The sequence below is a fragment of the Pleurodeles waltl genome, chromosome 5, assembly GCF_031143425.1.
Source record: "Pleurodeles waltl isolate 20211129_DDA chromosome 5, aPleWal1.hap1.20221129, whole genome shotgun sequence".
In the NCBI taxonomy this organism is placed as follows: Eukaryota; Metazoa; Chordata; class Amphibia; order Caudata; family Salamandridae; genus Pleurodeles; species Pleurodeles waltl.
In genome coordinates, this window is record NC_090444.1 from 1,316,285,641 (window position 1) to 1,316,429,819 (window position 144,179).

The following is a 144,179-nucleotide window of genomic DNA, read 5'->3' on the forward strand; positions in this document are numbered from 1 at the left end:
GTATGTCACTGGGTATTTCTGTTTTATGTTTACAAAATTTTCTGTGCCCTTCTCGTGCTGAGTTGCTTATGGTGGGTGGGGCCTGTTGTCTTGTGGTTTCAGCTATTATTATAGTGCCAATGAGTATTTAGAGGTCAGGCGTGCTTCTTGGCAGATCCAACAGTGTGTGCTGTGAAGGGATTGTGATCAACAAACATGGCATACAGGGTTGGGCTGACCTACTAAAGTTTGTGTACTTCATCCAGACACGCTAATAAAGGCAACGCGATGCTTGACCTCACATTCCACATATCTTGATTGGACAGTGGATTTAAATGTTCCACAGGAGTCTCACATTCTGTTGTAACACAATATGTTTGTCCAAAGTTTTCTGAGTTCTTGCTGGGGTACTGAGGCCTGAGGATGGCCCTGAGGAACAAAAAACACACCAAGCCATTAAAAAAAATGTCCTATCTAAGAAACTCTAAGAATTGGATACACGTTACCATTATGCAGCTCTCAACTACATCATTCAGTTCTACTGATATTCATGTTATTTCGTTGAAGCAGAATGCATTCTTCCTTAATATATTTTTATTTTGGCAGATCACCCACTTCAACTTGAATCGCTTGTTGTTACTTTATAGACCGTTATGGCCCTTATGACACAACACCAGTGAAGCAGCCTGAAACGGACAAGGCCTGGACTTGCCCACCAGCTACTACAAAAGATTAAAGAAAATCATCTTTGTGATTTACAACATCTAATCTGTCACACAAAGAGTTTCACCTGTTAGCGCGCCTGGTCCTTAGTAAGTAAACTTACAAGGGAACGCGTATAGGTCGATGAACCTTTTGATTTGCATGGAGAATCCTAGCTAGGCTACTGGCAGTTCACACTAATAATTAATACGTAATTCAATAAACATTAATCATCATCATCCATGAATCAGAAACATAACACCCCATGACCCTCCAGTCATGAATAACCACAACTCACTTTCCATTTTAGTAGTTTTATTCCCTATTAGTTACAATACTAATTCATGAAAATTAATTCGACTTTATTCGAGTCAACAAATCCATATTAATTCATTAGAAGGTGCCAAACACATAGACTAATCAAAACTTGCACCAGAGTACATTCTAAAGCAGTAGCATAAGTCAATAATTGAATCAGGAATGAATAAGTCAACATGAGTAGCGGAGTTCAGCAAATCAATTCGTCAATCATTTGTCTCTGTGTTGTCAATGTCATAAGGTAGGAACCTCACCTAACCCAGATTAGCATCAGCATGTGGGACTTTATGCGAAAACAGTTTAGAACATGAATTTGGAAAACATCTAGCTAAGAGAAAAAAACTATTAAACAGCGCAGTTGGTACCTAGAAAGAAAAGGCACAAAAGTTCATTCATTCACATTGTCATATCTACCTATCCTCGGTATGGATCAGCAACAAGTCAGTCTTCGTCCTCAGGTCATCAATCGATCAGCATCACATCAGGCTTTCAAGAGCTTGAGCGCAATGACACTATCTCAAATCACCTTGGCATCTCTCTCTATCCGTATCATCATCTGTTCTCCTTTCCTCTGTTCTCCTCTCATCTGTTCTAAAGTTTTTCCCCTTTGTCACAGCATTATATCAAAGTTGCCCAGACTATCCCCCAGTTCCTAATTGGTCAATTAATCACCAGTTATGACTCTGTCCAATTACATTTTTACTCCAAATTCTATACATTTTAAAATTGTACAGTTCTCAGAATGTTGATTTGTTCACTTTGCGATGTCCTCATCATCCAGCTCGTCAGGTGTCGAAAATGTTGCATCTTCTTCTTCAGTCAGTGTCTCTATTGTTCGAGTCCTGGGAAAGTACGCTCTGACTGCTTTACACAGCAGTTGATACATTCTGGTTTCCATCGTCCACTGTCTGTCGGTTCATGTAGAGGTTTCAGCTAGACAATTTTTATTAAACAATGAGCAGTTCATGGTTAGCCTTTTTCAGCTTCTTTTATCTTTACGTTAATATTCAGCTTCTGCACGAGGCCTGGCAAAACTAGGCCACGACTTTAGCTAAGTTAAGATCTACAATATAATGCTAAGCAAAACACAAGTTATATCTTTCAATATGTGATACTACTACGTTATTTCAATACGTTTTTCTATATTTCATATATGCTATTCATTTTATTAGTGCATTTGTGAAATCTTGGTGATCGTTCTCCAAGGGCACAATTTCAAACGTGCACATTATTTCTTTCTACATTAAACATTTTTCTACATTTTTCATTCATAAACCTTAATTAACATTTTTAATTAAACATTTGCGCTATCACACCTATAAAAGAACGTTATCAGATACCTGGTAGAGGAGTGATTGAATTTTCAGATTAGTGTTCTACCATACCTGGTCACTTGCCAGGACACAATGTTTGTATGATACAGCATGAAAAAAGACAGTGCAAAACAACAGTGCTTCAAATAAGCATAAGTGCCATCACCGAGAGGAAAGGCACTTCCTACTTGTGTCAGTATGACAGTAAAAAAACATCTCAGAGAGAAGCAGGTGCTGTAAGCGGAGAACACTGGCCGTTTTATTATAATTTTGGAACCGAGGCCCTAAATCAACAAAGCGGATAATAACCATAAGTCAGTTGTTCTTTCAGTATAACGAGATTGACATATGAATATGCAATTGTCTCATCATGTCCCTGCCAAGCTAAAATAAGAATGCATGCAGAGAAGAAAGGGCCAGATGTAGCAAAGGGTTTTACCCATTCTGTGTCTATGGGAAAATGTATTCGTACATATGGCCCTAAGAGACGCTGATTCAGGTTCGTGGTAAGGACAGGGGTGTGGCAAAGAACCAACAAGGAACCTGTTTACTCTTGTCTTAGGAAGAATGTAATGAGGTGACATATTCTGAACTGACAAAGCACCTCGCAAGACCTGGTTACACATTTTGCCTGTTCCTTTGATAACCGAGATAGCGAACGCCCTAATCGTATCCTTTAACTTTTACTGGACAGAAGTGCTCCTCAGTGTGTTGGCTCTGGTGGCCCCCATTCTCACAGCCAATCAAAAGTTGGGAATGTTGTACACAGGGCCGGCTTTAGGGCAGTGCGAGTGGTGCGGCTGCACCGGGTGCTGACCTGGATTAGGGGGCGCTGACCTCAAGTGGGGTGCTGTGTTTAGCAATGAATTACAAAACTTGCGATTTAAAAGCACCCGCTGAAAAGTTCCTTGTGCGTCCAGTCTTCAGGAAACAATTAAAATGTCAAGATACCTCCTGTGATTAGTGTTCCTGCTGGGTAGAAAGATGGGAGTTTTGCTGGTTGCCAAGAACAGAGCTATACTTTATGTAGATAGCTGTGGGGATTAGTAAAGCCTGCCTTTTTAGGCGCTTTAAAATAAATGAACGTATGTGAAATGGGGTCTATGGAGAGATGAAGGGCATATTTGCCAGGTGGTAGTGAGTGAATATGAGGAGGTAGTCATGGGGTGGAGGGTGCCAAAAAAGAGGGTCGCACAGGGTGCCACCAGCACTAAAGCCAGCCCTGGTTGTACAGTTCGGTTTGATCCTGGTGGTACTGTGCCTTCCCAACCCGTTTTGGTCACTGAGTTTGGCCATCTGGTGGTCCTGGAAGTCTACATACTAGTTGGTTTGTCTCTTGAAAACTAAAACATCAAGAAGAGGGTAAGGTACCTGGGGGCAGTCTACTAGCATAGCAGGATATGATCCAGCGACTCGTTCCCTGAACAATTTGTTTTGCATCAAGATAGTTCTGCTATAAAAGTAGAGTCTTAAATATGCTATTTAAAGGTTATTGTTGCTTGTAGGAATTTAGACAAAATGATTTCTCTTTCCAAAATGTTGGCATTAAACAGCATTTCGGTGAGTACTCTCCCCTTGTGGTGAATCCGGTCCATTCTAGTTTTGTCACTGTTGTCTCACAAGCCTCTTGAGCCACAGTTTTGAGCGATGAAAAAAAAAAAAGGTGTCATGAGAGTTTGGAAATTCAAATTTATTTCTGAAGTGCATAGTTAGTTAAAACCGTCACACTTTTAAACAGTAAGGAAATAAAAAAATACAGTGACCAATAAACTAAGGGAAAAAATACTTCACTTCCTTTCACTAAAACTACAGGGGATCATAAAATACATGAAAGACTGCGTTGCATGTGGTGATTAGTTCAGCCAGATAGTTAAGCAAGCTTCTGTCATTATTTGCTAGTGAACATGACAAGATTTTTCACCAGAACAATGAAGTGTTTAGACTCATTATTCTATTTTAATAAAAGTCCTACTAGAATAACATGCTATGTCTTCCTGTATCCTCCCCAAAATTCTGTTGAATGCAGAGTTTTATACCCTTTGTGTGTTAGGAGGGCTCTAAAATGTTATTGGGATTGAACAAATATATTACAGACATTAAGTGGACTCTGCTCCTTTGGTAGCCCAACCCAAGTACTTTCAACAGTCTTTCAATTACTCCAGTGGTCCTTGCATTCGACAGTGACATACCATGAAGGACTTTATCCCCCAGAATACCCTGTACGTGCCAAGGCAATTCCGAATCTTTTGTTCACAACATTCCATGCTAATTGGAAAGCAGCGACCAGTTCAAATGCTGCCTTCAAACATTACACATTGGATATTAGCTGAGCTCGGATGCTTATTTCGCTTTACTATTGGAGGACATTTTGTCATTTGAGATTGGGGTCTGTACATCTGCCCCTGCCCTATCACAATATATCGGATGCTTTAAAATCTGAGCCTGGCAAATAGTGACTGGAGGGAGGCATAAGTAAAGTTTATTCCCCTTAGTGATTGTACTTTGTCGGTGCTATCCAATTTGAATTCCTAGGGGCTATGAGCGTGGTATATCAAAGCACTAGGGGCATACCCAGAGGAGTGCACCGTGCTCACAGAACTGGACCTCCAATATCTGGGGTGCAGGAGGATGTGGCATAGCAATTGGTTGAGGAACGCTCCTTTCGGGAGGGTCTACGATTGCTTTGCCATAAGGTCATTGCACAAGTGTGCTAAACAAACATTAAATAGAATGCTGCCCTATTTCACTTCCAGTGAGTTACAAGAAGCGTTGGCGTTATCATTTACATGCATCCATTGTTGACTCTCAGGGTTTCAGTATCATCCAAATGACATACATCTAGACATTTATTTTCTGAAGGCAAAGGGTGGCCTTTCTTTCACTCGGTTTGAAGGAGGAATTGGTGTCATCAGTGTATTTGAAGTAGAGAACTCCAAAGAATTTGAAGATGTCTATTTGTGGACACTTCGGAATTAAAGACAATTGGCCACTAGCAGATGCATCGTGGGTGCTACAGGTGATTGCAAAAGGGCAAAGGCAAATATATTTTACAATATTCAGTGAAGCTCCCTTCCCAATTTTGTCATTTATAAAAAAGGGATCTTGGCAGCATTTATTCTGATGGCGCATCAAACTTAGTGAACATGTATGTGGTAGTATTTTGGGGAAATTATAACTTGAAACCTCCTATGAAAGTTACCAAAAAGATAATGTAATGACCATGCAAGCTTTTAGGTCCTCAAATAATTGTGCATAGCTAATTCCCCATTTTTAGGCCTGGCCGGAACTCAAAGAGTTTCACTCTGTGGAATTCCACTAAGTTAAAAAAAACAGCGAGATTCCGCAGACGTCTGCAAATGGAATTCTGAGGAAGCTTGCACTGTTATTGAGAGCTGAGAGCTTGTTCCCCGCTGAAAAATAAGAGTGAATGGCACCACGCAGCATACCAGAATCAACTTTTTGACTGTGAATAGTTGTGACTGCCAACGCTGGAGAAATTCCACTTGGTGCCCTCCTAGTGACTGAAATTTGTGATAGGGGACATCAAATCTTGCTTGCACTCACCAACTTACTGTTTTCAGGGCACACATTAGAGAAAAACTCCATCAGGCGGCACCTAGCAGAATTTGGCCGGACCTCCAGATTACAAGTGTAATGCGGAGTGGCCAAAATTCTGTCAATTCTGCCAGTGGAGTGGAATATATTGCCCACCCCTACTCAATTTTGTCAAGCTGATGCTATGGTAGGGTAGGGTCTGGTATAATATGGTATGGTAGGGTACAGTATGGTATGGTGTGGAGCTTTGTACTGCTTTGGTATTGAGAAGTCCCCTATGCCATAGTCTGTCTGCATAATTAATTTTCTGGTGAACACAGAGATCTTGAGCACGGGTGCTGAGTGCATGGCCTTCTTCAGGGTGTCAAAAGCATTCTGGCATGCCTTCATCCCGATCACCTGTCTGGACTGCTTCTTAGAAGTCATGTCTGTCAAGGGAGCATCAATGGTGCCATAGTCGTTGACAAAGTTCCTGTACTATCAGGTGAAGCCTATGAAGGCTTTCACCTCGGCCTCAGTCTTGAAATGAATGGTTTGGGTTTTAGACTGGAGAGAATGCAAATTGCCTCCTCCCACTTAGTGTTCCAATTAGACCACTGAACCCTACTCTAGCTAGTATTTACTAGCCTTGATAGTCATGCCTGCCCTCTGCACAGCCTCAAGCACTTCCCTAAGTTTGCAAAGGTGGTACCCCCTGCTAGAACTGAAGACCGCAATATCGTCTAAATACTCGGCACTGAAGTTCTCCAGTTCAGCTACAACTTGGTTGACCAACCTCTGGAAGGTGGCAGGGGCATTCTTCGGCTCCAAGGGCATTTCCTGAAACTGGAAGTGTCTTTCTGAGGTACAGAACGCAGACCTCTCTTTGGCGCTCTCGGCCAAGACAATCTGCCATTACCCAGATGTTAAATAAAACGTGCTTAGGAATTCACAGCTCCTAACCAATCTATGAGCTCCTCAGCTTGGGGGATGAGGTGTGCGTCACCCTTGGTGATGGCATTGAGTCCTTGGTAATCCATGCAGAACTTAAGTACTAGCGTGGTATCTAGAAGAGCAGCTTTGGGCACCACCACCTCTAGGTTTGACCAAGGACGGTTTGAAGGCTCAATGACCCCTAGCTACAGTATTTTGGAGACTTCCTCCTTTATACTGGGTCTCAACTTGTCAGATAGTCTGTAGATTTTACTCATCAGAGACATACTGTCACCAGTATTAATATGATGAGCGCGCCGTGTATTGAGTCCTGGGAGAAGGGAGAAGAGAGAAGCAAACCACACCAGCAAATGACGACAGTGCCTCTGTTGCTTTAGGGTCAAGGTAGGGGAGAGGCTGACATGCTCCACTGACTCATCCTGCTCCTTGGATGAAAGGAGGCTATAAAGAAAGTAAGTTCATTCTCCTCCTCCACTCCATCGTCCATAACCAGGAGCATGGTTACCTCTGACCTCTGTGGGTTTTGAATCAATTGACGTGGAAAACTCTTAAAGGGTTCCTAGGAGTCGTAAGGCAAAGCAGGTAGGTGACCTTACTCTTGCACTCCTTCACCCCATATGGCCCAGAACAATGGTCTTTTCAGGGCACTGGGCTCCAGAGGCTCCATCACCCACAATTTGTAGCCAGGCTGAAACTTACCCAGTGTAGCTTTCTGGTCATAACACAGTTTCATGACCTCCTGGTGGGCTTCTAGATTCTCTTTGGCCATCTTCCAGAAGTGCTTTATCTGGGTACAGAGTGCCAGCCTGTAGCTGACCACATCCTGGAGGGCTGCCTTTAGAGCTTACTCCCACTCCCACTGTGCCTTACCTGTGGCCAGGCCCTAGGGCTAACCCCCTAAAAGCACCCAACCCTGCACCATGCACAGCCTTCACCTGTGCGCAGGGGAGCTTGCCGCAAGACCTGGCATGCAGCCAGACCCTAAGGCCAACACTTCCTAACCCAAAACCACAATGTGCACAGTGCTTTGGCTGTGCATGGCAGGAATTGGCAGCAGCTTGTTTGGGTGTGAGAATAGGTGAGAGAAGGTTATCTGGGGGTGATAGTGGCTGTCAGATTGTCTGTCTGGGTGTGAAAATGTCAGTGGGTCTGTGAGTGGGTGTGTGATGGTCTGAGTGGGTGTGTGAGTGGGTGCATAACTGTCTGAGTGGGTCTGAGTGGTTGATGAGTGTCTGAGTGGGACTGTGAGTGGGTTCGTAAGTGTCTGAGTGGGAGAGTTGATTGAAAGAGAGACAGAAAGTAAGAGGGAGAGATATAGGGGCATATTTATACTCCGTTTGCGCTGATTGTGCGTCAAAAAATTTGACGCACAATCAGCGCAAACGTTGCCCCATATTTAAACTCTGACGCCCGAGCCCGCGGACGACAAAATTCCGCCGTGTGCGTCATTTCTTGGATGCGGCAACCCGCCCTGCGTTAATGATATGCAGGGTAGGCGTTCCCGTCCAAAAAACGACGCAAACGGCCGTGCGTCGTATTTATGCTTCCGGGCAAAAATGACTCTCGGCCGGGAGGTGGAGCAAAAGAATTACGCACAGCCCGATGTGCGTCAAAATTTAACGCCTGGGTCAGGGCAGGCGTTAAAATGGGGCAAACACACCTGTATTTAATCAGAACACACAGAACAAACAGCAGAGCAGCAGAGCAGCAACAGGGAGACATGGAGGTGATTCTTATCCAGCGTGCACGTAGACGCAGAGCCAAGCAGCAACAACAGCAGCTGCTACAACAACACCAGCAGGCACCCCAAAGGCAGCGCAGAAGGCAGGAGAGGATATTCCGCCCAAGAACAACCCTTCAGGGCCTCAGGGAACATGAAATCATCCAGAGGTACCGGTTGAACTGGCAGGCCATCCAGCAGCTGCTGCGCAACATTGAACAGCAGTTGGCCACCACTTTGGTGACACCCCGCACCATACCAACAGAAACAAAGCTGCTTGCCGTACTTCACCTACTGGCAAGTGGCTCATTTCAAACAACTGGTGCCCTGGTTGGCGGAATTTCACAACCATCATTCTCTGCATTTCTGCCAAAAGTACTGGATGCCATAATTCAACTGACACCCCGCCACATCTGCTTCCCTAACACACTGCAGAAGCAGCAGGAAACTAAACAGGGGTTCTACGCAATCAGTGTCTTCCCACACGTCCTTGGTGCAATCGACTGCACACATGTACGCCTTGTGCCACCTGCTGCGACTGAACACCTCTACCGCAACAGGAAGCACACACATTCCATCAACGTGCAGGCCATAGTCGATCACCAGGGATTGATCACCAACATCGTGGCTAAATATCCTGGGAGTGTACATGACTCCTTCATCTTCCGTCACTCTACCATCAACCAACACTTCCAGGATGGACGATATGGCAATGGACTACTTGTTGGTAAGTACAAACACCTACTTATATACACACTGCACAGCAACCCTCTAGGGCACACAACACATACACCACAACAGCAACATCTAGACAGGAACACACTGAGGTCCTGACATCACTAGCCATTTTCTTAACTCACCATTGAACCTGGCACACATCGGAAATTACTGTACAGCCTAATGTGAAGACATTTATGAGTGTGGTTGCCTAAATGTCACCTTGCAAATTGTAAGTGTCCCAATGACCTTTACATTAATACATTGCATAAGTTTCAAGGTATGGGATGTCCAGGGTACTTTGATATGAACGTGTTAACAACACTTTCAATTTTAACTGTGCACGGAACTATCATCTCACCCTCAGTGAAGACACACGGACGCCTGTATCACAAGTCACAATGCTAGGGAGGGCACACTGTACTGAAAATCCCAAAACATACTGCTGACAAATGGTTAGCAGACAAACACTTGCTCAGCCAAGGAAACAACACAATGCAGATGGTATAGCCTACAAGTACAGGATGTCACATTAGTACACAAAAGAGTCACAGACAACACAAGACAACTACTGCCATGAAAGGTATTTTCAATAGTGCCAGCTATATCAACATGATCCCATTCTGTGTTTTTCTTTCAGCTGATCAGGGGTATGGCATCCAGCCATGGCTAATGACACCATTTGGGAACCCGAGTACTGCTGCAGAGCGGGCATACAACGACGCCCATAAGAGGACACGCAGCATTGTCGAGCGGACCTTTAGGATCCTCAAGTCAAGGTTCCGCTGCCTCGACATCACTGGCGGTCGCCTACTATATTCCCCCGAGATGGTCTGTAGGATCATACTCACATGTGCAATATTGCACAACATTTGTGTAAAAAGGAACATTCCCCTCCTCGAACCAGACCCATACAATCCTGAAGACGAAGAAGAGGAGGATGCTGGTCTGCAACAGGAGGGGGAACAACCAAACACGGCTGCTGGAGTGCGTAGGCGCCAACACATTGTAAATAATTTCTTTGCATAATTATCACCATCACCACTTAATGCACTATTGTAAATAAACACTGATAACAAACACCACATTATGGTTTGGACTATCCATTTCTGCCCACCTTTAGCTTGAAATATCTGAAGAAGAATGTCATCTCATTGAGCAATAATGATATAACAATCATGACACAAAAAATTACACCACAAATGCAATGGCCACCATACAATGGTCACATACACACAATGTAAATGACAGACATCCTGTACAGTTCACCTTTGAAGGGCAATAGCTGAGGACCACACATATGACACACATACATGTAGTAAACATGGATCATCGCAGCAGATGGCACACAACTAAAATCACTCAACTAGGGGAAAACAGGCCTCATACATCAGGCAGTTCACATGCTAATGCTTCAGGAACAGGAATGTAGTACTAGACTCTTGCCAACAGTAATTCCAACTACTTACTATCTTTGCAATGACTATCTGTCACTAGAGTTACACATAAGCAGAACAAACACAGCACAAGTGCTACACCTATGACAAGCATCCAGCACATCACATCCCATCTACATGTCAGCCCTATTCTAAAAACATTACACACACTTGCAGCTGGTCACACCCCACCTGTCTGAAGAGCTCCCTGGAATGCTGATTTGTGTACACTGAGATTCCCTCATCTACACACACACACTCACAAGAGTCATCCAGTGTGCCACACCCTTTCCTATGCCTACCATTGTCATAGTACCATCTCACTGCATGGAACTCAGCTCATATAATACACTGGCTTGGAGTTTTTAAGGCCTGGAATCACCTGTAGATTGATTCTTCTGTGAAAGGTACTGTAGGCTAATTTTCAGCAAATCCCATCTGACAGGACTAGTGTGATGGAGGCCACACCAGTGATCCCCTCCATGCACACCACCCAAATGTACATGCCCCGTCCCTGCTGATGCCTCCTACTGCATACATGTTGGAATTTGAGCTATTACATCATTAAGCATTGCTAATAATGTTGCCGTAGAACACTTTATCAGGGTTCGTGTGTCACCTTCAAAACAACACAGGACATACACAGTGTGACATGTCAACTGTCTACTGCTCCCTCTGACCAGTCCTAGTCAGAACACTGATCATGTAATTACTGAAAGAACTTGCTCCTGATTGACCCAGCATCCTGTCAGCCTGACTGGCACCTGTCCATGGGTCACTCTAAAGATACCTGGGGTCCACCTATGGACCACACGTGCTGTCCAAAACCTCTTGTACCTCAGACACTAATTTGTCATTAGCCTCATCAATGTATACTCAAATACATAGTATTGCATCATCTGACTGTTATTTGTATCAGATTTGTGACAGTGCCCTTGAATAGCTAAATCTTGGCCCTTCCGTTGTCTGGCCCTCATTAATGCCTAAACTACAAAGTGTGACAGTGGACCTGGACCATAGTGTTTGATGGTGTAAGTGGCCTCCATCCAAACCAGCAACCTCAGATAATGTCCATGAAAAGTCAACACATATGAGGACCCTGACTGTTCAAACGCTGAGTAACATTGTTCAAATAATAAAGATGAGTCGTGTGTGTTGAATACCAGCCATTTACTTCTGCACAGAGGCTATGATGTTTCCTGATACATTACCATCCACAGAGGCCAACTGGAGTACAAATGTTGCAATGACACATGCCGGATCCAGACACCTGAGACATTTTCTCCCTCAGCACACCAAGGTTGCCCAGTTGAAAGTCTCATTACACGTTTTCAGTGACAGGGTGGGACCATCCATGTGTAGGTGACCATGTCCTCAATGGATTTTCTCGAATTTTGCTACAAACGATACCCAATAGAAACAAGATTAGCTGCCACTAACTCATGAGGAGACCTGGATGTTACAGTGACAACATACACCCAGACAGTTGATACTGGATCAATATTGGACCACACACATGTACATGTACCATCCAATCAACAAAATGTTTGCAAGCAGCCGATCACAGTAGTGTCCCAGTTGTAACCTAGCAGGAAGAATGAAACATGCCACTAAACCAGGTAATGCATAAAGGGCCACATACATCAACAACCTATTTGCTATCATGACATGAGGAACGTTGAGATTTTGCAAAAAAATCAATGCAAAATGGTATGTCAGAATTCTCCAAAGAATCAATAGGACAAACGTAAAATGGGCAAATGGGATTACAGAATAGCAAACAGTGAATCATACCCTATTTGCTTCCATGGGCCTGCTGCTGAAGGTTTAGCATTACTGAATTTGGGAAACCCTTGGATAAATTTGCAAGTCTGGAAGAGCAAACCCTAGGGTGCTGGTGGCCTAAGTCCACCTCTGCTGCCCCCCAAATATACATTATTTATGCACATGTGAAGCATACACATGCATAAGGCGCATGTGTGCCCTACATGTCAAAAGTAAAACACATTTTAGATACATTAACTCGTAACTAGGACATGGTTACCCCCCAAAAAAGTTTTGGTGACAATTGCACTACCTATTTGGCCTTTATATAATTTTGATTAGCTTGATAAATGTGGACACATTTTTGCTAAGGAATACATCCTGGTATCCCATTCATATTTTGAAAATAGCAATCAGCAATTACCTACATATGTGTACAATTATGAGTAATATCCATTCTGGCCAATCATTACCATTGCACTGTGAATACCTTCTATACATCCTATAAGGGACTTTTGCCATAGCTAACCCCAAATGTGTATCACTTAGCACCGTTTGGTCATGACAAAATTAATTTCTCAATTTGACAAATGAAAGACATATTTGTCATAATGCGTCATATTTCCACGCATACAGCTTGTGCGTCATAATTTTTTACGCACAGGAGTGCAGATAATGCAGAGTCAAAAATGAATTTCAAAAATAGATATCATAATATCCTGCATAACATGGCCTCCATTTTTTCCCATTATGCGTCATATTTCCACGCATACAGCTTGTGCGTCATAGTTTTTGACGCACAGGAGTGCAGATAATGCAGAGTCAAAAATATTTTTCATATTTAGATATCATATTTTCCAGCGGCTTAATTTTCAACTCTAGATCTGTAAAATATGCCTCAAAAAAATATATTCGACCAATGAAGATTTTTTTTGGGACTCTGCATTATTTGCAGTCCTATGCGTCAAAATATATGACGCACAAGCTGTATGCGTGAAAAAATGACGCATAGCGGGGAAAAAACAGCAGCCATTTTATGCAGGATGTGATGTAATAGGATATCCTGTTTACAGAATCTGTACAGTGGGTGTACTTTTACATTCACTTTGCAGTCTCAGATTATTCTAGACTGTGTGGCTGTGTGCAAAGTGTTGTCCTGTGTATTAGTGCTTTTGTGTCCATTGTACCATCTCAATTGTGCTTTTGTTATCATTGTCTTGTTGTTGAATACTGTCTGAGTCTGTGTTGTATTATTTTGTCAAGTCCAGTGTTTTATTTATTGTCTGTGGGAGTCTGTTGTGGGTACTGTAATATAGGGGATAGTTGCGCTCTTCTTCTTAAGTTTTCTTTGTATTTCACCACTCTACCTTTCCCCATTTCCCCCTTTTCCTTTTTCTACAACTTTTTCCCCTTTGTCAGTGCTGACATGTCTGGTAGGCCACGGCTTTCCAGGATGGGTGAGGAGGAATTGGGGGGTTTATATGGCTTGTTTGCCATTTCCTCCCACTCATGCTGGAGGCTGGGGGTAGGGTGATACAGGGGTATCACACGGAGGCCTGTAAAGTCCGGTGGGGGAAGGTGCGCCATCACTTGGTCCGTCTATATGGTAGCCAAAGGAATGACCATCAATTGAAGCACCGCTGGGCTGATCTGATATCCAGGGAGCAAGATCTGCTGGACCACCTGGGAATCAGGATTGGTGGCCATGTTGGTGAGTACAGATCAATTACATGTGCACAATTTAAAGCTATGTGGTGACATGTGATGATTGTTACCCAATCTGCCAGATAAGTAGCTGACTGTGTGTAATGCTAGGGAAACCTACTGGGTAATTGATGCACAATGTGAAGGAAGACAAATGCTAGCAGTCAGGTAGCTCATGTTTTCTACACATACCTTTTGCCTGTAGCAGAATGTAATGTAGTGCTGCCTTTGTGTCAGACAAGCAACACATTAATGACGCAATTAGGACTCTACAGGTCACAATAGCCAGTGAAAAATGGATGTTGAAACATCATACCTACATATGTAGACGCCATAGCTAGACTGACATTTGTAAACCCTACATGATGCTGAAAATGAGTGCTGCCTTCACGTCAATTGAAGTTAGCAATGTTGTCCACACATATGTCACATGTGTGTCTGGTTGGTGTGTATGGAAAATGTTCTTGGAAGTGCCATGCCTTGTAGTGATAAATGTGCTCCTTCACATCTAATTGTTACATGCCTGATCTGAGCATGAACCATATTTGTTAAGGACTCCGGTGCCCTCAGCTAACATTTTAGACTGGTATTTATTGACACTTGTGCCCAAATCAGAATAGGGATTGCAGTCCAAAGGTATGGACTAGGGTACAAACATCTATGTTTGGTGCCAATCACTATTGTTAGGACACATCAATGTATGAAACTGTAACAACATGAGGTATTGCCAAAGTACCTGGCCCTCTGTACCATGTACCTATCAGTCACATATGTGTCATGACCACATAGGCTGTTTGAGTTTGAGAGGTCAGGCAGTCCTCAAGTAACCAGCTTTTGGATGTCTCTGTTGGATGCACATGATGAGATGAATGCACCCCTATATTGTTGCAGCATACTAATGGAGGTGCATCTTTGCCACCACATGACTGTCCAGGCCACTGCATGTGTGTAGTAGGGTGTGTAACTGTAGCAGGAGACTCATCCGATGTAAATGTTGCGCATGAATAATTCCATGCAGTATGAGCATGTGTGAAAGGGTTTCATTACTCATGTCATATTCTCACATTGTCTTTGTAATTGCAATTGTTCGTCAGTGCACGGATTCTGAGTATATTCTTCCTTCCATGCTTTACAGGTGGACCTGCACCGTACACCGTGGGAGAGGAGGCTCATTTTGAGGACCCCGACACCTACAGTGAGTGTTGCATGTGTGGTATTTTTAATGTTTGCTGGTGATGCATGATGGACTACTGTGTGTTCAACAGATTTCAAGGTTTAATGCGCTGCCCATTCATTAGTATTGTTCCATTATTGGGATTTCAGTTATCACTTCATTTTGAGTTGACCTATGCTTACCCATTTCTCAGATTTTGGGTCTGTAGGCCATTCCTGTAGGGCCCGCTATGGGGAATGGGGTGAGTCATGTGGAATACACTAGTTAATGTAAAAGTTGCTCTGGGACTTGTCTCGGACTGAGTCTGCATTTCAGACTGACATTCTCCCAGATAGCTTCTGCAAATGGCTTGTCGGAAATCTGCTACTTCCCTAGTTAACGATGGACTGAGTACACTGTAGGTTGGATCTTCCGGGGGCATGTACTTCCACAAGTTGTACTAGAAGTGTGTGGGACTAGAGTGCAACGGCCTAGGTCTACATGCTACTCATGATCATGGGTGTTATTGCTCCTCTGTGTCTGTAGAAAAATATGCCTCACTGGTAGTATGTGATGTTGGCCTAAGTCAGTACATTTTGACATGTGTGGACCTTGGATAGGACAAGGTTTAGCTGACTCCGATTTGTTGCTAGCCCTTCACTGGTGGTGTGTGTGTGGAGGCAAAAACATGTTGAGCTTTATATACACTCCTGGGTGTGCATTGATTATGGGATTGTTGGATGTTCTTCCCACCCCCCCCCTCAAAGTCAGCCATGTGTTTGGGAATAGGTTACCTAGGACTGTAGCAACCAGTATGTTACACATACTTGTGACCATTTGAAACTTTGTTTTGAACCTAGTGTACACACTCGGTTATGGCACATGAGTTCTATACTAGCAAATCCAATTACAAATCGCAGATATTGAGGGTTGTGATTGTTATCACATACACTGACATATAGAGTCCAGGCAATAGGCGGAGGAGGTGCAGCCATAATGTCAGCTGCATTAATATTTTTTATGATGAGAAGTTTAGGCTGATGTCACCCATCATGTAGATAATTGTATATGCTATGTGTGAGATGCCCTTTGTATGCAGGCTTCCCATGTACTTCCTCTGAGAGTTTCAATGATCTATATGGTGATATGAGCTGTTACAACTACATTAAAAGTAATTTCCAATTGACCCATTGTGCTATTCCACCCAATGCATTTCCTATGGTAAATAGTTGCCCTTTCTCTTCACAGCTGCAAACATGAGTGCCGCACAGAGGCATGAATTTGAGAGGCGGGCCATGAGGTACCGACACATCCTGCAGGTGCAGTCGGGGTTCCGACGGATGGCCCGCAAATACCAGGCGGATCGGGCCTCCGGAGCATGGTGGGCTTCACCACAGGGTGGCCCAAGGTTGCCCACTACAGCCACCACCACCACAACCACCAGTCTCCCCAAGTGGCCCCAGCAACGGCGGGGACAGTTGTCCCTGCCTCTGCAGCACAACCAGGACCCAGCAATATAAGAGCTGCAGGACAGTCCAGTGGGCTATAATCAACTCCCACACAGAGCACCTCTGCCGGCACACAGACAGCAGCAGCACCTCCAATTGACCCTGCGGCATTCCAGGCTTTAGACCGCAAAATGGACAAGTTCATTAGGAAGGTGGACAAGCTGAGCCAGGATGTGGCCTACATAAAGAAGCGGGTCAGGTCCATCAGGCGGACCCTACTGAGGGCCAACCTCTAGGACTTATATGGTCTATTTTAATTTATCCCTCCCCTCCCTCCTCTTTCCTTTTTATCATGATAGGTGGGTTTTGGGGATTAGTGTTAGGTTAGTATAGGTTGTTAGCTTAGTTAGTGTTAGGGAGGAGGGTGGGGGTCCTTATTCTTTCTATTTTTCATTATTGAGTGTGTGGGTGGGTGGGGGTCAATGTTGGGGTTCCTGTCTGTTTAGCAAAAAAAATAAAAAAAATAAAACAAATAAAAAAAAAATAAAAAATATATATGATTGTTTAGGATAGTATAGTATGTGTGTAGGTTAGTATGTGTTGTCCTGCATGTGTCCTGTCTCATAATGGTGGGTGGGGGGTTGATGTTTAGATCGATTCGTTATATGTGTAGAGTAAGTTTAGCTCAGGTTAGTTAGGGACAGTTGTGGGTTAGGAGTAGTCAGGTTAGATTAGTGTAGGTATGACTTTTCCCTTAGTTGCATCTGGTGTGAATACTTATGAATAAATATATAGTTAACCCTTTGCATTATGTGTTAACTGCTACTTGATCATGGCCTTGCCATCAGTGTAGTGATGGTTGTTCTATGACATTTGTGTCCTATGCTACAAACCAAAGAAATAAGAGGTTTAAAATGATGCCTACCCCTGTGCTAACTTGGTAAGTATCCACCATTTGATAGAACCACCATTTGGAGTTTACATGGATCACAAAGGATTTGTGTTGATGAGTATGTTTTCAACATCACATAGTGTGCTTCCAGACTTGGTATTGTGGGGAATTTGTTAGGTCGGACTGCAGTGTGATGTTCAGGGACATCTTTGTAGATGAGGTGTTGTTAACGTGATGTTCAGGGACATCTTTGTAGATGAGGTGTTGTTAACACTCTTGTCTTCTTGTCTTCATTACTGACATAGATCATGTGTGCAACAATTCAGCATTACTTCCCTTCTTGGAAGTTTACTCAGAAAGGGTGATTGATGCTGTGTTTAGTTGTATTTGCTTAGATTAGACTGCATAATTTAATGTTTTAGTATTGCATGGTGCCCACATTTATCAGCCACCATTAGTTGACTAATTTGATTGCTATTGATGGAGTATTATTCTGTCCAACACAGCATGATTGTGTGTGGTTTCTCCCTTCATCAGTTATTTTCCTCAGGATGGTCAGGCTATGATGCAATCCTGGCCACTGCACAGATGTATCAGACTACATGATGTCAGGACAGTTGTATTGACAAGCTACATGGTTGTCACACAGGCACTTTTGAGTTATCTACTGCACAGTTGATGTGTCAAATTACACAGAGACATATTAGGTGTGCAAGTGCTATTTATTGATAGGTGCTGTAGTGGAAAATGTACATTGTCCATGTTTGCTGAGTCCGTTCTAGTGGAATCTTACATGGTGATCCTACAGAAGGGGTGTGGATGATGCTCCTGACATGCTGGGGTGATGTTACCAACAGTGCAGAGGGACAGGATTTGCCAATTAGTAGGAGAGAGACATTCACTGGCAATGCTGACAAGTCATACAGTGGTTAGCAGAACAGTCTTTGAGTATAGTTGTAGTGAGACTGGCAATTGACAAAACGTAGGACCTTGGTCAAAGTAGGCCATGGTGCAGGGACTAGTGCTTCCGGGTACTCTTCCATGTGAATGTGATCTGTTCCATGTCTTCTTCTTCTGATGTGTGTATTGCCTGCTTTGTCCTTGTTGTTGTTGGTTGTGAAGGGGCAACACACACCTCAGTGTTAGAAGACGTGGAGTCAGACATCCCGGTGACTGCTCCCTGTGAAGTTCTTAAGGGCAGTACTGCAGCAAGGAGGGCCTGTTGGTTTTTGAGAATAGCAGCTACATCATGATGGTAGGCAGCCAGGTCGGCCCTGAGGGAGTCATGATTGCATTCGTTCATGCAGTGGAAAGTTTGGGGTGCGAGGTGTTGTGGCAACTCCCTTACTGCAGTGGTGAATTCCTTTACAGTTTCTTGTAGTCCTTGCAGTATGGATGTTAGGGCTTGCATAGCTGCTGCCTGATGTACAGATGACATCATGCACGAGCGCACCCCCTCAAGGCTGGCTGCCATATTTAGCATCCCCACCCACACCTCCTTGGCCAGCTCCCGCTGTACTCCAACTACGGTTCTTTCAAAGCTGGTGCCAGTGTTGTCAGAGTCCTCAGCTGTGTAGGAGCTGGCAGGTCCTGCAATTAGGGTGGTGGGTGGTTCTTCTGTGATGGCTGCTTGTTCTGTGCTCCTCCTTGTGACTGAAGGTGGGGTCTGGAGGGTTTCAAGGACCTTTTGAATGGTCTCCTGGGGAATGTTTATGGGCTCGTCATCCATGTCATCAGGGAAATCAGGGACAGGCATATCGGCAGGAGATCCATGTTCCTCTGCAATGAAACAGGGTACAATTAGTGTGTCTGTGTTGTGACAATTTTGACGTAACATGCCAGCCTTTTGATGAATTTACTTTGGGATCTTGTTTGGTATTGGTATCTGCTGTCCTTCATATGGGCATTGTTATAGGCCTATGGCCCACCTGTGTGTCACATGTATGATATTGAGTTATCAGACTTGTCTGCCTAATCGCCTCTAGGTGTTGCTTTGTACCAAATAGGGAATAGCCATCTTTTTGTCCTACTCAACCCTCCGTGTATATCCATTCTTATGGTGAGACCTTTCACTGGCTGTGGGTGTTCTGATTGCCCTGGCAGCACACTTGCCTCTCAGGACCTGCCCCAATCCCTGATTGTTCACATTGACTTTAATGTAATTGACATGTGGCATATCCTATGCATGGCAATGTTATGATATGATATGGATGTAGACATTGTAAATGTGTCCTGCTGATGTTGGGTAATGTGTGTTACATTGGATTGCCCTGATTATCGTATCAATGTCCTATTTGGTCCTCTGACTGTGCAGGTGTATTTAAGTGACCAGTTCCATGTGTCCCCTCCTCAATGCTGTTGTCTGAGCAGTATGACATTTGTGATGTTGCCTTGTTAGCCAGGCACGGGAAGGACCCTGACATATGCAGCATGTGTGTGTCATTAGTGCTGTGTCGCTCCTATTGCTGTTTACTTTGGCTGATGTATGTGACAACTATGGGCATTGACATATGAGTGTACTGGGGCCTTTGTCTTGTTTCAGGAGATTGTTGCAGATGTCATCCTCACCCCCTAATTTAGGTATGTATGTTCCATGGGGAGGTTACTGCCATTGGCTACTATAGCTGCACAGAGATCAGAGGTGGTAGTGTCAACTGTTGTTGCAGTTACATTGCTGTTGTTGTTTTGGCTAGAGGATTGGTGATTGGCCCTAGTTAATGTAGGAGATATTTTGGCTGACGAGTGCCAGGATGTAAGTTTGACGTCATGGCCTTCCCTCCTGTCGAGGCTTTCCCTGTGCTCCATTGTTGTCATGACAGGATGCCCCCATGGGACTGTTGTTGGTGTTATGTTATGTTGTGCCCCAGCTTCTGTATGTGCAGGGCATGCCCCCCTGCCATACCCCTTTACCCATGCCACTCCATGTATATGATGACTTACATGCAATGTGTAGTAGGTATTTCCCCCCTGCTTACAGTCAACATTATAGTATTTTTAATCCCCATGCGACTTACCCTGCATGTGCGTTGTCTCGTGGTAGTCTGCACTGTCCTGTCCTTGAATCCCTGTGACGATCTCCCCGGGGATGACGGCTGCGACCATCTCCTCCATGTGGTCCAGGGCCTCCTGGTGTGCTGGACTCCCACCTCCTGTCTGCAGTGCTGCCTTCCTGTTCCTGGCCATTTTTTCCTTTGTCCTACATTTGCAGTCATGCCAGCGTTTCTTACACTCCGTGACTGTTCTGCGTACTTCTGCCACACTGTTGATCTTGTCAACAATTTGTTGAAATATGGCCTCTCTCCTACTGATTGGCAACTTAGAGGTGATGAACAGTTGGTGCTGGTGTTCCGTCCCCTCTTTAACCAGAATTTCCTGCTCCTCTGCACTGAAGCGACACTTTCTTTTTTTTATATATATGTCCTGGTTCTTGTATGGATCATCCTGGCTGGTTCCTGGTCTGCTGTCATCTTTCTCGGGTCTGCAGTGGCATCTGGGATCCATTTTGGCTCTCCTCTGCTGAAAGGGCAGTGTTCGAAGGTATTTTTGACGCTATTGCGTAAAAGAAAAAGGCTCATATCCGGGTTGCGGTGACGTAAATCGACCCACAGTCATTTACGTTGCGTTAACGTCGTTTTCCTTTACGACTTGAAGCCGCGATGTGCATAAAAAAAAATGACTTCCACCTGTTGATTGCGCCGCCGTGCGTCAAAGTATAAATTTGACGCCCGCACGGCGCATCGAAACGGCGTTAGCCGGCGGTAAAATTTTTGACACAAAACTGCGACGGCGCAGTTTTGCGTCAAAAAGTATAAATATGGCCCTTAGAGTTTTTTAGGCTTTGATGTCTGATATACTTAGAATAAGATATTTGTACCCAATAAAAAATGTATTTGTTTTTTTAAGAATAGAATGTTTTTTTAATTACAAATATATATAGTCCAGCTGTACTCAAACCCACATAGCTCAGTGTGAAGGTCTGTGACCTTCACATTGAGCTACAGGTTTTTTTTAAAGATTTTATTTATTTGTCTAGCCCTTTATGGGTTATCTGGGACCGTGAGGGAACCCTTGATGGCTCCCCCACAGTCCCTCTTTATTTATTAAAAAACAAAAGTAAGTAAAATGCCCTTTACGGGCTATCTGGGACAGCAAGGAAGCCCTTAAGGCCTCCCCCTATGGTCCCTGCTTATGTGTGTGTATATATAAATATATATATATATATATATATTTTTTTTTTAAAGCCCTTTAGAGGCTTCCCTCGCAGTGCCAATGCTTCAGCAAGCACGCAGCTGCTTTGACAGCAGCTCTCTGCTTGCTGAAGCATTTCATCTCTGTCCCTTGCACGCGTGCAGAGAACTGAGATAAAAGCTCTGCTGTTTGACGGAAGCTTCTACTTTAAAGGTCCCGCAGTCAAACAGCAGAGTTTTTGCTGTGGCTTGACTGCAGCTGCAGCGCTCCAGTCAAGCCAAAACAAACAGCTATGTCACGGGGTGGAATAGCAAGAGCCGGCCCTGGGGGGGAGACGGTCCCAGGGCCATCTGTGGCTCCACGAGAGGGGCTGAATGGCCCCCGCCAACATCAAGATAGCCCCAGGTGGTATTGGTCCCCGGGACTAATGGGAGTTCTGTTTCTTTTTTTAAATATTTGCCCTAGGGGATGTGGTCCATGGGGCAGCGGGAGGGGGCCAGATATCCCCTGCATATTACATTAAAGCCCAGGAAGGTGGCGTCCCCAGGGCAACGGGGGGTCAACAGGCCCCCCAGCATCCAAAAATAAGCCCCGGGGAGGTAGCAGTCCCCGTGGCATCGGGAGAGGGCCAGGAAGCCCCTCTCTACTGTTTTTTCAAAAAAAAGCCCCCGGGATGTGGCCCACCCGGGGGCATTAAACAAACAAAGCATGGGAGGTCATACTTCATTAAAAAAAAAAATTATGAGCGGATTTGCAGATGCACCGCACCTCCACTCGTAAAATGAAAAAAATGCTTTTTAGCCTTGGAGGAGTCCCTTTGGAACCCCACCACCAGAGCTAAGGGGTCAGGGTGTTCGTACCCTGGCCCCTTTTTGTTTTTTTACTTTTATTTTGGGACTCCGACTTTCAAGATGGCTGACAACACTTCAACAGCTTCTGCTATTTTCCCCTTAATTTCTCCAAAACTACTGAAGAGAATTACACCAAAACAAAAAAACACTCTTTCTGGACCAGGACATAACTTCCTTCCAAATTTAGTGTAATTCTGTGCTGCAGTTTTTGCATTATCGCTGTTCAAAATCCCTATGGAAAAATGAATGGGGAAAACATGTTTTGGGACCACCCTTTTTTCTCCCATCCCCCCCTACCTGGGTGGAATGGATCACCCAAAAACTTTCTGGGCAGCAGCTGACAGGACTGGCAATTTTTTGGGGAAAGTTTTGTGAAGATTTGTCAAGCGGCGCCAAAGGTATAGACAATTTAAAAAAAATGCTTTTTATGTAGAAACTAGGTCCTAACTATAACTACCTAGAGGCGACTGGGTAATAATAATTGAGGTTAATGATTGATAGAAATGGGGTCTCTAGATGGCAGTGGTTTGCATTATGTCCAAGTAGGGACCCTCACTCTAGTCAGGGTAAGGGAGGCACACAGCTAAAATAACCATTGCTCCTATACTTGGTAGCTTGGCTCAAGCAGTCAGGCTTATCTCAGAGACAATGTGTAAAGTATTTCTACACCCACACATAGTAACACAGTGAAAACACTACAAAAGGACTTCACACCAGTTTAAAAAAATAGCCAATATTTATCTGAATAAAACAAGACCAAAATAACAGAAATCCAACATACAAAAGCAAGATACCACTTTTAAAAAGTTGCAAATAATCTTAATCCAGAGGAATCAATGGTTGTCTCTTTTTAACACACAGTACCTGGGATGCGTCAAAACAAAGACAATGCAGGGTGCAGATGAGGTGAGGTGAGGTGCAGGAAAACAAAGCGACGCATCAGTTCCTTACAGCACAGGGGAGGTGATGCGTCGGTTCCTTACTGGCAGGGGAGGTGATGCATCGGTTCTTTCCCCGCAGGAGAGATGATGCATCGGTTTCTGGTCATGTAGCCTCGGTTCCTTGCTGCGGTGCAGGGTCAATGCAAAAATGACACTTAAGGGTGATGCGTGGGAAAATCCAGATGCACTGTGATGATAGGGCCACGGTGGAACAGGCCGTGCATCGCTCTTACAGGTGCTGTGTTGATTCTTCCACCGCAAGGCAGGCATTGCGTCCATTCGTCAGCCGCAAGGCAGGCACTGCATCAATTCTTCTGCTGCAGGCCAGGTGTTGCGTTGATTTTCAACCATGGTGATCCGATGCATGGATTTTCTTCCTCAGGACACCAGTTTCCATTTCAAAGGGGAAATGGACTGAATGTGGCACCACTTAGCAAGTCAGGACTCTCAGCCGAAGAGACCAGGCACTGGCAGATGAAGTCTTTCATATCCCTTAGACTTCTAACAGGAAACAAACTCAGTGTAAAGCCCTTGGAGAACCTTGGAAAGCAGTATGTAGAAAGTAAAGTCCAGTCCTTTCACTCCCAGGACAAAAGCAGCAAGCAGCAGGCCAGCACAACAAAGCAACAGGCACAGTGGCAGTCCCTCCTACAGCGTCCAGCTCTTCTCTCTGGCAGAATGTCCTCAGTCCAGAAGTGTACTGAAGTTGTCGTCTCAGAGGCCCACTACTTATACTTATTTCTGCTTTTGAAGTAGGTAAACTTCAAAGGAAATTCTTTGTAGTGCACAAGACCCTGCCTTTCCTGGCCTGGCCACAGACACACTCCAGGGGGTTGGAGTCTGCTTTGTGTAAGGACAGGCACAACCTTAAGCAGATGCAAGTGTCAGCTCTTCCCCCACTCTAGCACAGGGAGACCCATCAGGATATGCAGGGTACACCTCAGCTCCCTTTTTATGACTGTCTAGAGTGAATTCACAAACAGCCCAACCGTCATACTGACCCAGATGTGTATTCCACAGTCACTCAGAGGCACAGAATAGTTAAGCAAGAAAATGCCCACTTTCTAAAAGTGCCATTTTCAAACTTACAATTTAAAAGCCAACTTCACCAAAAGATGCATTTCTAAATTGTGAGTTCAGAGACCCCAAACTCCACATCTCTATCTGCTCCCAAAGGGAAATTACACTTAAAAGATATTTCAAGGCAAACCCAATGTTACCCTATGGGAGAGATAGGTCTTGCAATACCAAAAGGCAGATTTAGTAGTATTTCACTATCAGGACATGTAAAACACACTAGTACATGTCCTACCTTTCAAATACACTGCACCCTACCCATGGGGTTATCTTAGGGGTGGCTTACATGTAGTAAAAGGGAAGGTTTGAGTCTGGCAAATGAGTGCACTTGCCAGGTCGAACTGTGGATGGCACAATCACTTCTGCAGGCCCACTTGTAGCATTTGATTTACAGGCTCTGGGCACACACTGTGCACTGTACTAGAGACTTCTTAGTAAATCAAATATGCCAATGTTCACCTATACAATTTAGACAGCAAGGTTTTGCACTTTAGTACTGGTCGTCAGTGGCAAAGTGGCCAGAGTCCTAAAACTAGCAAAAACTAAATTCAGCACAGGATCAAAACAACCTTCTGCTGAGTCCCAGAAAAAAAAAAAAGGTGCCAGGGTAGAGACACCTTGACCTCTTAGCTCTGGTGCTGGGGTCCCAGAGGGACCTCCCCCAGAGCAAAAAAACTTTTTTTTTTTTAAATGTTGGATGGATTCATGGAGAATCTGCAAATTTGCCAAAGGTATATATTTTTTTAAAGTGCAGTCTCCTGTGCTTGCTTTGACTGCAGCCTCCTGGGTGAGCCAGGTCCTGGTGGCATTTATATTTTGGAACCACCATCTTCCCGGGGCACTTATTACTAAATAAATGTGGGGGGCCTCTCTGTCCCCCTCCCCTCAGCCCCGGGAACTGCCACCTCCCCGGGGCACACATTATATTTCAATGCAGTGGGGCATATAACTTGTGCCTTAAAGTAACTATAATTCGTGCCCTTTCCATACACTGCTAATTACCCCACAAATTACAGCAGTCATGACATCTTTGATAACATCATTGATAATGTCACTGTAACATCTGCAGTAAAATTATTGATCAGATAACTGTGCATGGCAGGTGCACGAGTTATAGTTACCTTAGTGTCCGAGCTATAGTTACTTGCGCTAAGTATATGTAACAGGTGAATTTCTATGGTTTGGTATGTTTACAATGTGAGCCTAACTATAATGTCCCTGTAACCTTTGGTTTTTCAAGTCAATTTCTATGTTTTTTTCATTCTATTTCCTGACTTTAACATTCCTGTAACCTTTTGTTTTTTGTGTAAATATATCTATATGTATATCTGGTTGTATATTTGCAGTAATGTTTAGTGTTGTTTGGTGTGCATGGCTGGAGGTCTTTAAAAATGTAGGGGCTGATTTATATGTTGGCTGTGTTTATACTCTGCAAAGGCAATGGAGTATACACACCACTAACATAATGGTCCGCTTGCCCAATTTATTTGCAGGCTGACCATAGGTTTGGCTATGGCAGTTGCTACTCTGTCACTGCTGTTGGAAAAGGCCCTTTCTGCAGGGTCGTCCCCAGACATTTTGCCTTCCTCCTCCCCATTTTCTGACCTTTTTTTTATTTGGCTTTAGGACTCTGAGCACTTCACCACTGCTAGCCAGTGCTAAAGTGCATATGTTCTCTGCCTAAAACATGGTAACGTTGGCTTCTCCACAACTGCCATATTTAACTTGCTTGTAAGTCTCTAGTAAAGTTCCCTATATGTCCTATATAAATGCTACTACTGCAGCACTGATTGTGTCACCCACCACAGTAGCCTCTCAAACATGCCTCAGACCTGCCAAAGCAGAGCCTATGTGTGCAGTTTTAAATTGCCATTTCAACTTGACAAGTGCACCCACTTGGAAGGCCAAAGCCTTCCTTTTTATTATACATGTCACCCCTATAGTAGGCCTTGGTTATCCCTAAGGGAGGTGTACGGTGTATTTGAAACGCTGGGCATGTACTTTTAAATATAACATGCATTGGTAGTGAATAAACATAAAATGTGTTTTCACTACTGCAAGATCTATCTCCCCCATAGTTTAACATTGGGGTTAGCGTGAAGTAGCCTTTAAGTGTAACTTCCAATTGGGAAAAGATGGAAATTTAGAGTTTAGTGTCTCTGACTCACAATTTAAAATCGTAACTTAAGGTGAAGTCGGATTTTGAATTGTAAGTCTGAAAATGCAATTTTCTTACTTTGCCGATTCCGTGCCCCTGCCTGTCTCTGAATACAGGCCTGGGGTTGGTGACAGCTGGGATTTGTACATTATCTCTAGACAGTCACACACAATGGGAGCTTAGGTGTGACTTAATTGGCCTTAATGGGCCATTAACTAGCTTGATGGGGGCGGAGCTTAGCACTGCCTCACTTATACCTAAATAGAGCTGTGCCTCTCCCCACACAAAGGGCTTCATAACCCCCTGTAGAGTGTCAGGAGCCAGGGAAGGAAGGAAAGGGACCTTGTGATCTTAAGAGGCCTCTTTGAAGTCTCCCCCACTTCAAAGGCACATTTGGGTATAAGTATTGGACCCCAAGCCCCACCAAATCAGAACTCTACTGGAACCAAGGAAGAAGGACTTCTGTGTTGGCCTAATGCTTGCTGTGTACTGTGCTGTAGGAGGGACTGCCACTTTGCTACTTGCATTGCTGTAATAGCCTGCTGCTTCTTGCCTGGGAGTGAGAAGGACTGGACCTCTTTTCCACATCCTAGAATCCAAGATTCTCCAATGGCTTGTTGGCTTGCCCCTTGTTCTCCTGCATTCTAAGGGACATCAAAGACTGCCTTCACCTCACCCTGCTATAGCAATTGGACTCTGCCATCTGTGAGTCTGCCCTCCTTAGTGGTACCATCCTAATCCTGGACCTTTGTGTTGTGTGGGGGCCGGGGGTCGCACATGCAGGGGCAATACTAGGACACAATAAGACACAGACACCAGGTTACTGTTTCAGACCTTTGGTGCCAAACCACAGGTCCTTTTATTTTCTCTGCTCCTTACATAAGGAGCAAACCAACATTTCGTTCCCACAAGGGGTCTGGTATCATTCCTTGTGGGTCTTCACCCCACATGAGTGGAGTGGTTCCACAGCACAACACATTGGAAGTGGGCCTAAGGTGCTCTGCTCTCTGTGGTCCTGACCGGAACCGCTGCAAAGCCTCACAATGCAACACCATGCAGACTGGGCACCAGGATTTGAGGTATTTTCAGGGAACCTATGTATGCCCCTGTATCCAGCCCATACTCAATAGCAGTCGTACAGAGCTCTTGACTTTTTCTGGGTCTGGCGTGACCAGATAACGACAGTTAACGCTTTGCGCTTTTTGCGCTATTTTCACTTACATTTTTAGGATTGTATATCTCAGGATCCACTTATTAGATTTTTGTCATTTTGGTCTTGTTTTCCTCAGATAAATATTATCTATTTTTGTAACCTGGTGTGGAGTCTTTTTGTGGTGTCTCTCTTTGTGTTACTGTAATTAAATGTTGCACAAATACTTTACTCATTGCCTCTTAAGTTAATCCGGACTGCTCTGTGCTAAGCTACCAGAGGATAAGCACAGGTTAACCTAAGGTGTGTCTGATTTACCCTGACTAGGATTGTGGTCCCAACTTGCACAGTGTGCATACCTCTGCAAACTAGAGACCCCAGGCCTCGTTTATGAGATTTTGGCACAGGGCAGCATCAAAAGGAATCTTGCTGTGCTGCCCTGCGTCAAAACAAAAAGGCAAGAATGCGCAGTATCGATAAGATATGGTGCATTCCTGTCCTTTTCTCTGTGCTGGCGCACAATGGGCTGCCATGCACCAGTGCAAGGATGCAAGAGTGTGTGCATTGCAGAGATGATTGTTTCTGTGCAGGAAGGGACACCTTCCTGCACAAAAACAATCATGAGAGGCGTTTTCCTTTTTCTATGTGTGTTGCAGAGTGCAGCCACATAGAAAAAGGAAAATACATGGAGAAATAAGGGTATGTCTACTCACAAGGAAAAAGGTATTTCCCCTCCTTGTGTCTCCCTTACTCCTCCCCTGGGGAGGGGTAGGCTTTTGACGCATTCCCAGGAATATAAAACCGTATAAATCTGGAAATGTGTCAGATGCTATGGGTGTTACGTGGGAACATCCACCATAACACCCATGGCATGCCTTCCTGCTGCAGGATGAGGCAATGCAGCGAGATGTGCTGCATCGCTTCAGTCCATATTTACAAGGTCATGAAAAGCCACACAGGGTGGCTCTATGTGGGCTTGTAAATATGGCCCTGCAGTGTGAACCACTGGACCATCACTATGTGTGACATTCCGGTGGCGCAAAAGGGTTTGTAAATAAGTCCCCCAATGTCTAACAACTGCCATAGCAGAACTTCTCTGATGGCTGGATGGAGGAAGGGCCATTGCAGATATGACTACATGCCCACCCAATTTAGAGGGGCAGACATATGGCCATTTTTTTCCTGTCGTTCACCGTCAGATAAATCCTGGCGGTGAGGGACAGTAAAATGTAAATAATGCTCCCCCCAACATGGAAGATGAATCTCACGGTGAGGGGAGCATTACGTCTCACGGTGAGGGGAGCATTACGTCTTTTCTTTTAGGAAAAAAAAAATCCTGTTTTGGCGTTTTCTTTTTCAAGATAACAAAATAAAACTGCACCATGCCGATGCAACTCTGCGCCAAACAGCCTTAACCATTGACAGGAACCGCCGGAACAGCGGTCCCTGCCAAGCTTGGCGGTCATTTTAGAAACCTGGCGGGCGGCCCATCCAGTTCTCATGCTATGCTGCGCTGCTCACCAAAAAGTGGAATGCTGTTGTGAACTCCATAAATACAAATTTAGGTGGCTCTGCGCTGTGGTTAATGTGTGTGCGGTGATCTCACTGATGTGTTTGGTGGAGGTTGTGATCGTTTATTATTATGGTTTTATGGTTAGCACTTTTGTGAGTTTGGCGACACCTTGGTACGTGGAGTGTCTTAGCTGCATTATGTGCTGATTGTTTTACCTAACTTGTGCTTTCGATTGTTTTATATTGAGGATTAGATAAGAATTCCAAACGCGCTCACAAATAAAAGTGTCAATTTAATTTAAAGTTGCAATTCTATTATATGTATGCAGCTACTATATTTTCTCCTACATTATCTGAAGCCTTACTGTTCCTTGACACCCTAGTTGCTCCTCCCAACCCGATGTAACCTATACCACCTACACCGTAATTTGATAATTATGTATTGTACCTTCCCATGTTATGGTGGCGTTACGCATCCCTCTAATGTGAGTAAGTGTGGGCATTGCCCGTATTAGATTTCTAACTGGAGCTACCTTTCAAGGCTGTTGTTAAGGAAGGTTCAACTTACCCTTGGCTGTTTCCTTGCACAAACCACTTGGTGCCTCCCACAGACAAATAAACATGAGCTTTTCATAAAGACAATGGTCAAGGAGAATACACTTGATGTAGGGAGAGGCCTGCCAGCGACTCCCCCCTACTGCACAATGGTACTTTAGCATCATAGGTAACAATCCGTCACTTTCAACAGTCCTTTGTGACCAGAATGGCAACCATGGATCTGTACCGGTAACCACATTATTTTATTTTAATGCTATACAAACCAGAGCAATTTACTGTGAAGAAGTTCACGATTTATTATATGAAAACGGCATTCATACTATCATTCAAGCTATGTCCTTTCCTCCTCCACCCTAGCATGGGTCCAATATCTTTGTATAGACCACTGAGTATGAATGCTCTGTTTCAATCCTAATTAAATATAATTACTATTTTGGAATGATTCCTTTGGAAATGTTTTTGTTACTCTTTATCGCAAAAACATTTAATTGTGGGTGCTGGTGCAAGCACGGCATCCGGGAATGAGTTTTGCCATAAAGTTTTTTTTTTTTTAAATCCAAGGTGCTCATCTGCGCATTTGCACAGGTGGTCCCTTCGGAACATTTTTTGATGCAATACATCAAAAACATTTCAAAGACGGGCAGCTATGCATGTGCACGCTGAAAAGTGTTGCGCTTTTTAACAAGTTTTTTAAAATGACCTAAACCAAATGCCTTACTTTATGCTACCATGAGCACTGTATGTGCGTTAGCTGCATCACAGTGAATGATGGATGTATAAGTGCTGGAGAACATGCCTGTTTATTTCTAAAAAGAGGAAAATACCTCTTGCAGTTAATTAAATATAGTTGCTAGATTGTCGTATTTTCTGAAGCTCGCGCTGATAGGCTTGAGAAACAAAACATTCCATTCTTTGAAGATCTTTAACAAACACTTTATCAGAAATGTAGTTATAAATAAAGACGTTCTCATAAGTCCCGTCTTGAAGGAAGGAGGGATTAAAGTAGATGTACATTTCTGTACAGGCCCATGTTGTGAACATGAAGTATTCCTCACCATGCTGATGACCAAAACAAGGCCTGAGTATGAAACTGACCGCCCCTTGCTCCATAAAGCATTGCACATAAGAAAGACATCTGTGTTGTGGGCGGCATTGGACTCACCTCCCTGGCTAGAGGGCTGCTGAACTATGAAGTTGTTGCACAATAAGGCATGCAGGGAAACCTTACGTGAATTGACATATTATGGAAATACGTTAACACAACAATGCTGTCTTATAGAAGGGCAGGAACCAACTGGGCTGTCCCTGTGGGCAGCAGTATTATTTCTGTGTACCTTTTTTAATTTTTAAAAACAAGCATTTGTAATGCAATTTGTCTCGCATTTGCTTGAGTTAGAGCTATTGGTGTTGGAAATTCCTAACTGGACTTTTCTTGCCACATGAATTAAAAATGAAAAAAGAAACAGTTTGCATAAATGAGCCGATACAAAGAGCCACCGCCACCATGAGCGTGAAGGAGAGACACAAAAAGTAAAAGAAGTCAGCTCGCAGTCAAACGTATCAGAAATCGTACAATTATCCATGTAATAGGGGCAGTGTACAAGGCACTAACAAAACCTCCCCAAGGAGGGACAAACGGAAAGCATTTACCAATGATAACAAAGGATTTTTGAAAGGCAAGCCCACGAACGAGTGAAAGTGATGGGCGTGTAGTGGGCATGGTTAAAAGCCCACAATACTTACAACAGGTCTAAGCGCTTGTGCGCTCGACCTAAAAAGGGAAGAATACAATGTGTTCTTTCCCCCACCATCACGTCTGCGAAAGGCTAACAAAAAGAGGCAGGCCACTTATAAATGGATCCACCCACAGGAGGAACACACTTCACTTTCAATCTGTGAAACGTGTCCCTTCCTCCATAGACCTCTACTCTCAGTCCCCCTTGTCAATCAGAGAAGAAAGGCTAGAGCTAGTACAAGGGACAGCCTGAGAAATCCAATGGAAGGGAGGAGGCAGAGACAATTGGCAGATTGGATCTGGAGTAGTTTAAGATGTCCTGATTGATAATCCCCCCCTTCCGACTAGCACGTTTGTCATTGGCACAGGTCACAAACATTTCGACTTCTTGCTTTCCACCTGAAGATTTTAAGTAAAATCCTTCTCTTTCTGCCTGGGAAACAACACTGTCCTATTCTCCACGCAGTGGTGGTTCTCAACTGGATTATGCAAATGAGCTTCACTTGGGGTTTCCTCGCTGCTTTGACCAGCAGGGACAGCTCGTCTTACTTAGACCCCCGTGCCATGTTCCCCAGGTCGAATATATGCACACCTTTCACTGGCTACCGGTGCATACACATTGGTTCGAAATAATTTTGCTATAGTTTTAAAGCCTTCCATGGCACAGGTTCTCAGTTCATCTGTCAACTATTGCACTTCTACGGCGCTCCACACACCCTACGTTCTTCTTTGGCTTGTCTTATACATATATCTAATAAAAAGAAAGAATGACAGGTTGTTAGGACTTTTGCGTTCCAGGGAGCAAAGGCCTGGAACTCCCAGCCTCTCACATTAATAGGGCCCTCTAAATACTTTTCAAGAACAACTGAAAACCTATATTATTAAATTGTACATCGTGTTGCTGGATTAATATAGACAGTGCTTGTGAGTAGCTCCAGGATACCTCATTGGTAATCATATGCTTTATATATGTAGACAAAATAAATAAACAAACCTCTGCTAACTTTCTCTGTAACTGAACTGGATTTCAGAATTATTCACATGAACAAAAGGTTAGGTTCACAGGGATGATTGCCAATCAGTGGTCAAGTGCAGTACCTGCTGGCAAGAGTTTGAGCTGTCCCAGTTCAATTCTTGGCAGTGCTTATCACTTGCAGTAAGGTAATTCATGGCGACCATGCTGCCGCTCAGTAATTGGGGAGAGGCTGCTTGCGAGATTTGCAAAGGCCAAAGCCTGAGCCACAAAAAAGTAGGCCATGGCAGCGTTGGGTACAAAAGCCTATCTTTTGAGCCAGCCTTCCACAGGCTGAAGCAAGTTGAGCTAGCTGCAGAAGGGAGACACACTGATGTTGCACACTCAACCATCACTTAAAATTGCGGTTCACTAGCATTGGAGCACTTTAGCCTTATGTGGTCCATCAGTCCCTCCAAGAAAAATGAGTCTGGTACATGTGACTGGCACGATCATCAGTAAATTGAAAAGAAGGGACTGTGCAGGTATCAGGCTCAGGGGTATGTCGCGATCATGAGGTGCAAGTGAAGTTTCTGCGATGCAGAGTTTAGGCACTCCACTCAGCCTCTTGTGATGTTCAGCTGCTGATGAAGATGCTTTTGCTGAGTTTGGAGGATGAAACATGCTGACTTTGGTGATCACACAAAGGGAGAAAGTGGTTGGGCTTAACAGCACTTTGCAGTTCCTGGCCTTGCTTTCTGGTACTAATATTTAAGATGGTGGCTGAGCTAACAAAGGGGTAGACTGGGGAAGGTGAGCAGGTTTATACTGTGGACGGCTGGCAGGAGGAGGGTCGGTGCATCCTTTGGCAACTAAGGTGTTCTGGGGGTAGTGGAGTTAAATATGTCATTGCAGCCCTTCAGGGGTGCTTTATGGGAACCCAAATATAAAAAAGTATTGGGGGAAATAGACAGGACAAGAGAAGTAAATAAGTAAGCAAGAGAAAAGAAAATGTGAGGAGAAGAAAAAAGTGAGACGAGGTATAGTTACTGGTCCTAATGTGCCCGTCCCAGAAAGGTGTTTCTGGAATTGCTGGCGATCAGAACCATTCACAGATTGTTAAGGGCAGTGGCCTAATGCTGGATATCCTTCTGCTGGTGTGTGGAAAATATGGTGTGTGCACCAATTTTGATGGTCATTGCAGTGATCGAGATAATATCCCCACGCTTGATCAAACATTGTCTTTTGTTCCTGGAGAATGTAGATCACATGTTGTTCAATCTTCCTGTATGTGTAGGGGATTGAGCTTTTTCACAGAGTCTGAGATTGCAGATTTTGGCAATAGAGCACAATGTGCCCATCCACCATCGCCAGTAAGAGGTAATGCTGCCAACGACGGTGGTGTTTTGCAGTAAGGCTAATTTGACTGATGGTTGACGAAGACAATCACTATTAGACTGGACAAATTGTCAGACGTCTCGCTAATACGAGGAGATCTTGGGGCAGGACTGCAGTATATGCTGTAGGTTGCACTTGCTGGATATGTACTTATCAGTCAGCGACAACTTCATTTTAGAGATTTTGACCTATAAAAATTACCATCCATGAGGTTTTTCGACATATGCTATTCAATGTACTTCTCATACCTGGCTGTCATGGGTAGCAACAAGAGAATTTCGACCCACTGTAAGATTTTTGTCTTCTCTGAACACAGAAATGTAACTCTGGTGTTAATACAAATGCCCAGGTATGTTGTCTTTGTTTGATATTAGTAGGCACCTTCACTGACAGATAATTGTTTGCTAATTCGTTTGTTGGCAGGTCTTTTTTGTTTAGTCATTAATCCTTTCATCCTATTAATTTTGCCCGTTACTGAAAGCTTCAAAACGTTGGTGGCTACGCATGCTTTCCGGTACAAGGGCCTCTGTTGAATATACATCTAATTGTAAGCTGGCAAGAGATTCACGTGCATGGTACACCTGCTGTAACTTGACCTATAAACAAAAGCAGACGCCGGACACTAGCTGCACGCAGGAAGTCCATGTGATAAAAAGGTGTTCATGGCTGACCCTCGACAAGCTTCCAGCATAAACTTTGAGGTGAAGGGAGCTGGCCTATAATTATGCGCGCGCACCTTTAAATATTTCTTCGTGTGCTCTTTGTGTCTTTACAGAAACACCGCGGCCGGAGGGGTGTTCTCATCCGAGTAGCTCGCCAAACAAACGATCAGGTTACACCTGATGCGGGCTCGCTTGTGCCTTGGAAACCAGCAGGCCCTCTCGTCTGGGCTGACACGGCCGACGGCGGCAGCGCCGGGGGATGCATAGCCCTCCCTGCCCCTGACAGCTGCCTGCTGGGCTCCGGCGCCTCGTCGTCCTCTTCGGCAGAAGTGGTAGGTGCAAGTCTCGCGGCGCCAAGAGACGGTAAAGACATGGGCAGAGACAGCAATTACCCTCCTTCCAAGGCGACTGAACTTTCTACTGGACCTGTCTATTCTGTTTCTTTATCTAAACCTCTCTCCTTCGCTTCCTATCTCTGTCTCTATACGCAGTTACATTTTATGGACTTTTGGGGTCCGTGCAAGACATGTCTCAACTGTTCTTGTGTGACTTTACTCAAGTTTAACATATACTTCAGTATTGTTTGGAATCATGCAGCTTGATTTGGCAGGAAACGGGTAACACAATTCAAGTTTGTTCTGTACAGAGGATCCTAAAATGTCTTGGCAAGAGACCCCCCAAATCCTTAAAATGTTATTTGAAATCGGTGCGTGCACACAATTATTTAAATAATCCCAAGCCTGTGCAGGCAGCCTTCCATATCAGAGAGTGGGAAACATAGAACGACTCTTCACTGTTCCCTGGTTAGTGACTCTTGCAGATCGTTTTTCTCAGCGTATATATTTTATCGCGTTAGTTTTTTTTTGTCTAAGGGCGACCACAAAAAATAAGATTATTGTGGTCTTGCTTCATAATGTGCTTATATGGATAGCACCGCACTGTGCACTTACCTTCTAGCCGTGCTCAGTCGACGTTGACATTAAAGTTCTTGTGTAAGGTGCAGTTTCCACTGTTAGGATGAAGCAATGCTGTGGAGGGTCGCAGCATGAACAGGTTTTTCTGATATATATATATATATATATATATATATATATATATATATATATAATTATGACTCAAAATTAATAAATATGAAACAGATCTGCCACATGAGGTTTACTAGAAAGGTGTGCTTACCATACCACAGACGACCTGTGTAAATTATACCTGATATAACTTTGTTAACTTTTATGTCTCATTTTGGAAAACTTAAAATGTGATTGTTCCAGAGTTATTGGACAAAATGTTCCCAAAAATCTAAGACCCTTTGGTATAGGGTGAGGCGGCACCTATATGTATTTAATTCACAATTGTTTCCATGTGTGGCAATATAAAATTGGTGTTCTTCAAATCGTGTTTTCAAAAGTAGTAGTAAATAAGAGATCTGCAGAGAGAGTGCATATTTCACATATTTATTGTCGGTTTTGTTACGCGCTAGTATGTGGCCTCGTCCCCACGTCAGGGCGCTGACGTGGACACTTATTTCGTGGACAACACGGGAAAATTGTACATCTGAAGTTATTTCATGGACAATAGGGGAGACGTACATCTGAAGTACTTACTTGTCACTGGTTATTTGTACGTAGTGCACTCTTTCTTATCTGTGTTGTTATTTATGCTTCAGCGATGGGAAATTCATGGCAAAAAACACTTCTTTTGTCAGGCGCACAACCACGCATTTCAACTTACTAAGCGCAGTGGAAGCTTTGGTTAGATTTTTACTGCATTTTCAAGTCTTAAAATGAAAGCAAAAGAGAGGAAAGGACAATAAAAGAAAAGAGAGAGAATATTATGGAAAAAGAGGTGAGAAAAATGGATATTTTAAGTGAGAGATGGCGCATAAATGCTTATGGGGTAACTTATACCCAGGCGCATTTGGTAAAATGCTGCCATGGGTTAAAGACATGGGCTTTGGCTGGCTGAATTGCATTCCACTAGGTCTGATGTGCGATGTTTTTACAAAAACAAACTCCTGTTTGTTGTGTATTTTAAAATCACAGAACTAATGGCCTGACTCATCTGGAGTTTTCTCAAAGCATGTGAAGGCCATTTCTGTTTGTTTCCTGTTCACTATTGTCGTACTTCCCCAGATGGTCTAGAACAATGGTGGCTGCTGTTAATGACAACTGGTGGGGTGGGGGTTGTGGGGATGTGGGGGGTCGGGGTGGGGGTAAATAAAAAAAAATACTTACCTGCTACTGCGCCCGCTGTCTAAGTGTTCTTCTGCTCCGGTCGGACTCCAGATTCCTGGTGCACACCGCGCAGGCCCCCAGATGCCAATCAAGACGCTGCTCTCATGCTGGTAATACTATTTACCAGCATGAGAGCAGCACCCTGTTTGGCCTGAGTGGGCTGATTTAATGCTCGCTCAGGCTCCGGGAGCCTGTACCTCTTCTCCATCCAGCTGTGCAGCACAGCTCAGATGGAGAGATCTAGGTGAGCATAACCGTTTGGTCGTCCTTATACAGCTGGTCAAACTGACATGGGCACTTACAGAGCGCACTACTCTTCCTTCCCCTGCTGTCATCATGGCCCCGCCCGCCCTAGACTTGGCTGGCTCTAGCGCTGTAAGAAAAATAAAATGATTTAAAATGGCTTTATTTTTATTTTATTTTTCACGTTTTTCTCTGCTAGCTCTCAGCAGGGGGGTGACATTCCTCTGCCATTACAGAGGATCCAACAAATGATGTTAGAATGTCTGCAATGAATAGTGTGGATGGTCGGACACACACTGGCCAACTGGTCAATATTAGTTCAAATGTTTCCACAGACAGAGAAAGCATAAGCTCTTCCATGAAAATGGCGGCACTGCAAGTTTGACGGATAGGGTTCTCTGTAATGTTTTTGGTACAGTGCTGTGTCCCTCAAACTATATGTAAACCTCATAGCTCGTTCCCAAGGAAAAACCTCTGATAGACCAATTAGAATTATTTACTTTGCAAAGTGAGTGTAGCTTTTTACCAGTACTACAAACAATGCAGAAATAAGGTAGGGTACAAAGGAGAACAGCAAATTGTCTACCTATAACCGTTTATGAATCATGATACCAAACAGGGAAAGTAAAGCCAGAGACTGGACACTGCGGGGGTACCTCTTAAGGGTCATAACTGAGCAGCAGTTACAGGGAGAAAGTGCTGGTTCTCTTTGTGCCTTATTTGAAACGTGCTTCATGTGTTTGGTGGATTTATAAGGCGGTGCCTCCCTTGAAACTCACCAGGGTTATTGTGGCTTAACTTAGTCAACCGCCATTTTGATTATTAAAAATGTGATTTGAGTGGCACACTCCAACACATATGTTCTAGACAGCCTGTTTAGTAGTATTTTCCAAAATCAGTGCTTTGAAGCAATGTGCTGTTTGACTTTAGCAACAAACTAGATTTGAGAGTGAACAGTTCGACCTTGTCCCACGTGAGGTCACTTGGCATTTAGCAGCTGTGCTAGGTGTAGAAAGTACAAAAGCATGAGAGACACATAGTGATAAGGGGTGATGCACAGCCCCTTGATGCAGTCACGATTGGGCGGGAGAAACATTTGAATGACACAATCAAAAACAAATGGATCAAGTGTTGCTGAAAACCCCCATAAGTAACTCTGCCATACACACATTTTCAGTAAATTCAAAAGGTTTTGGCTAACACAGAGCTAAAAAGGCTAACCGTTCTGTCTTTGGCTGCCAGCCTCTTGCCTTTGAGAAAAAAAGAAAGAAGGAAAGAAAGAAAATGGAGGGAAGAAGGAAGGAAAGAAGAAAAGACAGAAGGACAGAGAGAAGGAAAGAAAGAAGAAAAGGAAAGAAAGAAGGAAATAAAGCAGGAAACAAGGCTAGACATCAATAAAGAAGGAAGGAAAGGAGAAAAAAATAAAGAAAGAATGGCAAGAAAGAAGGAAAATGAATTAAAGAAAGAAAGAAAATAAAGGAAGAGAAAGAAGACAAAAGAGATAAAACGTGCTCTGAAGAATTGTTAATCTATGACTCCACATGTATAATATTGAAGCTTTCAGCCTGTGTACCAAGTGATAAAAGAATAAATGAATACCCAACAGTTTCAAATGAACACAATCCGCTGTGCTGTGGAATACCAGCTGCCAGATAAACAAAGGGCACTCCAAAGAGGGTTTACAGCAGGACTGACATGAGACAAAAACTGAGAAGCCACACTAAAGTAATCATGAAGTAAAAACAAAAACACTTGCACTGAAGGGTACTACCTTGTGTGCAGATGTGCTAATTGTGAAAGAGCAAACTGCAGTCACTCACATTGAAGTTAATCCTTGGCTGAAGTAGGCATGACCCATTGCCCCATGCTGTATGCTGCAGTGGGGGGAAGCAAAATGTGAATGACACAACAACAGTCCAATGGTTGAAGAGATGTGGCTTAAAGGCCCTTTAAGTAAGTATAATGTACATATAATTTTAGTAAAATCAAAAGATCCTGTACTAAGTCTGTGATTGACATCAGTGGGGCATGAAAGCCATGCTTATGTCATTTGAGCCACCTTAATCCACTACTGTTTTTTAAGCAACACCACTTTCCTTTGTGGGGCGTGCTGTTGTACAAATCCCATTAGAAATATGACTTTGAAACTGCCAGCAGGCAAAGTGAGTTAGCTAAAAAAAAAAAACCTGTACTGGCTGCAGTTGGCCCACATGCATAAGTAGATCTCGCATTATTTTAATATATTTATTCTGCATGTTGTTTTTCATGTTACATCTTGGAATTTCTTTTTTAAATCGAAAAACCCTTCCAGGATAGCCAGCCATGCATGCACATGCTTCTTGATGCTGGCATTTAGCTACCAGTGACATGAAGCACTGACAAATCCAATAGCTCAATCTTTTCAATGCTCTGTCAATTATTCTTCTGTTTGCGAGTCACGGTATCAGAATCTCAGGGATGGAACCATTGCGTGCTGATTCAGAGTGGAATGGTACATTCCAACCCATGTGCAAGCTCCTGTATAAACAGAGATACGGATCTGAGATTTATGGTAGATAGATATACTCGCAATTCTTCCCTGAAGAACATCAGCAGGGGAAACCTTACAAAATTTACCTGAGGAAAAAATATGCAGTAAATTCCAGAATACGGCGCAGACACATAGTTCTGCAGTAATTGCTCTTTTTTCGTAAAACAGCTCAGAATATGACACCCGGTATATTTCGCACCCTTTTCCGACTCAGTCAGGATGGGGCCTAAGTAATGAAAGCGATCAAAAAGCTGAGGAAATGATGTACAGCGTGCATAGATCTGTATGAATCCTTGGGAAAATGTTACACCAGACTTATGTCCGCAGTATTGTTGTATGTTGAGGCAAAATGCAGGGACCAGACCTACCTTTAAAAAAAAACCTTATAAAATAGAAGATAAAGTTCTGGAAGCAGATGCCACGAGTCTCTTCAGGCCTTTTTTCTTTGGCTGCGCTATGTACTATAACCTTGCGCCACATTAGCGTAATTTATTCTGACACTAATGCGGCCCAATGAGGCCATAATCCCCGCAACGTATTAACACAGTGGCGCAATGCATGCATTGCTCCACTCTAACACTTTGCACTACATTTTTGCCTGCTCCAGGTATAATGTATGCAAAGGGGGCATTCCCCTGTTAGGGACGCCAGAAAAATGGAGTAAGGAAATCTATGTGATTTCCTTTTGCCATTTATTACGGTACTTTTAACGCCTGCTCAAGAGTAGGCGTTAAAAGGGGGCTTCCATTCTTTAGAATGGGCCCCTATGTACTCTGCAGGAATAGCGCCAATATTTTGGCGCTACTCCTGCAGAGTACATCAATAGCGCCATAAAAAATGACACTATTGCCCCTTACTCTGCGCAATGGTGCGCCGCATTTTAAATACAGCACACATGGTGGCGGTAGGGGGGTGCTAAGGGGCGCATCGAAAGTGGCGCTGCACTCGGTGCAACACCACTTTCCATAAACCTGCCCCTTAGTCCTGAACTGTACACACAAAGGGACAAATGCCTCTCTCAGGGTTGTGATAGCGAGAAATAAAGCACACAAGGAATTTAGGCTCCACCGGGATATTCTGGAAGGGTAAAAAGCAATTGCCATTTAAGACTACTTCAAAACGGTGAATATTTATAGTTGGATTAACCTCAAAGCTGACAAGAAATGCTCACCAAAACAATCATGAGAGCGAGAAGCGAAAGACTGTGAGCTGTAAACGAAGGCTGGCACTCATTTGAAAGTATTTTTAAAGTTTTGAAAATGGAAATATAGGTGCTTTTTTTGCTTTTGACGGTTTTCAAGATTTGACAGAAAAGTCTGCCAAGGGCATAGACAAAACATAGATGTTGCAAAGTACCAAACTGTCGTTTGAGTCGGGAGTTCAGTGGTTTAACCAATGTGTCATGGACCCTAGTGTAAGGAAGGTAGTGAGCACAGGGTGACCATCTGCCAAGAAGGCAAATTCTGGACAGTGACAGTAAAAATCCAGGACAAAGAGTCAAAATTCAGGTAAAAAATTCAGAACAAAAGGTCATTTTTATAGACACATTTGAGGACGTTGGGCGATTATAAAATAGGTAGATGACAGAAGTCCTAGCCAAGATAGGTATATGTTCTTTAGTTTGTATTACACCTTGGAGTGTTGAGCAAACATTCACAAACAGCTGGACAGATTTAAAGACAAAAACACTAGTAAACATATACACTCTCCCCAGAATCTGGCAGTCGACCTAAGAGGCAGCTTTCACAATTCTACCCCAGTACCATGAATGATCGTGCCAGAAGCAGAGTTTTGTTGCTGATCACAGACTTGGAGTTCACAGAAGGGAGCACTAGTAGAGAGTGACAGAAGAGGGAAATGATGTTGAGAAAGGAACAAGGGAAAAATATAGAGAAGGAGAGACAGATGGTAGGAACAGTGAGAGTGAATAGTGAGAGAAGAGGAAAGCAGATACAGAGAGATGCTGAGGATGACAGAGAGAAGGTTGAAAAGAGAAAACAAAGGTAGAGGGGGCATATAAAAGGCGAGGTAGAGGAAACCGAGACTAATGGTTAGGTAGAATACAGGAGGGAAGAGATAGAGAAAAGGGAAATGAGAAAGAAGAGGTTGAATAGTGAAGTGACGCAAGGGTTCACTTTGTAACTTGAATGTCATACCTTTCAATTCCAATTCCAATGCACCATATTTTAAAAAAATCTGGTGCTGTCGTGCTCTTTCCCTTTCATGCAAAAACAAAAAGTGATGGACGGAATGCTGAACATTGTCAAACATTCACCCCCAGTACAGTGATCTGGGCCTAAATCCATCATTTTTTTGCTGCCCATGCCATTCCAGTTTGGACCCAGCCATATGCAAATCAGTCTTCACCCTGTTCCCCATGGGAACAGTCCAGCCCGAACTGCTAGGCCAGGTCTTCCCTGGACTGGAAACAAGCATCCTGGGACCGGTTTCGGGGTTTCACCCCTCATCAGCCAGGCTAGCTTGAATCCAGTGGCATGGGAAGCACGGGACCCACGTCTGGGCATACCCTTCCCACTTAGGGCGACAAAGCAAAAACAAAAAGTGATGGACGGAATGCTGAACATTGTCAAACATTCACCCCCAGTACAGTGATCTGGGCCTAAATCCATCGTTTTTTGGCTGCCCATGCCATTCCAGTTTGGACCCAGCCATATGCAAATCAGTCTTGACCCTGTTCCCCATGGGAACAGTCCAGCCCGAACTGCTAGGCCAGGTCTTCCCTGGACTGGAAACAAGCATCCTGGGACCGGTTTCGGGGTTTCACCCCTCATCAGCCAGGCTAGCTTGAATCCAGTGGCATGGGAAGCACGGGACCCACGTCTGGGCATACCCTTCCCACTTAGGACGACAAAGCAAAAACAAAAAGTGATGGACGGAATGCTGAACATTGTCAAACATTCACCCCCAGTACAGTGATCTGGGCCTAAATCCATCGTTTTTTTGCTGCCCATGCCATTCCAGTTTGGACCCAGCCATATGCAAATCAGTCTTGACCCTGTTCCCCATGGGAACAGTCCAGCCCGAACTGCTAGGCCAGGTCTTCCCTGGACTGGAAACAAGCATCCTGGGACCGGTTTCGGGGTTTCACCCCTCATCAGCCAGGCTAGCTTGAATCCAGTGGCATGGGAAGCACAGGACCCACGTCTGGGCATACCCTTCCCACTTAGGGCGACAAAGCAAAAACAAAAAGTGATGGACGGAATGCTGAACATTGTCCAACATTCACCCCCAGTACAGTGATCTGGGCCTAAATCCATCGTTTTTTTGCTGCCCATGCCATTCCAGTTTGGACCCAGCCATATGCAAATCAGTCTTGACCCTGTTCCCCATGGGAACAGTCCAGCCCGAACTGCTAGGCCAGGTCTTCCCTGGACTGGAAACAAGCATCCTGGGACCGGTTTCGGGGTTTCACCCCTCATCAGCCAGGCTAGCTTGAATCCAGTGGCATGGGAAGCACGGGACCCATGTCTGGGCATACCCTTCCCACTTAGGGCGACAAAGCAAAAACAAAAAGTGATGGACGGAATGCTGAACATTGTCAAACATTCACCCCCAGTACAGTGATCTGGGCCTAAATCCATCGCTTTTTTGCTGCCCATGCCATTCCAGTTTGGACCCAGCCATATGCAAATCAGTCTTGACCCTGTTCCCCATGGGAACAGTCCAGCCCGAACTGCTAGGCCAGGTCTTCCCTGGACTGGAAACAAGCATCCTGGGACCGGTTTCGGGGTTTCACCCCTCATCAGCCAGGCTAGCTTGAATCCAGTGGCATGGGAAGCACGGGACCCACGTCTGGGCATACCCTTCCCACTTAGGGCGACAAAGCAAAAAAAAAAGTGATGGACGGAATGCTGAACATTGTCAAACATTCACCCCCAGTACAGTGATCTGGGCCTAAATCCATTGTTTTTTTGCTGCCCATGCCATTCCAGTTTGGACCCAGCCATATGCAAATCAGTCTTGACCCTGTTCCCCATGGGAACAGTCCAGCCCGAACTGCTAGGCCAGGTCTTCCCTGGACTGGAAACAAGCATCCTGGGACCGGTTTCGGGGTTTCTCCCCTCATCAGCCAGGCTAGCTTGAATCCAGTGGCATAGGAAGCACGGGACCCACGTCTGGGCATACCCTTCCCACTTAGAGCGACAAAGCAAAAACAAAAAGTGATGGACGGAATGCTGAACATTGTCAAACATTCACCCCCAGTACAGTGATCTGGGCCTAAATCCATCGTTTTTTTGCTGCCCATGCCATTCCAGTTTGGACCCAGCCATATGCAAATCAGTCTTGACCCTGTTCCCCATGGGTACAGTCCAGCCCGAACTGCTAGGCCAGGTCTTCCCTGGACTGGAAACAAGCATCCTGGGACCGGTTTCGGGGTTTCACCCCTCATCAGCCAGGCTAGCTTGAATCCAGTGGCATGGGAAGCACGGGACCCAGGCGACAAAGCAAAAACAAAAAGTGATGGACGGAATGCTGAACATTGTCAAACATTCACCCCCAGTACAGTGATCTGGGCCTAAATCCATCGTTTTTTTGCTGCCCATGCCATTCCAGTTTGGACCCAGCCATATGCAAATCAGTCTTGACCCTGTTCCCCATGGGAACAGTCCAGCCCGAACTGCTAGGCCAGGTCTTCCCTGGACTGGAAACAAGCATCCTGGGACCGGTTTCGGGGTTTCACCCCTCATCAGCCAGGCTAGCTTGAATCCAGTGGCATGGGAAGCACAGGACCCACGTCTGGGCATACCCTTCCCACTTAGGGCGACAAAGCAAAAACAAAAAGTGATGGACGGAATGCTGAACATTGTCAAACATTCACCCCCAGTACAGTGATCTGGGCCTAAATCCATCGTTTTTTTGCTGCCCATGCCATTCCAGTTTGGACCCAGCCATATGCAAATCAGTCTTGACCCTGTTCCCCATGGGAACAGTCCAGCCCGAACTGCTAGGCCAGGTCTTCCCTGGACTGGAAACAAGCATCCTGGGACCAGTTTCGGGGTTTCACCCCTCATCAGCCAGGCTAGCTTGAATCCAGTGGCATGGGAAGCACGGGACCCATGTCTGGGCATACCCTTCCCACTTAGGGCGACAAAGCAAAAACAAAAAGTGATGGACGGAATGCTGAACATTGTCAAACATTCACCCCCAGTACAGTGATCTGGGCCTAAATCCATCGCTTTTTTGCTGCCCATGCCATTCCAGTTTGGACCCAGCCATATGCAAATCAGTCTTGACCCTGTTCCCCATGGGAACAGTCCAGCCCGAACTGCTAGGCCAGGTCTTCCCTGGACTGGAAACAAGCATCCTGGGACCGGTTTCGGGGTTTCACCCCCTCATCAGCCAGGCTAGCTTGAATCCAGTGGCATGGGAAGCACGGGACCCACGTCTGGGCATACCCTTCCCACTTAGGGCGACAAAGCAAAAAAAAAAAGTGATGGACGGAATGCTGAACATTGTCAAACATTCACCCCCAGTACAGTGATCTGGGCCTAAATCCATTGTTTTTTTGCTGCCCATGCCATTCCAGTTTGGACCCAGCCATATGCAAATCAGTCTTGACCCTGTTCCCCATGGGAACAGTCCAGCCCGAACTGCTAGGCCAGGTCTTCCCTGGACTGGAAACAAGCATCCTGGGACCGGTTTCGGGGTTTCTCCCCTCATCAGCCAGGCTAGCTTGAATCCAGTGGCATAGGAAGCACGGGACCCACGTCTGGGCATACCCTTCCCACTTAGAGCGACAAAGCAAAAACAAAAAGTGATGGACGGAATGCTGAACATTGTCAAACATTCACCCCCAGTACAGTGATCTGGGCCTAAATCCATCGTTTTTTTGCTGCCCATGCCATTCCAGTTTGGACCCAGCCATATGCAAATCAGTCTTGACCCTGTTCCCCATGGGTACAGTCCAGCCCGAACTGCTAGGCCAGGTCTTCCCTGGACTGGAAACAAGCATCCTGGGACCGGTTTCGGGGTTTCACCCCTCATCAGCCAGGCTAGCTTGAATCCAGTGGCATGGGAAGCACGGGACCCAGGCGACAAAGCAAAAACAAAAAGTGATGGACGGAATGCTGAACATTGTCAAACATTCACCCCCTGTACAGTGATCTGGGCCTAAATCCATCGTTTTTTTGCTGCCCATTCCATTCCAGTTTGGACCCAGCCATATGCAAATCAGTCTTGACCCTGTTCCCCATGGGAACAGTCCAGCCCAAACTGCTAGGCCAGGTTTTCCCTGGACTGGAAACAAGCATCCTGGGACCGGTTTCGGGGTTTCACCCCTCATCAGCCAGGCTAGCTTGAATCCAGTGGCATGGGAAGCACGGGACCCACGTTGGGCATACCCTTCCCACTTAGGGCGACAAAGCAAAAACAAAAAGTGATGGACGGAATGCTGAACATTGTCAAACATTCACCCCCAGTAAAGTGATCTGGGCCTAAATCCATCGTTTTTTTGCTGCCCATGCCATTCCAGTTTGGACCCAGCCATATGCAAATCAGTCTTGACCCTGTTCCCCATGGGAACAGTCCAGCCCGAACTGCTATTAGTATTTATTAGTAAATATGCCCTTCAATAATTTGGCTCAAGAGTCCAGCCTTAAATTTTGTCTTGGAACTTGTACAGTGCTCTGCTGCCTTTTGGATAGTGTTGCACTAGTGAAACGACATATACATACAGGCAGAACATCAGTGCTTGTTTAAAAAAGGCACTGTTTCAAAGAATGAGGGAGAAATCCATCCAGCAGGTTACATTGTGGCACAAGAAGATTCTGGGATTAGAACACTTTGGTCATGTTATGTAGGCATTTCTACTTGTGCTCTTTGTTCTCCGTTCGGCTGCTGAAGTGCTTTTACCTCCGGGCCTATGGCACCTCACAGGCTGTAGGAATGATAGCTATGCTCCTGACAGGGCCGGCTTTAGTGCTGGTGCCGGAGGGTGTGCGAATATTTGTTGTGCCCCAATCCCAAAAAAACCTCCTTCTGCAAGGATTCAATCAGTACCACTCTCCAATGGTGCCCCTCATCTCTACACAGACCCGCTCTCATGTGTAGTTAATTTCTTTTACAGAGCTCCTCATTCGAAGTGAAGAGAAACTTAGATTTCACAGAAGGTAGCATTAGTACAGAATGTGAAAAAAAGGGAAATGATGGTGAGAAACTGTGTCGGAATGCATTATATTACAAACATATTATGTAGCCTAAATGGCTTGTATAAGTTTGTAAACAAATGCACAGGAAATATTACTCGAGACCAGGGCCACTTGAATTATGCATTTCTGAGGCTGCTGCGATTTTCATATTATTATAGGTTTGCTGCATCTGCCACATAATCTATCATCTGCCACAAATACTGTAGATTTAATTTACACAGTTCAAAAGTAACTAAAAATGCAGCAACACATGTTTCGCTGCAGTGGAAGATGCTTTATAAAGCTGGACTGGTCATCTTTCTGTTACCTATTGCTATATTTGGGTGTTAAACATGTACTAATGGGGTACAAGCAATGCTAAGAGTGTGTTAACAAGTTTAAAAATGACAAAATAATTAAGTAATACTATCACAAAATGTGTCACTTTGTGCTGCATAATTTGCCTTTTATTGACACATAACTTGCTCAACCCTGCTGCATAATTTGGCTCTCCTCTGATGCATAATTCCAGTGTCCCTGCTTAAGCTAAGTGGACCACAAAGTGTAGGAGTCACGTGTCATAAATACTGGTAGACATTATATGTAAAGAACACTAAGGGGGTCATTCTGACCCCGGCGGTCATGGACCGCCGGGGCCGGGGATGCGGGAGCACCGCCAACAGGCTGGCGGTGCCCCGCAGGGCATTCTGACCGCGGCGGTTTGGCCGCGGTCAGACCAGGAAAACCGGCGGTCTCCCGCCGGTTTTCCGCTGCCCTGGGAATCCCCCATGGCGGCGCAGCTTGCTGCGCCGCCATGGGGGATTCCGACCCCCTCACCGCCATCCTGTTCCTGCCGGTTCCGACCGCCAGGAACAGGATGGCGGTGAGGGGTGTCGTGGGGCCCCTGGGGGCCCCACAAAGGATTTCAGTGTCTGCTGTGCAGACACTGAAATCTGCGACGGGTGCAATTGCACCCGTCGCACCTTCCCACTCCGCCGGCTCCATTCGGAGCCGGCTTCCTCGTGGGAAGGAGTTTCCCGCTGGGCTGGCGGGCGGCCTGCTGGCAGTCGCCCGCCAGCCCAGCGGGAAAGCCAGAATGGCCTCCGCGGTCTTTCGACCGCGGAGCGGCCATATGGCGGTTCCCTCCAGGCGGGCGGCTCCCGCCGCCCGCCGGGGTCTGAATGACCCCCTAAGTCTGAAGAATTACATACTATGGATTTAAAACACAACATAGTGATTGGAGTTGCTTTTACTAATAAGTAAATATTATTGTCCAAAGGAATCCTATTTAGCAACCTTAGAATAATGAAAGATTAAAATAAAACAGTAAAGGATGTAAACCATGCTTTGCATTTTCCATGATGCTATTTGATTTCGGTTCATAGCTAACTGTGCTATGTTAGGATTGTATTTTATGAACTGCAATTAACAAAGTGTCCCTCTGACAAAAACAATAACCCACTTAGCTGTCTACGTAAAGAAAACAATTCTTTGATCTGCATGTCATGTCACACATTGTGCTATGCTGGAGGCACACTATACATCTGTGCTACTTTATGGTGAGTCAAAACACAGACAAGACAAAACTCCGATCTCCCATACAGATACACTAACCACCGACATTAAAACTGACATTTTTATTATGGCCAATAAAACGCTGGCACATAATCTGATGTCTGTGCTTTAATCATGTAAGTAGTGTCAACATGCGACTACCCTTCTCCACCTCGCCAGAGTTTGGCCCTGGTGAGGTGACATCAGCCCCTGAATAAAAGCAGACTGCTATGCCCTAGGCTGGGGCAGGAGGAGGCCCAGCAAATGCTGTAACTGCACAGCCATGCCCATTATCACTCTGTGTGTGATAATGGGCCAAACATAGAGAAAATGGGCTGATAGAAGACTGTGCCAGGCTGGGGAGGGGCTCCTACATTCCATTGAGTTCACAGCAGGAGTCCGAGCCGGGCCCTATATTGAATGTTAAAGAACTCTGGGGCTTTTTCCAAGGGGACAGCCCAGCTCCCTGCAATGTCCAAAATTATGGACAAAAGGCGTCTGTGAAAGAAATCATTACAGCAACAGACCTGAATCCCAAATTACAGACGGTCCTTGAAGTTTATGGACGGGTGGTCACCCTAAGTGAGCCCACTGGCTGCTGTTTGAACTCTGAAATACAGAAATAATCAGGGTTCAGGGCGATCTTGCTGAAGCCCCAAAGAACGGTTAGGGATGAGAATATGCTAACCCGAGCACTCCACTATAGTTGGCATAGAGTACTCCTCAAAACACACACAAAGAAACAATATGCAGGCAGGCTCCCATTGTAACCATCGCGCCCATGGGGAGACCAGTGGAAGGGTCTCCGGCATTGGATAGAATTAGGAGTGGAATCATGACTGACTTATATCAGGGAGGGTCTTTGAAAGGCTTTAATAATTTGAGGAGCATGTGTTTATTCCAGGGGTCCACTTTCTACTTTTTGATATGATACAAGAAGCGGTGCAGGTCATATGGGGGAAGGGAGTGAAAGAACCACCTGATCACAAGGGGTTTCGACTGATATGCACTAACAGCGAAAAAGCCAAAGCCGAGTGTATAGGGCGCAGAGTGAGCTGGATGACATTCGATTAGTGTGGACAGTTGACATTCACAGGGAGATCACAGAGAAAGAATGAGGGAGGATACTACAGACTGCTTCTAAAACGCCTGTGAATGCCAGATTCCACCTGACTCTGCGATACCACATAGAGAGGGCCTGCCAAGAGAATCAGTAGAATATATCCAGGGACACAGGCTACATGCTCAAAATACTTACCACATAATACTCAGGGTACAAATCCTGGGGGCACTATGCAAGTAGCAGTATGCAATTGGCTTCACGGCGGAAGACATCGTGTGTACCATCACAGGAAGTGACATCAGATCTTAAGAACATACACATGTTTACCAGGTCTAATATGAGTACATTGGAGAGCATTGTAATATTTTACAATTGGGAGCTGAGCAGTGCTTAAGCCTGTGACTTGAGTTCCCTGCCTGAAGAAAATAACAGCTCAAATGTGAATTAAGTTTTATGTTTGAATGACTACTGTAGACAAGGTACTAAATTCTACAAGCTGGGCATAAAAAGCCTGGTACCAAGAGAAAAGCTAGTTTCATGCAATGCATTAAAATGCAAGAATCTGCAATTGTGAATATCACAACTGTAAAATGTATTAACCTACCAAACACACCACCATTATACATACTCACAATTTTAGTACTTTGACCATTATAACAAAAAAGCAAGTTGCACAATGCAGCTGGTATTCTGAGCATGGCAAATGATATTTCCGGAGTATGATATAGTTATAACTGGATATTCTGCACGTATATTAATTCAGACATTGGAGAATGTGAGAAATTTAGTTGTTGGTTGAGATTGAGCCCTTCTCAAGCATTAGCCACAATTCTTGTCAGAGGGTGCTGCAAAGGACACTAAATCAACCTGTACATAACCCTTGGGTAGCTTGGCATAAAATCAGTCAGGCGTAACTTGGATACAATGTGTAAAGTATATCTGCAGCACAAAATCAGTAATAAAGTGAAAACACACAGAAGGAATATCTGACACCAATTTAGAAAAATAGAATAAACATTTGCCACATAATCCATAATTTGCTGCCTACACTGCAGATGTCAACAACAATATTTGTTTCTAGCTCAAACAGATTAAATATCACTAAAAGCACAGTGACACATGCGGCCACGCAGTGGAAGGTCCTTTGCAAAGGTTGACTGGTCACCTTTCTGTTGCTTACTTCTGTATTTGGGTGTCAAAATGGAACTAATGAGATGAAACCTTAGCCCAGATAATGTTACCATATGTAAATCTCAAAATAATGAGGTAATACTAGCTTTAGATGTACTGCATTATGCTGCATAAATTCCCTTTTCTTGGCACATGTTTTTTCTTTTCTTGCCACATAATTCCAGTGGCCCTGTCGTCATTGTATTATGAAACACTTCCAATACATTGATTTACACACTTATATGATTTATTCACAATGTAAAATGTGTGCATATGATGTAAAGAGATTTGACACTCTACATTGGGAGGAGAAACACTATAAAGGAAGTACATTAAAAAAATTGTGGCATTTAAATTGCTGTATATGTAAATACTCGTACGTACCAATACTTCTGACATTCCAGTGCATTCATATCTGTTTTACAAATGACTGAATAAAGTCAACAGCTTGCTTAGAAATCCTAGTTTATCTTAAGTAATTAAGGGGCATATTTATTCTTTTTCACGCAAAACTGCACTAACGCAGTTATTCGTGAAAAAGTATAGCGCCGGCTAGCACCATTCCAAGACGCCAGCAGGGCATCATATTTATGGAATGACAGTAGCCGGCAGTAAGGCCCGGCTAGCGTCATCAAAAAGGACGCTAGCTGGGTGACGGAGGCGTAGAGGGAATAGGAGGTTATGCGTCAAAGGATGACGCTAGTATGGGCAGAGGCATGAAAAATGCCTCTAACCAGACTAGCGTCATTTGTTTTACATAAAACCCCCATGGACATGACTCCTGTCTTAATAAAGACAGGAGTCATGACCACCACCCGAATGGCCATGCCCAGGGGACATATGCCCCCTGGGCATGGCCATTGGTCCCAGTGCCCTGTAGGGAGGCACCAAGTTAGGCCCCCCATGGCACTTTGAAATAAAATAAAAAATACTTACCTGTACTCACCTTACTTACCTGGGATAGGGTCCCCTCATCCTCTGGCGTCCCTCTGGTGTGGATGGGAGTGCCCCTGGGGCTAGGGAAGGGCACCTGTGAGCCAATTCCATGGTCTCATTGACGCAAGGTATTCCCGCTTGCAAAAAATGACATTAACTCCAAAACTTTGGCACTAGACGGGTCTAGCGCCACAGTATAAATTTGGAGTTAGGTTTGCACCAAATTTGCGTTAAAAAAAATTAGTCAAATTCGCCACAAAGCAAGAATAAATATGGGGGTAATTGAGGCATAACAGACTGTGTCCCTTTGCTTCCCGTCCATAACTCTGGCATCTAGGTGAAGGGCTTGAGAAAGCTCCCAGCCAGGATTCTACTCGAGCAAAAGGATGGCTTCCAGCCCTATAAATAAGGCCTTTGTCTGGGGCCGAGCTGGGGTGAAAGTAAGAAAGCGCCTGCATGATGCTGCTCGGATGGGAAAGCAGAGAACTCTGGCACTGCTGAATGTGTCCTGGTATAGTGAAATTACACAGGGACATGTTCAACATATTACATGGGACCCAATGTTTTGGCAGGGGGGACGGCGTCCACCCCGTGAAAATAGTGGAAGGACACCGTCCACCCACGCGTACCCCCCATTTTACCCCATGGTGTGGGATTGCCCCAGCTTAAGGGAGTACTGGGAGAAAGTGGCAGAAACGATAGAGCTAGCGACAGACAGGGATATCCTTTGTTTCCCTGCAGAGTACGTATTGGGGCTATTTTCTTGCCGAAGGTTAAAAAGGTCACAACACGCTTCATTGATTTGATATTAGTGCTAACAAAGGGGCAGATTACTTGCAACTGGAAACGTGCTATGAGCCCAACTCACCTCAGGCAGCCGCATAGACTGTAGAAGTCGGCAACTGTGACAGGCACCTTGCTACACATTGAGGCTAGATGAGGCAAGAGGACTCCAGACGCAGGAGCCTACGACGGTAAACTAGCTGCCATCGAGGACACAACTTAGCAGACCTCCTGACTGGGTGGGAAAAAACAGAGCACTGATAATGTGTAAGTGTGAAAATATTACCTATACCTGAGAACGGACATGACACTCTACCTGTGATACTGGAACACTTCATAGCCCCTCCCTGCTGTTGATATCACAGCTGTGCAGACCCCCCTGGGCCTTACGGTTCTGATATCCTCTTAAAGGTACCTTCTTAAAACATTTTTCATGCTGACTGGCTTGGACACCCCACCCCCCATGCTCCACCCTCTCTCTTCTGCAAATAACTGAACTACGACAGGGCACGGATTTCCCCCCTTCCTGGATAGCCAGGCGGGACGGTGCCTCATGCTTATTACTAATGTTAGTGTAAGCTGATGTTGTGGAATGCCATTGTGTTATGGTTTTTTGATGCATAACTCAATAAGATTGCATTTATTTAAAAAAGGGTTCAGTAGGCTCCCCAGGCCTCTGGGCCCAGGTGCCACTGCACCTGCTACATGAATGGAACTACACCACTGCGTAGTTGTGGACCTTAAAATCAAAGCTTTCTTTTACAGTGGCTGCGGTTTAAAAAGAATGCACTTACAGCCAAGAGAAGGGGTAGAATGTATGTTTTTATGAAATGTCATAAACTTCATTAAAAGGTTTCCATTTTCATAGGAGTTATTGTAGCTGTTTGGGCTTTCTTATTACATTTGCATTGAATGAGGTACTTAGCATTTTAGTCGCGATAAGGTTTTTTCATACATTAACCTTGTCATTAGCTTTGACGGAGGCCTGTTAATCTCTATTTGTGGCCCAACCCCAATAGCAGTTTGGGCATGGGCTGATATGCAACCTGCTGCTTCAGTGTCAACAATGAAATTAATTAGGATGCCTCTCGCTCCACTGTGAGTGGTCTTCGTACCTGGTTCAATGAAGTATGCTACTCTTGTGGGGAACCGTGTGCATTCCTGCTATTAGTTGCTCTGAATTTACATATATTAAATACATACAGTATTTAATGATTTGCGAGTTCTAAAAACGTAAATTAAATGATTCGGGGATCCCCTTAAGTGTGGCCACATTACAGCTACAGCCAGGACATGTTTAGACTGTGAGTACGAATTCACCCAGTAACTGTTTTAAGGGATATCTAGCTTTTAATAAAAAAAAACTTCCCTTTTACCTTAACTCAGCTTTGAAAAAGCTTTAAGATCAAAACAAAACAGGTGTGATTAGGCTTCATAAACGCTTTGAATTTCATGTCGATAATTGTATGAAGCTAGAGGCAAGCAAAATATCAGGAGAATCATATCGATTTTCTACAAATCAAATAACAATAAATGTGCTTAAAGAGTTGTAAGAGTAGAACCCAAATGTATTATTTGAAAAAAAAAAACATTTTCACTGTGGTTCTTGTCTCAGTCCATTGGATTTAAAAATCAGCCCTAGAGTGATCTTTAAGCATATTCTAAGAAATCTTGGCAGCCATGCGAATGCTGGACACAGACTGTGGCTGCAGTGGCTTTACGTAAGTAATGCAAAACTCGTCCTGCTCGTTTTTCCTGTATAAGTAAAGATTACAGCCGCAGACTCCTTTGGTGACTTCATTATTATAATTGATTTCGAAATCAGTTGTGTGCCAGCATCTCTGCTTTCAGGTCGGTTGCTATGTTAGTCCTTCTTCGATGTCTGGCCTCTCCCAGAATTTGTGTCTTCTTCATTCTCCTGTCACGAGATTTTGAGCTCATTGGAAGCTTGTGTTTCCGGTTATGTTAGCACAGGTTATTTTTGCACCAGCTAGACAGACTTTTCTGCTCTCAAAGTTTTTGCAATTTCCTTGACAAGCAAGGAGGAGTGATATTTCTCTGCTCAACCTGATGGAAGTAGCAGAACCAAAATAGCTAATGTAGTTGGGTTGACAGGCTTAGTTGCCTAATGGCTAAATTACAGAGCACAACTGCGTTTCAAAAGGTAAGGGTGTTGCAGAGGGTATAGTTCTTTTAAGGCAAAACTGTTAGTACACGTAGAGAGAGAGTACTAGTGATAGACACCCAACGTGCGAAGGAGCGCATGACTCCTGTATATACTTTCAGAAGAGTAAATCTCTCAAAGTGTATGTTTATTTATTGAAACTTTTTTCATATTTAATTGACGAGCAACTTCATCATAACATTTTCACATATGTCAACGGTGACTATATTGTATGAAGGGAGATACAATTGTTTAACCATCAGTAGTAGTTAAAAACCCATACAAGAACATTTTACATACATACAATTCGAACATATATACGAAGAACATCATGATCATTATGGACAATCAGTAATTGTGCGCACGGTGGCGGAATGGGGGGGATAATAGTGTTACTGTGTGATCAGTTATTGAGGGGGTGGACAGACAGAGGGCAGAGTGGTTGCATACCTGGTTACTTGTATTTAGCTTCCAGTTCTTTCACGGTGGTAGGTCATCTGCTTTTGTGTAAATGTTTCAAATTAAGCACTGGTTATAAACTTGTTTTTGTGACTTTAACACCAACGTGTTACCACTGCCGAGCCTTAAAACCTTTTCCACTAAAGCAGATACAGGCTGATATCTCCTACACCATGGACCACCAGGACTGGTACAGCTAGCTTGAGGGGTTCCATCACAGGACATGTGTCTTTGGCAGAGTCCATTATTGCATGAAAGTATGCACTGACAGTGCTCCCTTCACAGCCATGAGTATAGGGCCTTTATGCATGTTGTTGATTGCCCATTGCAGCCCTCTGACGACTCTTGCCACAAATAACAAGAGGACTTTAAGCAGTGGCCGGGCGTGGAAGTACACACAGGTAGTGTAGACAAGGGAAGAGCTGAAAACACAATTAACCATTTTAAATAATGGAGAAGTGTTCTGATCACCATCACAAAAAACTAGTCTTGGCAGTAAATGGCAGACATTCCACGTAGGAGCAAATTGAGGTTGAACACGTTACTTCTTCAGTCTTTACTGCACTTGCAATTCCCAGTGCCTGCCAGTGAATGGATTAGGCTGAACAGTGTTATGCGTTGGGCCAGTTCAGGATGAATGAAGCCTTTGTTACATTTTCATTCTGTGCAGACATATAAGGAAAGGAATTCAACATCTTCTCTGTTCAGCTGTTATAATAGAAAATAAGGTGACTACGTGGAACCGCTTCCTAGCCTAAGGTTGATAGAGATCGAGAAGGGAGTTGGGTGTTCGTTGTGGCCATTATAAGTATGTGGTGTCTGTGCAGCCCAGCCACTCCACCCAAAACTCTTTGCTTTGCTCTCAGCTTTTGTGTGGGTTGGGCCAAGGGTAGGTCGCTCCCCCTGCCGCTGCAGCTCCTCCAGCTCCTCCAGGTTCCTGAGTTCCTGAGACCCACCTAACAGTAAGTACCCCCCACCTCCCAGCCCCTCGCTCTGCCCCGCGCTACTCACCCTCTCTCCTGCTTCTTTTCTTCTTTTCTTCTTCTCTGCTCTTCCTCCTCGCTCCTCGTCTGTAATCTTCTGCTGTACTCTTCTTTTCCCCGTCTTCTCTCTTCTTCTCTTCTTCCTCATCTTCTTCTGTGGTCTTCTGCCTTCTGTTCTTCGTTTTCTGTATCTTCTTCTGTGTTCTTCTGTGTTCTTCCGGTCTTCTGCTCCCTGTTCTTCCGGTCTTCTGTTCTTCTGTTCTTCTGTTCTTCTGCCTTCGGCTCTTCTGCCTCCTCCGTCTTCCTCTCCCCGCGCCTGCCCTCCTGCTCCTACCTCATCCCCCTCCCTCACTCGCATCCCCCTATCTAACCCGTTCACTATCTACCTCCCTCACTCCTCCTATCTACCTATCTCTCTATCTCTCTATCCCACTATCTAATCTCCCTCACTCTCCACCTCCTCCTATCTTCCTATCTCTCTATCTATTTCCCTATCTATCGATTTCTCTATCTACTTCTCTATCTTTCCCCCCCTTCCCGCCACCCCCCCTATTACCTATCTTCCTATCCTCTCACTCTACCTCTCACCCTCACCCACCTCTCCACCCCCCCTCCCCTATCTTCACAACCCTACTCCTATCTTTCTCCCTAATCTCCTAAACCTCCTAACACTTACCCCCCTCCACCCTTAAATCCCCCTCCCCCAGCTCTTCTCACTCTACCTGTCCCCCCTCCCTCGCGCTTTCCCGCCGCGACCTCCTGCACGCCCCGTCCCCCAGCTCCCATTCGCCCCCAGCTGACCCCTCACCCCCTCCTATCTCATATGGCGGCCGCTGCGCGACAGTGGTAGCAACCCTTGACCCAAGGGTAGGTCGCTCCCCCTGCCGCTGCAGCTCCTCCAGCTCCTCCAGGTTCCTGAGTTCCTGAGACCCACCTAACAGTAAGTACCTCCCACCTCCCAGCCCCTCGCTCTGCCCCGCGCTACTCTCCCTCTCTCCTGCTCCTGCTTCTTTTCTTCTTTTCTTCTTCTCTGCTCTTCCTCCTCGCTCCTCGTCTGTAATCTTCTGCTGTACTCTTCTTTTCCCCGTCTTCTCTCTTCTTCTCTTCTTCCTCATCTTCTTCTGTGGTCTTCTGCCTTCTGTTCTTCGTTTTCTGTATCTTCTTCTGTGTTCTTCTGTGTTCTTCTGTGTTCTTCCGGTCTTTTGCTCCCTGTTCTTCCGGTCTTCTGTTCTTCTGTTCTTCTGCCTTCAGCTCTTCTGCCTCCTCCGTCTTCTTCTCCCCGCGCCTGCCCTCCTGCTCCTACCTCATCCCCCTCCCTCACTCGCATCCCCCTCTCTATCTCCCCTATCTAACCTGTTCACTATCTACCTCCCTCACTCCTCCTATCTACCTATCTCTCTATCTCTCTATCCCACTATCTAATCTCCCTCACTCTCCACCTCCTCCTATCTTCCTATCTCTCTATCTATTTCCCTATCTATCGATTTCTCTATCTATTTTCTCTATCTACTTCTCTATCTTTCCCCCCTTCCCGCCAACCCCTCTATTACCTATCTTCCTATCCTCTCACTCTACCTCTCACCCTCACCCACCTCTACAACCCCCCCTCCCCTATCTTCACAACCCTACTCCTATCTTTCTCCCTAATCTCCTAAACCTCCTAACACTCACCCCCCTCCACCCTTAAACCCCCCTTCCCCAGCTCTTCTCACTCTACCTGTCCCCCCCCTCCCTCGCGCTTTCCCGCCGCGACCTCCTGCACGCCCCCACCCCCCAGCTCCCAATCGCCCCCAGCTGACCCCTCCCCCCCCTCCTACCTCATATGGCGGCCGCTGCGCGACAGTGGTAGCGACCCTTGACCCAAGGGTAGGTCGCTCCCCCTGCCGCTGCAGCTCCTCCAGCTCCTCCAGGTTCCTGAGTTCCTGAGACCCACCTAACAGTAAGTACCCCCCACCTCCCAGCCCCTCGCTCTGCCCCGCGCTACTCTCCCTCTCTCCTGCTCCTGCTTCTTTTCTTCTTTTCTTCTTCTCTGCTCTTCCTCCTCGCTCCTCGTCTGTAATCTTCTGCTGTACTCTTCTTTTCCCCGTCTTCTCTCTTCTTCTCTTCTTCCTCATCTTCTTCTGTGGTCTTCTGCCTTCTGTTCTTCGTTTTCTGTATCTTCTTCTGTGTTCTTCTGTGTTCTTCTGTGTTCTTCCGGTCTTTTGCTCCCTGTTCTTCCGGTCTTCTGTTCTTCTGTTCTTCTGCCTTCAGCTCTTCTGCCTCCTCCGTCTTCTTCTCCCCGCGCCTGCCCTCCTGCTCCTACCTCATCCCCCTCCCTCACTCGCATCCCCCTCTCTATCTCCCCTATCTAACCTGTTCACTATCTACCTCCCTCACTCCTCCTATCTACCTATCTCTCTATCTCTCTATCCCTCTATCTAATCTCCCTCACTCTCCACCTCCTCCTATCTTCCTATCTCTCTATCTATTTCCCTATCTATCGATTTCTCTATCTATTTTCTCTATCTACTTCTCTATCTTTCCCCCCTTCCCGCCAACCCCTCTATTACCTATCTTCCTATCCTCTCACTCTACCTCTCACCCTCACCCACCTCTACAACCCCCCCTCCCCTATCTTCACAACCCTACTCCTATCTTTCTCCCTAATCTCCTAAACCTCCTAACACTCACCCCCCTCCACCCTTAAACCCCCCTTCCCCAGCTCTTCTCACTCTACCTGTCCCCCCCCTCCCTCGCGCTTTCCCGCCGCGACCTCCTGCACGCCCCCACCCCCCAGCTCCCAATCGCCCCCAGCTGACCCCTCCCCCCCCTCCTACCTCATATGGCGGCCGCTGCGCGACAGTGGTAGCGACCCTTGACCCAAGGGTAGGTCGCTCCCCCTGCCGCTGCAGCTCCTCCAGCTCCTCCAGGTTCCTGAGTTCCTGAGACCCACCTAACAGTAAGTACCCCCCACCTCCCAGCCCCTCGCTCTGCCCCGCGCTACTCACCCTCTCTCCTGCTCCTGCTTCTTTTCTTCTTTTCTTCTACTCTGCTCTTCCTCCTCGCTCCTCGTCTGTAATATTCTGCTGTACTCTTCTTTTCCCCGTCTTCTCTCTTCTTCTCTTCTTCCTCATCTTCTTCTGTGGTCTTCTGCCTTCTGTTCTTCATTTTCTGTATCTTCTTCTGTGTTCTTCTGTGTTCTTCTGTGTTCTTCCGGTCTTCTGCTCCCTGCTATTCCGGTCTTCTGTTCTTCTGTTCTTCTGTTCTTCTGCCTTCGGCTCTTCTGCCTCCTCCGTCTTCTTCTCCCCGCGCCTGCCCTCCTGCTCCTACCTCATCCCCCTCCCTCACTCGCATCCCCCTCTCTATCTCCCCTATCTAACCCGTTCACTATCCACCTCCCTCACTCCTCCTATCTACCTATCTCTCTATCTCTCTATCCCACTATCTAATCTCCCTCACTCTCCACCTCCTCCTATCTTCCTATCTCTCTATCTATTTCCCTATCTATCGATTTCTCTATCTATTTTCTCTATCTACTTCTCTATCTTTCCCCCCCTTCCCGCCACCCCTCTATTACCTATCTTCCTATCCTCTCACTCTACCTCTCACCCTCACCCACCTCTACAACCCCCCCTCCCCTATCTTCACAACCCTACTCCTATCTTTCTCCCTAATCTCCTAAACCTCCTAACACTCACCCCCCTCCACCCTTAAACCCCCCTCCCCGAGCTCTTCTCACTCTACCTGTCCCCCGCCCTCCCTCGCGCTTTCCCGCCGCGACCTCCTGCACGCCCCCGCCCCCCAGCTCCCATTCGCCCCCAGCTGACCCCTCCCCCCCTCCTACCTCATATGGCGGCCGCTGCGCGACTGCGCAGCGGGTGCGCCTCCGGCGCGCAAGAAGCAAGCCCGTCTGCGCCCGTCTGCGCCCGTCCGCGCCTGGCCCGCGCCCAGCGCCACGACCCCTGGTCCCAAGCTCTCCCAAGCCCCGCTGATCCGCTACGACCCCACCACCCTCCATGCCCTCAACCCAGGACGCTCCAACACCTGCTTCCAAGCTCACCCCAAACGCACCCATGGACCCTTCGCCTGCAACTCCTGCAAACAAATCTTCCACCACGCTACTACCACGACCACAAGCCCACGCGCCATCAACCACCTCAAGTGCATCCTAGTCAACGCTCGCTCCGTCCACAAACACGCCGTCGAACTCTGGGACCTCCTGGATTCCACAGCACCGGACGTCGCCTTCATCACGGAGACCTGGATGAACGCCTCCTCTGCGCCAGACATCGCCACCGCCATCCCCGAAGGCTACAAGATCTCCAGGAAAGACCGCACCAACCAAGCAGGAGGAGGTATCGCCATCGTCTTCAAAGACTCCATCAGCGTCACCACCTCCACCGAAGACACCCCTCTCGCCGCTGAACACCTGCATTTTCAGATTCGCACCGACCCGAGGACCACCCTCAGAGGATCCCTCGTCTACCGTCCTCCCGGACCACGCTCCCCTTTCAGCGACGCCATCGCCGACTTCATCTCCCCGCACGCCCTCGCCTCACCGGACTACATCCTCCTAGGCGACCTCAACTTCCATCTGGAACAAAACAACGACTCCAACACCACCACCCTGCTCGACAGCCTCGCCAACCTCGGGCTCAAACAACTGGTGAACACCGCCACCCACATCGCCGGACACACGCTCGACCCTATCTTCTCCGCCAGCAAACACGTCTTCTTCAGCCACACCTCCGCCCTACACTGGACCGACCACAGCTGCGTCCACTTCACATTCCGACGCGAGACCCGCCACCTCCACACTCAACCCATCCTTCATCGACAGTGGAACAAGATCCCTGAAGAGTAACTCTTCTCCGCACTAGCCGCCAACCAACCCACCCTCACCACCGACCCCAACGACGCAGCCCTCAAACTCACAAACTGGATCTCCAACTGCGCAGACAACCTTGCTCCCCTCAAATGCACGCATCGACAGACCAACACCAAAAAACCTCTCTGGTTCTCTGACACCCTCAAAGAATCAAAGAAAACTTGTCGCGCCCTTGAGAAAGCCTGGCGCAAGAACCACACCGCTGACAACATGAACGCCCTCAAGAACGCTACCCGCGAACACCACCACCTGATCCGCGCTGCCAAAAGGAACTTCTTCACCGACAGACTGGACAAAAACAGCCAAAACAGCAGAGAACTCTTCAGCATCGTCAAGGAGTTCTCCAACCCCACCGCCAACGCCAACGCCGTCACGCCCTCACACCCTCACAGGATCTGTGCGAATCCCTCGCCACTTTCTTCCATCGCAAGATCAGCGACCTCCACGACAGCTTCGGACACCAGACCCAACCAAACACCACCGAACCCGCACCCCCGGCCATCACCCTCAACAACTGGACCCACATCAACACGGAAGAAACCAAATCCATCATGAACTCTATCCACTCCGGCTCTTCTTCGGACCCTTGCCCGCACTTCATCTTTAACAAAGCCGACGACATCATCGCCCCGCACCTCCAGACCGTCATCAACTCTTCTTTTTCTTCTGCTACCTTCCCCGAATGCTGGAAACACGCCGAAGTCAACGCCCTACTAAAGAAACCTACGGCTGACCCGAGCGACCTGAAAAACTTCCGCCCCATCTCTCTTCTGCCTTTCCCAGCCAAAGTAATAGAGAAGACCGTCAACAAACAGCTGACCACCTTCCTGGAAGACAACAACCTGCTCGACCCCTCACAAACCGGATTCCGAACCAACCACAGCACTGAAACCGCCCTCATCTCACTCACAGACGACATCAGAACCCTGATGGACAACGGTGAAACAGTCGCCCTCATTCTCCTCGACCTCTCGGCTGCCTTTGACACCGTCTGTCACCGCACCCTAATCACCCGCCTCCGCTCCACCGGGATCCAAGGTCAGGCCCTGGACTGGATCGCCTCCTTCCTCGCAAACCGTTCACAATGAGTTTACCTCCCTCCGTTTCGCTCAGAACCCACCGAGATCATCTGCGGCGTACCTCAAGGCTCATCACTCAGCCCGACACTCTTCAATGTCTACATGAGCCCCCTCGCCAACATCGTACGCAAGCACGACATCATCATCACCTCCTACGCCGACGACACCCAACTTATACTCTCCCTCACCAAGGACCCCGCCAGCGCCAAGACCAACCTACAAGAGGGTATGAAGGACGTCGCAGATTGGATGAGGCTCAGCCGCCTAAAGCTGAACTCTGAAAAAACGGAAGTCCTCATCCTCGGCAACACCCCGTCCGCCTGGGACGACTCCTGGTGGCCCACGGCCCTCGGCACTGCACCGACCCCCACAGACCACGCCCGCAACCTCGGCTTCATCTTGGACCCTCTTCTCACCATGACTAAGCAAGTCAACGCCGTGTCCTCCGCCTGCTTCCTCACCCTCCGCATGCTCCGTAAGATCTTCCGCTGGATCCCCGCCGACACCAGAAAAACCGTGACCCACGCCCTCGTCACGAGCCGCCTGGACTATGGCAACACCCTCTTCGCCGGGACCACAGCCAAACTCCAAAATCGCCTGCAACGCATTCAAAACGCCTCGGCCCGCCTCATCCTAGACGTACCCCGCAACAGCCACATCTCCGCACACCTGAGACACCTGCATTGGCTCCCAGTTAGCAAAAGGATTACCTTCCGACTTCTCACCCACGCACACAAAGCCCTCCACGACAAGGGACCGGAATACCTCAACAGACGCCTCAGCTTCTACGTCCCCACCCGCCACCTGCGCTCCTCTGGCCTCGCACTCGCTGCTGTCCCTCGCATCCGCCGCTCCACGGCGGGTGGGAGATCTTTCTCCTTCCTGGCGGCTAAGACCTGGAACTCCCTCCCCACCATCCTCAGGACCACCCAGGACCACTCCGCTTTCCGGAGACTCCTAAAGACCTGGCTGTTCGAGCAGCGTTAACCCCACCTTTCTTTTCCCCTAGCGCCTTGAGACCCGCACGGGTGAGTAGCGCGCTTTATAAATGTTAATGATTTGATTTGATTTGATTTGATTTGATTTGATTTGGCCTCTTGGCTCTGTCTTGACTGTTTCGATTTGTAAATTACACCAGTTGTTACTGAATTTATCCTCATTGTTTGACTATCGGGAGCACCCCCAATATTAAAATAGCTTATTGATCATTAAATGAAAGCATAATGGGCAGAATCTTCAATATTTTTTCAATGGTATATAGACAGCACACAATTACACTCCAGCTAGGAGGTGTTTAGTTGTTATGTAATCCGCTTTTTGAATTCACAACTATTATATTCCAATCCAATAGAATAAGAATCTCAAATGGAGTACAACCTTCCATGGATCCAGTCCACGTCTTATCAGATTTTGAAATGAACCTAGTATCTCCACGTGGCTTAAACAGTATGATAATACTTGCATAAGATACTTCACTTGACATCACATACCATCTTCAAATTTTCAAAGTCAATTGCTCAAAAAAGCCTATAAAAAATAATGCGCCAGCCTTCTGTATTGGTCCTCACCTGTCTGTCAGCGTACTGTTACTGTACTGGCTGGAATGCCATCTTTAAGGCATATTTCTTCGTCAGGGTACGTATCCATGGCATCTCATTTACATATACGTATTGAGTTGCCACAACTTCTCCATTCACATTTGGTAAGCACTGCAGTCTGCAATTTGGGGATCACACAGATGATTTTCTGTAGCCACTTTTTCATGATAATATTCCTATACTTTTATATTTGTTTCCGAAGTTTTAATATTATGCATTATAGTCTTTCGCTTTTTGTTCTCTTGTCCTTCTGACATTATGACAGGAAAAAGCTTGGTTTTACTGCTGTTTCCTAATCTATTGTGACTAAGACTTCTTGATCCTCCAGAGCCTTTCAGGAAGGTAGTGAGGTAGGGTTGGTTGGAGCTGTGTGACGCAAGCTAATATGAATTTTAGTCTCACCACGGAAGACAGCAGATGAAGGTCTTTTAGGACGATTGTAGTCAACATTCAAGGCCCGAACTGCGGTCCTTAGTTCACAGACAAGAAATAAAGCGCCGAATTTGCGTCGTTTTTTTCGACGCAAATTCGACGCTAAACTAACGCCAACTAACGCCATATTTATACTATGGCGTTAGACGCTTCGGGCGCCAAAGTGCCCGGAGTGTGCGTCATTTTTTAGCGTGAACCCCTTCCTTGCGTTAATGATATGCAAGGGAGGCGTTCCCGTCTTAAAAAATGACTCCCAGGCCTTTACGTGGTATTTATACTCCCGGGCAAAAATGACGCCCGGGAGTGGGCGTGGCCAAAAACGGCGCATTTGCGCCGCTTTTTAACGCCTGGGTCAGGCATGGCGTTAAGGGACAAGTGGGCTCAAAATGAGCCCAGAGTGCCCTCCCCTGCCCCCAGGGACCCCCCCTGCCACCCTTGCCCACCCCAGGAGGACACCCAAGGACGGAGGGACCCATCCCATGGACATTAAGGTAAGTTCAGGTAAGTATTTTTAATTTTTTTTTTGTGGCATAGGGGGGCCTGATTTGTGCCCCCCTACATGCCACTATGCCCAATGACCATGCCCAGGGGACAGAAGTCCCCTGGGCATGGCCATTGGGCAAGGGGGCATGACTCCTATCTTTACAATGATAGGAGTCATGTTGATGGGGGATGGGCGTCGTTAAAAAATGGCGCAAGTCGGGTTAAGACGATTTTTTCGACACAACCTGACTTGCCCCATTTTAAGACGCCCATACGCCATTTTCCCCCTACGCCGGCGCTGTCTGGTGTACGTGGTTTTTTTCCACGCACACCAGGCAGCGCCGGTCTGGTAGCGCCGGCTAACGCCATTCAATAAATACGGCGCCCGCATGGCGCTTCAGAATGGCGTTAGACGGCGCAAAATTTTTTGACGCTAAACTGCGTTAGCGCAGTTTTGCGTCAAAAAGTATAAATATGGCCCAAAATGTTTGCTGCTTTTGATCATGAACTTTCACCTTGGATGACCTAGCTAGATGGTCCACATTAGGTATGAAGTGTGGGTGGAAAGTTAAGCCTAGATTTCTGAAATGAGAAGCAAAAGGGATAGAGGAAGATATGCATTTGACTATTTGTCTTATGTATGTAGAGGCCAGTTAGGGATCTATCCTATATTCGGGGTATAATTGTTAATTATATTTTCAGCCTTCTATGTTTCTGTCTAGGAAATTATCATCATATTAATGTGGGTGTCATGAGCATACTAGTGGATCGAGACACTGAGACTCTTCACCAGGTTACCCAGCAGATTTATATCCATCAACACTCTGCATGCCATCTCTGTAGGCTGAGATGGAGCCAGTTCATCCTAACTGTTTCGTTTAGTTCAGAAAAAGGAGAAACAATCCAATATAGAGCTGTGTCAGAAAACATGATGCATTGTTCAAGGAATCAGCCACGGTCAGTTGTGTGAACTGCAGAAAGGAGGTCTAAGAAGACAAAGCGATAGATGTTCCCATCAAACTATATGCAAAGTGTATCATCAAGAGGTGTCAGTTTTGGTATTGCATTAGAGCCTATAACCTAACTTCTGAAAATCTAAACAATAATTTACAACAGTATATTGCTGAGGTGAACAGACAGTTTTCCATAGCTTTTCCAAAATGGTTTGATTTATACTAATGCAAAAATAACTACTTAGTTAGACAGGGATCTGATATAACTTTTTAGGATGAAAGTTACCGGGATGGTTTTGAGGGTTTCTCAGAAATTTCTAGGAAGATGAAAGCTGTACATAATTATGTCCATGTGTAGATGAAGCAGTTGAACAGGCATAGCAGAAAGGCATCATTTGATACCGGATTTGTAGGCTACCCTTACATACAAATTTAGTTTCCTATGATTTCCCCTCTACGCACACTTATAAACTGTCAGGTTTATTTTCTCTACTACAGAGCATACCCCTTAGGAAGCACACTTGGCGGGATGCTTCCCAGTTCTGGATTGGGAAACCGATGATGAAGCATGCCACAATAGTTGGGTAAATGTTCATTATACTTTTTTTTATAGGAAAGCCTGTTCCTTAGTACACACCCAGGTGTTCAAGATTCTATGACCAAGTAGACTCTCCTTATATTTTTTGACAAATAATTGATAAGAAATGACTTAACTGGATAAAATTCCTTTCGATCCCTCTCCTTCTGGTAAGACCAGTAGTAAAGCTGCCAAAGTTGGAATCTGTCATCCTGAATTCTAATCCAGGCACTGGCATTTGACCCCATAGCATGAGATTCTGGGCAAATGAATAATCTGCCTGTACCTAACATTGTAAATTTGAGTTAACTGTAATGCACTGTGAAAATGAAAGATGTAAAACCCCAATTGATGTGGTGTGCCCCATTACTAGCGAGCTAGGTTTGTGCTTTATAACAGATACACAAGCATGCATACATACATAAATACCTAAGTGACCTTTCTAGAACCACTCTGGTGTCCATCACCTGGTTACATGATCAGAAACGCTGTGCCAGGCTGTACGGCATGTATACTGGGATAACAGGTTGGGGGAGAAATTCAGGCTTACTGTTAGAAACTGGGTTTCTGGTTGGCAGAGGTATGCACCCTAACCAAGAAGGAACCCCAATCCCAGTTAGACGAGTTAGATGCATACCATAAATTAATGATTGCTCAACTTCTGGTAGCTTGGCACAAAGCAGGCAGGCTTAACTTAGGCGGCAATGTGTAAAGTATTTGTACAACACTTCAAACAGTAAAACAGTGAAAACACCACACAAAGAACACCGCACCTGGTTTGAAAAACAGAGCTTCATTTTATGAGTAAAATAAGACCGAATGCCAAAAATCCAATATGTAGAAGCCGAGATATAAATTTTTAAAGATCAAACTGCAGTATAGTGCTTAAAAGTATAAAGCACCAACCAAGGCCATGGGGTAAAGGAGCACTGGTCGGATACAATCCCAGACAAATCCAGCAGATGTTTTACCTTCCCAAAGTTGAGCCAAAAATCCCGCTCGCGTGGAAGAAGTCCACCGGGTGCTGGCAGTGGTCTTCAGGCGTAAGGAGTTAAACTAGGCGTGAGCTGTGATGCTTGCTGTGTGAAGAGACAAACTTGTGGCGGCTTGCACCAATTCTTCTTGTGAGTGGAGTAGTTCCGATGTAAGTGGGACCATTCCCAGTTACAAAGAGCCTATAAGCTTGATGTCAGGAGCTACAAAAGCACTTTCAAGGTCCCAGGACTGGAGGGGCACCTGTTGGGGGTCAGGAGCTGGTTGAAAACGGCAATCTTTTGTAATCCCTGAGACTTCAGAACAGGAGGCAAGCAGACAAGCCCTTCTAGTCACTTGGGTTCACATGGGGTGGGTTCAGTCTTTCTGACCCAGGCAGGGAGGGAAGCAGACAGGTCAGCACAGCAGGAAAGTAGTCCTCCAAGAGCAGCAGTCCGGCAGTGTAGCTGTCCCTCAGCAGCACAGCAAACCTTCTTCCCGGCAGAGTTTCCATAGGTCTGGCTTGGTAGGGTCAGCTGTCCAGTTCTTATACCCAGTGGCACCTTAGAAGTGGGGTGACTTTAAAGAGGGATCTTTGAAGTGCACAGTGGTCCTCCCTTGATGCCCTGCCTCTGAACTCACTACAGGGGGTTAACCAGTCCTCTGTGTGGGAACAGGACACTGTCCATTCAGGTGTGTCAGCTCCTTCATCCCATTCTGCTCAGGATGACCCATCAACATTTAGATGGCCACTCAATCACATCTACTCTTCTTTTGTGTGAGGTTCTGTAGAGGGAATGCAGGAAGTCAGCTGTTACCCCAGCCCAGACATGGCTGACAGGCAGCAGACACACAGGGCTAAGAGCAGGTAAATGCCAACTTTCTAAAAGTGGCATTTTTATTGACAGTGTTTGAGAAATGGTTTGTTATGAAAACTAATGACAAGCTGCTAATAACTGAACTGTACGGCCTGCTTCTATCGGTTCCCCATTGGGTAAAGCACCCAGTCAAACGCGCATGGAACTAGAGCTCGGCAGACAGTTTTCCCCAAAAGAATAGAGCAACAAATATTCCTGGGCCAGGCTCATAGATAGCAATACTGCAGGCATCAAAATGACCACTAAAATGGTAACTTATTGATATCTCACACCACCTAGACTCCATAAAGGTATCCCCAACCTCAATCGGATGTGTTGGCATCCCTGTGGGCAGTCAGATATGTTGCTCCACATATTATGAGAATGCCCCAAACTGGCACAATTATGTAATGCAGTCCTGATCGACATAGATGACTGCTTAGACATGTCCCTCCCTAGTTCCCAGCTTATACAATCTTGGGTCAGCCCAACCCGCTTACTTATCCACTCAAATCTCACAGGGGCCATCAAATTGGCATCGCGTTGGGGGCTGTGCACCAGACAATTCTTGCACTGTGGGGGTAAGACAAACTTTCACCGCATCAAGCTTGGTTACATCTTTTATGGCACATCCTAGGGATGGAGAAGCCCATCTTAGTACTTACAGGGCAAGGTGACTCTTACAGGGAACTATGGGATCCATTTATTGCTTTGGGATCCAAAGAGTTCAGAGATTTGACTTGTCCCAAGTGCTTGCCAGTACTTCACTTTGCAGAACTGTCTCTGCACAATTAGCTAGGCCTTCCAACATCGTACAAAATTACTTACCAGTGGGTGGATGATCAATAGGAAGGCTATGCTGTATGAATACTCAGGGGATGGGTGGAGGGACGAGTTTAGGGGGTTTCAGTTTTATGTTATTTTTTCCTACAACCTGCCTGCAAATGCCTTATCATGCTCCCCATCAGCCGCTGGTTGTAGGTGGGTGTATGTATATACTACAAAAATCTAATATACAGAGTTGAACCATAAACGTGGCATTTTAAAAACTGTAGTAGTAAATCCAACTTTACTATTAAAAAGCATTTATCATTACAATTCCATACATACTAAATATGACATATCTACTCCTTCTCAATCAGGAATTACACTTTATTAAAAGTAATAAGGACTTTCCATTGTTAACCTATGAGAGGGGTAGGCTTCACAGTAGTGAAAAACGGATTTGAGAGTTTTGCACTACCAGGACTTGTAAATGTAATCGTATGTGTTCTGTCTTTTAATCACATGGCACCCTGCCCTGTGAGCTACCTAGGACCTAAATTAGGGGTGACATATGTAATAAAAGGGAGGCTTAAAAGACTTTGTAAGGGGCATCAAACGCGAAGTAGGCATGGCAATCAAACTGCACACACAGGCTCTACAGTGGCAGGCCTGAGACATGTTTAAAGGGCTACATAAGTGGGTGGCACAATCAGTGCTGCAGGCCCACTAGTAGCATTTAATTTACAGGCCCTGGGCACATATAGTGCACTTTACTAGGGACATATAAGTAAATGAAATATGCAGGTTGTGGATACACCAATGTTACCATGTTTTAGGGGAGTGAGCAAATCCACTTTAGGACTGGTTAGCAGTGGTAAAGTGCCCAGAGCTCTAAGGCTAACAAAAACAGATCAACAAAAATGAGGTAAAGCAGGCTTAAAGTTTGGGGTAAGACCACCCTAAGGCTGACGAGTCTAACACTCACCAATGGATGCTGAGCGCTGGTCTTTCCATCTTAACTTCAACCATCTTCTCCTCAGTGTGTAATTTGTAAATAAAAACGTGCCGGTGCCCAAAACTCTCCCTTGAAACAGACGGCTGCTGCAATTGAACGTGCAAGCACATAATACTGAGTCAGAATATCCTGAAGTCACCTCAGGCCTCTTTAGACATTTACAGCCACTCCCTGCCACTTCAGCTCACTCTTGCACCTTTCTGCTTTCTCCCTTTGTGACGTTTTTTTCGTTTTTCTCTTCCTCCATCTTTCCCATATGTGTCCTTTGCTCACAGTAAATGCTCAAGGCAGAAAATTAAGTGCCAGCCCTCAAAAATAAGTGCTGGTTCCCAGCACCGGAAACCACAAACACAAATTAACCACTGCTTCTGCTGCTGTTGGTTTAGTTGTTTGTTTATATCAATGCGCTGCGGTCCCCTTGGTTGTCATGTTCTGTTTTTAGCCATAGTAGCTCCTCTCCTTTCAAGGCAATCAATCTCTTCATCACTGAGGCAATGGATTATTAGAGAAGGGCTTGCCTGTACCTAAACCTGATGCAAACCATGAGGGGAACAGCAGTAGAGTATGCTGTTCCTGAAAGTTGTCTCTCTCTACTGGTGCTGGTGCACTTTTTCATGAAGACCAAATGAATTCCAAATGCTGGTTATAAATGACTCATACTTATTGGAAAACTGTGTCTGCTAGCAGGAATCAGAAGGTATGGCAAATTCAAAATGTAACTCTCCAGCCAACGAGAATGGGTAGAATATTTGCAGGAGGTTTTCTGGGGTTTCTACACTAGAGAGATGGGCAGGAGTAAAAGTCAGAAGAATATGGATTTGTAAGGCCTAGACCAGATACCCAAAATGTAGTTCAGTATTTGGCAGGCAGAACAGGGCTTCTAACCCGAAAAGATTCACAGAGGCATTGACTGGGCAGATATTAGTCTGGTGTGGAAGATTGTGCATTTTCAAACCATCACACACAGCAGGAAGGTTCTGAGTCACAGGCTTCAGTGCTGCTAGATGCAAGTTGTCACTTCTCCAGGGATAAAGGCAACCTGAAAGGTAGTCACTTTTTTGTGCTGTATTTACTATGGCATCAGTGAGGGTGCCGTCCTCTCAGCACAGGGGCTCCCATCGACTTGTCACACAAACGCTATCACAGAGCTAACAGGAGTGCAAAACCCAAACTGTTGGTGGACTAAACGTATTTTATAGAGTCAGCATACTCTTCCCCCAGGCTCATAGGTAAAAAAAGGACCTTTGCATCTGCTTAATTTATCAGCTATCACAATATGCTGGTGGGGAGGGCTGACATCAACCTCCCCTAGGGGTGGTGGGATCCTTTATATGCATCCTCAGTCCAACGAAGCCTACTAGGCTTCTGGTGGAGCAACAAAAAGGTATAGAACACTTCCAGTGACCTTGAAAATGTTGATACCATAGTGGATGCAGAAAAGATAGTGGAAAACTTAAAAAGAACAGGAAGGCAGAATTTTCCATACCGTGGAGAGACTAACATCCTAGCAGAACTCGCCGCTTAGTCATAACGCTAATCCCAGCAGGAGTGTTTTTCATCCCACTATTTCCTAAGGAAAAGGGGTTCTCCTCTCCTTTCTCCAACCTGTCCTTAGCCAAGATTTCTCCTCTTCTTTTTCCAAGGCAGGGAATTTCAACTTGCACCATACCACGCTTCTCTAGCTCAATTACAGCTATTTATGTCTCCACCAATCCAACACCGTGACAGAATGTTTCTTTTACTACTAATGTCCACACACGTGCAGTCAGCCAATTGTTCCTTTCCCAGACTACTCACAGACAAGGTTACTTGCCACATCTTTCCCCACTGTGCAGGCAGGCGGCTTCTTGCCCCAGCCCTTCCACATCTCGTCCCTATTCAGTGTGTGTATCCTTCCGCCCTCTGCACTACCCTCTCTTTAGCCCAGGGAGTTTGTTTTTAGACCCACCTTCACAGGCAGTGCTTTTTTCACCCCCACTCACTCTAAGGGATGGATCCTCTCCAGTTTTTCCCATGCCGTGGCTGCGCAGTATTTACATGCCTTTGGTTACATATTGAAAACACAATTTCAGCCACGAGTTTGCATAGTCCATGTGAGCATGGATTACAGGAAATTATTCCTTATATAATATTAATAAAATAATAATAATTAATCTTGATAAGCCTTTGGTATATATATGCCTTGCAACCACAGTTTTGAAATTTCATAGCACTATAAAACATGTATTAGTATTATCCAACTTACAATCCATGGCCAGTTAAAAACAGTGGTCCTCTTGTGGTTGTGAAGAAAAATGTGCCACTTCAGAACTACATTTCATTGCCAACTGCCCTGCTGCTCTGATGTTATTTATATTCTCTCTTGTTTCTCTACATATTTCTCATGCTGATGGGTGAGGTGGTTAAACAAATTAAAAGTAAAACTGAAATGCAAATAAAGGATGTCTCGAAAAGAGAAAAACCTGCCAGAACACCTGCTCATAAAAGAGTAGTTAAACTGTGTGGAATGTCTCTCAATCGAAGAGTTACAAGTAAACCATAACATATAAAAACATATGAGTAAAAGCACTGGTTATATTTACTTTGAGTAAATAGAAAATTCTAATAGGTGGCATTGGGTGTAAGACAGAAAATGGGACTTTCGAGGTAGTTGAAACTGTTGGGGGTTTTGTCTCGTGACAAATCACTCAAAGCTTTGGATGACAAATATTTATTTTTGAGTTGTAATGCAAAGAGTTACCTACTGAGCTGTGAAGTGCGTGCTTTTAATCGAAACTGTATTTATATAGCGCTTTCTGCTCCTGAAGAGGTGTTGAAGGGACAGTTATGTAAAAAAATGCAATAGGAACAGTATGGGTATTACTAAAATCTTTATTTTGGAAGCACCATTTTATCTTAAACCTTTCTGTGAATTTTATAGCAGTCTATATTAAACTGTGTGTAATTCCACATTTGAAATAATGACTTACATATTCATACAAGCTCTGACTTTGTAGCACTAAAAACACAAGTTACTATTCTCCACTGTACCAACCAAGATTAAATTCTGTGGCTCTCATGTTACACACAGACATCTGTAGTGCATTAACTAATAGAGGTTTCATAATATACTATAGTGCATTTCCCATTAACAAGTTTTTTAAATGTATTTTTCATTTAAGCTGCGTGTTATTTTATATGTAGCTACCGGATGGTAAAAGACCAAACAAATGTACAGAATATTTAGTTTTTTTAGCCACACCTTTGACCCCCACCCCCACGCTTATTGACTCTGCCTCATTGTATGCAGCATCACACTTCCCATACTTTTTTCAATGCACTTCAACCACTGAGCAGAACGTGTCTCTCTGGGTGATTTAGGGATGGTGAAGAGAGCACCCTGACATGCGCAGAAAAACAGTTTCTTGGTGGAAAAACACTTAAGCAAAGAGCATAATGCAATTATCAAAATAAATTATAGTTACGCTCATTGTTTAAGTGGGAGCAGGATGACTATTTTTGTTTGTTTCCTTATTTAATAGGGGCACAGCCATTATTAATGAGCCACCAATGCGGGCACCAAAATAAAAGTGGCCCACACACTGATCAGTCTTCCAGAGTGCCACATGTTTGAGATCCCTTCAGGATGTAGAAATGGGTTTCAAAGCTCTACCCTTCGTTGCAAACAAGTGCAACATTACAGAATATCTGTGACTACAGACATTATTTCAGTTTCACTGCAATGTGCTTTGGAGAATGGTTGATTATTTCAAGGCCTGGTGAAAGGGAGATTGTATCCAGATCTCTCCGGATCCTCAAGTGCATGTGTGTAGCTGCTTGGTTCTTTCTGGCTTACAGTCCTCTGTTTAGCGGATCTTAGTTGTCATTAGTGGTGAGATGTGGGGCTGAGTGAAGGAGGGAGTTGGGTCGTGAGACCCTAGAGGCTAATTTAAAGGTCACTTAGGGCCTCATTTCCGAGGCTCGTGGCAAAGGGTGGTAGAGCAAGTGCCTTGCTGTGCCGCCCTGTGCCACAGAGAAAGGGCTCTGCGCCCTGTGCTTTCCCCCTGTGTTGGCGCACAAATTGCTGCCTAGGGCCAATACAGGTACCCTTGCACTATAGTGCAAGGGGGTCTGTGTTGTGGGGATGATTGTTTTTGTGCAGAAAGGGATCCCTTCCTGCACAAAAACAATCACAAGAGGTGTTTTCCTCTTTCTATGTGTGCTGCCGAATGCATAGAAGGAGGAAAAAACAAGGAGAAATAAAGATATTTCTCCCCATTGTGACATTCTTATGCCACCCCTGAGGTGGCGTAGGAATCTGACACATTCCTAGACTTGTAAGTCACCCTAAGCAACACTCATGGAATGCCCCTTTCATGCAGTGTTATGCATGAAAAGGGATCATATTTACAAGGCCATGAAAAGCAAAGCAAGTTGGCTTTATGTGGCCTTGCAAATATGAGCTGGCACACTGCACCACTGGAACATTAAAAAAATGATGCTCCAGTTACGCAGTGTGCCTCCAGGGCCTCGTAAATGAGGCCCTTAGTGCTTAAAACTGAGCCTCCGGAATGCCTAGAGGCCATGGCCCATATTTATACTTTTTGCTGCAAAACTGCGCTAATGCAGTTTGGCGGCAAAAAGTTTAGCACCAGCTTGCATCATTTCACAGCGCCAACTGGGCACCGTATTTATTGAATGGCGCAAAACAGCACTAAACGTGTGTTAGTGTCTTAAAAAAAGACACTAGCAGGGTGGGGGTGGTGGTAGGGAAGGAGGGGATTGTGCCTCAGAAAATGACGGTATCTTGATTAGAGGCAAAAAAATGCCTCTAACAAGTCTAGCGCCATTTCCTGGCGCACAACCACCAAAAACATGACTCCTGTCTGAGGAAAGACAGGAGTCATGCCCACCACCAAAAATAGCCAGCACAGGGTTAAGTGTCCCCTGGGCATGGCCATTGCACCCTGTGCCACGCAGAAGGCCCCGAGTTAGGGCCCCCAACGGCAAAAAAAATATGGGAAAAAAAACATACCTGGATTTACCTGGGATGGGGTCCCCCATCCTCCGGTGTACCTCTGGTGGGGGTGTTCCTGGGGCTTGTGCAGGGCACCTGTGGACCCATTCCATGCTGTTTAACCATGGAAATGGGTCCACAGGTCCCCTAACACTTTGTCTGACCCAGGCGTTAAATAATGGTGCTAAGCAAGCTTAGCACCATTATTTAGCCCTTTCTCCCACCTGTGCGTCACTTTAGCACGGGGGATAAATATGGGGCTACGGGATAGCACCATTTTTTGGATGGGAACACCTACCTTGCATCTCATTGACACAAGGTAGGTTCTCTCGTTCAAAAAATGGTGCAAGCTCCTATATTTTGACGTTAGACGTGTCTAATGTCAAGCTATAAATATGGAGTTAGGTTTTCGCTGAATTGACGTCAAAAAAATTACGCAAATGCAGGCAAAAAAGTATAAATATGGTCCCATGTTTTCTGTAGTATTTTTTTACAAGACTCCAGAATTCATGTTACACGTAAATTGCACTTGTTTCATTTTTCATTTTTTGGAAGGTGAACATTGATTGTGATAGGACTAGAGAATTATCGAACATTAGGAACAGGGGGTTCTTTTTAAATTAGATTAGTTGAACATCACTGGGCTGATAGAATAGGAGTGAGTTGAAAACTTAAGTCTTGATTTCAGACATCACTACTGTGTTTTGAGTAAACATCTATTCAGTAATGCTTCTTAAAATAACAGCCACAAGAAAACATGCCATTTGCCGCAATAACAATTAATTTCACCTTGGCTACCAAAATACCTTACCTCATCACTAAACATTGCGCAGGCCAGGATCGTTTATTTACTTTAAAGAAAATATTCCTTTATGAATCAAGTTTTGACAACACTGACTGCCAATAACAAAATTCCTACATGCCAAAGACACAGTGTCCCAGCTTCAAGTCGGTCACTATTAAGTAAAGGCTTTAGTTTTTGCGCCTGTTTCTAATCCAAAATTCTGCTGAAGGTGCAGAATAGAAAGAAATCTTCAGTATATCAAGCAACAACCTAATTGTCCCATCATTAATTACATTTCTGACCTGACGGCTGACCAGACAGCGACGTGTTTTGGCCACAAGTTCACTATTTCCTGTAGAATATTGATCCTTTTGGGCCTGATTGACAGAAATTTAGAGCCTCCCCATTCTGCAGGAGGGTGGATTTAGGAATGTTTTGTTGGGAAATTAGAGTTTTCAGGGCAGGGGCAAAGGGGTGTCAAATAGGAATGTTGTGACCACCCAGAAAGTCGGTGTGCTTATTTCTTTTATTGTTTTATTGGTAAAGGGCTGTCTAAAAAATTTATTGTCTCTGGGCCCTATTGAGGTAAAAGGTAAAGAAGCAGGTTGCAGCACCATCATCAATCTATAATTCAACTCGCTGAAATACTGAACAGTAATGTGTTAGCTGCCTTCCTAAATCCCGGAAGGGTGGGCAGCTTCCTTACTTCCTTCCGGAAATCATCTCCAGGTTTGGAGACCCCGCATAGAATAAAAAGACTCTGGTCCCCTACCCAGCAGAGAAGGCTCTTGGGACTTTCATCATTTGGTTGCTAGAACCGAATGTGGTTGTTGGACGGTAACACAAGAGTTTTCCTCGTAGATATGCAAGAGCTGTGCCTTTGAGGCATTTGAAAACCAAACAGGGCAGTTTGTAAGTATTTCACTCTGATAATAGTATCCAATGTCAGGCAATGCCAAGCAGTCTCTAACGCTATTTGATTTCATCCTGGGTGCTGAATTCTTTATGAGTTGTAAATGTTCGACTTAGCATTTTGGAAGGCTTCTTAATATAGCATTTACATCATGGAATTTTTAGTTCACGATTGCCCAGATCATATGTTTGCAATGATTTTCCTATCTATCCCATGCGGTATTTGTTTCGGTTGACTGACACAGACCCTATTTTTGGCCCTATGTGACCCTCAAAGCTTAAAATGAAGTCTGATTCAACTCTCAGATTCTGTGGCATGTTCAAGAGTTTTACTGAGACATGAAAGATTTCTAATGATTTTGGTAGGTCACCTATCACCCTCAGGTAATGACGAGATCCCATAAGGAACCCCTCGGTTTTTCTTCATCAGGCATTATGTTATGTTATGTTAGGTTATTAATCTTCCACTTGTATTTCTAGATCAAAAAAATCATCTTCTGGACTGCTGATCCACAGGCAGGTCCCTCTTACTCTCATTATGGAAAATACAGAACAGATACATGATGTGCTAATGCAAATTTCCATCGAATTTATTCCTGCAGATTATCTACCCTGCTGACACTGTCCTGCAGTAAGTCCAGAGCAGCAGTCTTGCATAGTTTTGCTATAATTCCACAAGAAGTAAGATTTGTACTCAAATTATAGGAGAAAATCTATGATGATTAGAAATAATACTTTCAAAAATAGGTCTGTGAATTAATCTATTTTGGAAAGTGGGTGATTGGTAAAGGCAGGTAAGTACCTACACTTAACAATAGGCCACAAACCCCCACTAGGTCCAGTCAGGGTATTAATAAATTAATCCCAGCTCAACCCTCGGAAGCTTGGCAATGAGCAGGTAGGTTTAACTTAGGAGACAGGTGTTTAAAGCATTTAACAATCACGAAACAGTGAATAAGCAAAACATAAAACACAATAAAAATACAACCCCAATTTCTAAAGATAGATCATATTCTATCTTTAAAATGACACTAAATTGACAAAAATCCAATAATGGGATCCGGAGATATAAATATTTTCAAGACTAAGGGGGTCTTTACGGTCCTAGAAAGCCAGACCTGCGGATAGCGATCGGACTGCCGCCAATGTGGCGGTCCATGCACCACATTACAACCCTGGCAGTCTGGCCACCAGGGAACCACCAGATCTGCCAGGATCAGAGATCCCGACGGTCTGGAGGTGATGGTGGTCCTAATTCTCCCCGGATTACAACCCCCTTCTCCGCCAGCAGTTTCATGGCGGTACTGGTGCACCCTGCGGGCTACAGCATTGCCGCTGGCTCATTTATGAACCAATGACAATGCTGTAACCTGTTTCCCGCTCGGCTGGCAGACAGGAAATGAGTTTTCCATCCACCGGCCTAGCAGGAAACTCTTAATGGGGCTGGCTGGGAGGTACCTGTGTGGCAGCAAAATTCCCGTTGGAAGTTCGGCTGATGGTAAAAACCGTCTGCTGAACCCATAAGGACTCCCTGAATGTTTCTAGCGCACAGAAACTAAAAGAACCATTCTGCACATCTGGTAGCACTCAACCGGGGCAAAGTTAAAATTTGAGGCCACCGCGATAGAGCCCTGCTCTGCTACAGTGAGCGGGAGGCCATGGTTAAAGTTTTACCCTTGGACTTTTTCTTGAAGACTTTCTGGACCGGGATGAAGTCACAAGTTGAATCCAACCTCTGTGGAGCCCTTTTCGGATACGTGTCGCAGGAGACCTTGGTCAAGGATGCTACGTTTGGACTTAGATGATTTTTCGGGATGGAAATCTTTGTCCGGGGCTAAGTTGAAATTAAAGTCAACCTCCCTGGAGCCCTCCTTGGATCCACTGCGCGGGAAGCCTCAGTCAACTTTTTACGTTTGGACTTAGAAACTTTTTGGGAGCTTTTTCTCTCTGATGTCAGACGACCATCCAGAGTAAGCTGATTTTGATACGAAGTCATCGGATTGCCATTCCACAAGCTCCCTGTGAAATCCTGGAAGTCTGGGGCTCCAGAGCTTTTCGGCTTGACTCACAACATCGGGTCGGTCCGCTTATGGAGTTTTTTTCCAAAGTTGCTCCAAACTTCTCCAAACTTCTGGATCCTCTTCCAGAAGGTCTTTAAAAGTTCTTTAGGTGTCCACAACTCACCCGAAGATTCTAGAGGCTCGGAGTTGCCCCATGAGGGTTGGGACTTCAACTCCTAGAATGCAATTGGCTCAAATCTAAAAATGACCACTGGTCAGCTGGTCAGTTTCTTCAGGGCTTGATGCAGGGGACTCTGGTCAGCTATTTTCTACCTGTAGCATACATGGGGTCCATTTTGGAAGCAGTAGAAGCCAGACAAAGTCTTTTTAGTGGTGAAGCCCAAGTGTGCTGCTGGTGTAGTCCTTCTGTGTGCAGGGTCCAGGAGAGTGCAGGAAAATGCATAACCGGGGTCCCTACCTTCCAACAATGACTCCGTCGGGGTCCCGGGATTCCAATAATGTTAAGTGGGGGCTTACAGCAGTGGCAAAATGAAACTTGAGGTCCCCCCTGCAAAATACACGGAGGAGGCCCCCCATGCAGGGCCAGCTTTAGCACTAGTGGCGCCTGTGCAACAGTCTTTTTTGGTGCCCTCCCCCTCATGACCTACTTCTCCACGAATCCCCTCATTACCATTCTCCAACAGTGCCCCTGATCACTCCATAGCTCCTCTCTGACACTTTATCCTTTTTGAAGTGCTACTTATTTCACCCAGAGTTTTGTGATATGCATGGCACACGTTCTTTGCAGCAGGCACATTGTCCCTCTGCTCTACTTTATGATGAGTAAAAACTGCCATTAGACAATATTTGGATCTCGCATGATCGGTAACATTAGTCACCAGATGTATCCTGATATTTTTATTGCAGCTTGACAACTGCTGGATGCACAAGCACGTTCAGTGCATCTAAACTCATAAGGTATTTTTAAACACAGCGCCCACACCAAAGTCAGTGTACCGGTTGCACTGCCTTAAAGCTGGCCGTCCCCCCACGCTCTGACCCAGTCAAGAGCTCTCTGGCCACGCACAGTACCTGAGGGGGGCACTGGAGTTCTCCCCCCCACCGGCACCGCGGTGGCTGAGGGGGCTGTTGTTACGCCACTTGTCCACAGAAGTTAAACGGTAAAGAACAACTACTTGAAGGCATACAGAGTATATTTACATTGGTGGAGCCACGTATATTTGAAAGGTTGGAAGCGTAAGAATGGAATATGCTTTTTTGCAATTGTCAGAACGTTGATGGGAACAATAAGGTCTTGTATTGAACTCAAGAACATCATTGCAGGAGCTCACCAGCTACCAAATATTATCCAAGCCTAAACCAAGACCCAATTTAGGCATGTGTATGATGCAGTTGATCAACAGGGTGCACGTGGTCCTTGGGTTCATGTCTGTAACCAGTGAACTAGGTGGACGTGTTCTTTGGTCCATTAGAACCCATGTTGTTGAAGTATTCACCTGTAGCTAATTTAATGTGTAATAACATTGCACTACCTTGGCGTTTCCCAGTAAATAAGGAAGTGGCTATGGCAGAATACTTACAGCTATGTATTGTGTGAAATGTTTCTTTTAAACCTTGTGTTGCCTTTTGTGGAAAATGGTTTGCCTGTCTCATAATACGAGGGCATAATCTTTTAGATGGAATGGTAGACACTGAATTAAATATAATATTCTCTCTGTTAAATTCATCTTTATTGTATTGACCCTTCTCTTCACTTTGAGTAGGTGGACCAATCACCACGTCTTGTTTTCATGAAGGCTGTCTGGAAGAAGAGAGTAATTTGCCCAATATATAGCTCCTTGGTCCTCATGAGATGCTATGATTCTATGCTTTGTTGTTGCCAATGCCGCTATCCTGGTTTGTGGAGTTTCTCATGCTTAATACTGGCCTTTCTGTTTTAACAGTATTCAACCTTGAGCACGGGTTTGTCCCAGAGTTACTAAACATATTGTGAGCTTTGGAATACCAATTGCTAGACAGCCAAGTTTAGCAGCATCCACTTCTATGTTCATCAGATGTTTACGAGTTCATATGTTCTTCCAGGGGCTCCATTACTTTTCCGAAAATAAATGGTGAAAGCGATCATCTTTTATTGGCTTAGTTAACACTTTGTTTATCCTTATCGATGTTTAGGGACTGAGTGTAATTTGTGTATAAAAGTTGGTGGAAATGTCCATGTTATCATATTACTTCTCTGATATATTAATTCGCACATGACACGGGGAAGACCATTTTTCATGTTGGGTGCCATCACTGCTGTTTCACTTTAACTTTTTTCCTGCAAGTGGCCTCCACTATGTAATATTACCCCCAATTCAGGCTTCCATTAATAAAGCCTGTCTGGTCGGTGTGCATAAGGCATGTGAAGTACCTCTCTATTTTAGTTCGAATTTGAAAGTCACTGTTGGACAACGAGATTGGCATGTAAGAAGACACTCTGCGCACGTTTTTGCCGTTTCACCAAAATTATAATTCCCATCTCAAACCTGGTTCCCAACATTTCCTTGATAGAGGTCAAGCTCTCATTTCAGACTTTCATTAAATTCAATGGTCTACCATGTTTGTGTAGCCAGAATCATTACTATCGTATTTGTTGCTTAATATGTCTGGGTACTGTTTTCTGCTTTCAATTACTTTGTGACTTTACTGTGAATGAAGAAAATCATAAAACACTCCTTTGTAAACTATACATTTATTTTTGCTGCTACTTAGGTTACTACTTTAGAATCATTACAAAGCATGCTGATGGGAATCATGCTGCCTTACACTGACAGTTACATCCACTGTGCTTGTCTTGCTCTTTTTCCAAAAAAGGCCCAGAAAAAAGACTTGAGCTCACTCTCATTTAGTCTCAATCCTCCCCCCAGTTTTGTTAATAGCATGCCCTCCCTTATGTTCTATTGTCTCCAATGTGATTTCTGTAGCACAAATGCTGTTGTTTGCAACTTACATCTAATACTTTCTCCACCTCTTACATCTTGTCCAGTTGCATCTATTGCCCCATAATGTCTTTTTGCTTTTCACAGCTTCTTGTCCTCTTTGGATGTGGACTATCTCACTTCGAAAGCAGATTCCTCCATCTTGGTTTTACCCACAATTGCATCCACTTGTTTTTGCATTATGTCTAGCCTGCCTTTAATCACCTCTTTCACTGGAGGGTAGTCTTGCCAGGAAGGTAGCCAGGTTGATCTACAGTGTTGTCAAATCAGGGGAGTGAGGGAAGCATTAGGATGTTTTTTTGTTTGTTTTCTTTGCTCACTTTTCCCCCAGTATTATTTTGTCAACTTCCTTAGGATCATAATATAAAACAATTTAATCTATATTTGAAAAAAGGAATCGCCGTTCCACAGCTGTGTCACCAAATTTGCATTAGTGTAAACTAGAGTGACCAATACATTCCAAGTCATTAAGGATACTGTCTCCATTCCTGGACTTTTCCCCTGCACAACATTGATTTGAGTTTGTAAGTCTAATTAGTTAAATGGAAACAAAACTAGACTGCAGTATGCAAAATGCATTAAGCTAGTACACAACATTCCAGGATGTGGAGGTTTGTAGTCATCCTCATGTCAACACTGTAAATCACGAGCACGCTGGAAGGTAGGCTCCTATAAATATTCAGTACTTTTTATTTGACTGACAGAATGAGGGAGATGGTGCATTACATGTGTGCCATCTTATAAGAAAATGTGTTGGATCATATTGGGTTTCATTTTGCCAGTCAGCTGAAGTATGGTGTCACAGCTTTCCAAATCGCCTCTTTCAGAAACGTCAACAACACTGCAGACTTTGCATGTACCCGTTTTGCATGACACTCTTTGCATGTTACTTGGGAACAGGAGAATGCTATTGTTATTAATCGTCCTTCTGTGTTAGAAACTGATGACTGACTTTCTTTTTGGTGCAGGTGAGCTCCAGACTTGACTTGCTCACTCACTTGGCACACCTGGCCCTCCATTTCTGCATCTGTGGGACTGATTGTTTGCAAGGCTTTCAGAGTTCAGGAACTGCTGCAGTAACCTGGAGTTTAGATAACCTTGGGTTTAGATTCACCAGAACACAGCTGAGTTTTCTGAGAAGTCCCATATGAAAACACTACAAATCTTCAAAATTAACAGTGGGTTTTCAAGTCTATTCTAGATAAACAGTTGTATAGAATGTTAAGTGTTAAAGTCAAATGTAGATGTAGACTGCAGCCCACGCTCTGTCTTCATTTCTACACTGTGAATACTTTCTATTACAAAGCGTGTGTGTTAGACCTGTCAGCCTGAAGCTGGTCTTCCCTCAAATTTTTCACCTACTTGCCTCATATTTTTTCTAATTCTTTTGGTTGGCCTTAGGACTCTGAGAGCTTTACCACTGCTGACCAGTGCTCTGGTACATGTGCTTCTAAACATGGCAACATTGGTGTATCCACAATTGTCATATTTAATTTACATGTAAGTCCCATATAGCCAGAGCCTTTAAATTAAGTGCTACTGGGGGGCCTGCAGCACTGATTGTGCAATCCACTTAAGGAGCCTTTCAAAATCTGTCTCAGGCCTGCCATTGCACAGCCTGTCTGTGCAGTGTACTGCTACTTCCATTAGGCATTTACAACCCCTTGCCAAGCCTTGAACTCCCCTTTTATTACATATAAGTCACCCTTAAGGTAGGCCCTAGGTAGCCCATAGAGCAGGGTGCTACTTAACCAAAAGGAGGGACACGTACTTTTAAGTTTTACGGTGCCCTGGTCGTGAAAAACTCCCAATTCCTGGTCATTACTGTGAGGCCTCCTCCTCTCTTAGGCCTGTATTGGGAATTCCTTAATTTACTTTTAAGCTGTAATTCCTAATCAGAAAGGAGTAGCTGCATCATGTTTCATATCATTTGAATGGTAATGATAAATCCCTTCATGGTAAAGTCGGATTTAACATTACTATTTTAGAAATTCCACGTTTACAAAGCGGGCATTTCTCTGGTCTTACAGCTCTGTGTGACAGCAGTCTGTCTGCAATACATGTCTGGGGTGAGTGACAGATAACCTTTGTGCATCCCCTCTAGACAGCCACAACCAAAAGAAAGTTAGGTATGTCTGAGCACTCATCCGCATTCTGATGGCTCTTCCTGGGTAGGAAGGGGGAGGGGAGCTGACAATTACACCTGAATTGGGAGTGCCTGTCCCTACACAAAGGGCTGATTACCCCCTACTGATAGTGTGGAGCTATAAAAAGGGCTAGAAAAAAAGGACCTCTATGAACTTCAAAAACCCTTCACTGAAGTCACCCCCACTTCAAAGACACATTTGGGTTTAACAACTGGTTCCCTGACCCTACCAAATCAGTACTCTAATGGATCAGTGAAGAACTCTGCCAGGAGTAAGGAATGCTGTGCCACAAGAAGTGAAACTCTTTTGGACTGCTGTCCAAGAAGGCTTGCTCTCTGCTTTGATGAGTTACCCTGCTGATCTCTGCCTTGCTGAGGATGGACCGGACACTTCTAATCTAAACCCAGAGTGACTCCAAGGGCTTGTTAGCTTGCCCCCATTCTCCTGCAATCTTAGGGATATCAAAGACTGCTGGCAACCTGTAACCAGCACTTTGACTCTGTGTACTGTGAATCCTGCTCTGCCAAGTGGTGCCAATCCAGTCCTTGGCCATTGGAAGTGAGAATATCTGCTGCAACTCAAGAAAACCAGCGCATCAATGACGTTGAGCTAATTGTAAGAGGTTAATTCTCACCTCGACGCTGATGTTGCTGCCCGAGCCACGGACATCACATTGTTGACTGCGCAATGCATTGTCCCCATATTCCGATGCATCTCCAACCCTGCATGGCTCGGTTCTGATGCATTGCTCCAACTCAGCGGTTCGACAACGCTTCGCTTCGACACCGAACACTACCTGATCATCGACACATCCTCAACATTGCGCAGCTCGGAACCGAAACATCACCTACATCTCCTCAATCAACAGTGACACATCTCCTCCTCTGCTCAACACATGGAGTCCTCGACCTAAATGCTCCTGCCATCCAAGGTACTTTCTCAGCAGGCCCTGTGTGAGTTCTGTAGCTGGCCTGCCCTCCATTGTGGTCAGCCTGAACTTTGGGTTTACCCCAGTCTAGCGCGACCTCAAGTCACCAGTTAGCAATATTAACATCTAGTCACTATTTTTGGTTTATTCTTAAAAAAAACATAATTCTGCTTCTACCTATTGGATTTTTATGTTTTGGTCTTGTTTTACTCATAATAATATAATCTATTTTTCTAACACTGTGTGGAGTGTTTTCATTGTGTTACACTATGTCTGTGTGTCTTGCACACATACATTACACATTGGCTCTTAAGTTAAGCCTGACTGTTCTGTCCTGACTGAAATTGGTGGTTCCTGTTTGTACAGGGTGCATTTTCTAACAACCAGAAACCTCAGTTCTAACAGTGTGGGTTTGTGAAACAGTGAGTATACAAACATCTGTACTCTGATTGCACTGGAAATCATTGAGTGTTCTATTTTGAGGGCACCTTAAAGGAGAAGTTTAATCTAATCCGTTGTATGAGCTCCATGAGAGAGACACAATATAAAATTGCAGATTCATCCAAATATTTATTTTTAACTTCTGTCAAATATTCCAACTTTAACAGCTGAGTGCTAAAACTTGACAGCCGCCATTCATCTCCACCATGCTATTCTGTGGCATATTTCAGTTGGAAGAGAACGACATTACTTTGTTTCTTTATGTAGATGCATTGTCATGGGCTTGGTACAAAGTAACAAAGTAACATGTTCTCTTCCACTTATGAGAATAGCAAAGAGGGAGAAAGTACCAAAGTAACATGTTCTCTGCCATGTCAGAGGATAGCAAGGAGGGAGAAGGATGGCTGCTGCCAAATGTTCATTTTCACTAGACGCCAGTAATATAACTGGATGATTCTGGGCTCTTGTAATGTATGGCATTTAATCCCATAAAACATACTGGGTAGAACTTCCCCTTTGCATGTCCCTGATAGATCCTGTCAGCATGCTGAATTGTTCTCTAAGCAGCGGTCATTATTGTAAATCAATGGGAAATCTTCTGTGCCTTCCTACTTAAATAATTCAACAGCTCTTGCCTGTACAACAAATATGATGCAATTTTGCATCAAGTGACATTTCACCAAATTGCAGACTATGGTGCCATTTTCACTTGTCCCTGGGCAACCTGCAGATAAGACTACACTGATGTGCTGTTAACTGGCAGATGAGAGATTCCAGACCGTGTAACAATGAGTAGTATAGAAAGCACCACTATCTGCTCTGAAGAAAAGGAACAGCAAGCCCAAGTTGTGGGATGCAGCTTTTTGGGGTCGATCTTAGCACCACCACAGGAGTGAAAAGAGTTTGGTCTTCAGTAGAGACCCTTCTGTCCAGTTGGGTGAAGTCTCAGCTCCTCAATGTGTATACTAGTTTGGGCCAGTGAGGACCAGCACATCCTTTTTTCAAAGGACATTCTCAGTTCCTTTCTGACAGATCACAGCAGCTCTTCAGAGCAGAATATCAGAACCTTTTGGTCACTGTGACAATATCTCAAGACTGTGAGTATCTGTGTTTCATTTTCTAAACCTAGCACAAACCTTTCATAGATGAAAGATGCAGCCATGGCTGCTTCAAGTGTAGACTGTGCTGGTCTGTCTGAATCAGAGCTAGACTGGGAACCCAAAGCTGCCCTGACAAAGTTTGTCAGACCATCCCCCATAGGGTGCATAGTGAGCAAGCCTGACCACTACAATGGGGCTTGAGGGGTTCTTCCCCTCCCCAAGAAAATGTGGGGAAAATTGCAAAAACTGTGCATTCTACAACTTGTATTACATTATTTTTTCAATTGTATTAGTTTTTAAAGCACAGTAAATGATGACCTTGCAGTTCACCAGGATACCACAGTCTTCATTGGGGTCCTTCAATGATTCCCTTAACATCACCCTCTAATAGTGGCTCTCATCTCTCCATTGCCCCTCTCTCACATGTATTTCATTTGATTTATAGTGCCTCTCTTACCAGCGTACAGGGTTAGGGAACTTTAAAGCACACACACATACAGAGACAATGAATCATACGTGTGTAAATTAGTGTATAGAAAATGTTAACAAGGGGGACTACATGGTGTAGAAGGTGTTCATCTGTGGAGGTGGCATGGGAGTGGCACTCCCTCATGACAGAAAGGGCTACTTCTTCACAGGTGGGCCCCAGTTACATCACAGTATCATACAGCAGAAACGATTCAAGAAGCAACTTGCATGATGGAGCCTGGGTAGCACCTCCTTAGCATGCACACTAAATAAATCCATATTGAAATTTACATTAGTTTTTCAACTGGTTAACTCCCAGGCAGATTATGATAGAAAGTATGTAGAGCTGGGGGATTCTGAAAATAAAAACATTTCATGTGTGGCGTTATTAGAACATCACGTTCACTGGTACCACAATGTGGCAGGGAATGGGATGCTAGTATCAAGGAAAATCAACAAGGATCAACTAAGGCTAGCACACTGGTGACCACATAAGCAGCATGGAGGCCCAACGATTGAGCCAGAGGTCACAGTATGTACCATGGCATTGATGACGTTTGAGTAGGTCATTAATATATAAGATTGTCAGATAAATATGTCCCCGTGTGCGCATTAAGTGTACTTGCAGTGCCGCACACACGCTCCAGCCTTCCTTCCATTTTGAGTCAGTCTCGAAGATAAGGTATACAGGCCCATATTTATACTTTTTGCTGCAAAACGGCAAAAAGTTTAGCGCCGTCTTGTGCCATTTCACAATGCCATCCGGGCGCCGTGTTTATTGAATGGCGCAAGCCGGCGCTAAACTTGGGCTAATGTCTTAAAAAGGCACTAGCTGGGAGGGGGTGGCGGTAGATAAGGAGGGTGTTGTGCATCAGAAAATTACACTAGTCTGGTTAGAGGCAAAAGAATGCCTCTAACCACCCAAGCGCCATTTCCTGCTGCACAACCACCAAAAACATGACTCCTGTCTTAGGAAGGACAGGCTCATGCCCACCACCCTAAAGGCCAGCACAGGGGACAAGTGTCCCCTGGGCATGGCCATTGCACCCTGTGCCATGCAGGGGGCCCCAAGTTAGGGCCCTCATTGGCAAACAAAAAATATTTAAGTAAATACTTACCTGGTCTTACCTGTAATGGGGTCCCCCATCCTCCGGTATCCCTCTGGTGGGGGTGTTCCTGGGGCTTAGGGAGAGGCACCTGTGAACCCATTCCATGGTGTTTAATCATGGAAATGGGTGCACAGATACCTTAAAGCCTGGTCAGATCCAGACCTTAAATAATGGCACTTAGTGCCATTATTTAGGCCCACCCGTGCACCTTTTTAGCACGAGGGATAAATATGGTGCTACGGGCTTGGAGTCATGTTTTTTGGACGGGAACGCCTATCTTGTATCTCATTGACGCAAGGTGGGTTCACGCATCCAAAAAATGACGTTAAATCCTATATTTTGATGCCAGACATCTCTAGCATCAAAATATAAATATGGAGCTAAGTTTGCACTGCATTTGTGTAAAAATGAATGATGCAAATGTGGCACAAAAAAAGTATAAATATGGGCCACAGTATATTACATGCTTGCACTGGTACTCTGCAGCTGAATTGTGGCAAGTGTCCTGGCAAGCAGCCAGACCATAAACTCACTAGCATTCGAAGGACACAGTTCACTGCTCCATAAGTCTCATAACATTATGACAAAGTTAACTTTTGCTAATAAACTGCTTTGTGGCCTACACCTGTATACTGTAGGGGCGTGATTTATAGTTGGGCGTTAGTGGGAAGAATTGCCACTTAACCCTCTTCGTGGCACCTGCATAAGGTTTACAGTACTGTGTCAAACTGCCTTTGGTGTGTATAACCACAGTTGTCAGACCTTTTAATGAATATGCGGAATTTATGACACAATACAATTATGCCGTCCCTGAGACCGGCTTGTGAACATATAAGTTATTAGGGTTCAGTCGTAGTTTGCATGGAAAAAGCTATTTTTTTATTTGCTTATAACTTTTGACTCGTGCATAGATCCGCACCAAAATTGGCAGTCGCTTGGCATAGTCAGTTGGCGGTCTGGCATGCAGAATTGGGTGGCGAACAGTGCAGTAGAAAAATGGTTCGGGGTGGGGCAGTTGTGCTTTCTGCTTTTAGCTCCCATAACAAATTTTGCTGGTGCCCACCGCAAAAAAAACACTGAACAAATTTGCACAAAATTAGGCATGAAAGAAGAACGTTACTCCGAAAGTGTGCCTTCATTAATAGTACTGTAAAAATTTCCGGAACTTTGTGAGATATAGGCCTTCAAAAAGTGATTGGGTGTGCTTAAAAGGGTTGTATATTTCTGCAGTTTAAAGTTACAAAAAAATGAGAATCATGTCAGTGATATTTGATTTTTTTTCACAAATTGGATTGCCTAATTAAGGGAATTATTAGTTTTGTCTCTATCACCTTGAAACGTGTGATTTAAGGAAATTACAATTGTCACACTGAAGAAAATAAATTCTGCAGCCGGGTTATCTGGGAGCACCATGATAGGTGCCCAGTCCCACTGGAGTGATGGGGATGGGTGCCTAAAAGCATGGACAAATGCACTAAAAATAAAAAAAATGTTCTCTGTGTTAAAACAGTGGTTTAAGTGAAAATCGTCGTCATTGCTCCAATATGAAATAGCACTATTTTGTGTTGAAAGTCATGATATTCATTAAAATGACAACTTTTCAGTAAAAATTAAAAATGGGAAGATATTTCCTCATTTGTTTTAAAAAAGGGAAAAAAATCAGAGGCCATTTGTAAAGGGGTTGGCTGCATGGATGTGTTGGGCGCAGGGCCTGACTGCAGGCCAGTCTCATGGCCAATCCTTGTTGCACCCAGCTGTGAACAGTGGGTGTTGAAAATGAAGTGTAGCATAAAAACATCATGTATGGATTACACTGAAAAAAGTCAACAAATCACGCTGTCCATCATGCTCAAAACACCAGTTTGTCAACTGCACAGAAACACAAAACGAGCTATCAAGAGAAGAACATGGCGGAAGGCTCGAGGTGTCTTTTTGCTGGGTGCGTTGCTAACCATAACTGGCAAATTTCAGTGATTTTGGGTGTTTGGGCAAGAGCCGTAACTCAGTTTTTAATTTTGTTTTTCAGTGATACATATGTGTACATTGCTGTACTTACCATTCTGTAAATAAAAACTTTTGGGTTATCTAGGCACAACAGATTACATAGTACGTAATGTATGCCACACCTAACGAAAATACAGCTTTTACATAGTATTAAAAAATATTTGATTCTTAAAGTATAGATGTATTGGGCTCACTTAATGCACATGGTGCTCAAATCACAAAGACTTTGCTTAAAAAGGCAGTGATCCACTCCCCCAGGATTACTCCTACTCACACAGAATCAATGAGTACATCTGCTCAGAGTTAGACTGCACTACAGGGCAATCACGCAGTGCCATATGGGCTGGTTTGACAGATCATTGTGTGCGCTGTTTTTTTAATAGAGGTGGGTCGGTTTTATGGCCAGGTGGGACGCTTTTTACTGTTGATTTTCTTGCTATTATCACCTTTTAAACTATCTGCTTCACTATTGAGGGTCACTTTTATTTTTTCTTGTCCCGGTCAGACTCTGCGTCTGCCCATCTATTATAGCTGTAGATTTCCTGTGGTACTCAAAATTAGATGTACACATGCTGGATTTACATCAAGAAATACTGCAATTCTAGTGTACGCATAATTTTAATACTCTTGGGTTAAAGGTGAATGTCCCGCGAAGTGCTATGTAAATTCAATTGGCAGGTTCAGAAAGCAGAGAAAATACGATTTCATCCATTCAGAAAGACAACCAGGCAGCTTACTTACTGCTGGTCCTGGGTACACCAAGGGGAGGGGAGTATGTTGTCATTTCAAAAAGTGGAGAAAGGTTTCACGCATTATTTGAGACACATTCTTAGCAATGTGTGGGTACCAGTGTAACAAGCAATGGGCGGGCGTGAGTAAGATCGTTTGTTTGATAACATCGGAAAGCCGTTTTACAACTCGTGTCCAGAACTGATTTAGAAGGGGGCATGCCCACATCATGTGAATAAAGGACACCCCCACCTCTTTACAGCGGTAGCAAGCTGCTTCTTGCGTGTTAAAAGTTAATATATCTATTGATCCTTTCTGGGTACAAATATGCTCTTTGCAAAATAGAGAAACTGATGAGCCTAAATCAGGCATTTCTAGAGCTTCTGGGACACAGAATGCCCTCCCAATCGGCCTCTGATATAGTGGTACCCAAGTCTGCCTCCCACTTGGTCCGTACCCCGTCTATGGGTCGAAGAGTCTCCGATTGTAGATGCCGAAAGAGGCAAATAACCACTTTCACTGTCCCGGTTGCCAGTAGGATATAAGAACAGCATGCATGCGTGTGCGGTTCTGTATCTCCCATTCTCCAGTGCCTACGTATGGTTGTCAGTGCTGCCCTGTGACTCAGAAATTGACCTCCTGGAAGATTAAATTCCACGCTGAACGTCTTGAATGTGGCTAGGACCCTGTCTCAGAATATGTCACCCAATTTAGTTATTCCTGCCGCTGTCCATGCCCCCAAGCCATTCCAATTCTGTCCCCCCCTCAGTTACAGCAATACCGAAAGGGGGAGTATGGCAATTGAGTATCCGATCTTTTCATGATTGTTCTCCAGCACTTCTGCATGGTCTTAAAGGCCTGCAGGTCTATTCCAGCAGGGGCCTCAGTTCTCAGGATCAGCCCTAGAAGTGCCCGATATGTCGGAGTAAACCCACTCGAGGGCCCATCTTGTTGCTGCCTATCTGTTGTCCATCTGGCCAGCCACTGCAGCTGAGCTGACCAATAATACAATTCAAAGTCCGGAGCTGCCAGTCCTCCCTTCTGTACCAGTCGCTGGAGCGTGGTACATGCCACTCGCTGCCACCCCCTGTCCCATATAAATGCAGTGATAAGTGAGGTTAGCTCTTTAAAATAGTATTGGGGCACCCATAGAGGGAGTGTGCCGAAGAGGTACAACTTGAGTGGCAGCGCCACCATTTACAAGAGAGCAATTCAGCCTGTTGCTGAAATGGGCAATGTCTGCCAAAAGGGTATAGAAATCTTCAGGGTACGAAGGCCTAACCCATAATTACCCTCAAACATGTCCTGAGAAGTTCGATATATTTTGACCGCCAGGTACGATAAACAATGGGGCTCCACCTCCAAATTCCTGGGCAGGCCAACCGGGATCTCACTTTCCTCAATAAGAAACAATTTTGTTTTGGACCAATTTACCTTAAGTCCAGAGACCTCCGCAAACTGTCCCAACAGGGATTGCGCCCTCTGCAGATCTCCCCTGGTGTCCCGTAGGAACAATAGCAGATCATCAGCGTATAATGCAATACGCTGTATGGCTTCCCCTGCCAGAATTTCTTCAAAATAAGCTCCTGACCGGGCCACCACTGCTAAGGGCTCCATGGAGATGGCAAAGAGCAGTGGGGATAGTGGGCACCCCTGTCTTGTACCTCGCTCTAACCCAATGCCCTCTAAGATAGTCTGCCCCATCCACACCCTCATCCAGGCCACAAATCTCTGCCCGAGTCTCATATAAGTCATGGCTTCATAGAGGTAGTCGCACTCGAGGCTATCGAATGCCTTTTCAGTGTCTATCGATAATACAGCAGCAGTTGTTCAGTCATATGAAGTATCTGCTAGTATTGCTGTGAGGCGTCTAATGTTAGCTGCAGTGTTTCGTTTGGGAATAAAACCTGATTGATCCGGGTGGATTAACTGGGGTATAAAGGGGAGAAGTCAGGAGGATCGGATACTACTCAGGATCTTATAGTCAACGTTCAGCATGGAGAGCGGCCGGTATGCTCCCACTTCTGAGGCCTCTTTTCCTGGCTTAAGTAATGGGATAATCACTGCTTCTCTGCTAGTCAGTGGCAGGTGGCCAAGGGATATGCCTTGTTAAATAACTTCACAAGTCTTGGAGCCAATTCTGTTGAGTAAGTACTATAAAAAAACAATCAGTAATCCATCCGATCCTGGCACTTTGCCTCTGGCTATTTTCTTAATGGCCCCTAGTACTTCGGGCACAGTTATACCTCCCCCCAGTGTTACTGCACAATCACGGCCCAGGCAGGGAGCAGTGACGTCTTGCAAAAATCTAGTTTGTAGGGTGGGGTCAGCTAAGGGTCTGCTATGATATAAGGTGCAGTAAAAAGCCTCAAAGTGGGCATTTATTTCTTCTTGGGTTTCCACGGTGATCCTGGAGTTTGAGTTTATTTTCACTATTGGGGAGCCCCTTTGCGCTGGGTTCGGAAGCCAAGCCAAAAGTTTACCTGCCCGATCCCCTTCATTATGTTGCCATGCAATAAAAGCCTCAAAAAGGAGCAGAGCCATTCTGTGTGCTCTGCTACTTGCTCCCTGACTTCCTGTAATCGCGGTTCCAGCTCTGATGGCCCGGTCTATCTGACTCTAAAGATTGTAGTTTAATTTCCGCATCCCTAATGTCCTTTAGCAAGATGGAGCGAACCCCAACCCTCTCTGAAATGCACTGTCCTCTTGTCACCACTTTGAACGCTTCCCACTTTGTCTGAGAGTCTGATGTTGTGCCCTCATTTTCATCAAAATAATACACTATTTGCTGTCTTGTCTTTTCCCGAAAGGGGGGATCACCCAACATCTCCGGGTTCAGTCGCCAGCTTGGTATTGGCGCGAGCGGTTTCCTCCAAGACAATCTACGCAGCACTGGGTTATGATCTGATAGTGTGCGGGCAAGATATTTGACCCCTGCTATTTTGAAATGGATTTCTGGAGAGCATAGGAACAAATCTAAGCGGACATGGAGCTCATGCCTGCTGGAAAAGAAGGAGTAGTCCCTTTCTAGGGAGTGAAGTATGCACCAGCTATCCTGGAGTCCCCAGTGTTCCTGCCAGTCTGTCATCGCCTTCTCCGTTTTGTGCACATGTGAGTCCAGCAAGGGGGGATGAGACCGATCCATCTCAGGATCCAGTACAACATTAAAGTCTCCCAGCAAGACTACCCTACTCAATAATATATGATGTAAACGTGTAAACAGTTGGGCAAAGAAGAGGGGCTGGTGTGTATTGGGGCTGTAATTGTTAATCAGTGAGATGTCCTGGCTGTCCAGCCTGCCCATCACTGCTACATATCTCCCCTCAGGGTCCACCTCTATGTGCACAAATGAAAAAGGCATGCTTCCCCGGCTCCATATTAGAACTCCCCGCGCAAAAGCTGAAAATGTAGTGTAGTATAGTTGCCCTCGCCAACATTTCTGCAAGGCCACGCCCTCTTTGGCAGTCATGTGCATTTCTTGCAGGAATGCAACGTCCACCCCTCTGTAGGTATGTAAACACCCTGTATCATTTAGCCAACATATGTATGCCCCTCACATTTCAGGAGATTATCTTATAACTTTTTTGTCGTTCCATGAGTGGTATAGAGTTTGGGTCAGGCAGTGGATATTCTCCTCCACCTTCCGTTGTAGGGTACGCAGAACTCCCCTCCTCAGCCCAACATATATAGTCAACCTTTTCCACACCAGCGGTAAATCCCAACATTCCCCAACTAAATCTGAATAATAAAAACCCAGCTCCCATTCCCCAGGACAGACAGAAACAGTTCCCCCATCCAAATGTCAATGTAAGCAACAGTACTATCTCACTAGAACATTTTTCTGGGAGGCATTCAGGCAGCGGTCGTCTCTCAAGGAATCCAGCCCCCAACCGGCTGCTGTCATCAATATGCTTGCAATATCTTGTGGCCTGCCATCCCCGGGACAAATTTAGGATATGAGAAGTAAATTAATCTGCACTCAACTCTTTGGGAAAATACTTGATGAATGTACGTCCCCCTAGCAGGCATTTCATTACCACTCTCATAATCAATATATCAAGTTATATTAGATCATCAGCTGAGCGGGGGTCACCACAGGTAGGCCCTCGCTAAAGAGTAGGGATATATTCGAGTCATTGTCCGAGTCTGAATTTGTGTGTGTTGATGCTTGGCAGTGGCAGTACCCGCCCTCCAGGTTTCTTTCCGCTGATAGAGACCACCTCTTTAACCGCTTTCAGTTTTTCATGCTGCACCTCCTCTGCTGTGGGGGATTCCCTCACTATGGATCCCCTCCTCCTTTGGGATCGTGCACGGTGTTTCCCCTTCCCAGCATGCCGCTCCCCACTGGGGCCCGGTCCAGGCTGGCACTCTGCCCAGGACCACGCCTCCTGTGGAGTAAGGAAGAACTGTACTCCTGCTGGGGTGATCACTTGGAGCCAGGCTGGGAACTGCATAGAATATTCCACTCCTAGGTCCCGCAGCTTCTTTTTCACTGTGCTGAAGGCCGCCCGTTGCTGTTGTACTTCTCTAGCTCTAGCCTCCAGTACCTTCAGCCGTCTTTCTGATTTGTTCAGTCTATTGCTGGCCACAATTACCGCAGTTGTCGTCTCCGATAGTTCCCTTTCTGCCACGGTCACTCATTCCGCCAAGCATCTATGATAATTGCATAGAAGTCCCAAATCAGTGCTCATGGTGTCTATCTTCTGCTCCAAAGCTTCCTGAGATGCCACAATTACCTAAATCACATCTTGAAGTGTGGGAGTGGGGTGCATTCTCTCCAGATGCGGTTGGGCACCTGCACCTCCAAATCAGCTCCCTGGAGACCTTTCATCTGGCCGGCTGTCATTATTTCCCATTTTTTAGTAGCCTTCCCCATGGCTATGGAGTTCAGTGATGGCCAGTGTGCTCCTCTGCACTCTTCAGGTGCTCTCAGCTAGCCGCAGCAACAGACAAACTGTGACTGCGTGGTCTCTTCTTTCCACCCGGCATGCATTTTCCCTTTTGTCCTTGTAGGCCCCACATACGTTTCTGGCCTTATCTGCAGGCCTTCTATCCAGCGTGCGCAGGCCATCTTAAGCTAGGGGTCCCACCAGTGCTGTGGGTCACCCCGTAGAATTTAGGGTGTCACCCCGTGCATTCTCCAGGCAGGCTGTCAGAGGTGGCCCATGCTTTCCTCTGTCTCAGGGGTCAAACTGCCGGCCAGGCCCCTCACGGCGTCTTTCGTCCTCCTACTAACTGCTTCTCTCCCTCTTTCAATAGGTCTGTTGCTTCTGGTTAGGGTATACAGGGGGAGGGGACAAGGAGGAGCCATCCCCTGATGTGAAGATTCACCCCACCTCCAATCTTCTGGCCCCTGCTATCCCGTAGCCGGCTGAGCTTTCATTAGGTCCAGGTGTTTATTCCTTATTTTTTTGTTTCCTTTTGCTTCCCCCTTGTATTTTATTCTTGGGCTTCGCAGATTGAAAAGGGGGGGCAGGTATACAACCCCTCGTAAGCAATAGTTAGTGAAAAGGAGGAGGGCACTGCTCTACGCCTGCCACGGGCCCGCTCCTCAGAGCGCATGTGGGCCCGCTTCTCCACCACTGCGGGCCCCCTTCACCAATGCCTGAGCCCGGACCTCACTTCCCTCTGGGCGGGGCCTCCAATGTTGCCCACTCCTGTGCTTCACCCAAGGCACCGGCTCCCAGGTCTCCTCGTGGGTTCCCCCGATGCCCGCTATCCGTGTCTCTCCACGCTGCAGGTCCGCCGCTTCCCACTATGTAGAGCTTCCCTACGGTCTGCTTTTCGCAGAGATTTCACCTCCTGGAGGCTCCCCTAGCTCCTCAGAGCGTGTGCGGGCCCCCTTCCCCATTGCCTACGCCCGCACCTCAACTCCCTGCGGGCGGCGCCTCCAATGTTGCCGGCTTCTGTGCTTCACCCGAGGCACCAGCTCCCAGGTCTCCTCTTGGGTTCCCCCAATGCCCGCTATCCGTCTCTCGCCACGCTGCAGGGCCACCGAGCCGTTGCTGCTGCCATCTTGGAGATCCTTGCGGCGTCCCGGGCCTTCCACCTACAGGTATGTACGGCTTCCCTACGGTCTGCTTTTCACAGAGTTTTCACCTCCCGGAGGCTCCCCAAGCTCTCGTATGCCAGATGGGCTCCCCGTGGACGGCTTTACAGCTGCCGGATGGGACGGGTGAGGGCTGGTTCCCCGGAGCTCTGAAGTTCTGTGCCTCACTCCATCGGCCACCAGCCACGCTCCCCGGTGTCCCTCTAGTGTGGGTGGGGGTGTTCCTGGGGCTTGAGTAGGGCACCTGTGGACCCATTCCATGGTGTTAAACCATGGAAATGGGACCACAGGTCCCCTAACGCCTGGTCGGTCCAAGGTTTTAAATAATGGTGCAAAGCAAGCTTTGCACCATTATGGAGCCCCTCCTCCCACCCTTGCATCATTTAAGCACGGGGGATAAATATGGGGCTATGGGGTTAGCACCATTTTTTAGATGGGAACGCCTACCTAGCATATCATTGCTGCAAGGTAGATGCACGCATCCAGAAAATGGTGCTAACTCCAATATTTTGACACTAGACGTGTCTAGCTTCAAAATATAAATATGGAGTTAAGTTTGCACTGAATTTGCTTTAAAAAAATGACGCAAATTTGGCGCAAACGTACTATAAATATGCCCCCTACTATCTAGCCACCACTCTTCTGAACCCACTGAAACACCAAAACTCAAATCCTCTCGAACCAAAAACAACTCCATAAGACAAAACCCATTAAACCACCCTCAACAGGCCTCATCCTCTTAATCCCCTCATCCCCTCTAAACATTGAAACTTTGTAACTTAGCATTCTAACCTCAGTATCTCCAATAGCTAAACCTGTACACTGCCAAAACCACTGTTTCGTTAAGCTACCATATTGCTGATGTCTAGTTTCTCAAACTGCTTTTTATGGCACCCTTCCATTATGTACCATGAATCTTTGTAACCTTTGTATTTGCTTTTCTTCCCCTGAACCAGACAGACCAGAGGTCGAAAATGTTAAATAAACTGAAGTCTACTCTAGCATTGCATCTCCTCTGTTGGACTTCCCTTAGTGCTTCCCTACATATGATTACTTCAGCTTAGATGCTGAGTTTCCTCAAGACATATATATTTTCTCTTCTACATCCTCCTACACTAGCCTTTGTTGCATGTTCCTCCTGCTATCCATTTTATGGTTTATTAAACCAGGTCAGACTTGCCTACATGTACCAGAAGGAAAATGCCAGTTAATTATTGAGACATGCAGAGTTGTGGTAAGGATTGAATTTCACAGATTATGCCGCTTTTGCGAGTTGAAACTTGGAATAGGGGTTATTTTCCAGATATTGTAAATACCTCACCCATCAATGTCTGAATTTATCGGGTCTGGTCAGTACCTTATGCACCCATGACCCACTTGTGATAGGTGCCTAACTGTAGTCGCTTTAGTTATGTAGAGTTCTCTGTACATATTGCATATAGTATATTTATCTGTTCTACAAATTGAGAATTTCAAGTATTGAATAATTTATAATAATCGCAGGATGAATTAGTGTTTTGTTTCTGATTATGTTCTCTATAGCTATACTTAGTATGTCACAAGATGCATATCAAATTTAGTGCTCTCATGCCCTTCTAGGCCAGTCCCACTCTGCAGAAAACCAGAAAAATAATTAAAGACTTTGGGCCAGACCTAGGAAGCCCTTGCATTGCCTTTACATCACTCCAGGCAACACAAGGGCATAAGTGAGATTTACTAAGCCATGCAACAACACCTTGCATGGCTCTTTGGGACATAGTAAATCCAGAGGAACGTGAGGTAGCGCAAATCGCTGCCTTACGTTACTCTGCATTGGGAAGGCGTTCCATGAATGGAGCATGGGCATCCCCATGCAACATCAATGGATTTTGCCACAATCCCACATGTACTAAGGGTAGTAAACCTGTGATCACGTCAAAATAGTGTGCCTTCCCTACAAAGGCATAACAAGGAGAATATCTTAATTTCTTCTCGTTATTTCCTCTATTCGAGTGTGCTACAGAATTCAGCACACATAGAAAGAGAAATATACCTGTAATGCACCACGGTGCAAGGGTGCCTGCATGGGTACTAAGCAGTACTCAGTGTGCCATCTCAGGGAGAGAGCAGGCATGCGTTAAATCTTAGTAAAACTGGCGCAACCCTGCATGCTCCCTGTCATGTAGTGCAGTCCAGCAAGTTGTCCTGCTGCATTGCGTTGCATGACATTTTATTAAATCTGACCCTTTGTGTGGGTCCTGTTCAGTTGCACAGAAGCGGTGCTCATTGTGCTGGGTTGATGATAACAGGATCTGCCTTTTATTCCATATGCCAGTAATTATTCTAAGGTGTATCTAAACATTTTATGGTGCTGATCAATATGCCAAATGGCATTTTTTTTCCTCTAGAATTCTGGGACTTGTACTCTTATTTATCCCATTATAAAACCAGGATTATGAGAACCAGAATTCAAAGAAAAAAAACAGAACTGGACAAAATGGTCACACATGGACCTGGAAAACTATGCAGCTATAAAGTGATCAGTGGCAGTCAGCGCATAATGACATTTGTGCACAGGCCATCTATAAACTGCAGCTATCACTCTGGGCGAGGGTAGGGAGTCTGGATTTATGCAGCAGAAACCAGCATTGACCCCTACAGCTAAAGGAAATTCGAAGTTGAAAAGTGACCCATCACACCTGCACATTAATACATTTTGTGAGGGCTCTGTTAGGTGAGTGAAGTATTTAAATCAGTGCACTCCGCTCTCTCAAAGTGGTGTATGCCCATGCAGTAGTGGCTGGTACCATAAGCATTTGGTGGGGCAACCAACCAAATATTTATGGTACCAGCAGCATGTGGAATCACAACAAACTTAATAAAAATAAAATTGCACTTTCCTCCGCTGGCTTACCTCCTTCGGTCCTCGTGAGCCCCTCGGTGCTCTGAGTGCAGACATTGTTCTCATGCTTCTGATAATGTCCAGCAGCATGAGAGCAGTACTAGGATTGGCTGGAATAGGCTGCCTCGACGCTCCTGGAGGCAATAAGGGCAAGGGCCTGTGGCTTAGACAGCTGGATGGATAGGTTTACACTGTGCATGTCATGCCCACCGTCACAAGACAGCCGGCCAAAATTACTTGCGCAGTGTAAAATGGTGCAGTGAGCACCACTTTCCTGCTGCCAGTCAGCAGAAGTGGCCTCACCCCCAGACACAGCTCACCTGGGGAAAGGGAAAAACAAAATGGTAATAAATGTATTCTATTACCATTCTATATTTTCACCTTTGTGGCGACGCTGGCAGCAGGGGGGCTACACTCCATTGCCCTAATAGAGGGATCAACCCTGTGCCCACATCACAAAACCCAGGCAGCCAATGTTCGGGCCCCACACTCACACTCACTGTAATTACAAGCCCACTGCTTGCAACTCAACAAGTCACCACATGGTAATTCCTTGGCATGGTAGAGCTGACAAAATGCTGGCCTAGTACCAGAGTGTATTTCTTATCATATTGTGGGCCCACACCTCATATAATGGTGGCAATTTCTGGCATATTGCTGACATCGTTAGCATGACAGTGCCCAGCCCTTGCAGAATATGGACCCCTCCATATTTGTCATCTTTGCTGGTATATCCTTGTCATTATGTGGCCCATCATTGGCATAGTAGTGGCTCTTCTTAGCATACTGAGGACATTGTTGGCAAAGTATTACTTGATGCTTGAACAAAGCTGGCCATGGCAAAATACTGGTCATTCTTGGTCAATTGTGGCAGTAGTGTATTGCAGGCTCTCATTAGCATATCGTGGACATCCTTGACATTACTGAGCTCTTCTGTGCCATAATGGTGCTCCCTGGCATAATAGTGCTCATCCTTGATATATTGCCACTATTCTTCAAAAAGAGACATAATAGTGATCCTCTTACTACTAACACATAAATCTAACTGTAATGACCTCAATAAGCGTTGGGCATGCCAGGGGGCTGCTCAGTGTGCGAAGATGCCACTCTATGTACCTGAATGCTTCTCTTTATATCCCTTATGCTGTTTACTATGCAAGGGGTGCTACCAATTGTGCCTGAGTCTCCTTTCTTGCCTCTTTGGACTCTTTTCTTGATGCCCTTAGCCCTTATATCTTTATGAACTTGAGATCACCACTTGTACCAGGCTTCACCAACATGCCAGGGTAGCAGTAGTGATAATACTTATTCTTTGGCCCACCAATGGCATCACAGGTTTATCCTCTTCTTCCACTCTTAACCCTTCAACCTTCCATTTCCTACTTAAGGCCTGAAATTGTGAAAATGAAACAACATTCTTACAGCCCTTTTCAGTTTATTTTCCTTCCTATGCCATCCAAAAGGGGAGTTAAGGCAGTGAAAGGAATACTAAGTTGTAAGTCAGGGTTAATATCTGATAGCAATCGATACTTCTAATTGGGTCCATTGCCTTCATTCTGTGAACATGAGCTGTGCTGAAGGTCTTGTGACGGGCCAGCATTTGTTTACAAGTTTAATCAAAGGAGGAGCCAAGAAAGGAACATGAACACCTTCAATAAGGTGGCCCTAAACCAGAAGTTGAGTATGTGTAGGTCATAAGGAGAGAAGTCCTGAAGCCTCCGATACAGCCTGGAGCCTTCAAAGATCAGCAGGCTGAGTTAATGGCTAGCCCAGCCATGATGTGTGGCTAACAGCTTAATGCTTGGTTGGTTGATTGGTGCTACAAAGCACACATAAATATGCGGCATCTGATCCTACAGAATCAGTAGACAACTCAGCTGTAAGCCCGGAATCGTAAGGGAAGCACAGGGATCACTAGAGAGAGTATAGTATCCAAAGTTCATGGTCCTTGGTGCGCCCCTAAGAGACACCCCTGGTGAACATTTTTCCTTAGATATTAAGAGCTACATTTTAAAAGAAATGAATCGTTTTAAAAGTACATCTAAAGGTATAAAACATTAAAAAGCCATCCTGCCAATAACATGCTAGCGTCGCGCCTTACCCCGAAAGCGCAACATCTGCTTAGCATTATGCCATGTTTGATTAATACTTTGGAAATAGAACTGAAAGCAACATCCCGTTCTTTCAGCAGACAGGAAACTGAGTTGATCCAATTAATTAATAAGCTGCATAGAGTTGTATTATGAGATATTACTCCGCCTATAAATAAACAGGAGTAAAGAAAGCCAGATAGCCAAATTTCACACCCACTCCACAGGTGTGGTGACAGTAATACTACCAAAGTTCCTTAAAGGCTATTATTAAGCATGATTAGGTAACACTGGGTGCCGCATGGAAAGGAGACAGAATACATTGGTGGTGTGGTGCGATTGTATCCCAAGGAGGAGTTCAGTATTGGGATCTGACTCACCGACAGTCGTAGGAGGCTAGTATTTTCAATCTAGACCAGATTTTCGGGTTTTAAAACCTACAGAATTCACTTCCCCCTGGAAAGCATGTCCTGTGCCTTCTCATTTAATGTGGAGTACACAGAGAGGCAAGATCACGCTGACGCTTGAAAAGGATGGCCGGTGAAAACAGATCTAGCAAGTGATGCTGTGAATGGGATTCTCTATGCTAATTGAAACGTTTAAGCATATTACAGGAACCCTGTTGATTTCTCAAAGACTGCGAGGGAAATATTTGCTCCATAGAAAATTTATTGTCTGGAGGACTGTTGAACCACATGCCTGAACATAAGAGCTGTAAGAAAGGCCAGAATTAAAAAAAAAAAAAACACGACGAATTTGAGAAATGGAAATTTCACGGAAGAAGACGCGGAGATCCAGTTGCATGTTCACTGTGTAAAAAATTGAAACGGATCTATGAAGCACAGTTTAAATGCAGGACTATTTTAGGGAAGATTGTCTTTTCATGGTTCTACGAGAAGATATCAAGATTCACTGAGAAAAGATAACACGCAAAAGACCAATACTGTCTGTTATCAGTTCTATTTGTTCCCTGGGAGGATCCTGAGCAGTAGAGGACGTTAAAGTTCTGACGCATCTCAGAAACAAAAAGGTTCCTCGATCAGCTGTACCGGGAAGCAGGTGAGTGCTAGAAAGTGACAATGTAGCATATGACAGATTAATTTAATTTTATTACATGGCAGTTAGCATCATTTTAACTATTCTGTTCATACTGGACAGCAGCCATAAACTAGGTCTGTCTACGTTGAGAATAATTTCTTGCTTGTGAGATGTAAACAAGATCTAGTGGTGTGCAAAATTGCAGTTTTTTTTTACAGCCTCCACAAAGGTGTAAGGAAAACTTAGCAAATTGACAAACTTTGCAAAGTTGTCTGCTTTCATGCCTTTGCAATAATTTATTATGTTTATTATACACTTACTTATCACTAAAAATATTCAGCCTTATTCTTGCCAGAAAACAGAGGCAGATTTACTAACTTTTAGCGCAGTGCAGGAGCCTAAATTGTCTACGAAGATATGGCATTGTTTTTTTTCTCCCCCAGAGTTGTAGCACTTTTGGCAGCGATGTGTAAACGCAGGTCCCCTTTCACCTTAGTGGAAGGGGTTGTGCATTCTGTCATGCATAGATTTTGTACTGGAAGGGGATACATCCAGTACAAAAACTACACTGTACTATTTTTCTAACATTATACATATGTTATATAGTGCAACCTCCATGCAAAAGTTGAACATTTTTGATCCATTGATGACAAGAGAGGAGGGAAGCAGAAGGCAAAGCCACCTTCACAACAAACAGGTAGGAAAAGACCAAGGCCGTCATTACGAGGCTGGCGGTCATGAAACCGCCAGCCTTGCCATGGCGGTCCTACCACCGCAGAGCCGGCGTTAAGGACCGCCACATTAAGAGTTGTGAGGCTTGGAAGACGCCAAGCCTCCACAACCCGCCAGGCCCTCTGGTGCAGTCGCACCGCCGCAGCTGGCGGGGAGCACCTCCAGCCCAGCAGCAGGCCTCAGCCTGCCGTCCGGACTATGAGGCTGCAAACCGCAAGGCTTTCCGTGGCGGTCATCCTGCCATGAAAACCCTGGCGGTCATGCACCAGCAGACAGGAAGCTTCATTCCTGTCACCGGCAGACACATACACACGTCTGCACACATGCACACATCCCCCCCACTCGTCCACACACTCACAAACGCCCCTCTACACCTCTTCACGCACGCATGCATACACATACACACCCATTCAGCATACGCATATGTGGACTCAGACACACCCGCTCACTCACATTCATCAACAGAGACACCTCCATTCACGCACACACACACATTCACATTCACTCGCACTCAATCAGCACTCCCCTCCGCAAACATGCGCACACGCACCCAAACAAACAGACCCTCTCCCTCCCCTCTTTGGACACCCACTTACCTTCTCAGTGGGACTTCTGGGAGGGGATGGGTCCTGGCAGTCTTCCCTTGTTGCCACCACCACGCCAACATGACTCCACCAAGCCGCATTATGGCTTGTAATACAGCGGCCGGCGAGGGGCCCGCCTCTGCAATGCCGACTGCTGGTTGCTTTCCGCCTCAATAACGGCTGAAAGCAGCCAGCACTCGTAATACGGCAGTCTGCTGACTGCCAGCACTGGCGGTCGTCTGGTGGGTTGGGCTTGGCGGTCAGTGAAGTTGACCACCAAAGTCCAAATGAGGGCCAAAGAGTGGTGATCAGGACGATCACTTTAGTCAAGGGACCTACACCAGCATTTGATCAGAGCCACGCAATGTGTGACTTTCAGGCATAATCAACCCAGGCTCTCGAAGGCTGTGTAGCAAAATGTATCAGATATAAACTAATAATTATGAATGAATAAGAACCCTGCTTCATTTACTGGGATGAGCAACCTTCCTTTTCACTTTCTTTAATTTTCTGACTCGCTATAAATGCAATACAGAGAATACTTTCCATTACTATTAGTCACAGATTTCCTGACATTCCCTGCATGAATCGGGCAGCTTGTAACATGTAATATTAGGATCTATTTCACTCTGAGTGAGTGAACACTTTAATTCCTATTATATTGGGATATGAATTATTGATTATTGCAGATGGCTTATGGATACCTTGTGAGTCTGCTTTAGCAGCATAATAGGTGCTCTGATATTCAGTACTTAATGAAGATATTAATAAGAAATGAACTATGCGGGTCATAAAATCCATGTAAAGTAGATATTAATAATAGATTAATTATGTGGGTCATAAAACCATTCAGTGTTACATGAAGCTAGACTTAGGTGGTAAGTCCGAGAGAACCTTCCCTACTTCTGTCGGGTTAATGGAGAGAACATTGTAAAAGCAATGAAATGATCACCAGTTTTAATTTGGTGTAAACTACTAATGAAGGTAGAAATAGTATCTATTATTTATTCTAAGCATTTGACTGGATCCATGACTGTATTGACGTTAACACATTATTAAAATGCAAGACAGTGTTGCCCAGTTGCATTTTATTTTATACATTGACGACAAGGCAATCTTTCAAGTTAAACATGAAAAAATGATTTTACAGTCTATAGGATCCTCCAGTTTGCAGAGCTGTGTTCAAATCTCAAATAGGAATCTCGGGTTCCAGTCACAAAGTTGTTTTTTACCCGTGAATGCCTCAATCCTGGAAATTCAGGAGCAAAATCCCGCATAAATTGGGAGTAAGACACAACTGTTCAAAATGGGAAACACCTTGCAGTACTAGCAGAACACTATGCAAGTGCCTATTAAGAGAGGCATTGTCAATTCCATTGGACAGGAAGACAATGGAGAACAATGAACTGCAGAAAACTGGTTTGAATTCTTCATGCCGTGTAAAACACCCCACTCCTCCACATTTGAGGACTGAGCATGATAACTGCATACCTGTGCTGTGGTGCACATGAAATGACACATTCCTAATGTCATTAATTTGGTGACAACAGCACTACCATCTTCTTCAATACTTTTAATGCACTTTACCTGTGAGCCAAACCCAAGGCCTCCATCAAATGGCAGATCCGAAACATACAGGAAACAACAATTTTTCAGTCCATACACCATCCAGCAAGTTCACAGCCAATTATAGCACCAACCTCACACTTGGTGCAGACAGTCAGGTCGCGTGAAGGAGGCGAGCAATCACAGATGTCTGCATTTCTGTCCTCATACTGGCCTGTCATTACCTTGCTTTCTTTTTTCTGTTGCACACATACTTTTTGAGCTTGCATCAGTGCAATGGTAGGGTGTGTTTATACTTCAATCTCATGTTGTCACCACCTTCTAAATTGCGAATCATTGTGAATTTGAAAGTTTAACCATTGTACCAACTTGGCATTCAAATGGTATAAAACAATAAGAATCGTGATTTTTTGTTATCGGACTAACACTACTTACAAACTTGTCTTTCTTTTTCTGTGGTAGTATCCGGGCCGGCTTTAGGGCGGTGCGAGCGGTGCGGCCCCACCGGTTGCTGACCTGAATTGGGGGGCGCTGACCTCAGGGGGGGCTTTGTGTTTAGCAATAATTTAGAAACTTGCGATTTAATAGCCCCTGCTGAAAAGTTCCTTGTGCGTCCAGCCTTCAGGAAGCAATTAAAATGTCAAGATACCTCTTGTGATTAAAGTTCCTGCTAGGGAGAGAGATGGGCGTTTTGTCTAGGGGCAGCTTTGACTCCCATAAAGTAGCGCAGAGGGTTAATATGCTTGCTGTAAAAGAACAGAACAGTATTTTATGCGGGTAGCTGAGTGGATTAATAAAGCCAGCCTTTACAAGCACTTTAAAACAAATTAATGTATGTGAAAGGGGGGCTATGGGGAGGTATGGGGCACATTTACCGGGTGGTAGTGAGGGAATCCGAGGAGGTGGTCACGGGGTGGGGGGCACCAAAAAAGACTGTTGCACAAGGCACCACCACTTCTAAAGCCAGCCCTGGGTGGTATTATATGTCTACCACTCCCTATGACTGTAATGTAGTCACCACACAACACACCTAATTCCATTGTTTCTCAGCATCATATTCCAACAGGATGTAGGCATTTATGTGGAGCTCAAGAGCACAAAAAGGCATTGGCGATTCTAAATTGCTCAGCCTGATTCACAGAATGAGAAAAGCAGAATTATAGCACAGCAGTGTGTACATACAATGTTGCAAAAGCCAGTTGTATGTTGAATTTTCCACTGTGTAGGGTTAGGGGTCTAGAGGAACTATGGGCCAGATGTAGCAAAGGGTTTTTCCCATTCTGTGTCAATGGGAAAATGTGTTCGTACATATGGCCCATATATGAGGAACGACCATGCAAAAATTCACAAGTTTGTGGAAACTTACAAGGAATTTGCATGTCCACTGCCACCGTAAAATGGCTTCTTGAAAGACGTATTAATTGTGTTTTACAGGTGGGAATGGGCAAGGGACCCCCAGATTTCTTGTGGATTAGAAGATACACACAAAAGACCTCTGTAGGTGCACCCGCTCTGAACCTGCTTTTCAAGCCAAACACATTACTATCCTAACTACTAATTTTTGGTTCTGGAGTACCATGCTACTCGCCGAAAACGCGCTCTGATGCCTTGCTAGGGATTGTAAGCACCATATAAATACATTTACAATTACAAATACATTTTCAATATTGAGCGGTGGTGCCATGTTGTTGGTGTGGCAGATCGGCTTGTCAGTGCCCGGCAGCTGGGTGTGGAAGGGAAATAGGAGGGGAAGAATGGGGGCTAAAGGGTGTAAAGTGGCACCTGCAGAGAGTAAAAAATGACTACCAGCAGTTTAATCGAAACATTGGAGCCAAATGAGAGGGACGCTGCTGTCTGCAGGACCACAATGCAGACTCCTATGTGCTCCACTCAGAAAACTGGCGCCCTGGGCCTGGGACCAGCTAGCCCATGCCAAAGGCTGACCCTGATCGAATGCGTTAATTTCACCCAGAAACACAGGCCTCTCTGCACCTGCCTTTCAGAAAGTCGTTTTACACAGTTTGGACTAAAGAGATGTTTGAAACCTGACGTTGGCCTCTTTCTGTCATTAATAATTCAGGCATAGGTGATTGTGAGCAGGTGGTTACCAGGTTAGTTGGCGAGCGGCAGCAACAGGAGTGCGTGGTGACATAGTTGCTGACCTCGTGCGTCTGCCATGTGCTCCTCTCTACAGGGGCTCGCGCAGAGAACGCGACCCACTGCCTTTACCCGCAGGAGCCGACGTCAGTGTCAGTACTGTCCCATTGCGCGAGCTCTCCTCTGCCTCTTTGCACAAGACATTAGCTGTTGAAGGTCTGCGGCATAGCTACCAACTGTGCTGCAGCGGCCTCGGGTCCCAGGACTGACGGCCCACTTCATCCCAATTAGTGGCTGGTTTTATCACTACCAGACAGTTGGCCCAGCTTCCTTGAGGCCGCTTGATAAGCATTTATTTACAGGTCAGAAACTCATATTTTTCAATTTGATGCCGTTTCCTGTATTAGCCACCCATCAGTGGCGCAAACACACGATTAACATTTGGGTCAAAAAAGGAGCGTAACTCAATCCGTTCTTTTTTTTAAAAGAATGGAAAAAACCTAAAGTGAGAAGTCAGGAGTGAAAGCATGACATGATGTAGCACATTTTATGTCTGATTCATAAATCTTTTTTCGAACGCAAACGTGACTTGCATAAGGAAAGAGACGTTACAAGGCATCCATCTTGGCAATGACTCACGATTGCAGAACTATCCATTGGTACGTTATTTTATCAGCATTTGTATAGCCCATTTCTTCCATTTGTACAGCCTCGATTCAAAGCCATGGATGTGGAGCTACCTTTCTTGGGTGGAACATATGTCATGGTTTCGTAATTTCTGTATTCCTAAATGCTACCTAGGTGAGTATACGGAAGCGAACAAAAGGAAACCACGAGAAGAGTAACCAAGGAATTGTAGTGAGAATAAGGAAGCAGCTATAGCATGCGGATATTCACAAATCTATAAAATGCAAACCCCACGTCTAGTCTGCATAAAACTAAAGTCGATATTTTCTGTAGCTGTTAAAATTACTTTTTAATCTGTGAAAGTGACATACATACATACATGCTCTGAGTTTCCTGTGATTCATATATTCAATAATGTGTTAAAATCTCCTCTAAAATATTTTTGATTGTCTGCTTTAAGTCGCTCATGAACAGCCACAATCCACCGCCACGGAACTGGTTCATAATTACAATGAGGGCACAAAGCGCTTTTCAGGAACAAAACACATAGGCCCATATTTATGCTTTTTTCAGCAAAATAGCGCTAACGCAGTTTTGCGGCAAAAAGTTCAGCTTCGGCTTGCATCATTTAGCAACACCAGCCAGGCGCTGTATTTATTTAAAGGCGCAAGCTGGTGCTAAGCTTGGGCTAGCATCTTAGAAGAAGACGCTAGCCAGGTGGGGGTATCGGTAGGGAAGGAGGGGGTTGTGCATCAGAAAATGACGCTAGCCTGGTTAGAGGCAACAAATGCCTCTAACCAGACCAGCGCCGTTTGCTGGCGCGCAACCACCACAAACATGACTCCTGTCGTTGGAAAGACAAGAGTCATGCCTACCACCCCAGTGGCCAGCCCAGGGGACATTTGTCCCCTAGGCATGGCCATTGCACCCTGTGCCATGCAGGGGGCCACAAGTTCGGGCCCCGATGGCACTTAAAAAAACCCAACTAAAAACATACTTACCAATACTTACCCTACTTACCTGGGATGGGGTCCCCCATCCTTTGGTGTCCCTCTGGTGGGGGTATTCCTGGGCTTGGGGAGGGCACCTGTGGTCCCATTCCATGGTGTTTAACCATGGAAATGGGTCCACAGGTCCCCTAACGCCTGGTCTGACCCAGGCGTTAAATAATGGTGCAAAGCAAACTTTGCACCATTATTTAGCCCCTCCTCCCACCCATGCACCCTTTTATCAAGGAAGGATAAATATGGGGCTATGGGGATAGCAACATTTTTTAGATGGGAGTGCCTACCTTGCATCTCATTGACGCAAGATAGGTGCACGCATCCAAAAAATGGTGCACACTCCTATATTTTGACATTAGATGTGTCTAACATCAAAATATAAATATGGAGTTAGGTTTGCGCCAAATTTGCTTAAAAAAATGACGCAAATTCGGAGCAAACAGAGCATAAATATGCCCCATGGTGAAATGAGTACCCTTCCAGTGCAAAAAGTATATTAGACATCATGCACACACCCTTCCACTGTGGTGCAAGGGTGGGTGAATGGCTGAAGTCAGCAGAAAGAATGCAAGGCAAGGGGGAGATATTAGATATGCTGCTGTCCCACTTTGCGTCTCATTGTTGTTGTGTTGCATGACCTTTTTTCTCAAATTTGCCCCCAAATATTTAGAGCTGCATGGAAATTACGCTCGTTTTTGCATTCACATTTACCACCAGTTGTTGCTGGAGATAACTGCACGTGCAGATTAAGAAACATGCAGAAATAAGAAGCAGGGTATGGACAAGTAACTGTGGACGTTTGACCCTCTGTTTTTCACTTGGTTGTTTATTCAAATGTCTTCATTTATTTGACACATTTCTTGAGGTCAGTGTGTTAAACTGGAAGGTCCCACAACCACGTCTTGTTGGAGAATATGAGCATTTCTCATTTGTCAGTTTGTCCGAATAATGTCTGAAAAAATATGCAGGCCCAGTTTACATTAAAATTAAGGAGACCATCTGTATATTTATTTATTTAATTATTAATCTATTTTCCAGTTTTTAATAGCGTGAAGCAGACCTAACCCGTTCAGAGGGCTATTTATGTACAATATCAGTTGGTTGCGCCGCACAAAAACAAACAAAAAAAACACAGAAGCCTAAATAACATAGAAATTATATATATATATATATATATATATATATATATATATATATATATATCCCAGCCCAGGGGATTGCAGGATGATGCCTGGCTGGAGACAGTGCAGAGTAACTCCTCGTTAACCCACCTCGGTATTAATAATCACAAATCCTCCACATCCATTCAAAAAGAGGTTCCGGCACACTCCTTTAAAGTGCTTTTAGTGTCTACTTCTCCTTCACCATGACAAACCTCAATGCATTTCGGATACCAGCATAGCCTTGGTCATGATAGCGAACACCATCCTGAAAGTGTATTATATTAACCATGTATTACAAACATAAAATAAATATTTGTGGTCACTTATATTTGTATTCAGTTCCCTTTCACAGTAATGGAAATTATCTTTTTATATTCATAAATCAAATTTGTATATCGAAATTTCACGTATAGGAATCCCGAGAGAGGCCCAAAACGTGTTTTTTAATTATTCATAGAAGTGATTTGCCATCATCCAGTCTTGACAGCATTAGTGACTGGCTGACTTGCGGGATCACTTGAACTAAGGGGCATATTTATGGTTTTTGCCGCAAAACTGTGCTAACGCAGTTTTTGCGGCAAAATCCTTAGCGCCATTCCATAGCAGGAGCCGTGCGCCATATCTATAGAATGAAGTATGCCTGCGCTAAGGATAGGCTAGTGTCTAAAACAAAGACGCTAGCCGGAGGGGATGGCGGTAGGGTAAAAGGCGCTAGTGGGTCAGAAATGACACTAGGCTGGTTAGCAGCAATACATATGCCGCTAACCAGCCTAGTGTCATTTTCTGATGCACTAACACCCAGAAATGACGCCTGTATTAACAAAGACAGGAGTCATGCCCACCACCCCAGTGGCCAGAGACCAGTGTCCCCTGGGCACGGCCATAAGACCCAGTGCCAGGCAGGGGGCCCCATGTAAGAGGCCCCCAATGGCACATTAAAAAGAATAAATAAATAACATTAAAAATACATTAATAAAAAAATAAAATACTTACCCAGGATGGGGTAGCCCATCCTATGGTGTCCTTCTGGTGTGGGTGGGGGTGTTTCTGGGGCTTGGGCTGGGCATCTGTGGGCCCATTCCATGGTGTTTGGCCAGGGAAATGGGTCCACTGGTACCCTAATGCCTGGTCTGACCCAGGAGTTAAATAATGGAGCTAAGCAGGCTTAGGGCCATTATTTGGATCCGCCTACTCCGTGTGCCTCGTTTCAGCACTGGAGTACAAATAAGGCAGTAGGGGAGTAGCGTCATATTGTGGACGGGAATGCCTACCTTGTATCCAATTAGCGCAAGGTAGTTTGCCGCATCAACATCATGACGCAAACTCCAATATTTTGACGCTAGACGGTCTAGCATCAAAATATAAATATGGAGTTAGCTCAGTGCCGTTTTAGTGTCAAAATTATTGATGCTAAAACGGCACAAGCTGAGTATAAATATGCCCGTAAGTATGGGGCGTGACTGCTGGTAGGGTCCAAGGAAGAAGATGTAAGTAAAAGCATAAGGTTGTTGATGATTGATGAAATGTAGATAGTGGTAGGGTGTGCTGAGCGAGGGAACATGGGAGATACCTGTTACCATAATTTATGCATGAACACACATTTCAGAATTCCAAAGAAACTGGAGACGTTTTGAACTGGTCAGGTTTCTATATGTATTAAATAATTTCAAAAAGCCTCAGAGTATTTATAAATCCTATGGTGAGGAGCAAAAAAGCCTCTGGCTACTTGACCTAAGTAGTCACCATCCTGTTGTCAGATCTAAACCAGAAATTATTATTGATAATGTACTTTCCCACTACAGTTTTAGGAGGACTAAGAAACCATTTGTTGAACTAGAAAGGACCATCGTTGGATGCTTCCTATATTATTCATTTTTAGGTTCTAAAAATATTGCAGCTTATGATCCAATCAATAAAATTACTTCATTTTTTCCACAATTTTAGAGACTTACATGTTTTCTTTTTTACTTTTGCAGAACTCATAAGAAGAAGTCATGAGTTGGAACTTCTTGAGAGATGTCCTCAGTGGAGTCAATAAATACTCCACAAGTATCGGAAGAATCTGGCTGTCCGTGGTATTCGTCTTCCGCCTGCTCATTTACGTTGTGGCAGCCGAGCATGTGTGGAAGGATGAGCAGAAGGACTTCGAGTGCAATGTCAGGCAACCTGGCTGTGAGAATGTCTGCTTTGACCACTTCTTTCCCATATCACAGGTCAGGCTCTGGGCCCTTCAGCTCATCATGGTGTCCACTCCGTCCCTTCTAGTCGTTCTGCATGTTGCGTACAGAGAGAACCGAGAGAAACGATACCACCGAAAACTCTATGACAACCCAGGCAGCATGGACGGTGGCCTCTGGTGCACCTATATTGTTAGCTTGCTTTTCAAAACAGGCTTCGAATTTGGCTTCCTTTTCTTGTTCTACAAGCTGTACGATGGATTCAATGTGCCTAGGCTTGTGAAATGTGAAATGAAGCCATGCCCCAATTCGGTGGACTGCTACATTTCTAAACCCACTGAGAAGAAGATTTTCCTCTACCTAGTGGCCGTGACATCAGGTTTGTGCATTCTATTGAATTTATGCGAACTCGTCTACCTGCTTTTCAAACACTTTGCAAAATACTGCATCAGAAGGTACAACGACAGGTTGTCTGCAGGGGAATGCAAGTGCAAGAGCCTGCACTGTGACAGCAGGCCCAACCCTCTGGTCAATGGTGTTGCAGTACCACTAGTGCAGTCTTCGACAGACATTCCAGAGAGAGATGAACGAAGTGCACCTGCAAATTAACTGATCAGAGAATCCAATTTCACTGTAAATAACCTTTGATTGAATGTACATTATTTTTATTCCATTCGTATCATAATAAATATCATAGAAATTTGGATTTTGTTTCTTTGCTTCAAATCCCCTAAAAAGGTGTAGGATATTGTTCGAAATGTACCTTTTTCATTCTCAGGTGAGTTTTTTATGGAAACCAAGCAATATTCTGAGATACTGATCAGAAGCAAGCAGCAGGGAAAGAACAAGAAGAGAAAACCCTTCCCCCACTTGGAATGCTTTGTCAATTGACTCTAAACACAGATTCACACTGATAGCTCCAAAGTGCTAAAGCAGTGTAGGGCCATCACTCTTAAGGGCCACACTAATCCTGAATCGGGCGCAAATAGAAGATTGTAACCAATTTGGGACTACCCATTTTGCTAGAATTACTGCACCCCTGTGCCTTTCCCCAAACACATTTCCTCAGAAATAACATATAAAAATGACAAAATACTGATTGCCCATGTCCATGTAGGTACATGAAAATTAATCAAACCCATAGGCAAGCATTGTGCCAGTTTGTAATATGGCACAGCATTCTTCCCCTTCCAATGCCGCATCAGCAAAAAAAAAATGATGCTAATTTGGCGTTGGAATTGCGCTAGGCCACCATAAATCTGGGCCACTGTATTTTCTCTCACTACGTACCCCCACCAATCCGTATTCTTCTCCCTTTTCACTGCCCTTAAAGCCCCTCTCCTGCGTCTTGCATGTCTATAATGTATTTCAACACTCTGTGCCAGAGTGATTGTTCGGAAAATCATCTGAAGCTCACATCAGTGGTGTAACAAAACTTGAGGTGGCCCTCCTGCAAAGTACATGGACTACCCCCCTCCTCTGTCGGGCCTCCCCACACTGTGGGGGCTGTAGAGGCCTTTGTTATGCCACTTCCCCCCCCAATCATAGTGACCATGCTGCACCCATGGACCTGCTCCATGCTGCAAGATGAAAGGGCACGGCTTCGTTACTATGTGAGTCGGGGCATGTGCTTCTGAAGATACAAGGCTCAGGACCCATCACAGCTGTGCATTCTAAGCGAAGCAAATTGCAGGTGCATTTAGAAGAACAGATCGCAGCTGCGGTAGAAAAGCGATCTGAAATTCTGGCTCCTAACTGAGCCTGTTGCTGTGCAGGTTACATTATGAAATAGTACACAATTGGGAGCTATATCCTTTATGCATCATCCTACTCATTGTGATTGTATGTGTAAGAATTAAAGAAAAATACAAGTAATCATGAAAAAATGACTCACCTTTCCTTTGACCCCATTCAACACTCTGCTGCCTTTTTGACTAAATTCTCTCTATACAAGTAACGCATACATACATGACAAACTCTGAATAGCCAGGCTGTAAATACACCTTTAAATGCATGGGAGGCACAATACTGCTGAACTGGACTATCTGTGAAATATGAAACAAATAAGGCCCTGCAATGGTTATGTTGCCATCCCATGTGTATCTGATGGCATTTGTTACACACAATAGCAAGAGCAGGGTGGAAGGATTACAAACATACTTCATTGTTCCCCAAAATAAGAATATCAGCCACCATTGAGTGTTATATTGTAGCCCAAAAGGTGTTCCGGCATTACTTTTTGAGGCAAGGACACATTTTGCACTAACAAAAAAGCTACAGAGGGTTGTGGTCCGGCCACGAATACAGACTGCCACCTAAAAGAGGAGCTCCGCGAGGTGGCTGGCCTCGGGCCGCGAGCGGGGGTGTTTCGGAGGCGGTGTACCTCCTCATATTGCTGCCGAGGGGGTGCCACGAGGTGCTGCCGCGGGGGGCTGCACACCGAACGTGGAGCGCAAACAATGCTCCTTGCAGAAGCTGTGTGCACCGTAGCGGCCTGTGACATCGGGCCAAGCCGTGGTCTGTCGTGGTGGCCCAGCACAATCGAGGAGGCAGAGCGGTTCTAGGATGAGAGCACGCTGCAACACAGCTCTGGCGTTGAGCCGACCCCAGCGCTCCCGTTCCCTCCATTTCTTCACCCTCCTTCAGAGCATTTTGATCATGTGCCAGGGCGCCTTGGAACCAGAGCGCCCTTCCGTCGACCGGCAACCGGTATTACCGGACAGAGAGACAGACGGCAGCGCAAAGGGACCACAATCCAAAGGGGCGCGGTATCAAGTCACTAATCCCTGGGGAGTGAAGAGAGGACATGACCCCCCCAACCCCCCTGGGACGGCTTCCAGGTTGGCAGCGACTGCGGAGTGTGGCCGCCGGGGCGAGACTGCATCACGCCTACAGAACAACGCCAACGGTGAGCGATTCCAGCGGGTTACCCCCTGGCCCTCCAGTCGCTGCATACCTGGGGCACCAGAGGAGGAGAGGAACCCACCCTCCCCACCACGCACACAGAACAGGGTGAGCATGGACCACTGAGCTTGGCAGGAACTAAGGAGGGGAGACGTTCCACACAACTGCACACTGTGCCAACGGACTGTATGAGCCGCCATTTCCCCCCCGCCGATCTGCACCGTCCATAAAGTCACCTTAAGGTCAGAGTGCCTACAGGCGCAGGGTGCCAACGTCACTGCTGGGGCTTTGGAGATCTCACGCACCCAACCCCTCTATCTCGCTGGAGCTGCAACTACGAGTCATGAACCCCTCCTCTCTCTAAACACTGGCATTGCTCCAGACAGCCCCAGGCCACTGATAAGTACTGGAATTATTGCTGGGAGCGACCAGAGCCCCCCCAGCCCTTTCTTCCACCTCCATTGCTCACCCCCACGCCGCTGCTGTACCACAAGCCAGCACTAGGTGAGAGGTTCCCGGGTCTCCAGATCACCGGGCCATATCCACACCAAGAAGTCTACGATGCCTGGTGGCAGGACGTCGGGCAAGCATTCAGGGAAGCCGGCAAGACAATTACTTTTCTCTGAAGCCCTCCAACATTTGCGAGCTCTGCCCTCTGCCTCAGGACTGCACCCAACCACTCAGCCCTGCACCATGGCAGACCAAACACAGGAAGCAACCATGGACCGCATCCTATAAGAGATCTCAGCGGTGGGTCGCAGACTAGAGGGGATAGACAATGCTATAACCTCGCTGACAGCGGAGACAAAATCCATGCGCCTGGACATTGCGGGCTTTTAGTTACGGGTGTCGGGGCTAGAGCAGCTCGTGGCGACAGTGGAAGACCATATCACCGCCTCCCAAGACAGAGACCAGGAGCTTTTGTAGCTAATAGACTTGGAGGACATGAGCCGAAGGGACAATGTCAGTTTTCTCGGATTTCCGGAGAACGTAGAAGGTACGGATTTCCATTCCTACCTATGGGAGACCATCCCCATGCTCACTGACCTAACCTTCGACCCCCCCCCGGAGTTTCAGGGAGCGCACAGACAGGGGCCCCAAACGATGGGAAGAAGCTACCCGACCCCGCCCAATCATAGCTTGCCTCCTACGGCACATGCAAACCCACCAACTCGTGCAGGCGGCCCGCTCGAATGGGCCATTTTGGATGGAAGGACATGAGATTCGGATGACTGCTGACTTCTCAAAAGAGACCAGTGAGCGTAGGAAGGCATTCCTGGCCCTTCGACCTAGACTGCGCCAGCTGGAGGTGAAGTATGGTCTGTTCGAACCGGCGAGAATGTGGATCACCAAAAATGGTGTGTCTAAAGACTTCTGCGACCCTGGAGACCTACGCTTTTTCCTGGAGAGCCTCCAGACCCAGTCCATGGACACTACCAATCTGGCCCGGCCTCAGGATCTGTCTGTGGACACTCAGTGTGCGCCATCCCCGACTCTCACCCCCACAGAAACAGGCCGGCCACCCATAGAATTTCATCCCAAGGGGAGAGATCTAGAGAGACTCACAAAGAATCAGAATGACAGGGGGCAGGTACTGCACGCAGTGGCGCTACACACGCAGGAATCAGACAGAGACAAGTCTTGTTCTCCCCTGAAACCCGCCACGGCCCTCACCTGATGACACAAATGCCCGGCGAAACACAAGAGTCGAGTTGCTGGTGAGCCTGGAGCCCTGTGCAAAGAATAGTGGACCTCCTACCGAACCGACGGACGGCTGAGTATCTGCCTACATGTTGACTTTGATGTTTTGCAGTTGCAATGCTTTCCATAAGGTTTAAAAAACTCTGATGCACAGATCCTGACAGAAATGCCTGAGCCCTGTGCTTAATGTACCTACCAGTTTTTTCTTATATGCTTACCGTTTGATCACATTTAGTAGGCTGTTGTTTGACGCTTTAAGAAGATAATGTAATATTACTCTCACTGTCTTTAGCCAACTCTTCTCTCCCCCTTTTACCTGCCCCCCCAACCCCATGGCCGAGCTCACCACGCTTACTGTCCTGCCCCTGAATAGCCAAAACATCTCCCACCCTTTGTTAGTGACCACCGAAGGGCACTGTGGCTTACGTACACCACTTGGGGATCACCATATTGCACAGTGAAAGGACCTCAGCAGGTGCGACGACTGACAAGCCCCCCACCCCAATGCTACATAGCCACGGCATCCTTGTGGCTCGATACTATTATCTTAATCAAGCCAGACGCCACCCACAGCATATGTGACGACAGAGACACTACCATCGCTCTTTCCACCCTCCCCCCCCAGCTCCTACTCTGATGCCTTACGTCACAGGGTCCCCTCTCCCGCTACGTCCCCTCTCCCGGGTGGCTAGCCGCCCCTCCAGCGGCCTTCTCCATTATGACAGACCCCCTCGCGGCGCTGCATCGGCCTTTACAGCATACTATAACACAAGGCTGTGGTTAATATACCGACGTAGCAATTACGCAGACAGGACTGGAATGCTTTGCACGCCCCCTCCCGGTTGGGGCCCGCTGGCCAAGTGTGAGGGCTCCACAGGTTTGGACCCGCAGCCCACAGTACAGGACTCGTGGGGCTTTGCTACTCTGTCCCCCCCTCTCCCACCGATTCTGGGGTTTGTACCGCCTTTCTCCTACCTTTCTGGTCAGCTTCTAGTACTCCTATCCCTATCCCCCTCTTCTTCTCCCTCTTTTTCGCTCCTTTCCTTTTTCTCCCTTTCTTTCTTTTCTCCCTCTCTCCTGGTGTCTTTCTCCCTCCCGCTTCTTTCTAAACCCCCAACTCTCTCCCTCCCGCCTCACTAACTGTCCGCACCAGTCCTCTTCTCCAGACACCTGTGCTTACCTGTCGTTCCCCTCCTCTCCTGCTACCCATACTGCCCAGTCCTTACCGGTAGTACTCCACACTGAACCCTTCCTTTCCTATCCATACACTTCATCCCTCACCCCTTCTCTCCCTCGCCCTCGCCGTTTCGGTCCTGTCATGGCTAGCCCTCTCTCAACTCCACCTACCCCACTACGGATCATATCCTGGAACGTCAACGGCTTAACGCACTTCATAAAATGGAAGACAATGCTCTCATACCTTCACTCTAACACTCTTTCACTCTGACATTGCCCTTCTTCAGGAGATGCATCTTGATAGGGCTGAATCCATCAAACTGCACCGTGACTGGGTGGGAACAGCGATATTTAGCTGCAGCCTCACCCCGTAAGAACTAGGGAATGGCGTCCCACGGAAATGCGGAGTCGTGATATTGCTAAGAAAGAGCATACCTCTCACTGTCATTAAATCATGGGTTGACCCAGAGGGGCGATTTGTGTTCGCCAAACTAAAGCTGGGAGACTGCTCGCTTTGCGTGGGCTCCATCTATGCACCAACCGGTTCCAAACTACTGTTTTTTCTACAAATCAACCGCCTCTTGACTGAAATAGGGGCAACTCGTTATGTAGTCGGGGAGACTGGAACATGGCTATAGATTCAGTATTAGATAGGACTGGACCCCTTGATGTTAGCAACAACAACGACAGAGCCCTACAGTCTGATGTAATGCTGGACAACGGCTTAGTGGACCACTGGAGACTGACACACCCGGTCGACAGAGAATACACTTTCCTGTCACCGGTGCACGGCACCCAATCCCGGTTGGATTATTTTCTCATATCGCACTGCATAGTGGCTCAAGCCCAGGATGCCCGAATACTGGAATGTGGCCTCTCAGACCACTCCCCAATCCACTTACCTGTTCAAATGGGCCTCGTGTCCCCGGGCTGCAAACAATGGCGATTTGCCGTTCACCACTATCGCTCTCCTCACGGCAAGGCACAACTGCGGGCTCACACGTCCACCTATGTTGAAGATAATCTTGGCACCGTAGACTCCAAGAGGGTCATGTGGGCAGCTGTCAAGGTGCCCATACGGGGACAAATGATGCGCAACGCTACATTAGCAAACAGGGAAAGAAAGGCACGTCAAGTGACTCTGGAAGCCCACATCAGGTGTATTACGCAGCAATATACAGACCACCTCTCTCTCCCCACACGTCGACACCTGGAACTTGCCCACATGGCCTTAAACGAGCTATATACATCCCAGGCTGAATATGTCCTACAACGCCTACAGGGGTGGCACTACAAGCAAGGGGAGAAGGCCGGTCGACTATTGGCAGCTCAACTCCACCAGAGGACGGCGGCCCTCGCTACACCGGCCATCACCACCCCCACAGGGGAGACACTTACACACCCGCAAGAAATAGTCAATGAATTTGCATCCTTCTGCCGACATCTATATACCCTGGAGTCAACGTCAAGCCCTGCCCAAATTGAGACCTTTCTCACCAACATTGATCTATCTCATCTCTCAGACGACGGCCGCTCCCTTCTGGACGGAGAACTTAGCAGTTTGGAAATTGCACAAGCCATCTCTGACCTCCCCTACCATAAATCACCAGGGGAAGATGGATTCCCCACGGAATTTTACAAGTGGGCAGGAGAGGAGGGGGTTTATGTCCTACACGAGGCGCTGGATGAGGCCTGCCGGGTGGGCTGTCTGGGTGCGAAATCCAATAAAGCTACAATAGCTTTCATACCGAAACCAGGACGGAACCCCTTACTGTGCAGCAGCTACAGGCCTATATCTCTCCTGAACGGCGACATTAAGATATTGGCCAGCATCCTAGCGAATTGCTTGCGCAACGTCATCCCATCCCTAATACACCACACTCAGGTTGGGTTTGTACCCGGTTGTACCTCCAGGAATCACCTGCACACCCTCTGCCATACTCTATGGGAATCTAGGAATGCACCGGATGCTGCACTAGCCCTATCTCTAGATGCTGAGAAGGTGTTTGATCGCATAGAATGGCCATACCTATTTGCGACCCTGGAAAAATTCGGTTTAGGAGATCAATTCATCTCCAAAGTCCGCATGCTCTATGACCACCCCACGGCGCAGGTTAACTGTGGGGGATTCCTATCAGACCCCTTTCACATCCACAGAGGGACCGGCAGGGATGTCCTCTTTTGCCCCTTTTATTCCTGTTAGCGATGGAGCCACTTGTGGCTGCCATCCGTCACTCTCTTTTGATAGCAGGTCTCCCTCTGTCGGGTGAAACCTCCAAAATTTACCTATACGCTGATGACGTCCTTCTAACCATAACTTACCTGGAGCGCTCTCTGCCAGCCCTACTGGAGATTATTGATGGATTTGCATCCCTCTCCGGCTACCGGGTGAACTGGGACAAAAGCAAAGCTCTCCCCCTCTCACTAGTGACAACGAAACCGGCAATCCACGGCTTCCCATTCCGATGGACCCCGAAACACCTCAAATATCTGGGAGTACTAGACAACCGAGGTCTGGACCGCATGGTGGCAGACAATTTGGGCCCACTCATTGCATGAATGAAGCTTGACTTCGAGAAATGGGCTCACCTGGGCCTTTCAATGTGGGGCAAGGTACAGGCGGTGAGAATGGTCACGCTACCACGCTTCACCTACGTTCTGGGTATGCTACCCCTTCAAGTACCCCTCTCAACACTACGGCCAATTAACGCAGCAATCAGAGACTTCGTGTGGGGCTCTACATGCCCACGACTGGCGTCAGCTAAATTAATGGCGCGCCACTCTTACGGGAGAATGGGGCTTCCTTCGGTGGAGCACTATGCCCTACACTTGTCACAACTGGCTAACACGCTACCTAGATTCCCGGAGCCACCGCAGTGGGTGTTTGTAGAGAAAACGCTGCTTTGCCTTAGCATAGGACTCGGCGGGCTATACTGTAATGGCTCCTCATCTTCCAGCCCAGCGAATCTGATTATAAATGCGATACGTGCAGCTTGGCGCAGTGCCCATCATCTACTTGGGATACTCCCTTTCTTACACGCCCAGGCCCCTTTATGGGACAACAATAGTTTGCAAATAGGGAGAGTGGTTCTCAACTGGTCGCAATGGAGCAGGGCTAGTATCGACAACCTAGCTCAAGTCCTAGAGGACGGAGCACCCAAACCATTTGCTAAGCAGCAGGAGGAATACAACCTCCATCCACAACAAGAATGGCGATACCTACAACTCAAACACCGTCTACAGCAGAACTCTGACACTGCCCGCTGGGGACTTCAGACCTCACCTGTGGTAGCTTATCTAAAAACATGGGGGCAACACAAAGGTGTCATGGCAGGACTCTATGAGGTAATTACGCGTCACCTATATTTGCAACCTCTCATGGAAAAACTACGCCTCCAATGGCAAGTCCGCCTGCAGAGGACCTAGGACACAGAAGACTGGACAGGCTTCTTGGACGCCCTGGACAGGGGCACCCATGAAGCTCAATTAAAATTCTGTCTCTTTAAGATAATTCAGGACTGGTACTGGACTCTGGCAAAATTACATGGAACTGGGCTTCTCCCGCATGCAAACTGCTGGCGCTGCCCAGAGGCCATCTATGACTTGCTTCACATTATATGTGGCTGCCCATTGGTCCTGCCCCTGTGGAACGCAGAGGGACTCACCCTCGCTGAATCAGTACTGCTTCAAACACCTTTCTCCCCCTCTCTTATAATAATGCATGATATGGATTCCCTCCCGGCCCTGTCACGACCGCAACAAAGGCTGCTACACACGGCACTAGCAACTGCAAAGATCTGTATCCTCCACCACTGGACATCGGTAGTTTCTCCAACCCCGGAGGAATTGATTGTGGCAATGATTTGCATAGGCGCACACAAAAGAGTCATTTATAACCTACAGGATCAGGCTAGCCTATTTAATCAGGTGTGGACCCTCTTCCTTGCAGAGATACCGTCATAATCTGCCAGCCATTGGCCACTCTTGTCTCATGTCATCCCCGTCCTTGTTTTCACTGTCTCCTTAGCTAGAATCCAAGACATCCCCCCACACCTCTCATACCCAAGCTAACTACCGCTCCACATCTCCCGCACTCTTCCCTCATCCCTCATCCTGCCCTCCCCTTCCTTATCTCTAACAGTGGCTGCCACCCCAAGGACTCTGCTAACAGTTACATAACACCTCCTCCTCGCCTTCCCCTCCCTCCCCTCCCCCTTCCTAAGTGCCTTCTTCTGTTTCTCTGACACCAGCTCCTCTCTCCTCTCTCACCTCCCCTCCTTTCTCTCCCACCTCCCCTCCTTCCTCTCCTCTCTCCCACCATCTCTTTCCCAACATGAAGGGCTGCCCTGCTCTGTGGCCTACGAAGATCTTAGTACCCATCCCCTAAGTAGCGCTGCAGAGTCTCCATGTGGCCATGCTGCCCATTATCATATTCCACAGTATAGTGCCTGACCTACGGACCGCCCCTCCCGAACGTGTCTTTCTCTGTTAATCACTTCATGCCTTTATCTCGCTCTCACCAGAAGGGCCGATCGATTACTGTTCCCCTCCCCTTCCTCTTTGAAACACCGCCCATACGGTACAATCAAACGCAGGCTCCGCAGAAGTCTCCTGATGACAGCCGTCAGCCCTCGCTCTTTATTCCATCCTGTACACGGTACCCTATAACCTGGCCCTCAACAAACTACGGCTGCAATCAAGACGGTAAATCCTGTCTACACATTGACAATAGACTTGTTGTAGTGATACCAGACATTCCGGCCGTAGGCGCGAGAGGAAGTAGCCCGCTGGGACACAATGGGCCCACACGACGCGATCACTCCAGGACACGGCCCATCACAGTGTAACATGTAACCCAAGGCACCACAATACTTTGCAGCCTTAGCCTCAGCCTTACCCTTCCCCACCTCCCCTCTCTCTCCTCATTTCCCAACTTTCTCATGGTCTCGCTTCTGTCCTCCCCGCTCCCTTCCCCCTATTAACTACCACGGCCCTCTTACAATGATTAGATTTGCCACTGTACCCACTTAGCATACCCCACCATTTACATGGTACAGTTTGTGATGTTTCCAAAATGTACAGTGACCTGGATTCCTCTTTTCTCTGTATTATTACGTACTATTAATAAAAAAATGCAAAGCAAAAAAAAAGCTGCAGAAAAGCAAAAGCACTGCAAACAGTTGCTCACGTTCTGTTTTTCCCTTGCATTCATGGTAATATTTTACCACAAACGGTGCATTGGCACTTAATTTTAACTTAAACGGCACATAAGTATATGAAGTAGCATAATGGTGTAATTTGGGGAATTTCGCATAACAAGCAGAATGCAAAGTTTCTGAAACTATGTGAATTACACTGGCATAATTAAAATTTTACTTGTTTGAGAAACTGGGGGGCAGATTTACATGCCCCTGACACTGCCTTAACACTCACTTAGTGTCATTTTTATGAGGCTAAGGCAGAGTTAAGTTGGCCATTTCCCCGCACCATATTTACAAAGTGGTGCAAGCACGCATTCCGCCAATTTGCAACCCCTTGTGCCACATTATATTTGCTTCAGGCATAATGTATGCAAGGAGAGTGTTCCCACGCAGGGAGGCCCCAAAAAATAGCGCAGTGAAATTTACAAGATTTCACTGCACCATTTTTTCAGTCATTTTTAATACCTGCTCAGGGTACGCGTTAAAGTGATGCACCCATAATAATCTATGGGCCTCCCTGTGCTTTGCTGCAGTAGTGTCAAAATTTGTGACACTAGTGCACAAAGCACCACAATAGCATAAACATTTTTGACCTTGTGATAACGATCGCCATGGTGCACCATATTGCAAATATGTCACAACCCTGGTGTCAAAAGGGGGACGCAAGAAAAGTGCTGCATCAGGAACAATGTGCCACTTTCTTGTATATCTGCCTCTAGTTTTCTGGTTGGCAGAGGTATGAAGCCTCAGTCCTACTCAGGGTAAGTCAGATACACACCCTACATTAACCTATGCTCAACCACTAATAGCTTGGCACAGAGCAGTCAGGCTTAACTTAGGAGGCAAGGTGTTACATTACTTGTGCAACACATCAAACAGTAAAACAGTGAACCTACCACACAAAAAGATACTACACCAGGTTAGAAAAAACGATATTAATGTAATGAACAAAACAGGATCAAAATTACAAAAATCCAAGAAGTAGAACTTGAGATATGACTTTTTAGAGAATAAACTTAGTTATAGTGCTGAAAAGCATAAAGTGCCAATCAGGGCTGCCTGTTCATTCTAGACCGGGTCAAATTTGAAAAGTCAGGCCAACCGCAATGGAGCGCGGTTCGGATATAGGGACAAGCCTTGGCCCACTGAAACAGTACATTAGTTTGAGATGCGTCGACATCAAAAGTAAGATGCAAGGAGCAAAGGAGGCGATGCATTGGCGTCGACCACGAAGAGGTAGACAGCGCATCACACTAAGCCATGCAAAGTCAGAGAGGCATTGGAATGGAGCTGCACAGTGGGTAATGAGGTATTCCTGATCCTCACAGCAGCTGCAATGCGCCAGTGTCAACAGCAATGCGGTGTCCGTGATCTTTGCAGCAGCGGTATTGCGTCCGCATTGATGGAGATGGAGATGCACCATTTCCGAGTGATGCAACAGCGTCAAGATGTGGATTTTGGGCCAGAGCAGCATTTTATACCCAAGGGCCCAGGACTAGATTGGCACCACTTGGTATGGCAAAAACTTTCAACAAGCACAGTCCAGGTGCTGAAGGTGATGAGTTGTAAGTCTTTTGTGTCTCTGAGACTTCAAAACAACAGGAGGAAAGCCAGCAAGCCCTTGGAATCATTCTGGTTCTGGGTTCAAGTGTTGTGAGTCAAGTCCTTCTCACCCAGGTAAGGAAGGCAGTAGGTCAGCATAGCAAGAAAGCAGTTCTTCCAGGGCAGCAGTTATAGCAATTTGTGTAGCAGCACAGCAGTCCTTCTTCCTGGCAGCGTATCCAAGGTTCCTGAAGTGTACTGAGTTGGTAGGGTCAGAAGCCCAGATCTTATACCCAGTGGTCACTTTGAGGTGGGGAAGACTTCAAAGAGAGGCCTTTGAAGTGCACAGAGTCCATGTCCTTCCTGCCCTGCCTCTAGACTCACTAAATGGGGGAATGCAACCCTTTGTATGGGAGCAGGGCACTGCCTATTCAGGTGTAAGTTTCAGCCCCTCCCTCCCATCCTTCCCAGGATGGCCCATCAGTCACACCTAAGCCCCCTTTGTGTGCGGCTGTCTAGAGGGAATGCACAAGTCCAGCTGCCACACCACCACAGACAGCAGGCACACAGGGCTAAGATCATGAAAATGCCAACTTTCTAGAAGTGGCATTTTCAAAATTGTAATTATAATTCCGGCTTTACTATTAAAGAGGATTTGTCATTACAATTCCATAGGTACTAAATTTGACAGGTCCACTCCTTCTCAATCAGGAATTACAACTTATTAAGTGTAATAAATAATTCCCAATGTTATCCTATGAGAGGGATATGCCTCATAGTAGTGAAACAATGAATTGAGAGTTTTTCACAACCAGGACATGTAAAACTTAAATGCATAAGGCCTGCCTTTTAATAACATTTCACCCTGCCCTATGGTCTATCTTGGGCCTACCTTAGTGGTGACGTATATGTAATAAAAGTGGAGGTTAAGGCTTCGCAAGGGGTTTTAAGTGCCAAGTCGACATGGTAGTGTAATACTACATTCAGGCTGCAATGGCAGGTCTGGGACATTTATTAAAGTGCTACTCAAGTGGGTGGCACAAGCAGTGTCGCAGACCCACTAGTAGCATTTCATTTACAGGCCCAGGGCACATGTAGTGCACTTTTCTAGGGACTTATAAGCAAATTAAATATGTCAATTAGGTATATAACAATTAAACCATGTTTTAGGGAGTAAGCACATGCACTTTCGCACTGGACAGCAGTGGTAAAGTGCTCTGAGTCCTAAGGCCAACAAAAACAAATCAGCAAAAACCTGAGGCAAATAGACAAAAAGTTTGGGGGAAGACCACCAGAAGGCTGTCAGGTCCAACACGCTTGCCATGATATTTTTCAACCTTTATTTACTTTCTCTCAGTGCTTAATTTGAGCCAGTGTTTTATGGTGCTCAGCACTCACACTTTATTGCCAACACCAGTACTCTTGTAGGAGTGCGATGGTTAGTAGTTGTGTTAGGGCAGCGGGTGGTGTAAGCTGCAGTGGCCTCCTGAGCAGGGTCCTAGCACTTCTTTTTTTCCAATTAAAGACTGCTTTCTTCCCTCTTAAAATATCTCTTACTAAACATCACACTAGTGGGTAAATTTTAAATTGCTGTCTCTCCACTGCAAATTCTCCCTCAAAGGTTTTTCCAGACATTGGCATGTATAAGTCAGGACAGCTCTTTCAAATTACATCAATAACAATACTGACCAAACTTTCTTCCATCACACAAGTGCTACTACGAATGCTGGTAGCATCAATCTTCAAGCCTCCGAGGACAAGGGGTTACAGGAGTTGTTGAGCAACAACAGTCCTCTCGGCCTCGGTCAGCAGAGGTCTTGACGACCCCATATCCCTGGAAGAAATAGGGGAGGCCATTACGAATCTTAGATCTGGAAAGACCCCAGGCCCAGACGGATATCCGGCAGAACACTATTCTAAGTTCCAGGACCTATTGTTGCCCCAGCTTCACGGCCTCTATGTGGAGGCCCTGGAGAGGAGTGCCTTTCCTATCGACCTGGATCGGGCCACAATTGTTGTGTTGTCTAAGTCCAAACCGCCCTCCATGCACTGTGTGGATTATCGCCTGATATCCTTAATCAACACTGAGCTCAAGATTTATGCCAATATACTGGTTAGTCGCCTTCGGCCGGTGCTGCGACATTTGATCCATCCGGATCAGTGTGGCTTTATGCCCACTCGTAGCACTAGACACTGCCTACGAAGGAACCATTTTGCCCTAGCACATAGATACACGCTTCGCACCCCCCTGGCCCTCCTCCTAATCGACTTTGAAAAAGCATTCAATATGGTGGACTGGAGCTACCTAAACCTGCTTCTCTGGAAGGCGGGCTTGAGGCGTCCCTTCTGGCACATGGTTCAGTTATTATACTATACACCATCAGCCCGTGTCCTCATGAACAGGAGGCTGTCGGAGGTCTTCCCTATTGAGAGGGGCACTAGACAGAAGTGTTCCCTATCCCCCTCCTCCTTGCCCTTGCCATACAGCCCCTCGCACAGGTGGTTCGCCAGGATGCCTTCTTGGAGGGATGGCGGTGGGCGGAGTGGGGGGGGACCGTATTGCGCTATATGCGGATGATGTACTGCTTTACTTATCGCACCCGGAGATAAGCGGTCCTTGGTGTCTTCAATTGCTACGTATTTTGGGTGAGGCATCTGGCCTCAAAGTGTACGCTAAGAATTCTCTGCTGGTTCCGTTTTCCAAATCCCGAGCATTGTTTGACTGGCAAACGACCATTCCTATCCGGCGATTAAGCTTCACGTAGCTCGGCATAAAAATTGCGCTTGAACCAGCTATGACCTGGGCCCTCAATCTCAACCCGCTCTCCCGTAGGGTGAAAGCAGACCTGGGAAAATGGCAGACTCTGCCGCTAAATGTCATGGGTCGCATAGCACTGTATAAAATGCTGATCTTACCCTGTTTTCTGTGTATCCTTCAGAATCTTCCTATCCGGATCCCCCGGCACTGGTTTCGGGAGATGGACGCGGTGGACCGCTCCTTTGTGTGGCGGGAGGGCCGGCGCCGCCTCTCCTGGGACACATGTCAGCGCGGCGTGTTCGACGGTGGTCTGGCTATGTCGAATTTATACCTCTACTACCTGGCAGTGCAGGTACTCACCATCAATGAATGGCTCACTGGGGGGGTGGGACGACCCAGCCTATCGGTTAGAAATGTCAACAATGGGATTAACACGACTTATGGATATGATGTACGGCTCTCCTATCCCCAGGGCTACACCTGAAATTACCAGCCAGGTTCTACATGGATGGCGCGCGGCCCAGAAACTGACAGGGTGGTGGGGTCGGGTCACCCAGCACACCCCAGTATGGCGGGGAATGTGGATGCATGAAGTTGCTACTCATGAGGGCTTTATGCGCTGGGATGCCATAGACATCACGGTAGTGGGAGATGTCTGGGAGGGTACACACATGATGTCTTTCCAGCAACTCCAGGAGACAGCCACCCTGAATCAGACACAATTCCACAAATTCTTACAGCTCAGACATGCATTATCTGATATTAGCAGTGGTACCCAGGTTCCTGACTTCAGTCCTTTGGAGGCAAAGACGATGATGGGGGCCCTGGGAGGGTGTCACAGATTTACCACTCTCTGGTGTTGAATGCCTCTTCACCCCTTCTGTCTTTACAGGCCTGCTGGGAGGCCTGGATTGGCCCCCTGGAAGAGGAGGATTGGCGAGATGGGTTGATGGCGCCACGCACTCTTGCAATATCCGCGAGGCTGCAAATGATCCAGGTGTATTTTTTGCATTGTGCTTATCTGACACATGCTTGACTGTTTCGTGTCGGACTTAAACCGAACTCTCAATGTGTTAGATGCCTCCACTCGTCGGTGGACTTCTTTCACATGGTGTGGTCATGCCCCAAGATCCAACGAGACTGGACATGCATCCTAAGTGGACTTTCCACATTGTTGAACATCAACCTGACGGCTTCCCCCAGGGTTGCCTTACTGGGGGTGATGGAGAACGTTGGGGGTACCCGGGCGACTCGCACACTAGTGGGCACGGCCTTGCTTATTGCAAAAAGGGACATTGCTGGATGCTGGGCGTCCGGGACCCATCCCTTGCTACAACAATAGAAAAGGGGGATGGAGTGGCGTGCTCAAATGGAATGATCCGTTTGCCAGGCAAGGGGTTGTGAAAGTAAATACCATAGGATTTGGGACGTATGGTTGGGCACTGCTCACCCATGAATATGTATACTTACCCAAGTGCTGTATGGTCTTGTTCATCCGGGAGTCTATAACTGATTGTATTAATGTGATAATGAACTGTGCCTTCTATTTTGCGACCTGATGTTATGTTTATAAATCAATAAAAATTGGTTATCAAAATTTGTTTTACAAGACAACAGTAGAAATCCAGCACTCATAATTTTATAATGTGTGGTCCGAAAATGCTCCATATTGTTTGACTGTTTGTACACTTAGCAGGCTCCATTCTTAGCAGCTTCATGAAGTATACTCAGTTTAGTATGACAAATTTTTACTCTGATTCCTAGGGGCTTATTCACAAGCCCCGTGGCTCAGGGCAGTGCAGCAAGTGTCTGGCTGCGCCGTCCTGCGCCACCGGAAAAGGGCAGAAATGCACTATATCTACAAGATACGGCGCATTTCTGTCCACTTCACCTGCACTGGTACACAAATTACTGCCACAATGCAGGCATCCTTGCACAAATTGGTGCAAGGATGCCTGCATTGTGGGGATGATTATTTTTGTGCAGGAAGGGACACCTTCCTGCACAAAACAATCAAGATGGGTATTTTTCTCCCTGTTGCATCACTTCTATGCTGCCTCTGAGGTGGCGTAGGAATCTGACACATTCCCAGACTTGTAAATCTGGGTGTTGCATGGGAACGTCCGTTTCATGCAGTTTTATGTGTGTAAGCCAGGCAAGGTGGCCTTGTGTGGCCTTGTAAATATAGGATGACACACTGAGCCACTGCAGCATCAAAAAAAATTGCTCTGATGACGGAGTGTGCTGATACGGCCTTGTAAGTGAAGCCCTTAGTGTTCTGAGAATTGTCTTTAAGGTTATTTTACATTTGCAACTTTGTGAATATCGCAACTGAGTTAACAACAAGCATACACTTAACTGCGTACCTCAGCATCTCTGCGGCCTAGCTTCATAACCTCCACCATACTGACGGAAGGCATCTGCAGTCCCTTGCACACCACGTCATTTCACTAGTATGGCACAGAAACACTAATCTGTCTGTAATGTCTTGGGGACACATTGATCAGTAGTGCATCAATGGTGCAAAGACACTTAAGGAAGGAAGAAAAATGATCCCTCAGAATTTCTAGTTGGCTAGTAACAAACACGCATAATCTGGCTAAAGAGGTTCCCCATGGAATCCAGGTCCACTGCACTTGCCATTAATGCAACATTGACAGACCCTCAACCTTTCATACACATATGTCTCTTGGAAGAGGAAATGGGCATCAATTTAACAAAACTAAGGTAATGCACTCTACGGGTCTCTGATGCCATCACTATTGACCCTTTATTCCACCATGTACCCATAAACTGCCTTCTGTTTGCTGCTGGAGGGTTAGAGAAAGATAAAATATGGAAAAACTATAGAAAACAAACATGTTTTAGTGCCCTGTTTCCCTTCAGCTTCTGCAGCTGCCTTTATGACTCTTGAGAGCAGGGGTAGCAAGGGAAGTGCCAGGGGTACTGTTAGAAATGGGGTTTCTGGTTGGCTAGGGTATGCACCTCAGCCAGGCAGAATTCACCCACTCTAGTCAGGGCAAGGGAGTTACACGTCCAAGATAACCCCTGCTCACCCCCTTGGTAGCTTGGCACGAGCAGTCAGGCTTAACCCAGAGGCAATGTGTAAAGCATTTGCACAGCACACACAACACATGTGACACAATATCCCCACCACAAGGGAAACACAACACCAGATTATATGAAAATATACTGTATTGTACACAACGTAATTATTAGACCCACATCACATAACAGTACTATCCTGCTAACTTAGCAGTTGTCACAACGTTACACATTAGTTACTCTGCAAACCAGCAGTAGTCACACATAACACACAGGTTACTCAGTATTCTGCAACATAAGCAGTAGTCAGGAAACACGTTATCACATTAGAACACTTGTCATAAGAATATCATAAAACGCCCATAGTAGGAACATTAGAAAATCTATGGCAAGTTAAGGAAACATATTAGAAAGTCATGCACATAAAAGGAACATGTGCATATATATGTAAAAGCATCGTGGAACAGGTAGCCAATATATCATAATTAGCAAAGTCTGTAGAAAGAACTTCAATTATCGTTATATTGGTCCCTTTAAAAAGTACCTGTCTTGATGAGGAGGCACTTCCAGTGCCTAAAACAACCAATGGGGCACCCGGCGCTCCTCTGCGCAAAAACGGGTGCCTCCCTGAATATGGTAGACCGAGAGGGGCGGCACGCACCCTCTCTGAATTCCTGATGGGCCCCTTCTGGGACCTGTGATCACTGGGGGCCCACCGGGCCTCCACCGGCCCTCTCCAGGGGGGGTCCAAGTCAGGGAAATCCTGTGGGTAAGGAGGGGGGCGCCACGCACCCCCTCCAATCTGCGAACGGGCCCCTCTGGGGGCCTGCGAACTCCTGGGGTCTCCCGGGGCCTCTGTTGGCCCTTTCAGAAGGGGAGACCCCTTTACGGCAAGGCTGGCCCTCGCAGGGGCCCTGAGGGAGAGGCGTCCTCCTCTCCCCTCGCCCCTCCAACGGTGACCGAAGCCTTCCGAGGCTTCTTAGACGAGGGAGAGGCGTCCTCCTCTCCTCTCGCCTCTCCAATGGTTCTCCGGCCCAAGGCAGGGCCTTCCGGTGCCCCGGGGGGACTCCAATGAGCAGTCCTCGCCCGGGGGCACCAACAGGAGCACGCTTGCTCCTTAGGATGGAAAGGAGGTTTCCTTCGTGCCCTGGGGGCTCCGTGCTGAGCACGAACCTCGCGAATATTTTCAAAGCCCAGTTGCGGCGGTGATCTTTTTCAGCAGGGGAGCGCTCCAGGAAGCGCGAGGGCTTGTTTGTCAGCCGGGTTGCGGCGGTGATTTCTTTGGGCAAAAGAAAAGTGCTTTTCAAAGCGCTAGGACACATCTAAAGCCCGGGCTGCGGCAGTGATCTTTTTCCCAGCAATTGAAAGAGTGCCTTTTTTTCTAAAGCGTTCTGGGGAAAGGTGTAAAGATCGTTGCAGGGGTCAGGGGCCACAGCACCCTACCCCTGGGGACAACAAAACAAGAAGGAGCACAGGGCTGGTGGGCCCAGCTACAGGCCAGCACAAGGGGTGCAGATGGTGGCAGTTCCTCCTAGTGACCAGGCAGGTCACAAGTCAGCACAGCAGCAGCAGTCCATGGTGGTTTCCTGGTGAGTCCATTCATCAGCGTTCTGTGTCCAGTTTCAAGTTCCAAGAATGTTCAAATTGTGGGGGAAATTCCCCTGTACTTATAGTCCGTTCTTACAATGTTTTACAATGATAGGGAGAGGAGGTTCCAGCCAGTTACAACTGGTTCTGGGAGTGCCCCCTCTCTCCTTTCAGCACAGGCTCCAAACATCAGTGGGGGGTTAACAACCCTATTGTGTGAGGACAGAGCACAGCCTTTACAAATGTAGGTGTGCCCCGCCTCTCCCTTCTCTCAGCCCAGGAAGACTATTCAGTATGCAGATGCACATCGGTGACACCTCCACCCTCCCTGTGTACAGGCTGTCTGAAAAGTATGCACAAAGCCCCAACTGTCACTCTGCCCAGACGTGGATTGGAGTCAAGCTGCAAAACACCAGAGTCATAAGCACAGATAAATGTGCACTTTCTAGAAGTGGCATTTCTGTGATAGTAATAAAAAAATACATCCACATCAGTGAGCAGCATTTATTATCACCATCACAACCATACCAAACACGCCTACGCTACCCCTCATAAATCAGACAATACCCCATATACATAAGGCATGGCATTTCTAATGCAATCCTATGAGAAGGCAGCACTCACAGTAGTGAGACACCAGTTAGGCTGTTTGTCACTCCCAGGACAGGCCATGCAATATGGCACATGTCCTGCCTTTCTACATACATGGCACCCTGCCCATAGGGCTAGCTAGGGCGTACCTTAGGGGTGACTTACATGTAGTAAAAGGGGAGTTCTGGGCCTGGCAAGTAAGTTTAGATGCCAGGTCCCTGTGGCAGAAAACTGCGCACACAGGCCCTGCGCTAGCAGGCCTGAGACAGGTTTGAAAGTCTACTTCAGTGGGTGGCGCAAGCAGCGCTGCAGGCCCACTAGTAGTATTTAATTTACAGGCCCTGGGTATAGAGATACCACTGTACAAGGGACTTATAGGTAAATTAAATATGCCAATTAGGTATAAGCCAATCATACCAACTTTAGATGGGAGAGCACCTGCACTTTAGCACTGGTCAGCAGTGATAAAGTGCTCAGAGTCCTAGAGCCAACAGCAAGAGGTCAGAAAAACCAGGAGGAAGGAGGCAAAAAGACTGGGGATGACCCTGCATAAGGCAAAAAGTCCAACACAACCCCCTACCAGCCAAAAGCCAGGGGAGAACAATCAATACCTTGATGTACTTCCCTGATTGGGGCAATAGAACAAGGACCCAGGCCCACAACAGCAGGGGCATGTTCCAGTTCTACGCCTTCCTGACTCCACTTGGATCTCTCTGTCAATGCTTCCCAGGCAGCCTAGACCAACCCACGGGGGTTCTCTAGCTGCCAATGGCCAGAACCAGGCCCCAGGCAATCTAGGAGCCTCTGTTCTCTGAAACCATAACGAGTGGGGGGCGGTAGCCCCAGGTGCAAAGCAACCTGTCTCCACTCCACTTCCAATCAGTTCAGGGGCTCTACCCTGCCACTGATCCACCTACCTAGGGTCCGCACCGACAGGTTCTACAGGGGCTAGAGGCGAGGCTCTCCTTCCTCTACCCCTCCGTCTAGGATCCCGCCCTTCTCTCCTAGGAGGGGTATCACCAGAATCCACACTTGCCAGGGTGCTGGGTACAGCAGCCCTGCACAACTCTCTCGCCAGCCCAGGATCACTACCTGGTGACTGACCACCCAACCTAGGGACGAGACCCTTCGGTTGCACCGGGGTCCGGGGCGGGCTTCCCCCTCCCTGAACCCCACTTCCAGAGTCCTGCGTCTACCCACCTCGGGAGAAGCCACCAGAAGTTTCACACAGGGGGTGAGCACACTAACCGCCCCCCCAACCAGGTCAGAGTTTACCCCCTGAACCTGTCTATCTAGTCCAGGGACGACACCCTTAGACTGGACCATTGCCCAGCGAACCAGGACTTCCTTGGGAGCACACCTACCCCCTACCAGATCAGAGCTTACCCCCTGAATCTGGCAATCCAACCCAGAGTCACTACCCTGCGGTTGAACCACTGCCTGGCGCACCAGGACTTCCTGGGGGGCACACCTACCCCCCACCAGGGAAACACCTTCCCCAAGGGCCACACAAGAGTCTGGCTGGCGCAGGTCTCCTGACCTCTGCCCATCTGACAGAGTCTGGATTCCCCCCAGCCCAGAAATGGTCTCACCAAGGTCATTCCTGGGGACTCTGCTCTCAGAGCTGACCCCTGACCCTCCAGGTTCTCCACTGGGGCCCTCAGCCCCCTCTCAACCCTATGCCTGGATTTCCGCCTCCTCCGCTGTAGAGCGAGACTACCAGACACCAGGACCGGCGGAACACTATCACCAGCCACCCGCCTAAGTCCTAATGACAAAATGGGATCCTTCTGAACAGCTGGCCCTATGGCACAGGCTAGGCTCACCTCCTGGCGTTCACTCATGAAACCTTCCAGGAACTGGGACGGGATCTCGGGCACCTTGGGCCTCAGCCCAGCCAAATTCCCTCTCCTCTGAGACGGGACATGGGGTCCCTCACCCACCCCAGTCCACTGGGATCTACCTGGGACACTCCATTCCTTTCCCACCCCACCTGGTTGGGAAACACCTAGACCACTCTCATTAGGAACACCCCCTAATGCCACACCAGACCCTCTGGTACTCAACCAGAAGTCTGCCTCCTTTGCGAGCTCCCTGGGGTCAGAGAGCTCACACACTGACAAGTGTTGGCGTAACTCTGAAAAACAACAATGAAACAGGTGCTCTCTGACAATCAGATTAAACAGCCCTTCAAAATTGTTTACTGTGCTACCCTTCACCCATCCATCTAGTGCAATGCAGCAATCCTCCACAAACTCCTCCTAAGACTGGTGGGACAGTTTCTTACCACCCCTAAACCCTTTTCTGTATTCCTCAGGGGAAAAACCATACTTCACAATCAGTACATTCTTCACAGCGGAATACCCCTCCCTGTCACTCTCTTCTAGAGTCAGTAGGGCATCCCTCCCCTCCTCAGGAATAAAACTCCCTAGGCCAGTTCCCCAATCCTTCTCAGGGATCCTGCGCTCTACCAGAGCCCTCTCATATTCCTTTAACCACTGACGTATGTCACCCCCCTCTTGGAACCTAGGTACCAGATCTATGGGTATGTGAGGAACATCTTTGCTACAGCACTGTACATTGCTGCCACCACTGGACTCCACCTGCAGCGCTGGTGAGTCCAGAACCTTCAGACTGCGCTCTAGAGCGAGTCTTTCTCTGGCAAAGGCCCTCTCTGCCTCTGCCATTCTCTCCTGTAGTAAGGCCTTCTCTACCTCAGCCCTTCTCTCCTCAACAGCTAGACGCGCTAACTGCAACTTCAGGTCCCTCTCTTCCCACCTATCTCTTAGCTCATCAGGCGTCAAGGAATGAGAGGTAGCCCTGCTTCTTACACTGGACCCAGCAAGGGACTCCCTATCACTGGGGCCTTCCCTGTCAACTGGCATCCCCAACCGGTCATTCTCACCCTCCTGATCAGTCTCTCTACCACTCTCTAGGGATGAGGTCTGGGAGCCCTCCCATTGGGAACCCTCGCTACACTCAGGATCCTCTGGGTACCCCCTAAGCACACTCCCTCCCTGGGTATATGTCACAAACCTTTCAAAGAAATTCTGAGATCTCCTGAGGTCCCCTTCTACAGGCAGCCCTCTCTCTCTACAGAACCCCTCTAATTCCTCCTGCGTGTAAAACAGCAGGTCCTCTAAATCAAAGGTAAGCCCCATCTTGAAAAGGTACAAATAACTCAACTGTGACAACCACAATACCCAAGCGTGAGAACTGAAAACAGGAAAAATGACCAAAGAGAGAAAGTTAAGAGAAGCCAAACATGTGATGGTCTAAACGCAATCCTTGTAGTGAAATAATGAGTCACAATGGTATTGTGCAAGCGCAAGTCCTATCCTCACCGCTGACTTCCAATGTTAGAAATGGGGTTTCTGGTTGGCTAGGGTATGCCCCTCAGCCAGGCAGAACTCACCCACTCTAGTCACGGCAAGGGAATTACACGTCCAAGATAACCCCTGCTCACCCCCTTGGTAGCTTGGCATGAGCAGTCAGGCTTAACCCGGAGGCAATGTGTAAAGCATTTGCAAAGCACACACAACACATGTGACACAATATCCCCACCACAAGGGAAACACAACACCAGATTATATGAAAATATACTGTATTGTACACAACATAATTATTAGACCCACATCACATAACAGTACTATCCTGCTACCTTAGCAGTTGTCACAACGTTACACATTAGTTACTCTGCAAACTAGCAGTAGTCACACATAACACACAGGTTACTCAGTATTCTGCAACATAAGCAGTAGTCAGGAAACACGTTATCACATTAGAACACTTGTCATAAGAATATCATAAAACGCCCATAGTAGGAACATTAGAAAATCTATGGCAAGTTAAGGAAACGTATTAGCAAGTCATGCACATAAAAGGAACATGTGCACATATATGTAAAAGCATCATAGAACAGGTAGGCAATATATCATAATTAGCAAACTCTGTAGAAAGAACTTCAATTATCGTTATATTGGTCCCTTTAAAAAGTACCTGTCTTGATGAGGAGGCACTTCCAGTGCCTAAAACAACCAATGGGGCCCGGCGCTCCACTTGCCAAAAACGGGGGCCTCCCTGAATATGGTAGACCGAGAGGGGCAGCACGCACCCTCTCTGAATTCCTGACGGGACCCTTCTGGGACCCGTGATCACTGGGGGCACCCCAGGCCTCCACCGGCCCTCTCCAGGGGGGGCCCAAGTCAGGGAAATTCTGTGGGTAAGGAGGGGGGCGCCACGCACCCCCTCCAATCTGTGAACGGGCCCCTCTGGGGGCCTGCAAACTCCTGGGGTCTCCCGGGGCCTCCGTCTGCCCTTTCAGAAGGGGAGACCCCTTTACGGCAAGGCTGGCCCTCGCAGGGGCCCTGAGGGATCTGGGGGTGCAGCGAGCCTCTGATGAGGCTGCTGCCCGTTCCCCAGGCAACCGAAGCCTTCCGAGGATTCTTCTAGGCGAGGGAGAGGCGTCCTCCTCTCCCCTCGCCCCTCCAACGGTGACCGAAGCCTTCCGAGGCTTTTTAGGCGAGGGAGAGGTGTCCTCCTCTCCTCTCGTCTCTCCGATGGTTCTCCGGCCCAAGGCAGGGCCTTCCGGTGCCCCGGGGGGACTCCAACGAGCAGTCCTCGCCCCGGGGGCACCAACAGGAGCACGCTTGCTCCTTAGGATGGAAAGGAGGTTTCCTTCGTGCCCTGGGGGCACCGTGCTGAGCGCAAACCTCACGCTCAGGAATATTTTCAAAGCCGGGTTGCGGCGGTGATCTTTTTCAGCAGGGGAGTGCTCCAGGAAGTGCGAGGGCTTGTTTGTCAGCCCTGGTTGCGGCGGTGATTTCTTGGGGCAAAAGAAAAGCGCTTTTCAAATCGCTAGGACACATCTAAAGCCCGGGCGGCGGCGGTGATCTTTTTCCCAGCAATTGAAAGAGTGCCTTTTTTTCTAAAGCATTCTGGGCAAAGGTGTAAAGATCATTGCAGGGGTCAGGGGCCACAGCACCCTACCCCTGGGGACAACAAAACAAGAAAGAGCACAGGGCTGGTGGGCCTAGCTCCAGGCCAGCACAAGGGGTGCAGATGGTGGCAGTTCCTCCTAGTGACCAGGCAGGTCACAAGTCAGCACAGCAGCAGCAGTCCATGGTGGTTTCCTGGAGAGTCCATTCATCGGCGTTCTGTGTCCAGTTTCAAGTTCCAAGAATGTTCAAATTGTGGGGAAAATTCCCCTGTACTTATAGTCCGTTTTTACAGTGTTTTACAATGATAGGGAGAGGAGGTTCCAGCCAGTTACAACTGATTCTGGGAGTGCCCCCTCTCTCCTTTCAGCACAGGCTCCAAACATCAGTGGGGGTTAACGACCCTATTGTGTGAGGCCAGGGCACAGCCTTTACAAATGTAGGTGTGCCCCGCCTCTCCCTTCTCTCAGCCCAGGAAGACTATTCAGTATGCAGATGCACCTCGGTGACACCTCCACCCTCCCTGTGTACAGGCTGTCTGAAAAGTATGCACAAAGCCCCAACTGTCACTCTGCCCAGACGTGGATTGGAGTCAAACTGCAAAACACCAGAGTCATAAGCACAGATAAATGCGCACTTTCTAGAAGTGGCATTTCTGTGATAGTAATAAAAAATACACCCACACCAGTAAGCAGCATTTATTATCACCATCACAACCATACCAAACACGCCTACGCTACCCCTCATAAATCAGACAATACCCCATACACATTTCTAATGCAATCCTATGAGAAGGCAGCACTCACAGTAGTGAGACACCAGTTAGGCTGTTTGTCACTCCCAGGACAGGCCATGCAATATGGCACATGTCCTGCCTTTCTACATACATGGCACCCTGCCCATAGGGCTTGCTAGGGTGTACCTTAGGGGTGACTTACATGTAGTAAAAGGGGAGTTCTGGGCCTGGCAAGTAAGTTTAGATGCCAGGTCCCTATGGCAGAAAACTGCGCACACAGGCCCTGCGCTAGCAGGCCTGAGACAGGTTTGAAAGTCTACTTCAGTGGGTGGCACAAGCAGCGCTGCAGGCCCACTAGTAGTATTTCATTTACAGGCCCTGGGTATAGAGATACCACTGTACAAGGTACTTATAGGTAAATTAAATATGCCAATTAGGTATAAGCCAATCATACCAACTTTAGATGGGAGAGCACCTGCACTTTAGCACTGGTCAGCAGTGATAAAGTGCTCAGAGTCCTAGAGCCAACAGCATGAGGTCAGAAAAACCAGGAGGAGGAGGCAAAAAGACTGGCGATGACCCTGCATAAGGCAAAAAGTCCAACAGGTACCAAAGGACAAGACAAGGCCTATACTTTGTACCCCTGATGACCCCTAGTTAACATCCATGAAAGGGGATTCACTTATCAATTTCTGTTTACCAACTGTCAGCCTCAAGACTGAGAAGTTGAAAATCTTATGATCAGTCCTGGCTATTTCTTTTGTACATGAGAAAATTGTCTGCTATAAAATGCTATTAAATGCTGTTTTATTTTGTAGATGTGTCTATTTGAACCCAAGCTAAACATAGTGGTCCTTTGGTCTTTCATAACTCCAGAAGCAGCACTAAAAACACACTTCAGCTTTACGTAGCTTGGTGAAAAATGTAGTATTTTATTGGAAGGGTGAGTTTCATTAAACATGTGGATCTGTATCTACAGAACAAATATGGGAAGTGATACGTATGCCATCTCCATCTATGGTGCAGTCGGATCACACTGGCACCTTTACTCGAGTCCGCTTGCACCAGACATATTGTTGCAGCATGGTGACCTGTATGCAGAATGTTTCAAGTGTCAGCAACCACCGTTGAATTTGAATCCAACACATCATTATGTGCTGTTGACTGGAAATGACGGGGCCAGAGACTTGTTTGACACATTTTATGTATCCTTTAGCATGGCCTCTGTGGCCACATGTTTATGAGAGATGTGGTTGCAACAACACAACCTTCATGTAAGTACATTGCTTTCATTTTAACTTGGATAGAGCTTGAAAAGCTTCTTCTTTAGATCTGAGTACTGTTTACCAACAAAGAGTAATTTCCATATATCCATGGTGAAACTACATTAGGAATCACATAATCATTCCTAGGGCAATGCTCTCCAAGTAGCAACTGATCATCATTGGAATGTCTTGGCTGGAACTGGAGTCTGGGACTCCTCCATTAATGAGACTGTCCTCCAAAGACAGCAGTTAATGAAATGTCAGTCACACTGTAGTAAGTTTCTGAGACAGTCAATGACTGGTTGCCTTCCTAAGAGATGTCATACTAGACTGACACCGTCGTTTCACTATCTATTGAAGTCATACCATCTCAGTGGACAGAGACACCACCTGCCACTGAGTTTGTGGAAATGTCCAGTTTGGTCTCCCATCTGAAATATTCAGGAAAGTTATGTGAGGGGGCTCTTTCACAGGGTTTGCCACGAATATTGTCAACATGTTTCTTGGTGACCCAGAGCCCTATCTGGTGCACATTGAGGTATGGAGCTTCTGGAAAATTATCCGATACTATACCTTTGGACATTCTGGTCTCATTGCAGTTTTCTTGTGTACCCAAGCGATTGAGAGTTTAAGGTTCCAAATCACGGAACAGGCTGACTATCATAAGGATTTCTCAGTGTCATGAGGTCTGGAGATCTCAGTAGGACAAAGGAAATTGTAAGGCTGAGCAGGGAATCTTTTTAAATTGATGTCATGGGAACTACCAGTTATGGTTGAAAAATCTTTTGTGCCTATCTCTAGGCGTGTTCAAAGCCTACCTGGACAGGGATGGGCCCTCTGATATTGTCTAAAGCTGTGGGAAGTGATGGGAAAAAAGAGGTAAAGTTTGCTTTTGTTCACAGAGGAGCCTTTTGCAAGCCCATTAGGCAGGGGCAGTGCAATTGATAGTTCACCTGTTTGGTATCTTATGTTGCTGTCACAAACTTGTGTTATGTTCCCTGTGGAATTCCCCTTGGTCCTCTTTTGGCAGCTTCCGGTTGAACAGCTCAGCAAGGCTTGTACTGCAGGTTTAGGGTGATCTTTCACATGTTCACTTTCATATTCATGGATAGGCTCCTTTCGGCAGCAGGAATTGCAAGTCAGGGTTCTGATAGGATAATTTTTGTTTGGCCCTATATTCGGAGTAAACATTGACAGAGTTCTGGTTCTGGAATGTAGTCCTTTTCATACAGCTAGCAACAGATCCTATTTTTCAAGTCAAGAGTGATTTATACTACTGACTTCACGAAGCCAGGACATATACAAAATTGTCAGCAACTAGAAAGGGGTTCAGTTGAACCCACAATGCTTAAATAAAAAGTGAAATGGTCAACCACTAAGGATATAGTACATTTTCACAGGCCTCTCTGTAACGTGGAAGAGGCCAAACTGCTAGGACCCAGTTTCCATAACACAATGTGTGTTTTTTCTAAACAGGGTTGTGCATGATTTAGCATTGTTCGAAGCCCTTACTCTAAACGCCTACCTTAACACTTATCTGTCTATTTACCTAATTCAGTGCAGTAGTGTGTTCAATATTGGTACTCTTGATGAAGCAGCATCTAAGTAAGAGTACATTAATATAGTGGCTTCTCGGTAGTGGAGGTACACGTTACACAGAGCTGCCACCAACCGACATTCGCCCCACAGCCTGGATGTGGAAAGCTTGCCCTCCTAAGGGCAATGCAGGACGATGTGTGATCCCTTAAGGCCAGCAAAGTCTAAAAGCCCGGCTGGGGAGCAAAACGGAAGATGGTCTACTGATAGGCTCAAGGATCTCAAGCCACTAGTAGTAAAAAAAAATATGTGACTGAGGAGAAAAAAGCTAAGAAAATATAGGATGGTATGCCAACCACACAGTGTGAGGGTTTTTGTCCTCACAATTTCTCTAACAATCCCCCCCCCCCCTCGGATGGAGATGGTCACCATGCTTGCCTGTAAAAGCAGAATTGGGTACAGTATGGCTTTCCTGGGATGCTAAGACTTGGCTGACTGCAGGCCTGTGAAATATATGTGTGGCAGATTTGGTAAAAAGGCAACTGTCTTAATGAGAGCAGTGTGTGAGATACTATACTATCCAAACAGAATATTCCACAGAGACAAGTTTCTTTAAGGGTGGCGTTAGCTGAGCTGACCCTGGGTAGCTGGGAGCGAGCAGCAAGGCAATAATCAGACAAACAGACAAATTGTGGGAGGTTTTGAATGTTAAAAACGACCCAAACAATCAACTTATAGATTGGTGCACTCATTTCGTGAAAAAACAAATGGTCTAACTTATATTTCCCAGAGGAAAGTGACAGAACAGATAAGTTAGTGGCCATGTTAGAAAAGATGCATTTGGGCCCCTGTTTGTACAGACTTAAAAACCTAGGGCCAGAGCCATAAAGATTTTTTTCTGAGTTGCTGTGTCTAACTCCTGTCTTTATTATGAAATACATCAGGAAATAGAGGCCTGATTTACAATGCATGAGTAGTTGCGCCCTGCTCCAACCTTAAATGTTACCTAATCTGGAACTTCCAGGAGCAAGACGTATGCGCATGGACCTTATTCACACAACATTTTGTTTGCGAGTTCAGACATGGCTTTGAGGCTGTCTAGCTGTCTTCCTAGTCTGAAGGAAGGCTGTCAAGTGGCTCAAATGGTTAATGACCAGGAAGCAACCCCCGGTTCATCCCCAAATGTGAGCAAAGCTGGGAGTTGGACCTTATACCTCACCAAGCTTCAGAGTTTCAATGACCACTTTGCAGGCTGGTAGGAAAGGTTGTCATTGTGTAATCAGCCCTGAGCACATCCAAAAGATAACAGGGAGCATGTCTTTAACCCATGGTGGAGAAACAACAATATAGCTTTTGTTCAGGTCTGATCGCTTCTTAGAGGATGGGGCCCAGCTGCCCAGCAGACTGGCCTCCTGTGGGAGATGTCCTTATAACTTGGTCTTTAGAATGGGATCGGTCTATATAAAAAATGAAAAAGGCCAAGTTCTATGTCCTTGTTGGATCCTCTTACCAAGTAACACTCCTAACATCACCGAACAGACTGCCAAAAGATTGGACATTTCCCAAGGTGGAATTAGTTCACTTGAGTATTAAAAGGCCCTTCTTCAATCATCAACTGTGCTGCTGTCAGTCATCTTGGAAATGGGAGAGAATTAAAAAGGTCACAGTTTGGAGGAATGCCCAAAGTGAGAGAGTAATGCTGCTAAAATAAATTTTGGGAGGCCTAGAGCTTACGCACAATATGGTCCAATGTGCCAAAAGAGTGCAGAGGTGGGTCGGCGGTCTCTGTTGTCTGCTGTGGTTTGCCCTCTTTTCCATTACTCTCAGACTGCAAGTTAGAGTGCCTGTATACTCTCCTAGGGGGATATTTACTACTTATTCATGCAGTGAAGGCCAGCAAGCAAGGTTTCTGTGCTGCATTGTGTGAAAGGGAGAGACATGAGAAAATGCTAAGCCTCAAGGATGCAGGAAAAGCAGTAAGAAATCAGACAGCATCCCTAGTAGAGACTAAAAGGATCATAAAAGATGCGGCTCATCACCAAATTCAAGAGTTTATATACAGTTTCCTTGTTTATTAAACTACAATTACAAAGTCAGCATTGTGTTATCATTCACCAACAATCACACTTTTGCACTATACCACCTAAGCTGAAACCTACGTGAATGAATGTAGTACAGTTTGCAAGCGGAAGGCCATAAACTATGTTGAAATTGGGCTTCCTTTGAACCCTTCAATAATAGTTTCATACAGCAATAAGCAAACCACATCTTGCTGCACATATATAAACAGAATGAACATCGGGTTTCAATATCCGTTTGAACAAAATGATTTCCAAACCTAACTGAGTCCTAGTCAGCCGAAGCCAGAAAAACACACTTCTACATATCACAGGACATTTGTGTCAATTACGTCAGCATACACATGTGAATCAGATGCAGAATGGCTGATATTAATGCACAATTTTAGTCAATCCAGGAAAGCTCTAACACAGCCATCTATTTATGCTGATTGACGATCCCCCCTCAGTTCCCCTCCCACCACGCGTTTCTTTTGTAACTATTTCAAACACGTTAGATGATTTCAGTCATGATTGTACAATGTGGTACTCCTGTCAGAAAACCTGAACTGTTTAAACTAACTGTGATTTGTTCCCTTCTGCTTTGCCTGGCTTGTATGGCCATCACTAGGGATTATTCCGCAGCCTAAAAAGTGGAAACATCTATATATTACCCAGTGCTTAATTTGTACATTAAAACGTGCCGGTGACCGAAGCTTTCCTCTGAAACATGCGGCTGCTGCAATTCAATGTTCGAGCACAGAAGACTGAGGCAGCGAAATCCTGAAACTATCTCGGGCATCTTAAGTCCATTTGCAGCCACTCCCTTCCCCTTCAGCT

At 46.0% G+C, this 144,179-nt stretch overlaps 1 protein-coding gene across 3 annotated transcripts; it reads left to right on the top strand.

The window, feature by feature from the left end:
• The first annotated feature begins 34,927 nt into the window (after positions 1 to 34,927).
• On the top strand, positions 34,928 to 113,007 carry GJB7 (gap junction protein beta 7). Of its 3 annotated transcripts, none has more exons than XM_069235568.1 (2): positions 34,928 to 35,179; positions 112,103 to 113,007. In XM_069235568.1, the coding sequence occupies exon 2, from the start codon at positions 112,121 to 112,123 to the stop codon at positions 112,910 to 112,912; it is 792 nt and encodes a 263-aa protein (XP_069091669.1). In that variant the 5' UTR covers positions 34,928 to 35,179; positions 112,103 to 112,120; the 3' UTR covers positions 112,913 to 113,007. The 3 variants fall into 3 exon arrangements, with proteins under 3 accessions (XP_069091669.1, XP_069091668.1, XP_069091670.1); XM_069235567.1 differs by having other exon boundaries at positions 34,928 to 35,148; XM_069235569.1 differs by lacking the exon at positions 34,928 to 35,179 and adding an exon at positions 101,838 to 102,374.
• The last annotated feature ends 31,172 nt before the right edge of the window (positions 113,008 to 144,179 follow it).

Excerpts from the sequence above, each read along its gene's own strand:
- GJB7 (XM_069235568.1), top strand. The coding sequence starts at position 112,121 with ATGAGTTGGAACTTCTTGAGAGATGTCCTCAGTGGAGTCAATAAATAC.